We start from the raw sequence: 144,179 nt of genomic DNA, 5'->3' as shown, positions 1-144,179 counted from the left end.
CTTTAAAGAGCAAAAACTGAGGTTTCCATCAAGAAGAAATTCTGCCTCAAGACTGCAGCATCAATCCTGCCCAAGAGCTTCCAGCCTTGCCGGCCTGACCTACAGATTTCAGACTTGCCAGCCCCCGCAATCGCCTGAGCCCATTTCTTGAAATAAATCTCTTTCTGTCTCTCTCTCTCTGTGGGGAACTCTAAAATAATATGTTTTTAAAATAAGGTATTTTTTCTTCTAAAATATTCAAGACCATTTATTAAAACTAGAAGACCAAATCAATTCAAATCATAATGCATTAATATAAAAAATGCAAACTTGAAGTATTTTAATAAAATGGAAGTTTATTCAATTCGTTAACAGTTTAATTAGTTCTTATATGAAATAAGTTTGTAAAATAAAGCCATTCATAATCCCAGCGCACTCTGTCCACGTAGTTGCACTGTAAAGAATTGTCATTTTGCTTGCTTCCCCCATTCAGATTCACGGTGTTGATCTGGGCAGCTATGAAAACAGAAGCCACACTAGTTGTTTTCACAGCAAAAATTAAGGGATTGGTTGAACAGGTATCAGAGGACTAAAAAAATGAAAAGGTGACATGAAGGTACATGCACATAGTATCTGCAGAAGCCATCATCTGCAGAAAGAAGAAACTAGAAGCTCAGAGCCCTGCAGAACTGGGGCACAGGTTTTGAACAGGAGGCATTGCCTGGGTAGTGCTGATGTCTCCAAGGGGGTGTCATGAGGCTGGTTCTGGGACTGCGCAAAATAACTGGACACTGGACAAGCAGTGGCAGTTCCAGCCATGTTGAAGGGCTATTGTGGGGGTGTTGCCAACTGGAACATCCAGTAAACAGGGGGAGGAGCCAGCCCCTCCCTTCTCTGGCCTTGCAGTCTCCCTCTAGCATGCCCTATTGGCAGAAAGTAAAAACGTAGTTTGCAGAGCTTCAGTAATGCCTCACAAAAAAAATACAGGTGGATTCAGATCTGAGGGATAATACACATTTAAGAGTAAAACGATTTATTCAGTGTTACAAAATGTGCCTCTGCCACCATATGCTATTGTGAATACAGCATTAATTCATTAGTTACTCCAGAACCATTAATTGGAACACACCAAAAAAATAAGAATGCTTGGTGCTATTGGGACATGCTTCACTATGGAAAATTTGTTGCTTTCATGCTCTCTGAGAAGGATTTGACAAACTAACAAATCAGTCTTTTTTGTTACCTAAGCAGATCTGCTGCTCAAATCTGTCCTGAACTCCTAAAAGGTACTGGCCTCCAATGTCAGTGGTGGAACACCCTACAAATCTTCTTGGTATTTTGACACAGCTGCCTTTTGTTTGGAGGATGGAAGAGCCATGAGAAGATGTATTCCCCTGGGGCCAGAAGAGTGTTACTCATAGTAGCAGGTGTTTAGGGTTAGAGGTTGTGCCATGCCAGTGCTGATGGCAGGATTCCAAGTGAGACATGCTCTTTGATTTTTCTCTGTATGTATACTGATGAGAGGCAGGGTTTGTGATCTACAGCCTAAGCATGAAGCCTGGGCAGTGGTCCTTCTTGTCTGGATCTGAGAGTGATACTGCTCAAGTGTAACCTGGCAGTGTGGGGGAGTTGATGCTCCTGAGGGAGAAATTTTGACCAATGAAAGATGAGAGTCAATGGATAAATTCTTCCTTTGTTTCCTTTCCTCCCCCAAGATGATGCTGAGATGGTGTGTATGTGGTTTCGCAGGGGTACAATCTTATGGCTTGGGAAATCAGTTGTGTTTATTGGTGGTCAGCTTGATACATCATCTTGGTATTGGTCCCTTCTCCTTCTCTGCTTCTCTGCCCTGGAGCTTTACTCTTGCTCTTTGGGATTGCATTCCCTGGTAAGGCACCCACGCGTAAGGCCTCTGCTTCAGGCTCTTTTTTCGGGAGCCTCAGCTAAGACATTGTCAGTACCGTAGCATGAAAAACACAATTGGAGAGTACTTCTGTTCTGGTTAAGAAAGGTAAGACTAGCTCTCTAAGACATGATTGGGATCAGAGTGAGGAGAGAGAGATACCTAGGAAGCAAAATTGAAGGGAACATTCACTCCCAGGGTCATGCAAGTATAGAGTTGACCTTAAAAAGGAGTGCCTCCTTAAATTTTGTGCCCTAGATGTCTTTCTTGCCCTACCGTAGTCTGCCTTTCTCTGAGATCACTCTGTTAGAGGTTAATGGTGTCAATCAATCACTCCTGCGCCTGGAGTACCAATCAGTTGGAAACAGATATAATAAACCAATATAGCAGAAGCTATATTATTAACTGGGCAGTGCCAACAACTATAAAATAGCGAGTTTCTATTGTGTTGGAGAATGTGGATTTACACTGTAATTTTCTTCAAATCCACATTAGTGACATTTTCTGAATACTTCTGTATAAGTAGACAAACCAGCTCATCATTGTTTTTCAGCAAAAAATATCTTCCTATCATTAGGTTGTAAGTGCAGAGAAATGAGTTAATCATCCTCGGTGTGTGGCATATTATTTTTGTTTCCAGGATGTCTTCTGAACATTAATGCCCAGCCTTCTTTAAATGTCCCTTTTAAAAAACTTTATTTTTTGCTTTTATGCTTTTTTTTCTAATTATTAATTCCTTTTAATTGCAGAAAATTTAGAAAGTTTATTAAAATATAAAAATACTCATAGCCCTACATCCAAACAGTCCCATTGTTAACATTTTTATAATTCTTTAATATAAATATTCTATAATATAGACCTTTCTCTGTATACTTTAATGTTTTAGGATATATTGTGTATATACTTCATGATTTTTTTATCATGCTTTTGAACTTAAGAGTATATTGTGATCATTTTGCAATGCCATTAAAAACTCTTAGGCTGGGTGCAGTGGCTTATGCCTGTAATCCCAGCACTGTGGGAGGCAGAGGCAGGCAGACCACCTGAGGTAGGAGTGCAAGACCAGCCTGGCCAACATGGGGAAACCCCCGTCTCTACTAAAACTACAAAAATTAGCTGGGTGTGGTGGCATGCACCTGTAGTCCTGGCTACTCGGGAGACTGAGACAGGAGAATCACTTGAACTTGGGAGGTGAATGTTGCAGTGAGCTAAGATTGTGCCACTGTACTCCAGCCCGGGCAAAAGGGTGAGACTCTGGCTCAAACAAACAAACAAACAATCCTCACACCCCCCCCAAAAAAAAACCTCTTAGTAAAATTTTAAGATAGAAATAACTTGATTTTGGTAATAAAAGTAATACATGCTTATTATAAAAAATTTTGCTAGCACAGAAACATTTAAATAATAAAGTAAAAATCACCTGTAATTTCATATCTCAAATATGCACTGCTAACATTTTAGAATATAGTATCTTTGTGTCAGATTATATGCAAAAATGGCCACAATTATTTCCTCTCCTGAATTCACACCTCTTTGCAATGTGACCTGGCAGTTCCTTATATCAAGAGATACAAGATATGAAGAGTCTATTTGCTCTCACTTTGAATCTGAGCTAGCTTTGTGACTTACTTTGGCCAACAGAATGTGGCAGAAGTAGCACACCAGGTATCAGCTCAGAATTCACTCTTGCTCTCAGAACCTTGGGGGGCACTCTGTGAACAAAGCCAGCCTTGTTTTCTGGGGAATGAGTGGCCAGGTAGAGCAGAGACTGGTGGGACCAGTTTTCAGGCAACCGGCTGCAGGCCACAGATGCATGAATGAGCCTAAGACTAGAAGAACGGCCCAGCTGAACACAGCCCAAATTGCTGACCTGCAAAATGATGAATGAAAGAAATGGTTGTTATTTTTTAAGCCATTGAGTTTTAGGGTGGTTTGTTATGCAGCAAAAGTGAACAATGCAATCTTTCCAGACTTCCTTCTTTCTTCCTTCCTTCCTTTCTTTCTTTCTCCCTTCTTTCTTCCTTCCTTCTTTGCTTTCTTGCTTTGCTTTGCTTTGCTCTGTTTTCCTTCTTTTTCAGACAGGGTCTTGCTTTGTTGCCTAGGCTGGAGTGCAGTGTGCAATCATAGTTCACTGTACCCTCAACCTTCTGGGCTTAGGCAATTCTCCCACCTTAGCCTCCTGAGCAGCTAGGACTACAGTGCGTGCCACCACACCCAGCTAATTTTTTATTTTTCATAGAGACAAAGTCTTCTTATGTTGCCCAAACTGGTCTTGAGCTCCTGAGCTCAAGAGATCCTCCCACCTCAGCTTCTCAAAGTGCTGAGATTACAGGCATGAGCCACCACACCCAGCCTGGACTTCTTTTTCTATGCTTCATACACACATAGACTTTAAAAAAAAAAAGCACACTGTCTTACTCTATGTATTATTTTGTTTCCTGCATTATATCTCTTTAATAACATAGCATGTGCTAAATAAATATCTTTCTGTGTTAACTAGATTAGTTTAATAGTTGCTTCATATATTTTTCATATTAATATTATGATCTTTTAATACCCTAATTTATTTAACTACTTCTCTATTGGTGGACACTCAGGTTCTTTTCTGTTTGATTTTTCTACTGTAAAAGCCCTGATTAACATTCCATATATTATATCATTGCAAATTTGTACTGCTGTTTCCTCTCATTAAATTTTTAGAAATGGATTGGGTAAAAGGTCACATATGTATTTAAGGACAATAATACATGTTCTTTTTTGTTGCCCAGGCTGGTCTTGAACTTCTAGGCTCAAGCAATCCTCCCAACAATCCTCCCAGCAATCCTCCCAGCTGATTCTCCCAAGTATCTAGGACTACAAGCACGCATCACCATGCCCAGCAACATGTTCTAAACTGCCTTGAGAAAGGTGACACCACATTGCCAATTCTGTTCTTCATTATCTCCATTATGAATTTTAACTCTGCTATCCAAGTTCATCTCACTCATCTCCCTTTTCCTTTCATTCCATTGCCTTTCCACCTCAACTTGTTCTATGGTTTTCTGATTCTGCTTCAGAGAGGTGAGTTACTTTGCAGTCTTCTAAGGATGTAAAATTTTCTCAATTTTTCTTTTCTGTTTCCTGTAGGAATAAATAAAGCCCAGATATCTAATTTTCTTATTTGCTATTTATTCTTTCTCTGGAGAAGCCAGCTCTATCTAGGGACTTCACTTGGGTGTGCTTTTTGCCCACAGTGCTGCTCCCTGTTCACTTGGGCACAGGTCAGGTCCATGAGTCAGATCCATGGCAAATGGCCAGCAGGTGCACACCCCACTCTGGATCCAACTCAAGTATCAAGTAGATTGTCATCAGCTGTCCCTGTTGGAATGTGATGGGATCTTCTTTGCTCTTTTTTTTTTTTTTAAGATCTCGGCTCACTGCAACCTCTGCCTCCTGGGTTCAAGTGATTCTCCTGCCTCAGCCTCCTGAATAGCTGAGACTACAGGTGCACGCCACCACACCTGGCTAATTTTTGTATTTTTAGTAGAGACAGGTTTGGCCAGGCTGGTCTTGAACTCCGGACCTCAAATGACCCACCCACCTTGGCCTCCCAAAGTGCTGGGATTACAGGTGTGAGCCACCGCACCTGGTCTGGGATCTTCTTCCATACCCACTCTGAACAGATACCATTTATAAAAAATTACAGTGTCCAGCATGCACCTCTCAAGGACTCTTTCTTTCTCTGCCCCCATCTACAGGACTCTACTTGAGAAGCAGCCACATCACAATTTAGTTGAGTTTTTTGTATCTAACGGCTCTCTAATTACTAGTTAGGTTGTCACATAATGACATTGCATTAATTAAAGACTTAAACGGCACACCTCTATCTATTGGAGAGGCTGGGGTTCAAAATGTCCACTGTGATTTGACATTCCATTTGTATTTCTGCTCTAGCAATTTTCGGAGTTCTAAGCAGTTGGCCAACATTATCTCCAGTCTTCAAAACAACCTCAGAAGACAAATAGGAGGCTGGTATTCTTGTCCCTGAACTTCATGGGGAAGCAGAGGCACAGGGGGACAATGTGACTCATCTGCCCAGTCTGTGGACATTTGTCAGCTGCCTTGCTTCCCCTCCTTTGCTCCATGCTTCCTATCTTGTGGCACCATGCTGCCAGACTGCCCATCCCTGAGGTTGGTTGGGCTGCAGTAGAAGGTCAATTAGGATGAGTCATTCAAACATTTGAACTGCCTGGTTGCTGCTTAGAGAGTGCCCTTAACACAGGTTGCCCTGCTGAGCATTTGAGGTGTGGTGCTGAATAAAACTGCATGCCACTGATCTTGCCCTAAAAGCCCTGCGTCATGCGTTTACCACTCAGACTCCATAAGTCTTAATCCACTTCTTCCTCAATAACAGCTTAGTCAGTATGAAGTGACTCTAATAATAGCAGCAGTAGACTGAGCATACACAATGCCTGTCATCCCGAAGGTGTTTTAGGAAGCTCTGCTGAGGTGCTTCTCTGTCTGTCTGGTCATATCTTTAACCATGCATCTGAAACCAGATGCTCATGGTGAGGGAGATGAAAATATTTGGCAACTGGGAAGTCATGGGGCTGTACCTAAGGGGTTCAGAGAGACTATGACTAGGCCCAGCTGAGCACATTAGACTTGTCACTTGCCATGAATGTGCATCATTAGGAGAATGGAAACAGTATTTACTAAACATGTTTTAAGAGTCTTTCGGTTTCCAGGAAATGTAAAACTATGATGGAAACAGCAGGTGCAGAGGCAAGCCAACTGTGAAAAGGTTAATAGGTCAGCTAGCCTAATGGCTGATATTAGGAATCAGAAGGTAGATATCTGTTGGACTTACAGAAATGGAAGCTAGTAGAAAAGGAGAAAGAGAGAGAGTGAGAGAGAATGGAGATAATATCATTGCTCCTGTTTCAGAAGAGGAGGCATTTAATTTATTGATTAGAGAGATCCTGGGGCTGGTGTGTTCCCAGGAGGTCAGAAGAGTAAACAAGACAATTTGCTGGCGAATGAAAATGAGGGACTGGGTGCAGTGGCTCATGCCTGTAATCTCAGCACTTTGGGAGGCCAAGGCAGCAGATCACTTGAGGTCAGGAGTTCAAGACCAGCCTGGCCAACATGATGAAACCCCGTCTCTTCTAAAAATACAAAAAAAAAAAAAAAGCTAGGCATGGTGATGCACACATGTAATCCCATCTACTCAGGAGGCTGAGGCTTGAGAATCGCTTGAACCTGGGAGGCAGAGGTTGCAGTGAGCCAAGATCGTGCCACTGCATTCCACCCTTGGTGACAAGACAGAGACTGTCAAAAAAAAAAAAAAAAAAAAAAGAGAGAAGAGAAAGAAAGAAGAAAGAAAGAGAGAGAGAGAGAAAGATAGAAAGAAAGAGAGAGAGGGAGGGAGGGCGGGAGGGAAAGAAAGAAAGAGGAAAGGAAGGAAGAGAGAGAGAGAAAGAAAGAGAGAGAAAGAAGAAAGAAAGAAAGAAAAAGAAAGAAAGAAAGAAAAGAAACAGAAAGAGAGAAAGATGGAAAATTAGGCTGAGCAGATATCAGAACCAGGAGGGCTGTGAGATGCTTTAGCTCCTCTCATCACTCTGCAGACAAGATGTGGTCCTTTGCTCAGAGCCACACTTCAAGTGTGAGAGAATGAGATGGAAGTAATGGGCCCTGGAGAAGAAAGATGATGACAGGGAGAGACGAAAAGATCTGAGATGAATCTGTTGCTTCAAGTTCCTGAAACAGAAACATATATAAGTGGCAAATATAAACATGTATAACCCAGAAACACCTATGACTCTTCCAGGAGAAAATCCTGATTCTGTTGTTTCACTCCATGAATAAACCCACACTGTCTTTTATTTTGATAAATAAAATTTTACTTGTGGACTCAAGTCTATTTAGAAAACTTTTCCTGTTTCACAAATCTCATCAGTGTGAAGATTACGTGAAAATCATTCTCTGTGGAAGCTCCTCATTTTGATCTCCACACTATAGCAATTCAGTTTCTAGTCAACCATAGAAAGATAAATAATCTGAAGACAACAGTCCTAAAGGTAGAAAACTACTGTTAACGTTCAGTGTACAAGTCATACCTCTGGAGGGGAAAATACTCAGTATCAGAAGAATTACCGTGGGTAGGGCAGTTTCAAGTTTCACTTCCTTCTTCTTCAGCCATAATTTTAGAGGCGTGGCATCTGGAGCCATAAACCTAGAATTACATGCTAAATCATGCTCACAGGCTAGGATATGCTTTCAGGGGTTTCTGGAGTGAATGGAAATATTTTCATGGACCTTAAATGGCTACACTGTGCATTCCTTTCTCTCCAATTTTTATTATAAAAATTTCCAGACATTCGGAAAAGTTGAAAGAATAGTTCAATGAACATCCATATATCTCCTTCTTAGATTCAACAGTGGTTAATGTTTTACCATATTTGCTTTTTCTCTCTCTGAAGGTGATCTTATTTATTTATTCCCCTTCGGAAGTAAGTTATAAATACTATGACATTTTACCCCTAAATACTTCACCGGGTTTAACACTTTTCTTGCCATCAGAACGAGGGAATTTTTTTGTGTGTGTGTGATGGACTGTTGCTCTGTCACCCAGGCTGGAGTGCGGTGGCACGATCTCAGCTCACCGCTACCTCTGCCGCCAGAGTTCAAGCAATTCTCCTGCCTCAGCCTCCCAAGTAGCTAGGATTACAAGCGTGTCCCACCACCCCTGGCTAATTTGTGTATTTTTGGCAGAGACGAGGTTTCACCATGTTGGCCAGGCTGGTCTCAACTCCTGACCTCAAGTTATCTGCTCGCCTTGGCCCCCCGAAATGCTGAGCTTACAGATATGAGCCACCGTGCCAGCCAGACCAAGAGAATTCTTAAAGAAGAAAAGTGAAGCTTTGTTTAGAGGGAGGATGAGCAAGATGAATTGTCAGCATGACTCCTGGGAATGGTTTCCAGCACTTAGCTAATTCTCACATTGATTCTCTGATAAGTGGTGCTATTTTACAAAACATGGGTAATAAATTCTGTCTTGGTAGTTCTTGTTTCAATAATTTCTAAAGAGACAAAGCAAATCCATTTTAATTCTGCATGCTTTCATATCCATTTTCTTCATTGCTTATTTCAAAAATATATCTTTATTACAATGTCCTATTGTACATACTAGAAGTCAGAACTTGTTTTTTTCCTCCCAGCATACTAAGCACTAGAGTTATTTTATGATACATATTTGGAACTATTAAGAAGGGAGTTAAGATATTTGATTATTTTGCCTGTGACTTGAATGATAATAAAATACAGTACTCACTTTTCAAGGTAAAAGATGTAAAATATCACATTAACAGTTGCTGAGGATTACAAGGCATTACTGTATGGTACGTTATAATAATGGTTATCTTCTCCAGAAAAATAATTATATTATTTTAATGCACTCATAATATCACTGTAATTTTTAACTGCTGTTTTGTTCCCAAGCCATCTTGTACACAAATAAAGAACTTAGTGCCAGTTAATCAGGGCTAGATTATAGAAGGGAGAAATTATTCATTAGGAAACTACAGATGTCCTATCTTTGTTTCAGAATGCACAAGAGAATTTAATTCAAAGTTCTAAAAAAAATGTTGACAGACAGACGGGATATGAACCTAATGAACCAGCTATAGTACAACACTCTCTAATATGCCAGGCCCCTCTCTGGCACTTTCCTTTCTGTCAATCCCCAATTCCTCACAATAGGTCAACACATGGCACCATGACAAATACTCAACAATAATTGTCTAAAATTGGACAAAAGCCATTGTAATTGAACAATAATGATAAATAAAACAGAGTAAGAGCCAGCTGTTTTAGGTAAAAAGTAGTTCGGGGCTCAGGAATCTTTATTCTATTTGGTTCCCTAGGTTATTCTGATGCTGACCATGAAGAAACATATTTTGACCTACACTGTTTCCAGCACCTGACATGCTAAGAGGGTGGGTCATTGCTAAGCGCAATCCATCATGTGTGAACTGATTTAATGCTGTCTCCACTGGTTGACTAGTGCTAATGGTTTCTATTCTGTCCTACATCAGTCACTGGTCAGGAGGAGCCAGGGACCCATATCCTGCCACTAAGAATCATTGTGTTGGCTGACTCTGAAGAGGGTACTTACTTCTCATATCAGCCCTGAAGCAAGTCTATATGACAGGAAACCTGCCTAGTAGTAGTTAAACAAGGGGTGTGTGTGTGTGTGTGTGTGTGTGTGTGTGTACGCACATAGTACTGGACCCAAGATCAGTCTTTTAAGGATCTACTTCACACTCCCAATATACTTCTGCTATAATAAACATATGCCCTCAAAAAAGTCAGTATGCAATGCACAATAGGAAAAAAATGGGCTTAGAGTGACAACACTCAAAATTTTCTTCAGTGACAGATTTCTAAAAAGGCATTGGAGCCTAATAAAGATGGTAGAACAGTTTTACACAGTTAAATGGTTAAGAAATTCACAAAGTATACAACAAATAAGGCAGTTTGCTTTAAATAAGATCTGAAATTTGTGGAAGTGGGCATTGGAAAGGTTGCAGCTTGTGACTTGTTGGGGAGTGTGGGAAGGAATTTACCTGAATTCAGTTACCTGAACAATAAGAGATCACCACAAACCTATTAGGATGGCAAAAATTAGGATGGAAGTGTTGTAACACCATAAGTGGATGGGTGGGACTCATAACACACATAGTGAACTGAAGTAGCTAATAGATGTTTGAGGTGTGTGTTGTGTGTGCATTTTGCATATTATCAAGCAGCTCAGTTCAGCTGAGAGCAGTTTTCTGCTTTCACCTAGTGTTTCTCATTCATAAGATCTCACGTTGCCAAGCCAAATTTGCATTATGCTCATACTGTTTCCCAAGACAGATTGAGTATCCCTTATCTGAAATGCTTGGGACCAGACATATTTTTGATTTTGGATTTTTTTGGATTTTGTAATGTCTGCATATACATAATGAGCTATCTTGGGGGACAGGGCCCAAGTCTAAACACGAAGTTCATTTATGTTTCATATACACCTTATACACATACCCTAAAGGTAATTTTATTTTTCCCTTGGCAATGCTGAATAAACTGTATGTTGTGCACCTGCGTTTTGACTGTGATCCATCCCATGAGGTCAGATGTGAAACTTTCCTCTTGTGACATCATGTTGGCATTCAAAAACTTTCAGATTTTGGGGCATTTTGGATTTCAGATTTTTGGATGAGGGACGCTCAACCTGTATATCAATCATGTGTGCAATAACTTTGAGTTTTTAAGACCAGCATTACAGCAGAACTGGTCATGGCTGTAAGGAGTTCAAATCCTACGTGTTGGTTCCGGGTTGCCCAGACCCTGAGGGTGGCCAGGAAGACAGTGGTGCTATAGCACTGACAATGCTTCAAGGCCACCCACATAGCCATGAGGGAACTCAGCATCTGTTGGGTATCATTCTATATTTCCACAGACTAAGGTTTATTATAACTATTAGATACTGTATAGAAAGAAAACCAGCATTGGATTAAGCCTCAGAGAACCACATTTTATTTTTAGCTTTGTAAACTGTGTGACCTAAGGCAAGTCCATTTATCTCTACTGGATTCAGTTCCTGATCTGTAAAATAAACTGGACTTCATTTCATCTTGCTGAGATCCCTTCTAGCTCCAATATCTTGCGACTCTGAAGCCTTCCATGCTGATTAAATGCAGAGCAAACGAACCATTTTCAATCTCTTCAAAACTCTCCACGTTGCTCAGCAACATTTGTTCCATCCCAGGTTGTCTTCCTTGGTTGTTTCCCAAAGTAAAAATTCCAAATTGTTATGATTCTCAATCTCCACCAACAGATGGAATCCGCCAAGGCAGATCAAGTCTGAGTTCATAAGGCTGTCTTTACTGGAGTAAAATTGACATACAATAAGCTGCACATATTTAAAGTGTGTAATTCGATAAATTTGGACTTATGTATATATACCCATGAAACCATCACCGCAACCAAGGTAATGAAAACATCCCATTCCCCTAAAAGTTTCCTTGTGCTCCCTTGTAATCCCTCCTCCCCTTCTACTTCTTCCCCCATACGCAGGCAGTCACTGATCTGCTTTCTGTCAGTATAGACGGTTCACATTTTCTAGAATTTTATATAAATGGAATCATGTAGTATGTTCTATTGTTTTGTCTGGCTTCTTTAACTCAGCATAATTATTTTGAGATTCATTCATGTTCCTTTTTTTAATAAAAGAGTAGTAATAAAAATGAGCTGGGTAGTAGTCTACCATGTAGATATACCTCTATTTGTTTATCCAGTCACTTGTTGATGGACATTGGGCTATTTCTGGTTTTTTTTTTTTTTTTTTTTTTTTTTTTAATTTATGAAGTATTTATTGATCATTCTTGGGTGTTTCTGGGAGAGGGAGATATGGCAGGGTCATAGGATGATAGTGGAGAGAAGGTCAGGAGATAAACACATGAACAAAGGTCTCTGGTTTTCCCAGGCAGAGGTCCCTGCGGCCTTCTGCAGTGTTTGTGCCCCTGGGTACTTGAGATTAGGGAGTGGCGATGACTCTTAAAGAGCATGCTGCCTTCAAGCATCTGTTTAACAAAGCACATCTCGCACCGCCCTTAATCCATTTAACCCTGAGTTGACACAGCACATGTTTCAGAGAGCAGGGGGCTGGGGGAAAGGCCATAGATCAACAGCATCCCAAGGCAGAAGAATTTCTCCTAGTCAGAACAAAATGGAGTCTCCTATGCCCACCTCTTTCTACACAGACACAGCAACAATCTGATCTCTCCTTCCTTTCCCCACACTTCCCCCCCCTTCCTTTCAACAAAACCGCCATCGTCCTCATGGGCTCCCGATGGTCGCTGTCTCTTCGGAGCTGTTGGGTACACCTCCCAGACAGGGCAGCCGGGCAGAGGCGCTCCTCACCTCCCAGACAGGGCAGCCGGGCAGAGGCGCTCCTCACCTCCCAGACAGGGCGGCCGGGCAGAGGCGCTCCTCGCTTCCCAGACGGGGCCGCCCGGGCAGAGGCGCTCCTGGCTTCCCAGACGGGGCCGCCCGGGCAGAGGCGCTCCTCGCTTCCCAGACGGGACCGCCCGGGCAGAGGCGCTCCTCACTTCCTCCCAGACCGGGTGGCAGCCAGGCAGAGGCGCTCCTCACCTCCCAGACGGGCGGCGGGGCAGAGGCGCTCCTCACTTCCCAGAGGGGGCGGCCGGGCAGAGGCGCTCCTCACTTCCCAGACCGGGCGGCCGAGCAGAGGCGCTCCTCACTTCCCAGACGGGGCGGCCGGGCAGAGACGCTCCTCACTTCCTCCCAGACGGGGTGGCTGCCGGGCAGAGGCGCTCCTCACCTCCCAGACAGGGCGGCCGGGCAGAGGCGCTCCTCACCTCCCAGACAGGGCGGCCGGGCAGAGGCGCTCCTCACCTCCCAGACAGGGCGGCCGGGCAGAGGCGCTCCTCACCTCCCAGACAGGGCGGCCGGGCAGAGGCGCTCCTCACTTCCCAGACTGGGCGGCCGGGCAGAGGCGCTCCTCACCTCCTAGACAGGGTGGCCAGGCAGAGGCGCTCCTCACTTCCCAGACGGTGTGGCGGCTGGGCAGAGGCGCTCCTCCCTTCCCAGACGGGATGGCAGCCAGGCAGAGGCGCTCCTCACTTCCCAGAGGGGGCGGCCAGGCAGAGGTGCTCCTCACTTCCTCCCAGACGGGGTGGCGGCCAGGCAGAGGTGCTCCTCACCTCCCAGACGGGGCGGCCGGGCAGAGGCACTCCTCACCTCCCAGACGGGGCGGCTGGGCAGAGGTGCTCCTCACCTCCCAGAAGGGGCGGCTGGGCAGAGGCGCTCCTCACTTCCCATATGGGGTGGCAGCCGGGCAGAGGCGCTCCTCACTTCCTCCCAGACGGGGTGGCAGCCAGGCAGAGGCGCTCCTCACCTCCCAGACGGGGCGGCCGGGCAGAGGCACTCCTCACCTCCCAGACGGGGCGGCTGGGCAGAGGTGCTCCTCACCTCCCAGAAGGGGCGGCTGGGCAGAGGCGCTCCTCACTTCCCATATGGGGTGGCAGCCGGGCAGAGGCGCTCCTCACTTCCTCCCAGACGGGGTGGCGGCCAGGCAGAGGCGCTCCTCACCTCCCAGACGATGGGCGGCCCGGCAGAGGCGCTCCTCACTTCCCAGATAGGGCGGCCGGGCAGAGGGGCTCCTCACATCCCAGACGACGGGCGGCCAGGCAGAGATGCTCCTCACTTCCTAGACGGGGTGGCAGCGGGGCAGAGGCTGTAATCTTAGCACTTTAAGAGGCCAAGGCAGGAGGCTGGTAGGTGGAGGTTGCAGCGAGCCGAGATCACACCACTGCACTCCAGCCTGAGCACCATTGAGCATTGAGTTAGCGAGACTCCGTCTGCAATCCCAGCACCTCGGGAGGCCGAGGCAGGCAGATCACTCGAGGCCAGGAGCTGGAGACCAGCCCGGTCAACACGGCGAAACCCCGTCTCCACCAAAAATACAAAAACCATTCAGGCGTGGCGGCGCGCGCCTGCAATCCCAGGCACTCGGCAGGCCGAGGCAGGAGAGTCACAGGAGCCCGAGGCAGGGAGGTTGCAGCGAGCCGAGATCATGGCAGTACAGTCCAGCTTCGATAACTGCGGGAGACCGAAAAAAGAAGGAGAGGGAGACCGAAGAGAGGGAGACCGAAGAGAGGGAGAGGGAGAGGGAGAGGGAGAGGGAGAGGGAGAGGGAGAGGGAGAGGGAGAGGGAGAGGGAGAGGGAGAGGGAGAGTATTTCTGGTTTTGAGGCACTACAAAGGAAGTGACATTGTAGTGCCTCAAAATGTTGTAAACATTTTTGTACAAATTTCTGTATGAGTATATGCTTTCATTTTTCTTGGGAGAGAAAGAGATTAGCACCCCAATCCAAAAATCTGAAATCCAAATCCAGCCAGTGTGGAAGGTATAGATTATATGCAGTAAGTGTATATTTCACTTTTTTAGAAGCTGTCAAACTATTTTCTGAAGTGGCTGTACTATTTCGTATTCTCACCAGCACTGTATGAAAGTCCCAATTCTTCCATATCCTTACCAGAACTTAGTGTGGTCAGTCTTTTTAATTTTTGCCATCCTAATAGGTTTGTGGTGATCTCTTGTTGTTTTCACTTGTATTTCCCTAGTGACTAATAATTTTGAATATCTTTTTATATGCTTATTTTCCATCTGTATATTTTCTTTGGGGAAGTATCTATTCAAATGTTTTGCTCAATTTATAAAATTGGGTTGTTTTCTTATTATTGAGTTTTTTAAAATTGCAGTAAAATACACATAACTTAAAATTTACTGTCTAAATCATCTTTATACGTGCAGCTCTGTGGCATTAAGTACTTTCACACTGTGCTACTATCATCACCATTTCACACCATGCTACTGTCTCCAGAACCCCTCATTGTAAAACAGAAATTCTGTACCTATTATACAATAACTCTTCTTTCCTCTCTCCTTCCCTTCAGGCCTTGGCAGCCACTATTCAAATTTCTATCTCTATGAATTTGACTACTCCTAAGTATCTCATATAGCCAGGTGATATGGTTAGGCTTTGTGTCCCCACCCAAATCTCATCTTTAATTTTAAGCTCCAGGTATTTCAGGAGAGACTTTGTGGAAAGTGATTGGATCATGGGGGCAGTTTTCCCCGTGCTGTTCTCATGATAGTGAGTGAATTCTCATGAGATCTGATGGATTTATAAATGGTAGTTTTTCCTGCTCTCTCACACACTCTGTCTTGCCTGCCACTATGTAAGACGTGCCTGCTTCCCCTGCCATGATTGTAAGTTTCCTGAGGCTTTTCCAACCATGCAGAACTGTGAGTCAATTAAACCTCCTTTGTTTATAAATTACCCAGTCTCAAGTAGCATTTTTGTCGCAGTGTGAGAACAGACTAATACACTGGGCATGAAGGCTCATGCCTGTAATCCCAGCTACTCAGGAGGCTGAGGAGGGAGGATCCCTGGAGTCCAGGAGTTTGAGGCTGCAGTGAGCTGTGATGACACCACTGCACTCCAGCCTGGGTGACAGAGAGAGACTCCATCTGTCTGTTATTCTTAAAAATAATAATAATTTTTAAAAAACGTACTTCATATAAATGAAATCATACAGTATTTGTCTTCCTGTGACTGGATTATTTCACTTAGCATAATGTTCTCAGGGTTCCTTTACATTGTAGCATATTTCAGAATTTCCTTCCTTTTTAATGCTGGAATAATATTGCATAGCATGTTGTCCACACATTTATATACCACATTTTGTTTATCCATTCATCCATGGATGGGCACTTTCACCTCCTCCTTTTGGCTGTTGTGAATAATGCTGCCATGAACACGGGTGTGCAAATATCTCTTTCAGTCCCTGCTTTCAATTCTTATTATTGAATTTGAGTATTCTTTCTTTATTTTTTGAGTATTCTTTATAAATTCTGGATACAAAATTTTTATCAGGAATGTAAATCACAATTTTTTTCTCCTAGTCTGTGAATTTTCTTTTCATTTTTTATCAGTAGCTTTCAAAAAGCAGAAGTTTTAAATTTTGATTAAGTCAAATTTATAGATTTTTAATTTTGTTGGTTTTATATCTAAGATGTTTTTGCCTAACCTTAAATCATGATGATTTTTCTCCTGTTTTCTTATAGATAGTTTTTTGTTTTACAGTCAGGTCTGTAATCCATTTTGAGTTAATTTTTCATATAGTATAAAATACGAATCAAAATTCATTTTTGTATATATAAATATCTAATGCTCCAGCATCAATGTGGAAAAGGCTGTCTTTTCCCCCACTGTATTGTTTTTGCACCTTTGTCAAAGTCAGTTGTTCATGTATGTGTAGGTCTCTTTCTGGACTCTAGTCTGTTTCATTGATCTGTCTGTCATTATAATATGCTGTCTTGATTACTGCAGCTTTATAAGAAGTCTTGAGATGAGGTAGTATTAGTTCTCCAATTTTATTTTTCTTTTTCAAAGACATTTTGGCTGTTCTAGGTCCTTAGCATTGCCATATGGATTTTAGAATCAGTTTGTCAATTTCTACCAAAAAAAAAAAAAAAAGCATGCTGGACTTTTGATTGGGATTGTGCTGAAACTATAGATCATTTAGGAAAGAACTGATATCTTAACAATACTGAGTCTTTCATGAACACCTTACCTCTTCCGTTTATTAAAGTCTTCCTTAATTTCTCATAGCAACATTTTGCAGTTTTCAGTGTATATGGACAACTTTTGTTAGATTTATCTTTAAGTATTTCATATTTTTCTGCTATTTTAAGTGCTATTTTTATTTCAATTTCCAAGTGTTTATTGCTAGTATATAGAAACAGTAGATTTTTAAATATCTTGACCTTGAGTTCTGTAATATTGCTAAATTCATTTATTAGTTCTAGTAGCTTTTTAATATATTCTATCAAATTTTCTATTAATATTATATATAAATAATGGTACCTTCTGTAAATACAGTTATATTTCTTTTTTTCTAATTTGGATGCCGTTATTTATTTATTTACTTATTTATTTATTTACTTATTTATTTATAGCTTCATTGCACTGGTGCATATACCAGACCTTCTGGTATAATGTTGAATAGAAGTGGCAAAGAAACACAGCCTTGTCTTATTCCTGAACTTATAGGGGTGAACATTTAGTATTTCACCACTCAACACAATGTTAGCCATAGGTTTTTTTTTTTTTTTAGATGTACATTATCAGATGGAGGAAGTTCCCTGTTATTCCCAGTTTGCTGAGAATTCTTCTCTTTTTTTAAATCAAGAATTGATCATAGATTTTGCCAAATGCTTTTTTTTATCTATTGAAATGATCATATGAGATATTGTTTTATTTTTTAAGTAAAAGCAAACAATTTGTATGCTAAATTATGTTGATTGCTATTTAAATGTTGATCTAATCTTGCATTCTTTGTTATTTTTTTGAGATGTCAAATGCTTTTTTTCATCCATTGAAATGATCATATAGGGTATTGTTTTATTTTTTAACTAAAACAATTTGTATGTTAAATTATGTTGATTGATATTTAAACGTTAATCTAATCTTGCTTTTTTTTTTGAGGCAAAGAAGTCTCTCTCTGTTGCCCAGGCTGGAGTTCAGTGGCATGATAGCTCACTGCAACCTCCACCTCCCAGATTCAAGCAATTCTCCTGCCTCAGCCTCCCTAGTACCTGAGACTACAGGTGCCCACCACCACACATAACTAATTTTTGTATTTTTAGTAGAGATGAGGTTTCATCATGTTGGCCAGGCTGGTCTCAAACTCCTGACCTCAAATGATCTGCCCGCCTCAGCCTTCCAAAGTTCTGAGATTACAGGTGTGAGCCACTGCACTGACCTAATCTTGCACTGTTTGCATAAACCCCATGAAATCATACGGTAGTATTATTTTTATATATTGGTGGGTACAATTTACTTAAAATTTTTTTTGAATTTTTGTATTCATGTTCATGACAGATATTGGTCTGTAGTTTTTGTCAGGCCTCTGAGCCCAAGCTAAGCCATCACATCTCCTGTGACCTGCACATATACATCCAGATGTCCTGAAGCAACTGAAGATCCACAAAAGAAGTGAAAATAGCCTTAACTGATGACATTCCACCATTGTGATTTGTTCCTGCCCCACTCTAACTGATACGTACGATATATTCTCCCCTGCCCTTAAGAAGGTACTTTGTAATATTCTCCCCCACCCTCGAGAATGTGCTTCGTATGCCTATCCCAAACCTATAAGAACTAATGATAATCCCACCATCCTTTGCTGACTCCTTTTTCGGACTCAGCCCACCTGCACCCAGGTGAAATAAACAGCCTTGTTGCTCACACAAAGCCCGTTGGTGGTCTCTTCACATGGATGTGAGAGACATTTGGTGCCAAAGACCTTGGACGGGAGGACTCCTTCTGGAGACTGGTCCCCTGTCCTCACCCTCACTCCATGAGGAGACCCACCTACAACCTCGGGTCCTCAGACCAACCAGCCCAAGGAACATCTCACCAATTTCAAATCGGGTAAGTGGTCTTTTCACTCTTCTCCAGCCTTTCTTGCTACCCTTCAATCTTCCTCTCTCGCTACCCTTCAATCTTCCTCTCTTGCTACCCTTCAATCTCCCTGTCCTTCCGATTCCAGTTCTTTTTCCTCTCTAGTAGAGACAAGGAGACACATTGTCTCTGGCCCAAAACTCCGGCACCAGTCACAGACTCAGGAAGACAGTCTTCCCTTGGTGTTTAATCACTGCAGGAATGCCTGCCTGATTATTCACCCACACCCCATTGGTGTCTGATCACCGGGGGGACGCATGCCTTGGTCATTCACCCACATTCCCTTGGTGGCAAGTCAATTGCGGGGATGCCTTCTTTGGCTGCTCACCCACATTGCAGCCCAGGGCTGCTCCCCACCCTTCCCTCCGTGTCTCTACCCTCTCTTTTCTCTGGGCTTGCCTCCTTCACTATGGGCAACCTTCCACCCTCCATTCCTTCTTCTTCTCCCTTAGCCTGTGTTCTCAAAAACTTAAAACCTCTTCAACTCACACCTGACCTAAAACCTAAGCATCTTATTTTCTTCTGCAATACTGCTTGGCCCCAGTACAAACTCAAGAGTAGTTCGAAGTAACCAGAGAATGGCACTTTTGATTTGTCTATCCTACAAGATCTAGATAATTCTTGCTGAAAAATGGGCAAATGGTCTGAGATGCCTGACGTCCAGGCATTCTTTTACACATTGGTCCCTCCCTAGTCTCTGCTCCCAATGAGACTCATCCCAAATCTTTTTCTCCTGTCTATTCCTTCAGTCTCCACCCCAAGCTCTGAGTCCTTTGAATCCTCGTTTTCTACAAATCCATCTGACCCTTCTCCTCCTCCCCAGTGTGCTCCTCGCTAGGCTGAGCCAGGTCCCAACTCTTCTTCAGCCTCTGTTCCCCAACCCTATAACCCTTCTATTATCTCCCCTCCTCACACTCGGCCTGGCTTACAGTTTTGTTCGTGACTAGCCCTCCTCCACCTGCCCAACAATTTCCTCTTAGAGAGGTGGCTGGAGCTGAAGGCATAGTCAAGGTTAATGTTCCTTTTTCTTTATCTGACCTCTCCCAAATCAGTTAGCATTTAGGCTCTTTTTCAGCAAATATGAAAACTCAACCCAGTTCATGGCCCATTTGGCAACAACCCTTAGATGCCTTACTGCCCTAGACCCAGAAAGGCCAGAAGGCTGTCTTATTCTCAATATACATTTTATTACCCAATCCACTCTAGACATTAAAAAAACTCCAAAAATTAGATTCTGGCCCTCAAACCCCACAACAGAACTTAATTAACCTCACCTTCAAGGTGTACAATAATAGAGTAGAGGCAGCCAAGTAGTTACGTATTTCTGAGTTGCAATTCCTTGCTTCCACTGTGAGAGAAATCTCAGCCACATCTCCAGCACACAAGAACTTCAAAACGCCTAAGCTTTAGCAGTCAGGCATTCCTACAGGACCTCCTCCTGCAGGATTTTGCTTCAAGTGCTGGAAATCTGGCCACTGGACCAAGGAATGACCACAGCCTGGGATTCCTCCTAAGCCATGTCCCATCTCTGCAGGACCCCACTGGAAATCAGACTGTCCAACTCACCCGGCAGCCACTCCCAGAGTCCCTGGAACTCTGGCCCAAGGCTTTCTGACTGACTCCTTCCCAGGTCTTCTCAGCTTAGCGGCTGAAAACTGATGCTGCCCGATCACCTCGGAAGCCTCCTGGACCATAACAGATGCTTTGGGTAACTCTTACAGTGGAGAGTACGTTTGTCCCATTTTAAATCAATACAGAGGATACCCACTCCACATTACCTTCTTTTCAAGGGCCTATTTCCCTTGCCTCCATAACTGTTGTGGGTATTGACGGCCAGGCTTCTAGACCCCTTAAAATTCCCCAACTCTGGTGCCAACTTGGACAACATTCTTTTATGCACTCCTTTTTAGTTATCCCCACCTGCCCAGCTCCCTTACTAGATCGAGACATTTTAACTTAATTATCTGCTTCCCTGACTATTCCTGGGCTACAGCCACACCTCATTGCTGCCCTTTTCCCCAGTTCAAAGCCTCCTTTGAATCATCCTCTTGTATCTCCCTACCTTAATCCACAAGTATGGGATACCTCTACTCCTTCCTTGGCGACTGATCATGCACCCCTTATCATCCTATTGAAACCTAATCACCCTTACCCCGCTCAACACCAGTATCCCATCCCACAACAGGCTTTAAGAGGATTAAAGCCTGTTATCACTCACCTGTTACAGCATGGGCTTCTAAAGCCTACAAGCTCCCTTATCTTACCTGTCCAAAAACTGGAGAAGTCTTACAGGTTAGTTCAGGATCTGTGCCTTATCAACCAAATTGTCTTGCCTATCCACCCCGTGGTGCCAAACCCATATACTCTCCTATCCTCAATACCTCCCTCCACAACCCATTATTCTGCTCTAGATAAACCTAGCTGACCCTGTAAATCCTAAATCCTTTTCCCCCTCCCCTTTCCATTCCTTAATAAACAGCCCTAAAAGCTGCTCCCACAGTAGCTCTCCCTAACTCATCCCAACCTTTTTCATTACACACAGCTGAAGTGCAGGGCTGTGTGGTCGGAATTCTTACACAACAGCCAGCACCACGCCCTATAGCCTTTCTGTCCAAACAACTTGACCTTACTCTTTTAGCTTAGCCCTCATGTCTATGTGTGGCAGCTGCCACTGCTTTAATAATTTTAGAGGCCCTCAAAATCACAAACTATGCTCAACTCACTCTCTACAGTTCTCATAACTTCAAAAATCTATTTTCTTCTTCACACCTGACACATATACTTTCTGCTCCCTGGCTCCTTCAGCTATACTCACTCTTTGTTGAGTCTCCCACAGTTACCGTTGTTCCTGGCCCGGACTTCAGTCTGGCCTCCTACATTATTCCGGATACCACACCTGACCCCCATGACTGTATCTCTCTGATCCACCTGGCATTCACTCCATTTCCCCATATTCCCTTCTTTGCTATTCCCCACCCTGATCACACTTGGTTTATTGATGGCAGTTCCACCAAGCCTAATTGCCACTCACCAGCAAAAGCAGGCTATGCTATAGTATCTTCCACATCTATCATTGAGGCTACTGCTCTGCCTCCCTCCACTACCTCTCAGCAAGCCAAACTCATTGACTTAACTTGGGCCGTCACTCTTGCAAAGGGACTATGCATCAATATTTATACTGACTCTAAATATGCCTTCCAAAATCTGCACCACCATGCTGTTATATGGACTGAAAGAAATTTCCTCACTACACAAGACTCCTCCATCATTAATGCCTCCTTAATAAAAACTCTTCTCAAGGCCACTTTACTTCCAAGGGAAGCTGGAGTCATTCACTGCAAGGACCATCAAAAGGCATCAGATCCCATTGCTCAGGGCCATGCTTATGCTGATAAGGTAGCTAAAGAAGCAGCTGGCGTTCCAACTTCTATTCCTCACGGCCAGGACTGGACAGTACTTTTACCTCTTGCCCTTCTCAGAATTAGAGCCTGTCCTTGAGATGCTACAGGGTACAGTCCATTTGAACTTTTATATGGACACAGTTTCTTGCTCGGCCCCAACCACGTCCCAGACTCCAGCCCTCTAAGAGACTATCTTCAAGTCCTCCAGCAGGCTAGACAGGAAATTCGCCAGGCTGCTAATCTTCTCTTGCCTACTACAGATTCCCAGCCATATGAAGACACCCTAGCTGGACGATCAGTTCTTATTAAGAATCTGACCTCTCAAACTCTGCAACCTCAGTGGACCGGACCCCACTTAGTCATCTATAGTACCCCAGTGGCTGTTTGTCTGCAGGAACCCCCCCACCATTAGGTTCATCACTCCAGAATAAAGCTGTGTCTGTCTAACAGCCAGCCTGATCTCTCCTCTTCCTCCTGGAAGTCGCAAGTACTCACCCTTACTTTCCTTAAACTCACCCGCATTCCTAAAGGATAATAGTAACCATTATAAGCCTAATACATCCTTTCATTTTTATTAAGTCTCGTCTTCCTTATCCTACTCTTTACAACAGGGCTTTACACAGTCACCCCCGCTACTTGGACTTTACCCCAAAAACTTGTCATCCCTACTATCTTCTCTCTAGTCATACTCCTATTCACCATTCTCAACTACTCATAAATGCCCTGCCCTTGTTTACACTGCCAGTTTACACTTTTCCTCCAAACCATCATAGCAGATATCTCCTGGTACTCTCCCCCATCCACCACTCTTGACTCCCTCTTGGAGTGGACAAGTGGAAGGATGATCTTTGCTGACAGGGCACGCTCCAATACTTCCACCCTGATGGAGTCCTATTCTTTACTTTTATACTCACTCTTCTTCTCATTCCTGTTCTTATGCCACCCTCTACCTCTCCCCAGCTATCTCCACCACACTATCAATCTCACTCACTCTCTCTTAGCCATTTCTAATCCTTCTTTAACAAACAATTGCTGGCTTTGCATTTCTCTTTCCTCCAAAATTGCTGAGGCCTCGATTTACTCACTGCTGAAAAAGGAGGACTCTATATTTTTAAATGAAGGGTGTTTTTTTTTTTTTTTTTTTTTTTTACCTAAATCAATCTGGCCTGGTATATGACAACATAAAAAAACTCGAGGATAGAGCCCAAAAACTCGCCAACCAAGCAAATAATTATGCTGAACCCCCTTGGGCACTCTCTAATTGGATGTCCTGGGTCCTCCCAATTCTTAGTCCTTTAATACCTGTTTTTCTCCTTCTCTTATTCAGAACTTGCATCTTCCATTTAGTTTCTATATGACAAATGCTCCTTCTAACAACCCCACAATATCACCCCTTACCCCAAAATCTTTCTTCAGTTTAATCTCTCCCACTCTAGGTTCCCATGCTGCCCCTAATCCCGCTCAAAGCAGCCCTGAGAAACATTGCCCATTATCTCTCCATACCACCCCCCAAAATTTTTGCTGCCCCAACACTTCACCACTATTTTGTTTTGTTTTTCTTATTAATATAAGAAGACAGGAATGTCAGGCCTCTGAGCGCAAGCTAAGCCATCATATCCCCCGTGACCTGCACGTATACATCCAGATGGCCTGAAGCAACTGAAGATCCAAAAAAGAAGTGAAAATAGCCTTAACTGATGATATTCCACCATTGTGATTTGTTCCTGCCCCACCCTAACTGATAGGATATAGTCTCTCCTGCCCTTAAGAAGGTACTTTGTAATATTCTCCCCCACCCTTAAGAAGTTACTTTGTAATATTCTCCCTGCCCTTGAGAATGTACTTTGTATGCCAATTCCAAACCTATAAGAACTAATGATAATCCCACCACCCTTTGCTGACTCGTTTTTCAGACTCAGCCCACCTGCACCCAGGTGAAATAAACAGCCTTGTTGCTCACACAAAGCCTGTTGGTGGACTCTCTTCACACGGACACGTGTGACAGTTTTCTTATATTAACTGCCTGTTTTTGGTATCAAGGTCATGCTAGTCTAATAGAATGGGCAAGAGAGTATTCCATTCTCTTCCATTTTCTAGCAGAGTTTGTATAGAATTGGTATTATTTCTTCCTTAAATGTTTGATAGAATTTTGTAAAGACATATGGCCCTGGAGGTTTCTTGGGGGAGGGTATTTCACTACAAATTTAATTTTTTTAATAGATACAGGGCTATGTAAATTATCTATTTCTTCCTGAGTAAGCATTGGTAGTTTTGGGGTTTTGTTCATTTTATCAACTAAGTTGTTCAACTTATTGGCACAAAGTTGTTTGTAATATTTCCTTATTGTTCTTTTAGTATCTGTAGAATCTGCAGTGATGTCATTTCTCTCATTCCTGATATTGGTCATTTGTTACTTATTTTTTCTCCTAATCAATTTGGTTTATCAATTTTATGGATCTTCTCAGAGAACCAATTTTTAATTTCATTGATTTTTCTCTATTGTTTTCTGTTTTCTACTTCATTGATTTCTGCTCTGACCTTTACTATTTCCTTTTTTCTGCTTACTTTGGATTTACTTTGAGTATTTTTGCTTCCTAGTTTCATAGGCTAAAGCTGAGGCATTTAGTGTCATAAATTTCCTCCTACGTACACTTTTAAGGGCTGTACTAGTTTCTTATTTTCTCTGTAACAAATTACCACAAATTTAATGGCTTAAAACAACACAACTGTTAGTTTCAGAAGCTAGTAGTCCAAAATCAGATTTGCTGGGCTAAAGCATAGGTGTTGCAAAGTGCATCACTCCAATCTGTGCTTCTGTCATGATGAGAGACAGGACTAGTTGGATTTCCTAAGCCAACTAAGAATTCCTAAGCCTAGCTGGGGAAGGTGAATACACCCACCTTTAAACACGGGGCCTATAACTCACCTCACACCCGACAAATCAGGTAGTAAAGAGAGCTCACTAACATACTAATTAGGCTAAAAACATGAGGTAAAGAAATAATCAAATCATCTATTGCCTGCGAGCACAGGGGGAGGAACAATGATTGGGATATAAACCCCAGGCATTTGAGCTGGGAGTGGCAACCCCCTTTGGATCTCCTCCCATTGTATGGAAGCTCTGTTTTCACTCTATTAAATCTTGCAACTGCACACTCTTCTGGTCCGTGTTTGTTACGGCTTGAGCTGAGCTTTCGCTCACCGTCCACCACTGCTGTTTGCCGCCGTCGCAGACCCACTGCTGACATCAACCCCTCCGGAGCCGGCAGGGTGTCCGCTGTGCTTCTGATCCAGCGAGGCGCCCGTTGCCACTCTCGATTGGGCTAGAGGCTCACCATTGTTCCTGCATGGCTAAGGGCCCAGGGTTCATCCTAATTGAGCTGAACACTAGTTGCTGGGTTCCACAGTTCTCTTCCGTGACCCACGACTTCTGATAGAGCTATAACACTCACTGCATGGCGCAAGGTTCTCTTCCTTGGAATCTGTGAGGCCAAGAACCCCAGGTCAGAGAACAAAACGCTTGCTGCCATCTTGGGAGTAGCCCGCCACCATCTTGGGAGCTCTAAGAACAAAGTCCCACCCATAACAATGACATTGCCCTCTTCTCTAACTCTGACTTCTCCTGGGTTCCTCCTATAAGGACTATTGGCCCACCCCAATAATTCAGGATACTCTCCCCACCTCATGATTCGTAACTTAATCACATCCGTAAAATCCCTTCTGCCATGTAGAGCAACATTCACAGATTCTGGGGATTAGAATGTGGACATATCTAGGGGCTCCTTTTCAGCCTACCACAAAGGCATCCCATACAATTTGATATGTTATGTTTTCATTTGTACTAAGTTGAAAATACTTTCTAATTTCCATTTTGACTTTTTTTGCCCCACTAGTTGTTTATGTGTATTATTTAGTTTCCAATCATATGCCAGTTCCCCAAAGATCTTTCAGTTACTGATTTTTAATTTAATTCCACTGTAATCAGAGAATATACATTTTATGACATGAATCCTTTAAAATTTACCAAGACTTGTTTTATGGCCCAGAAGCCCAGAACATGCTGTATATTGGTAAATATCTCATTTACATTTGAAAAAATTTTGTGTTCTACTGTTTTTGGGTGGTGTGTTCTATAAAAATAAATTAGATCATGTTGGCTGATAGCATTGTTCAAATCTTCTATATTCTTATTGACTTTCTCTTTACTTGCTGTATGAATTATTGAGACAGGGTATTTGAAATCTCTGACTGTAATTGCTAATTTATCTGCTGTTTCTTGCAGTTCTGTCAGTTTTTGCTTCATATTTATTTGAAGTTCTGTTATTAAGTGCATAAACATTTAAGATTGTTATATCTTCCTGATAGATTAACCCTTTATCATGATGAATTTATTTTCTTTATCCCTGGTGGTATTCTTTGCTCCGAAATCCTTTTTGTCTGCTATTAATGTAGCCTCTCCAGCTTTGTTTTATTTAGTGTTTGCTTGGTATATCTTTTTTTTATCCTTTTACTTTTAACCTTTTTGTGTCTTTGTATTCAACATGTGTTTCTTGTAGGCACCTCTACAGTGAATCTTGCTTTTATAACCAGTTGGACAATTTCTGCCTTAAAAATTAATAGACTTTTTTTTTTGAGCAGTTTTAAGTTTACAGAAAAAGTAAGTGGAAAGTACAAAGGATTCTCCCTCACTACCCCCACCCTAGTTTTCCCTCTCATTAACATCTTGCATTAGCATTAGTGTAGTCTATTCGTTACATTTTGTCTTAGTTTCCTTGGGCTGCCATAAAAAATACCAGAGACTGGGTGGCTTAAACAACAAAAATTTATTTCTCATAATTCTTTCTGGATTATTTACTTTTTGATGAGGGCTCTTTTCCTGGTTTGCAGGTGGCTGGCCACCTTTTTCACTGTGTCCTCATGTCACCTTTCCTGTGTGTGTGTGTGTGTGCACATGTGTGTGTGTAGAGAGAGAGAGAGGTTTTTCTTTCTCTTCTTATAAGGCCACAGTTTTAACAGATGAGAAACCACCCTATGACTTTATTTAACCTTAAGACCCTACCTTAACCTAAAAACCTTATCTCCAGATACAGTCACACTGAGTGTTAGGGCTTCAACATGTGATTTTGAGGGGGACATAATTCAGGACATAGCACAATTAATGAGCCAATATTGATATTTTACCATCTCTGTCTTTTAATTAGGATATATAAACACTTATAGGTGTGATCATGGATATATTTAGATTTAAATTGATCATCTTGATATTTGTTTTCTGTTTTTCCCATATGTTTTTGTTTCGTCTTTTTTTTCTTTGTCTGAATAAAGCATCTTTAAACCTAGAAGAATTTACTACTTTTGTCCTGTTTTCAATGACTAGCTGTACGTCTGGATTATTGCTCTCTAGCCCCAATCCATTTCTTATCCCAATGACCTCCTCTTCTCCCATCAGCTCGTGCAGCTGAAGTTCCAGTATGGCTTATCCCTACTCTGATGAATTTCAAGCAAGAGTAATTTTCAAAACCTTTGGAATGTGAACTTAAGGTTTTGTAGAACTTAGTTCCACCTACTTATCCAGCTTCATTTCCCAAATCCTTCCTCAGACAGTCTCCATATTTTCTCTGTAACTTTGTATCTAATTGTGCTCACACCCTAAATTACTTTATCCTCAGCCCCAGCTCCCTCCTAGCATACATTTGTTTATGCTTTTCCCTTTCCTCATCTCTTTGTCTAATGACATTTTATGGCCTTTTAAGGACTCAGTTCATGTTACTTCCTTGTGAAGTCTGTCCTGACTGCCCATGCTCACTCTGAGAGGGAAAAGTCTCCCTCCATAGGGTTCCCAAGAGTCTTTCGTAGGTGCATCTATTATAGCACTTTTCATAGGATGCACAGTGAGATCCCTATGTGTCTATTTCCCCCATCAAGTGCTAAAATCTTGAGGTTACAGAGGCCATGTATTATTTCAAAGTCTCTTTCAGACTGTTCTTATATAGGCCAAGAATCTTGGTTGTAAGCAACAGAAATCAATTTTGGATAACTTAAGCAGGAAGGAATTTGCTAGAAAGATGAATATACCTAGTAGAATTGGTGGAAAGGGTGTATAACTAGAGAAGAAATGTCCAGGACCCAAGAGACTAGGTGACATGGAGATGTGCAGCTGGGACCACCTCACTGGGCATTTGTCACCTCTGTTGCCACTGCCAGACTGTCCTCCCTGCTTCTATGACTTTCTTCTGAACTGTCTCTGCTTCTTTGTGTCACTAACTTGAGACCCAGAAATGCTGGGTAGTGGCATCTGATTGATTAAGCTGACAGCATCTATCCACATCCAAAGTTTCAAGGGATAGAAGGAGAAAACATACGCCTGTGGATGACTTTGAAAATAATGGAAAACCTAATTCAAAAGAAAACCCCTCCCTGTGGGGCAGAGTTCAGCTGAAAATACCATCAGGGCTTCGGTTCCATTTTTCTGAGGTCCTTTTGATCCTACCTTCACTTTTTAAATGTCAACTTTATTCTTAGGATGGATACCCTTATGGTTGCAAGATGGCTGCTAACCAGGAGTATGAGTCCTTCTCTCCACTCCAATGGTGCGCATTTTTGGTTAAGTACCTACCCCTCAACATTCACTTGGGGGCTGCCATGGGCTGATTGATATGAATCTGGAACATGGGTTCCTGAACCAGTCACTGGCAAGAATCAGCAAGACAGAGGGGAAGAGTGGATGTTTGTAACACACTGCCCAGAGGTGCCCAGTGGCTCCCATTGAAGCCTTTGGGCTACAAGGAGGTACCTGCACACAGCAGGCAGCCTGGCTCTCCCACGTATGGCAAGAAGAGAAGATAGCTCCTCCTTGTCTCCTCTGGGGATCGTCTAATGTCCATGGCCTCCAGCATATCAGTGATCAATATCTACCACAGAATCAGTGATTCTTCCAAAACAGGAGGCTGTTGAAATGCCACAAACTGATAGTAGCCAGAAAGAGAAAAGGAGAAAAACATTCACTCTAATTGTATTATCACTAGTTCTTCAGGATATTAAAAAACTCACATTTGTTTAAACTACTGATCCTACTTCATGGAGGCCCATTTCCTCATGAGATTTGTAATATAATACAAAAGTATTACAAATATTTATAATTTAATATAAAATATTATAATATAAAAGTATAATATAATATAAATATAATAAGCTTTATTTTTTGAAAAAGTTTAGATTTACAGAAAAATTACAGAGATAGCACAGAATTCCCCTGTACTTCACACTCGGTTTCCCTGATTATGAACCTCTTCCATTAGGATGGTACATTTGTCACAATTGAGGAGCCAATATTGATCCATTATAATTAACTAAAGTCCATAACTTATTCAGATTTTCTTAGTTTTTACCTAATTTCCTTTTTCTGCTCCGGGGTCCCATCCAGGATCCCGTATCACATTTAGTTGTCATGTCTCCTTAGGCTCCTTTTGGCTGTTACAGTTTCTCAAACCTTCCTTATTTTTAATTTATTTTTTTTGTAGAGATGGGGTCTCACTATGTTGCCCAGTCTCATCTCAAACTCCTGACCTCCAAGTGATCCTCCCACCTTGGCCTCCTAAAATGCTGGGCTTATAGGTGTAAGCCACTACAACTGGCCTCCTTCCTCATTTCTGATGTTCTTGGCAGTTTTGAGGATGACTGATCAGTAGTTTCATAGACTGTCCCTCCACTGGCATTTATCTGATATTTTTCTTATGAATAGACTGGAGTTATGTGTTTTGGGCGGAAGACCACAGAGGTAAAGCGCCGTTCTCATCACATTCTGTCAAGGGTACATGCTATCGACATGACTTATCACTGACATCCTCAGTATTTGTGATGGCCTGGCTGAGACAGTGTTTGTGAGGATTCTTCACTGTAAAGTTCCTCTCTTAGCAAGAGGGACTGTATCACTATACACAACCCACATTTAAGGAGTGAGGAGTTGTGCTCTACCTCCTTAAAGATGAGATTTGTCAGTTTGTGACTCTCACATGACCGTCACTGAGCTGTGCTCCCTGGCAATCTCTCACGCCCTTGTTGTGGAAATGTGCAGAAGAGAGTTAACACAGCAGGCCTGAGACTGCTGTCCTTAGAAATGTCTGCTTGCAAGGTAGGGCCCTTGGCTGGAGTTTGGGAACTTAGATTTCAGGAGGGCTCCCACTATTCTCAGAACTGATAAGAATGATGTTTAAATTGTTTCTAAAAACAATGTGGATTTTTTTTCTTCCTTATTATTATTATTTTTTTTTTAAGAGATGGGGCCTGGGTCTGGTTTGTCACCCAGGCTAGAGTGCAATGTCATGATCATATTTCAGTGTAACCTTGAACTCCTGGGCTCAAGTGATCTTCCCATGTCAGCCTCCCAAGTAGCTAGGACCAGAGGGGCATGGAACCATGCCCACCTAATTTTTTTTTTTTTTTTTTTGAGACAAAGTTTCACTCTGTCCAGCTCAGACTGGAGTGCAGTGGCACAATCTCAGCTTACTGCAACCTCCGCCCCCCAGGATCAACTGATCCTCCCACTTCAGCCTCCTGAGTAGCTGGGACTACAGACACATGATACCATGCCCTACTGATTTTTATATTTTTAGTACAGACGGGGTTTCGCCATGTCGCCCAGTCTGGTCTCCAACTCCTGACCTCAAGTGATCCGCCCGCCTCAGCCTCCCAAAGTATTAGGATTACAGGTGTGAGCCACTGCACCTGGACTACTTTTTAAATTTTTTGTAGAGACAGGGTCTCACTATGTTGGCTAGGCTTTTCTTTAGTTATTTTTATTTTGGAGGTCACATATCATATGATTCCATTTGTGTGAAATGAACAGAATGGGCAAATCCACAGAGTCAGAAAGGAGAGTAGTGATTTCTGGAGGTTGAGGGAAGGGAAATAGGATTGACTCTGATGGGCAGAGGGTTTCTTTCTGGAGTGATGGAAATGTTCATTGATTGTGATTATTGGAAAACACTGTGAATATACTAAAAACCATTGAATTGTACAATTTAAATGGGTGAGTTGTATGGTATATGAATCATATCTCAATAAAGCTGTTACCAAAAAAAATAAATAAATAAAGCAAAAAACAATGTAGTTTATGCTGAACACATTCTTTCCTTCTGGGATTCTTGGATTTTGTTATGAGTTAGGCAGAGGATACCCACGTACCTTCATGATCAAGCCCCAGTTAAAAACCCTAGGCACAGAGTCCCTAACAATCTTCACAACTAGACAACATTTCACACGTATTGTCATGGACTCTTGCTGGGAGAATTAAGTGTGTCTTGTGTGACTCCATTGGCAGGGTACTCTTGGAAACTTGTATCTGGTACCTCTGGAACTTCACCCATGCATCTTTCCTTGTGTTTTGTGTCCTTTCCCTGTAATAAGTCATATCTGGGAGAACTATTTCCCAGTCTTGTGAGTCCTCCTGTTAATCGTTGAACCTGGGCATGGCCTAGGGGACCCTCCACATGGGAGACATGTCTACAAGATAGTTTTGTGATGCTTTTTCTGGAGCCCTAAGAGTCACTGCTTCTGGGAGAGTTTCTAGGTTAATCTTTTAGCATTTCTTCTTCCATAGGGAAGCATAAATTTGTAGCCCCAAAATCTTTTTTTTTTTTTTTTTTTTTAAAACAGTTTCTCACACTGAGGTTCAGGCTGGAGTGCAGTGGCACAATCACAGCTCACTGCGGCCTTGACTTCCCGGGCTCAGGTGATCCTCCCACCTCAGCTTCCCAAGTAGCTGGGACTACAGGCATGTGCCACCATTCCCAGCTGACTTCCCTATTTTTTGTACAGAGGGGGTTTCACCATGTTGACCAGGCTGCTCTCAAACTCCTGGGCTCAAGCAATTCACCCACCTCAGCCTTCCAAAGTGCTGGGATTACAGGCATGAGCCGCTGTGCCCGATCCCAAAATCTCATGTCACAGATTTGGGGTTCTGATTTCTGATGGATGCCATTTTCCCCTGATAGATAAGTAGCTTCGCTGACACTTCTCTAGACAGTGGTCGGTGTTGTTCCATTTCATTATTGTGGGTGGAGCAGCCCTGCGAATCCTGGCTTTTTTTATTATTTATTTATTTATTTTATTTATTTATTTTTTTTGAGACAGAGTCTCACTCTGTCACCAGGCTGGAGTGCAATGGCACAATCTCTGCTCACTGCAAGCTCTGCCTCCTGGGTTCAAGCAATTCCCCTGCCTCAGCCTCCCAAGTAGCTGGGACTACAGGCGCACTCCACCACACCTGGCTAATTTTTGTATTTTTAATAGAGACGGAATTTCAACATGTTGATCATGATGGTCTCCATCTCCTGACCTCGTGATCTGCCCGCCTTGGCCTCCCAAAGTGCTGGGATGACAGGCGTGAGCCATGGTGCCCGGCCGCCCTGGCTTTTTTTGGAAGCCCAAGCCTCACCTCCCATCCATATGAGAAAACTAATACTCCGGTCTTCAGCCTCTGGGGCCTATATTGATATTGTTTTGAGACATTTGGCTTCAACTCCTGTTTTGTGCCTCTGGCATCTGGAGATTTCTCTTGTTTGCTTTCAAGCCTGGCCATGTATTAAAATTATTTTGTTTTCCCCAGCAATATTATTGTTTGAAGGTGATCCTTTAATATCAGCTCAATTCAACCTATTGCCTGTATCACTCTCCTCTTGAGTCGTCGTTAGCATGGAACCCAGACAAGGTACCTAGAAATGGTGAGCAAACGTTGAAATGTTATGAATGAATAGATACAGCACAACTCTGTTGACTCCCTCGCTCCCAGTTCTGCCTCTCCACCAATTGATGTCCACAATCCTAAAGCCCATGTTCACAGCAGGTCTCCCCATTCATGACCTAAAATAAAATTGTTAAAAAAAAAAAAAAGATGTACAAATCAAGACCTTTCTCAGTTTGTGAGCATTGTATTACCTCATCAAGATAGTAGATACTGACCTGTCATATATGTCTGCGCAGTGATAATGCTCCCCACCCCTGAGGGTGCAGCAGAATGCAAATATGACTACTAGGGTTTCACTTGAGATACCATCTCAGCGGTGGCACTTCCAGTGCCACTGAAAAGAACAGAAAGGGCTGTTGGAGGAAATGGGCCATGGATGACTGTCACTTAATGGAGGTTTCCCATACTACATTGTGTGGATAATGCAGAGTCACTTTTGGAATGATAGGAATCAATAGAATCTTCTCTGAGATTATCCATGACTATGATTCTTCTAATGAGCTATGTCCAGGATAAGATGCTATACAGAAAAGGACTATAGATTTTTCCAAATTCTGGATGCATGAAAGTGACCCACAGCTCTAATCATTTGCCAGAGCTCTAGAGAAGAGGATGGGCTGGAACAGACAAGGCTGACATGATGAGTAAAGGGCAGAGCTACACAAATTGACAACTAACAGTAGCAGTAAATACTAAAGGTCTGGAGGCCAAGAAATGAGTTGGGGTGGGGACCTCTGTTACACAATTTCAGATCACACTGTATACATTGACTTCATAGCAATTATTGTCACCACAGCAAACAATCAGTGGCACAATCATTTGTTAACTGTCCATCTCCTTCATTAACAATAAATTTCATGAGGAAATAAACCATGTCTGTCTTACTCATCCCAAGGCCTGCAGTAGCAGGCACACAGTAAATATTTGTTGAATAAATTAAGAGTCACGAACCAATCCTACACCGAACCTTCTTACACAATCTGTTCCTGCATCTGGATTAAATTCTGTACAGACCCTCCAAACTCACTGACAGCCCCACAGTTTCACAAAGAAAGCCCCACCACACAGTTATTTAACCTCTTCATTCGTGCAGCTCTGACCAGAGTGTCACGGCTGCCATGAGAAAGCAAAGAATAACTTTCTTGGCTTTTTGTTTTGTTTTCTTTTTCTCTTTTCATTTTGGTTTGGCTAGGTTTTATAACTTCTTTTTTAATTATTTATTTATTTTCATTTTGAGATGGAGTCTCACTGTGTCGCCCAGGCTGGGGTGCAGTGATGGGATCTCGGCTCACTGTGACCCCCACCTCCCAGGTTCAAGTGATCCTCCCACCTCAGCCTCCCAAATAGTTGGGATTACAAGAGTGAGCCACCATGCCCAGCTAATTTTTGTATTTTCAGTAGAGACATGGTTTTACCATGTTGGCCAGGCTCATCTCAAACTCCTGACCTCAGGTAATCTGCCCACTTCGGACTCCCAAAGTGGGAGGCTCACAGGCATGAGCCACCACGCCTGGCCTGGTTTTGTAACTTTCATACAAAAGTAGAGGAAGCATCCAAGTGACAGAGGGAAATGAAAACAAACACCACTGTAATTTTACAGTAGTAACTCTCTGATACAAGGTGACCACAGAAAAGAAATTCAAAATTTATGGCCGGGAGTGGTGGGTCACACCTGTAATCCCAGCACTTTGGGAGGCCAAGGCGGGTGGATCACCTGAGATCAGGAGTTTGAGACCAGCCTGACCAACATGGTGAAACCCTGTTTCTACTAAATACAAAAAATTAGCCAGGTGTGGTGGCGCATGCCTGTAATCCCAGCTACTTGAGAGGCTGAGGCAGGAGAATCCCTTGAACCCAGGAGGTGGAGGTTGCAGTGAGCCAAGATTGTGCCATTGCACTCTAGCCTGGGCAACAAGAGCAAAACTCCATCTCAAAAAAAAAAAAAAAAATTAAAAATTTAGTCCTCCTTTCTTCTAACCACACACCGCTGTGTCAACATGTCACTTTTGACCTTCAAGCTTTTACCTGTGGAGTGGTAAAAAGATAACCTTTTCTCTGTAGTTAGTCTCTTAAAAATGGGTACCAGGCCAGGCGCGGTGGCTCACACATTTAATTCCAACACTTTGGGAGTCCTAGGCGGGTGGATCACCTGAGCTCGGGAGTTCGAGACCAGCCTGACCAACTTGGAGAAATCCTGCCCCTACTAAAAACACAAAAATTAGCTGGGCGTGGTGGTGCATGCCTGTAATCCCAGCTACTAGCGAGGCTGAGGCAGGAGCATCACTTGAACCTGGGAGGTGGAGGTTGTGGTGAGCTGAGGTCATGTCATTGCACTCCAGCCTGGGCAACAAGAGTGAAAATCTGTCTCAAAAAAAAATAGTATTTGCTTTAAGTTAATAGATACTATTAAATTTAACTTTTGAAGGCAAGGGTGTGAGCTGACTCTGGAAGCCATAGTTTTATTGGTACTTAATACAGTGATAGGATAGGTAACATTTGTAATTGAGGGGAGTTAGTGTAATCATCCATTCCTTTTAAAGAATCATGGTCTATAATTTTGAAAAGCACACTACTGTTCAAGGACACCCATATAAAACCTATGGTAACAGCAAGTCTCCTTGTTCATGACTTAAAATGAAATAAGAAAAGCTGCTGTAAAAATTAAGCTGCTCCCAATGGGAACATTCAAGAAGACTAACGTACTTTACAAATCTGACTGTGAAATTTCCCAAGATGGCATTTGTTTATACATCTAATGGAATATCAACTATGAGTTAGGTGCTATTCTATATACCCTAGGGGTGCAAAGGTTCTTATCACCTATTACTGTAAATAACATATATGCAAGAAGCGTGTGTCATGAGTCACAATCTGACATTCCAAGAGAGATGAAGTGTTACAGAGAGTTCAGAGAAAGCTGAGAGGTAGTTAAGGAACGCTGTTGGTGGGGGTGGCCTGAAAATAAAGAGTCCGCCAGCAGGTAAAGATGGGAGTGTGAATGAGGAACACTGCCCCAGAAAGACCAGGGCTGTTCAGTGCAACTGGGGCATTGGGTACACAGAGGAGAAAGGAGGACACACGCCTGGAAACATGGGCTAGAGCCAGGGCCTGGAGGGCATTGAATGCCAATCTAAGAAACCTGAACTTAGTTTCCCATAAGTAATTATATGCCATCAAATAATTTTGAACAAGAAACCAACAGGAAGCCTTTGAGCAGCACAATCACAAGATGAATACTCTGCATTTAAGTCATTGTTTCCCAAATCAGGGGGATCTTTAAAATCATCTTAGGGAATTTATTTTAAAATACAAATGTATAGGCTATACTCCTGGAAGTTCTTATTCATTATTCAATCTCCCGGGGATCCTGATTCTTCATCCTGATTCACCCTGTTCCTAGAGGAGGCAGCTCCCCTAGTGATGGTGACAGCAGTGGTACCCACCAGGGCCCAGGACCAGCAGAGGCCTTGGCAATGTTCTGTTCACAGCTATGGTGGCGGTGGCAGCAGCAATGGCCGCCTGTCAGGCCAGCATGACCTTGGCAGTCGGCTCAGCTGCTCAACCTCCCTTGCTTCACATTCCCTATCTGAGCTAGATCTTCAGCTTTCCTGATGATAAATTCCTTTACAAAATGTTTTTTAAAAAATTTTTATTTCTATAGGTTTTGGGGGAACAGGTGGTGTTTGGTTACATGAATACATTCTTTTTTTTTTTTTGAGATGGAGTCTCGGTCTGTTGCCCAGGCTGGAGTGCAGTGGCATGATCTCAGCTCACTGCAACCTCGCCTCCCAGGTTCAAGCAATTCTCCTGCCTCAACCTCTCAAGTAGCTGGAATCACAGACATGTGCCACCACACCCAGCTAATTTTTGTATTTTTAGTAGAGATGGGGTTTCACCATGTTGGCCAGGCTGGTCTCGAACTCCTGACCTCAAGTGATCCACCAGCCTCAGCCTCCCAAAGTTCTGGGATTACAGGTTTGAGCCACTGTGCCCAGCCATGAATAAGTTCTTTAGTGGTGACTTCCGAGATTTTGGTGCACCCACTGCCTGAGCAGTGTACACTGTACCCAATGTGTAGTCTTTTATCCCTTGCCACTCCCCACCCTTTCCCCTAGTCCACAAAGTTCACTGTATCATTCTTATACCTTTGCGTCCTCATAGCTTAGCTCCCACATATGAGTGAGAACATACGATGTTTGGTTTTCCATTCCTGAGTTACTTCACTTAGAACAATAGTCTCCAGTTCCACCTGATGACAAATTCTTATTCTGCGTTATTACTCTAATTCTTTTTCTGTTGTTTGTAGCCAAGTCCTCTAGCCAGTACAAAAACCAAATGGAATTTTCAGTAATGTTCAGTGCCTGCTTATTCTCCTCTACTTGCCTCCAACAGACAGAAGAAAACTTACAGATTATCCCTTTGTCTTCTGGGAGAAAACCTAATTGGTTGACAGCGAATCTTCCCCTGGCTGTGAAATACGCTGGAAAGGTCTTCAAGTCTCAGGAGGTAAACATGAGATTAGTCTTAGTCACTCAACGTTCCTCCCTCATTGCATTGTTTCCCTCCTGGTTTTCTCTCTCTCTCTGTCTGTTTTTTGTGGGGTTTTTTTGTTTTTTTTTTTTTGAGACAGGATCTGTCTCTGTCACCCAGGCTGGGGTGCAGTGGTGTGATCAATCATGACTCATTGCAGCCTTGACCTCCTGGGCCTCCTATCTTAGCCTCCCGAGTAGCTGGGACTACAGGCATACCACCACTCCCAGCTAATTTTTATTTGTTTGTTTGTTTGTAGAAACAGAGTCTCACTCTATTGCCCAGGCTGATCTCAAACTCCTGGGCTCAAGTGATCTTCCTGCCTCAGCCTCCAAAGTGTTGAGATAGATTACAGGCATGAGCCACCACGGCTGGTCTTTTTTCCCTCCTTTGACATAGATTTATTTGGTGTAGAATATTTGCTTAGTCAGTCAAAATTCCTCTTTCCTTGGAATGCTTTGGTTTTCTAAATTCCTGATTCTTATAGCCCCCATCTTTCTCTCTTGAATTCACTTCCTCAGATTTCAGCAAAGCTGGCACTATGAGCCTGCTAAGACATTTTGGGAAGCCAGCAGCTGTCCACTAAAGGTTTTCATTCTTCCTGTTTGGTATCAGAGGTAACTTGTGTGTCTTTTAAAAATCCCCGTTTGGCTTAAATAGATATTCGAAGAAAGTGGTAACTCTTAGCCTGGCTGTAAACCTTCACCCCAAGACAGGAATGTGTGAGTACATGGGGTCCAAAGACTTTGTTTTGATTGTTTTCACCGGGGTTTTCTTCTAATTCTCTTTTTTTAAAAAAAGTAATTATAGAGACAAGGGTCTCACTATGTTACCCCAGGCTGGTCTTGAACTTCTGGGCTCAAGCGATCCTCGATCCTTGGCCTCTCAAAGTTAGGATTAGGGCATGCTAGGATTACAGGCGTGAGACACAGCACGCAGCCTCTTCTCATTCTTTCACATTTGCAGGATCAGGAAATGTAGAGGTATGAGTTTTAGTTTAAAGTTAACTCATTTGCCCTTTTCAAAAAGTCCTCATTTTGACCCAAAGACTGAATGTCATGTTTTTTTCCTCCACATGAACTAAAGGAGTCACCTGCCATAGCCCAGAGAGGTGAAGAAAGCTGAAGGTGTTTGACACACAGGGAGTAGGAGGCTGTGCTCTGCTCCAAAAGGAAGCACGTCCTATGAAACAGGAGGAGCCAGACTTCCTTGGAAGATGCTTCAATAGCAAAGTTCAAGGGCTGCTGCTCCAACCTGCCATGGACACCACACGGTCACTTACAGATAGCGTTGGCATGTTAATTTAGAATGATGGGGAAAGATGCCAAATTTCACCTAAAGAAGTGTTTAATGTGCTTCAGAACTATCTGGGATGATTGCTAGAAATATAGATTTCCAGATACATACCAGACCTGCAGACTAGGATTATCTAAAACCTAAGTCTGTGTGTACATGTGTGTGTTGAGTATGTTGGAGGCAGGGAGCTTGGTCATTTTTTAAAATTAGCAAAGTGAGCTTAATAGGGACATAGCAAGTATTAGGTTGGTGAAAAGTAGTTGCGGTTTTTGCCATTCCAGCAAACGCTAAATTTTTGCACCGACCTAATAAATCCAAACTAACTTATGTTCAATATTGGTAAATGATGACACTATTGAACAATTGTTGAATACTAATTAACATTTTCATTTTTCACCGAACTAATAAATCCAAACTAACTGACGTTCAATATTGGTATACTGACAATATTGAACAATTGTTGAATACTAATTAACATTTTCATTTTTCATTATGTATTCAAACTTTTTATTTAGAAATAATTATAGATTTACATGCAGCTTTAAGGAGCAATGCAAAGAGATCTCATATTCCTTTTACTTATTTCCCCTTAATGGTAACATCTTGCAAAACTATAGTACAATATCACAGCCAGGATATCGACATTGGCACAATCAAGGTACAGAACAGAACATTTCCATCACCACAAGGATCTCTCATGTAGTCTTTTGTAGTGTTGGGGCTCAGAAACTGATACCCCAACATATGATGCTTTGACATGGTGCAGTGAAGAAGCCTCAAGATCTCACTGGCCTTCCCCTCATCCCCCAACTTTCCCTCCCAATGCACAGGACAAAGTTCCTTTATCTGCCTAAGATCTAGATCCACCAAATGGAACAATTGTTTTTTCTTTCCCTCTCTGTAAGACCAAAAATGTAATCACACCTGAACCGACCCTTTCACAGGATAATGTACAAGTTGATCTGTATTCCCTGATCCATTCATTCTCTCTAGTAATTCCCTCAACATAATTCTTCTTCTCCCCATTCCCATAACCTGTTTCGCCAGGGTGGATATAAACTTCTGAACCTCATTGATGGGGGTGGATAATCACTCTGTGGTTCTTTCTGTTTATATACATTAATAATATTTGTATGCCTTTTCTCCCATTAATCTGCCTTTTGTGAGTTGAATTTTCAGTGAAACTTCAGAGGGTGAAGGGGAAGTTTCCCTTGGCCCCTACAGTAGCCATACTTACTTCCCTAACCCCATACCCCAGTCCTTAGCTCCTGGCTATGGCAGTTTTGTATCTCTAATTTGTCATTTCAAACATGTTGTATAAATGGTTACATTCTGTAATCATTTTAGATTTTTTTTTCACCCAACATAATTCTCTGGAGATTCATTCAAGTTATGCATATCAGCAGTTTGTCCCATTTTGTTGCCTGGTTGTGTCTGTCATATGGTCTGAATGTACCATAGTTTGTTTAACCATTCACCCTTTGAAGGACATCTGGGTTGTTTTTAGTTTGGAACTATTATGAATAAAGCTACTACAAACATTTGTGTACAGGTTTTCAGTGAACATAATTTGTCATTTCTCCAAGATAAAAACCTAGGAGTGAAATTGCTAGGTAGTATAGTAGGTGCACGTTTAGTTTTGAAAGAAACTTCCAAACTACTTTCCAGAGTGGTTGTACCAGTTTACTTTCCTATCGGTAATGTAGAAGCCATTGGGTTTCTCCATGTCTTTGACAGCATTTGGTATTGTCAGTCTTTTGAATTTTAGTCATACTGATATTATGTGGTGATATCTTACGGTTTTAATTTGAACTTTACTAATTGTTGAACATCTTTTCATGTGCTCATTTGCCATCTGTGTATCTTCCTCAGTAAAATGTCTCTATATGTCTTTTGCTAATTTTCTAATTGTATTGTTAATTTTTTACTGTTAAATTTTTAATGTTCTTTATATATTCTAAATACTAGTTGTTAGGTTAGCAAATCTTCTTTCCTAGTCTGTAGTTTATCTTTTTATCCTCTTAACTAAATCTTTCCCAGAGCAAAAATTTTAAATTTCAATAAGGTTCAATTTACACCCTTTTTTTTTTTAATGGGTTATGCTTTTGGTTGGCAAGCCTAAGAACTCTTTACCTAGCCTTAGATCCTGCAGATTTTCTCCTTAAAAAAAAAAAAAAAGTTTTATAATTCTGGCCAGGTGCAGTGGCTCACACCTGTAACCCCAGCACTTTGGGAGGCCAAGGTGGCTGAATCACCTGAGGTCAGCAGTTCAAGACCAGCCTGGCCACATGGCAAAACTCCGTTTCTGCTAAAAATAGAAAAAATTAACCTGGAGTGGTGGTGGGTGCCCAGCTGCTTAGGAGGCTGAGGCACAAGAATCTCTTGAACCCGGGAGGTAGAAGCTGCAGTGGCCAAGATTGTGTCATTGCACTCCAGCCTGGGCAACAGAGCGAGACTCTGTCTCAAAAAAAAAAAAGTTTTATAATTCTATATATATTTTATGTATAAGTCTATGATGCACCTTGAGTTAATTTTTACATAAGGTGTGAAATTTGAGGTTAATTTTTTTTTTTTTTTGGTCTATGGATGTCAATTGCTCCAGCACCATTTGTTGAACGACTATCTTTCCTCCATTGAATTGCTCTTGCACCTTTGTCAAAATTGGTTGGACATACTTGTGTGGGTCTGTTTCTGAGTTCTCTATTCTGTTCCATTGATTGATATGTCTATTCTTTCACAGATACAACACAGTCTTGATTACTATTGCTGTATAATAAGCCTTGAAATTGAGTAGACTGATTTCTCTCACATACTCTTCTTTTTAAAGAAAACTTTTCACTGTTCTAGTTTGCTTTGCTTCTTTATATACATTTTAGAATAATCTATATTTACAAAAATCTTGCTGAGATGTTGAATAGAATTGCATTAAACTTGTACATCAATTTCAGCAGAACTGACATATTTATTATGTTGAGTTTTTCAATTCATGAACATGGGTATACCTCTCCATTTATCTAAATCTTCTTTAAATTCTTCCATCTGCACTTCATAGTTTTCAGCATACAAACCCTGTACATGTTTTGTTAGATTTATACCTAAGGATGTCATGGGTTTTTGAATAATTCTAAATGATATTGTATTTTTTTCTTTCAGTGTCCATGTGGGGTTTTTTTGTTTTGTTTTATTTTGTTTTGTTTTTGCTGGTATTAATGTATGTATGTTTTTCTTGTAGCCTGAGACTTTGATAAATTCACTTGTCAGTTCTAAGAAGTCTTAAAAAATTTTTTTTGTATTTTCTATGTAGATAATCATGCAAATAGAAACAGTTTTATTTCTTTATAATATGGTTACCTTTTATTTCCTTTTCTGGCCTTACCACACTGACTGGAACTTCCAGTACTACATTGAATGAGAGGGATGAGAGCAGACATCTTTGCCTTGTTCCCTGTCGTAGGGGGAAAGCACTCAGTCTTTCATCACTTAGTGTAATGTTAGTTGTAGGTTTTTTGTAGGAGCTCTTTGTGAAGTTGAAGTTCCTCTCTGTTCCTAGTACATTGAGAGTTTTTATCAATGGATAAAAGAGAGTTTTTATGAATGGATGTTGAATTTTATCAATTTTTTTTACTTGGCTGGGTGCAGTGGCTCACGCCTATAATCTCAACATTTTAGGTGGCTGAGGTAGAAGAACTGCTTGAGGCCAGAAATTCAAGACCAGCCTGGGCAACATAGCAAGACCCCATCTCTTAAAAAACTTTTATTCTTTATCAATGATATAATCATATACTTTTTATTTTTTAGCATGTTGATATGATGGATTACATGGTTTGATTTTCAAATTTTGAACCTACCTTGCATACCTGGAATAACTCCCATTTGGTCTTGATGTACTATTCTTTCAATATGTTGTTGAATTTGATTTGCTAAAAATTTGTATCTAACATCTAGGTGAGTGTGTGTGTGTGTGTGTGTGTGTGTGTGCGTGCATGTGTGTGTGTTGGGGTGAGGGACATGGTTGTTTTTAATAAATATCCCAAGTGGTTCTAATGTCTTTGGTCCCCAGACAATACTTTGAAAGATGCTGGCCGGGCATGGTGGTTCATGCCTGTAATCCCAGCACTTTGGGAGGCTAAGGTGGGCAGATCACTTGAGGTCAGGAGTTCGAGACCAGCCTGGCCTACATGGTGAAACCCCGTCTCCACTAAAAATACAAAAATTAGCTGGGCGTGGTGGTGCACGCCTGTAATTCCAGCTACTCAGGAGGTTGAGGTGGGAGAATCGCTTGAACCTGGGAGGCGGAGGTTGCAGTGAGCCAATTATCGTGCCACTGCCCTCCAGGCTCGGTGACAGAGCAAGACTCCATCTCAAGAGAAGAAAGATGCTGAGTTGAATTAGAACTAGAACCAGCTCTAACAATCAACTAATGATTCAGGTCAGGTAAAAATAACAGAATTAAAATAACTAGCTCACGAACTAAGGCAGGATTTCCAGTGTCTAGAAGGCCTCATTCTGTACAGGAGATGAAAGTGAAAAGTCTCAAGACCAGCTAGAATACACTCCTGCTCCAGAAAGAGACCAGGGCTGCCATACAGTAGGTGTATGGTGCTTCTCAGTGCCAGACAGGATGGGCTGGGAGCCTATAGAGAGAAAGGATTATAGGATTCTGGAAAAGATTTAGAAAACCACCCTGTCTTACATAGTGCCACCCCCAAACTGTCCTAAGCTCAGAGTTCATGTACTTTGGTCTACCATCCAGTGAAACAGCATTGAAGAGAAGGACATGGTTCCTATGAACCCTGTAAGTTGTACAAACAAACCAGTCTGGAGGTCTTCTAGTTACACCAGGATCAATAACTTCTATGTGTAAAAGAGCCTTTTTTTTTTTTTTGAGACAGAGTCTTGCTCTGTCGCCCAGGCTGGAGTGCAGTGGCATGATCTCGGCTCACTGCAGCCTCTGCCTCCCGGGTTCCAGCGATTCTCCTGCCTCAGCCTCCTGGGTAGCTGGGATTACAGGTGCATGCCACCATACCCGGCTAATTTTTGTATTTTTAGTAGAGACGGGGTTTCACCATGTTGGCCAGGCTGGTCTCGAACTCCTGACCTCAGGTGATCCACCTGCCTCGGCCTCCCAAACTTCTGGGTTTACAAGTGTGAGCCCCGGCACCGGGCCAAAAGAGAGCCCTTTTTTTTTTTTTTTTTTTTGAGACAGAGTCTCACTCTGTCACCCAGGCTGGAGTGCAATGGCATGATCTTGGCTCCCTGAAACCTCTGCCTCCAAGGTTCAAGTGTTCTCCTGCCTCAACCGCCTGAGTAGCTGGGATTACAGGCATGCGCCACCACGCCCAGCTAATTTTATATTTTTATTTGTACTTTTAGTAGAGACAGGGTTTCACCATATTGGTCAGACTGGTCTCGAACTCCTGACCTCGTGATCCACTTGCCTCGGCCTCCCAAAGTGCTGGGATTACAGGCGTGCACCACCGCACCCGGCCAAGACGCCATTTTTTATAATCTCTACCAGACCACTTCAGCTCTGGTGAGACTAGAGAGATCAGAGTGCTCCTAGAGGCTAAACTTGGTATTGTCGGTAGCCCTCATATCCGGCAATTTTTATTTTGCTAGTGGTCCTGCGGAAGTTACACAGGTGAGAACTTCGCTGGAGCTGGAATCAGGGACAGCTATAGTGGCTGACTCATTTCTTCTCAGAGAGACGTACTTCCCAAGGGCAGAGTGGTGGAGTGCTGGGAACCAGAACAACTGACAGATTAACCTGGCAGGTGATAACAGAGACAACTTTTTCTATTACACTGCAGCTCAACACAGAAGAATCCCAGCTGCAGGGTTAAAAACCATAAAATGCAAACATGAAATAAGAAAGGCTCTGCAAGTAGGCTCTGCAGTGTGGGGGCAGTAGAGAGAGCCCTTCACAATCATTGCCTAAGAAGGAATAATATTCACATCACTGCACCATCTCTGGTTTATAAAATAATAACAGGTACCGTATGGTAACTGCTTACTACATGCCAGGAGTAAACACTATATACATTGGGTAGTACACACTACATACATTATTGCTAGTCTTCACATCACAGGTAAAATAGCATGAGCATGTTAAACCAAAGTATTTGTGCTAAGTAATCCCTGGGGTGAAGTCATCCCATGGATACCATTGCCAGGCCACTCATGAGGCATTCAGAACATAGAGGTTTACGTCATAGTGCAGAGTGGACGACACTCCCATCACATGGTTAGGCCATAAAGCCATCTGCTCTAGCAAACCATCAACAAGGAGCACATAACTGAGAAAGTGAAAAGTTGAACTTCATACTTTTTGGTCTTAGCGGATTTTAAGGGGAAAAGGGGTCTACGAAAAGAAAAATAGAGACCTTTCTCCTCTTTATTCCTCAGGGCTGACACTTGGGATAAGGATTGAAACATCCAGTGGGTGGTAGAAAGATCCAGAGATCCAAAGAATGTCAGGGCCCGTCCTTCCCCAGGAATTTCCTGGGCTGGGATGCTTTCGTCACCATGCCTGGGGAAGACTGTTGGGTGAGGAGGGCTACTACCCTGCAGGAAGGGAACTAGGGGAGTCGTATCGCACTCTCACTCCCCTCTTTCCCTCTCATGGCCTTTCAGGCCTTCTCACTGGCCGAATGCAACTAGAAGCCAGTAGACAAAGGAACCTCTGAAGTAGTGCATTCAAGCCAGCTTAGGCTTGCAAAGAGCATGGTGGATGACAGTATAACTACAGGGGCAAATGGAGACACTTTTCATCTCTCTGCAGCCCTCCTACTTCCAACACACAGAGACACACATACACACACTCATTTACTCACACACACACACACACACACACATGCAGTAACTCAGTCACTCTCAACCTAACAGTTTTTCACCTTGGATCATAGTCACTGTACTGTGGGGTTTGTACATGTGCTTCCTTCTATCTAGAACACTCTTTCTTTCACCTATATTCATCTTTTCAGTCTCAATGTTGACATTGTTTCCTCCAGGGAGCCCTTCTTGGTTCCCAAACCTGGGCTGCATGCCCTGACTCTGTGTCTCGCAATAGTAGTACTTAACATTTTTAAGTGTATACAGTGGCAGACGCTGTTCTCAGTAACATCTAATGTGTGTTAATTCACTTATTCCTTACAACTTTTTCAGAAAGGTACTATTGTTGTTTCCAATTTACAGACAAGAAAAATGAAGTACTGAACAGTTAATGATCAAGGTCACCCAAGTAATTAATGATGCGGTCTAGATTTGGGTTTGGACAGACAGAATCTAGAGCCCATGCTATTAGTTACTGTGTTAAATCGCTTTCTGTTCCAAACTGTACTTATCCATAGACCATTCAGAGTGTCTGGTACATAGAAGGCACTCAGCAAATACTAGATTTAAATAGTTGGTTAATTAATCTATGTAGGACTGGGGTCCTAAGTCAGTTTCTTAAGAACATTTGTGTGAGAAGGATTTGTTATCTAGCTTTTGCTTTGTTCTCATCAAATACTTACATGAGATTATGTTTTAATGCAGAAGATCTGTCTAAGAACTTCTGGTACACCAGAATTTATTATCCTGGTTGCTATTGGGAGTTGAAGTATCCATGTGATTAAGGATTTGACAGCACAATTTCTGCAAAAACCATTAACGGTATCCACTTCAGCAATTATATTTATCATTTCCCACCTGGGAATTCAAGCACTATCCTTTGCTCACATGGATGTGCAGTAACTTATGCATCTGATGCAGTGTCTGACGCCACAGTTTCTGCAAAAACCATTAGTGGTGTCTGCTTCAGCAGTGAGGTACAGGAATCGGTCTTGGAAGACATCAAAGAAAAGAAGAGGGTGGCTATGTAGATGAGTTGTGGGAAGACGGTGTAATGTACAGGAAGGAAACGGCTCTAAGGGGGAAAGAATGAAGAAGGCTTATTGGATTCGATTAGATGAAGAGTTAAACTGAGATAATGCCAAAGTGAAGAGAGTCAAGAAACTAAAATTTTAGAGTGTACCTTTCATACGACAGGCACCATGCTTTAAATAATGATTCCTTTAATCATTACAACAACCCAGAAGGATATTTTTCAGTTTACAGATGAAAAAACTGAAGGCCAAAGAGGTTAAGTACTTGCCCAACATTATCCGGAAAGTGGCCATGCAGGGATTCAAAGCCTGTGTTCGTTCTGCAGCACATAGCCCTCCTGGTACACAGCTTAGAGCTCCAATGCCTTGTACAGAGGCCAAAACATCACTCACTCACTCACTTATTGGTTCATTCGTTTATATACAAGTATTTACACAAGTGCCTACATTGCGCTAGGCACTGCACTAAGTGCTGGGGATATTACAGTGAAGAAGGCACATCCATGGCTTCAAGGATCACATTAATCATTGTGAAACCTGCAATGATAGGACGCTATGGTAGTGCCAGAGCATGTAACCCAGTCTTGGTGGAGGTGAAAAGAGACACTGACTTTAAGAAAGGCTTGCAAAGGAAACTCACTCAGTTGGATCCTTGAGAGACTGGGAATTAGCAAGGAAAGGAAGTGGAACAATATATTCCAGAGAGAGGACACAGCTGGTGCAAAGGCCTGGAGATCTTCCAAAATTGCCAGTAGCTCCGCAGGAGGTAGGATGATGGCAAGAGATGAGACAGGGCAGATAAACAGGGTTCCAAATGTGTAAAGCCTTGTGTAATATATAAAGAATTTTGGACTTTTATCTTGAGAACCATGAGGAACTAATGTAGGGATATTATTGGACTTGTGGTTTGGAAGTCTGGCTATAGTGTGAAGAACGAACTAAAGGAGAAAAAATGGAGGCAAGAATAACTTGAACTAACATAGTGGCACTGGGTTAAGGGGAGAGATTCAGAAAATATCAAGAAGGCAGAATCAACCAACAGGACTTGGTGATGAACTGGCCATGAGGAACAAGGGGGGAAAAAGAGTCAGTTACAACACCGTGGTTTTGGGCTTCTACATGGAAAGGTGAAATTGACGTTCACTGAAACAGAGAGTGCAGGAGGAGACACAAGCTTGGAACAGACTTCATTGACTTTAATTCTGGGACATTCAAATGGAAATGCCAGTGGGCAGTTGGTTATATGGGTCTGGACCTCAGGATGGAGACCTAGACTGAATAGAACAATTTCAGTTATCAGCATGAAGATCATTGTTACCACACTTGGTCAGGAATCAGAATTGCCTCTGGGGCTTTTTTTTCCTTTTGCAAATGAAGAGGTCTGATTTCATCCCAAACCAACTGAATCTCAAAGTTTTCAGGGGGCAGGATCTAGAAACGTAGGTTTTTAAAGAGCTCTATTGGGATTCTGTTGCCCTGTCAAGGTTAAAATTTTTTGATATGTGTGGTAGCCATGAAAGTGTACTGCTCACACCTCCTTCAAGAGAACCTGCCTTGAGAAACACAGCCAGTCTCCCTGTGGATCCAGCACCACGTTAACACCAAGACAACACTTCCTGGCTGGCACAGGACGACTTAACAGGCAACTTGGGCTCCAGGATTCCAGATGGGCCTGACTGGAACTTTCTTAGAACTACCTGGAAATCTGAGACGCTTCTTACCCAGACCTCCTTTGTTCCCCCTCTTCTTTCACCTGTGTCAGAATAACATCATGATCTGAATGTTTTCCCAACCTACTCCTGCTCCCTCACCTTTATCCTTCGTGGGTGCTTTCCCCAATAAATCTCTTGTGCGTCTTGATGGATGCTTCTTGGGAAGCCAGAACTGACACAATGTGGCTGATAATTGAAGGCATAGACATGGTAGAGATCATTCAATAGAGAAGAGAAGAAGGCCACACAGAACCCTGAGGATCACCTATGTTCCCAAGATAGGCAGCAGAAGAGGTTCCTAGAAAAAGATGGAGATGAAGCGGCCAAAGAAGTAGGATGGAACGCGAAAGAACATGACCTCACAGAAGTCCTGGAAAGGGAGCTTCAGGCTGGGCGTGGTGGCTCATGCCTGTAATCCTAGCACTTTGGGAGGCCGAGGCGGGCGGATCACCCGAGGTCAGGAGTTCGAGACCAGCCAGGTCAACATGATGAAACCCTGTCTCTACTAAAAATACCAAAAAAAAAAAAAAATTAGCCGGGAGTGGTGGTGTGTGCCTATAGTCCCAGCTACTCAGGAGGCTGAGGCAGGAGAATCACTTGAACCCAGGAGGCAGAGGCTGCAGTGAGCCAAGATTGGCCCCCTGCACTCCAGCCTGGGTGACAGAGTGAGACTCCATCTCAAAAAAAAAAAAAAAAAAAGAACTTCAAAGAGGCTGATGTGGTTCATATAGTCACAGTGGTCAAATAAGGACTCAAAAGATTTAACAGTATGGGCTGGAGGTCTCAGTGACAGTGTCTTCAGTGGAGTTAGAAACACAGATTGAAGTAGGCAAGGAATACAGTGTAGATGAGGAAGTGGAGATACTGAGGGCGGACATGCCTTTGCAGGGTCTTGTCTAAGAAAGGGAGAAAATAAGATAGGGTGGATTTGGATTTGAGAGTTTTTCTTTAATGAATTCTATGCATTTCTTTTTATAAGATGGGAGATCCTAGGGCCTTTTTAAATGTTTCCAGGAAGGAGGTAGTGTAAGGGCAAGAGTGAAGAGCAATGTTGAGAGATGGTGGAACCAGATGAGATCACTATGTGATAGAAAGAATAGACTAAGAGGCATGACTCCTTTCTCATCTTGGCAATGTGGAAAAGAAGGAAGAAGAGCTACAGACACAAGTAAACTTGTGCATTGGGTACCAGAAAGTTGAGGGAGTTTCCATATGATGGCTTCTATTTTCCTTCAGGTTAAGTCTCAAGTGAGAAGACAGTGAGCAGTGGTGGGATATAGGTAAAAAAAAAGGAGACAGAAGCTTAAAATAATTTCTGTAGAGAGTGAGAAGTGAGCTACCCAGATAACAAAAGGATTGTCAGGCAGCCACCGAGGACTTGGTTGGAGTCCATGAGTTCAGAGTGGCCTGACTATATGTGTTTGCATAGTTTTTTTTTTTTTCTTCCCATTAGACTATGTATGGGGCACAGAAGGCAGGTGGATTGGTTCTCCAAGCCTGGAGTGTTGCTGGGCAGGTGTGATGCAAGGACCATGGGGAAGGCAGTGATGGAAACTGGAGAGGAGGTGGTAGAAGTAATGGGCTATGAGGTCTAGATTCGATAGAAAAGGAAACAGAGAGGATGAAGAAAAAAGAAAGTCAAGAACAGATAATGGAAATTTTAGAGTAAGGGAAATATAAGGATAGGAGATTTTGATCGTTAGTGCAATGTTTGAAGATTTTAGAGGTGGAATCATTTCAGGTGGCGGTGAGGTCTCGGGTATGGCAACTGGAGTAGGTGAATGTGATGGCATTTGGAGTTGAATAGGTAAAGAAATAAGGTGCAGAAGTGCTGGATGGGTCTTTCATACGGACACCGAAGAAACTATTAATGATAATAGATCTGGGGAAAGATGGAGATGGTGGACAAGGAGCCAGGGTTTACGGGGAATGATGAGCCGTAATGAGGAGGTCCACAAGTGAGAGGAAGGAGGAAAGAAGGGCAGCAAAGCCAGATTATGGTATGGGTCTTAAAGGAAAAAAAGGATGTACTCAAGGGGGGAAGAATTGTTGAGGGAAGATGCTGTTAAGCTAATCTCTTACCTGAGAAGGACACATGGAGTATGGGAGAGCAAGAACCAAGTGGTCAGAGGATTGCAGGACAAGCAATTTCCTTCAGAATGTCCGGGTTTCTCTTTAGGTGAGGAGATGCAGGAAATGTTTTGTGATGTTGAAAATTCGGCAGAGTTTGTATCTGGGAAACAAGGTTTCCCGGGAGCACCATGGGCAGATTTGGGAGAAAAAGGAAAGGCAGTGGGTTGAGGCAGGAGAAAGGAAGGACAACATAGTAGAGAAGAGAGTCTGGGAGAGAAGAGATGGCAAAGCAGTTTCATCTTGACTGGTGTTCAATGTTGACAGGAAGTAAACCAGGATGCACTCATAGCAGGGTTTCTGGAAGAAGTATCCCCACAATGGCTTCATGAGTAGGAGGGCCTTGGGTTTCTGTAAGAAGTCCAAGCTCAGGTAGATTATATGTCTAAAAGAATTCTAGTGTAACGAGCCATTGAGCAATGACAGTATCATAGTTTCACCATTCTAAGATGATGTGAATTGTGAGGTCACCCAACTCAGAACAACTTTCAGGGGGTGAGAAGGGAAACAGTATGTTTATCATGCATCATGATTTCAGAAACGTTACCACATGAAACATTTATGACTTAGTCAAGAAAATACAAAAGCTGCTTCTGTATAACTTCATCATGTCCCTGGTTAATGGAGTGGAATGTACACTCTATTTCTTAAATGAATAAAGGAGAAAGGTGTTGAGAGATGGCCATTCAGAGAGAATAAGAGGAAATGAGATGAAAGAGCTGCCTGGGTGATGTTAGTGAGGATTTCCTAACAGTGATCATTCTAGTTTGGTCTAATCTTTGTTTATCACAAAACTGGGTTTACAGAAAAAACAAGATTGTCTCCTCCTGAGGAACTTTAAATGTGGTAGATTTCTCATTCCTTGGAAACGGGTTTCCTGGCTGTAAGCCAAAATCTAGATAATCTCTCAAATTATTTACCAAAGTGACTCTTCTGCCTCCTTCACCCCCATAATTCCCATTTGTGTCTTTACCCAGCCAGTTTAGACCCTTGCTTATGTGTAGGGCAAAGTTCCATGTAAATAGGCTTTATTTAGTCTTTCTCTGAGACTTATTTCTTTAAATCCTAAAATAGAAAGTTAACAGAAGAATTTCCTAAGTTTTTCTCCACTCTATTTACATTTCAAAATGAGCATAATGCTGGAGTTTTTTGTATGCTCCAAGAGGCAAAACCAAACCCCTGGTTGGTGTAATTTACTTAAATACCAGATTCTCCTGGGGAAACTGGGCTGTCTTTATAGGCCTTGATTCAAATAACTACTCTGATTCTCAATAGCTTTTTATGAAATTACCATGCAGAGCCTAAATTGGTGCAGCTGAATTAAATAAATATCGGAGTTTAACATTCTTAATCGCAAACCCTCAATTTAACCAACCATTTATTATAATCAAAAAGCAATCAATATGTTGATTGTGGCGACATGCAAAATGGAGGTAGAATTATTAGTAATTACCATATATTTGTGGTTCAATGTGCTGGTGAAATAACTGGGAAAAAAATTTTAAAGCACACTACAGTTAAAGGACTGGTTGCTATGTTTTGGAGCAGCATGCTATATTGATTGTAGTCTTTAAATAAATTGAATAACATAGTTGCTGTCAAACATATGAATTATTCATGAAGCACAGTTTGAGAACACTAAAGCAGCCCCTGTTTATGAATATTCAGACGTGTTAATATATAAACGACTGACCCAACACTAACCAATTCTTGCATGAAGAAAAGGTCTCAGAAACAAAATGGAAATCTATTAGGCAAACTCACTTGAGTCACTCGCTTGAAATGTAATCAGTCTGAGAGATGGGGAATAAAGACTGAGCTGCAAGTCAGGGAGGTATCAGGCCAAAGAGGGAGGCATGGGGACCTTCTTTGACTGGGATTGCTTGGTGATGCCAGTCTTTTTTGCAGGCTCCAGGGACCCTGGAATTTCTATGATCACATTTCCAAAGGTGTGGCCTTTGGATCCCTTCCTATCAATATTCAGAACTACATAGTAACACAGCTCTGGTTTACTTTTTCAGCCCTATTTAGGGAAGGATGAAAGGAAATTTCAGAGCATTCCTTATTTGAGAAAATAATCCTCACATTTTCTTTTCTCTAAATAAATTTCCACAGTGGCCTGTAAGTTGTATGTTTTTATATTTAGAAACACAATTCTTACTTCCCAAAAACTCTGGATATCACTGAGACTTGGGACAATATATTTTAGTAAAAGATAAAATAGAGAATTTTTCTGAGGCCAGCAGATTACATAGATAAGAGTCTCATAGGGAGGCAGTGACTGGTGACCAATTAGGGTGATGAACTGACCCAGTTTGCCTGGGTCTCAGAGGATTGCCAGGATACGGGAACTTCAGTTTTAAAACATAGAACAGTTTCAGACAAGCTGGGATGAGTTGATAACCCTACCAACCATCTCAGTATGATCAGAGGAATCTCTTAGAATGTGGAACTTCTAGTGGAAAAACTAGGAAAACCCTGGGCAAACAAGGAGGGTTGGTCACCCTACCCAAACCACAAAATGAGAGGAACACATTTGGGAGGATCTACTTTTGCTGATCAAGTTTCCAAAAGACTACTATACAAAACTAAAAGCTAATCTATTCATTCACAAAAGAGCACACGTTTTCCTCTGAGTGGAATTTTATGTACATCATCTAGGGGACCACATTCCATTGTCAACACGACTAAATTTTTTGAGTAGAATCTTCCAAGTGTGTGTGTTACCAGAGCTAATGGAAGAAATGTCTGGAATATTAATTCCCAAACATCACTGCAGATCAATACCACCACAGGGGCTTGTTAAGAAGAGGGACCCTTGGGCCTCCCTCAGAGATTTTCATTTACTAGGGCCTGGGATGAAGCTTGGGAACTGTATTTTTTATAAGCTCCCCCAGAGGATACCAGTCAAGTTTAGGATAGGGAAAATATTTTACCCAGGCTGGGGTAGAACATGATAAATCACTCTACCCAGCCACTTCTCGGGTGACCACAATTTTCATGTTGCACATGTTGCAATGAGTCCACCTACTCTTAGGTTCTGGTATCCGACACTGTCCGTTCTCTTCTGACTCTGCCACTTACAAACTAAAACTTAAGCAGTTCAGTTACACTCCCTGACCATCCGTTTCCTCATCTGTCGAGATGAACCTCATCTATTTGCATACAACCTATTTCATTAAGTTGTTAGGAAATTAAGTGATACAATGCATGTGACATGTTTAGAAGCCTGAGAGCCATGAAGTTCAATGAATATTAGCTAAAATTATCATTTAATGTCTCTCCCTGACTGGTGATGAATAGACTGATACATTCTTACTCTTCGCTTTTTTTTTTTTTTTTTTTTTTTTTTTACTAAACTCTCTGAAGACCATCTGTTTCTATTAATGCACTCTTTCTTCAGTCAGGGTGCCTCACACTATTAGATTTCAGGTTAATATATTTGACTACATGAATGTTTGATTGTCCCACAGCTTTGATCTGTTGGTATAATCATGTTTCTGAAGATGAGATCTGAGTCACCCCAGTTCAGCCTGGGTGCCGTCAGCCATGTGCATTCAGTCAGTCTATTGGGGGCAGTCATGGATAGCATGAAGCCATTCCATTCTGGCAAGGTCATCATGAGTCGATGGTTGAGAAAAGTGAGTCCTGCAATATAGGGCATGGTTAAGAATGCCTTCTTTTGCAATGTCCATTTAATTCTCTCCTGTTCACTGTTCCAATAGGTGGGGATTAGATAAATTCCATATATTTGCATTGGTTTCAGCTAGATTAAGTTTCATTTCCTCATTTTCTCGATCTCAGAAGGATGCTTACCCCTACTCTCCTGAACTAAGTAGAGTCGCCATGTGGAAGTGTGGTTACACTAGTATGGCTACAATTGGCTAGTTGTTTACCACGTTATTTCCTTTTTCCTTGTAGACACATAACTAAATATTTATCAGTCTTCCTGTCAGTTAGATATGGTCATAGGACTGAGTTTCAGCCAATGGAATCAGGCAGAAGTATTGTGAGTTATTTCCAGGCTTGTCTGAGGAAACCTCCAGTGCAATCCTCTAAATCCTCTTCCCTCACCTGCTGACCTAATGCACTAGATTCAGCGAAGCCACTAGATTGTAAGAGGCTTGGATCCTGGGTCACTGCTCAGAGAAGAGCTGCCCAAGAGAATGCCTGACTAGGAACAGCTATAATAGACCCTTGCATTTGCGAAAACCAGCCTCTAATTGGGATTAGTCACTGAGATGTAGGGTTTTTCTATTTCATCAGTTAGCTTGTCCTGACTTTTCAAGTAAGAAGGAGGAACTACCAGTATCCACTGCAAACATTGGGCAAGTAGTATTTTTGGTCTCTGACATTTTAATTTTAAAAAAATAAAATATACTTTTAAAAATAAAGTTATCCAAGTAAGTCTTTATGTATTTATTCTAGAAAAATTAAAAACAAGGAAAAAAATTAAAGTAAGCCATAATTATATGATATATTCTTTTGGGCTATGTATATCTAGATACATTTTCCCCATTGAAATGAGCTCATCTGCTTTTGCTATTTTATAACTTTTTCCATTACTTAACATGTATTTATTTATTTATTTTTAGATAGGGTCTCCCTCTGTTGCCCGGGCTGGAGTGCAGTGGAGTCATCATAGCTCACTGTATCCTTGAACTCCTGGACTCAAGTGATCCTCCTGCCTCAGCCTTCTGAGTAGCTAGGACTACAGTTACATGCCATCATGCCTGACTAATTTTTTTGTTTTTATTTTTTGTAGAGATGTGGTTTTGCTGTTTTACCCAGGCTAATCTCAAACTCCTGGCTTCAAGTGATCCTCCCACCTCAGCCTTCCAAAGTGCTGGGATTGCAAACATGAGCCACTGTGCCTGGCCCTTATTTAACTTTCAATGTAAACATTTTTTTTTCACCTGTATTATCATTTAAAAGGAATGTACCACCATCTGTCTAATGCACTGTTATTGAATATTAACATTTTTCTCAATTTTTTTCCCACAAAATAAATACTTCTGAGAATTTCTCTGTATATTAATCTTTGCTCCCATCTTTATTCTCTTAAGATAAATTTATTGAAGTGGAATTGCTAATTTGACATTTTATTCTTTTCTTTCTTTTTTTTTTTTTTTGAGGTGGACTCTCAGTCTGTTGCCAGGCTGGAGCGCAATGGTGTGATCTCGGCTCATTGCAACCTCCACCTCCTGGGTTCAAGCGATTCTCCTGACTCAGCCTGCCAAGTAGCTGGTACTACAGGCACACGCCACCACGTCCAGCTAATTTTTGTTTTTTTAGCAGAGACAGGGTTTCACCATGTTGGCCAGGATGGTCTCAGTCTCTTGACCTTGTGATCCTCCTGCCTTGGCCTCCCAAAGTGCTGGGATTACAGGCGTGAGCCACCACGCCCAGCCTGACATTTTATTCTTATAACTAGTGCAGGGTTGCCTGGTTCCATTGGCCTTGACCAAAACCACAGCCATCTTTCAATTTCATAGATTGTAAGTGAGCCTAAGGAAGGATTTGCTAACATTTGTCATTATATGACAGGCAATTGAGGAAGAAAATGTCAGGCCTCATAACTTGAATCACAGTCTCTTGAAATAAAAGTTTCTTCCAAAGTTTGTTACAACTGAAATTCCTTAGAGAGTGAGATAGATGTAAGCCCATCCTGGGGCAGACAGGCCCATTGCTGTTTTTCCACACTTTTCCATGTCTGAGGTCTGCAGGGCAGGATGTGGTTTCACACTGAGATACAGATTAACCTAAGAGTTGCATTTAACATTCTGTAGAAACCACTCTGGTAAAGAGGCCTTTTATTTTCAGGTTTGCGTGAGTAATTATTTGGTTAAAAAAAAAAAACCTCCTAAAAATTTGATTATTTCAACTAACACCAGAGTTAGATAAGAATGTGAAGGATCAGGTATGATTTTATTTATTTATGATAAACTCATAGAATGTATACTGCAAGTTTTGCTATTTGAAGGTTTTAAAATCTTAGCAGACTGGTAGATTTCATATATCAGCTATCTTAGGGCAAACAAGGCAGTAGTTTACATTTTTTCATTTTGAAAACAACTCTCTACTCTCGTGGTAGCACCTTTTGGCCTCACTGACATTGTGCAACTGTGCAGGCCACACACAGTTGCAAAGACTCTTACCTTCTATCAGCAATGTGTGTTGTATTGAGTGTGATTAGACCAGCCCAACTCATGGATGACTGTGTATGCCATTGTCAAACAATCCTCTTTGGATGGGGCATAACCTTGTGATTAATGCCTATCAACAGCTGGCTTCAAAGATGAAGAACAGTGCAGATGGTTGAAGGCACAGATAATACAGGTTATGCACTGATTTATTGGCATCTGCAAGAGATATTTTTGGAAATACTGTGGCTAAGAACATGCTGCTCTAAACACTTTTTATCAGGATTACACATAAATATTTTCAAAATAGTCTATATGGTAATGATTTTAGTTAAAGCCATTTGGATGGAGGGATAGAGTCTGAAGACAGATCATTTAAGTAATTCATGAGGCCCAGTTTCATAAAGGGCTTTTACTATCAAAAGGGTAACAAAATGACTGGGTCATTTGTTTGATAAATTTGCACTCCCTCCACATCAGATTTCCCTTCCAGTTGTGCAACTACCAAAGCACGGTGTGAGAAGATGATTATGCCTCATCAGTATCTTCTCTAGGAGGTCTCTTTGTGGCCACATAGAAAGTATTACTCTTGGTAGGAAAGGTATATAATTTGTTTGTTCATTTAAAACAGCAATCTACTTTCTAACAGCTGAAAGCCAAATCGATTTATTTATATATCTTCAGAGTGTGATGTATTATAAAGAACTTACCTGCAAGGTTTTTATTTTGGACTTTGCCCAATGAAAATGATGTCACTGCTTCCATGATGAATTATTTATTGGATCTTGACAATAGTAACAGGCAGCTTTTCCCCTAAAATTGGTAGCCGCGTTCATGACACTTTGCTGTTACTGCGTGAAAAGATGTTATAATAGTCCTGAGAGTCTTCATCATTGGGATTGTATGTTTCAAAACAGAATCTCATCTCAATCCTTCCTGATCAATGAACATCTTTCCCAGAATCTTTGAAGCACCTGGCACTGAGCTGGCACTCAATGTTGGTTCCTTTTCTCCTACTAAGGAGATGATACCTCTATGATAAACCATGCACATCTAGTACACTTTGTAAGCTTAAGGTTGTGAGACAAGGCTTAGTAGGCTGTAGGGCTTTTCAGAATGGGGATGGCAGAAACCCAATGGGACAGATTCATGGCCCATACCCCCTAACAGTGTGATTTTAGCATGTTTTTTCTTTTCCTTTCAATCAGATTGTGTGACGAATTTCCTAAAATTGCTGTTTTGCCCTTTGTAGAAAACAATTATTTTTACTGATTAATTTATAATTTTATGCCAACCACTCTAGCACTGGAATGCCTGGATCATGTGAGATTCTACAAATCTCCCTATGTGATCCTGGTACTTGCTTCCCTCCATCACTTGAGAACTTGATATTCACTCAGAAGAGGTCAGTCACAACAGGCCATTGGGAAACATTTTCCTCCCATAGATTGGTGCATTAGTCCCTTCTCATGCTGCTATGAAGAACTACCCAAGACTAGGTAATTTATAAAGAAAAGAGGTTTAATTAACACCCAGTTCTACATGGCTGGGGAGCCCTCAGGAAACTTACAATCATGGTGGAAGGCATCTCTTCACAGGGCGAGAGGAGAGAGAATGAGTGCAAGCAGGGGAAATGCCAGATGCTTATAAAACCATCAAATCTTGTAAGAGTCACTCATTATCACAAGAACAGCATGGGGGAAACCACCCCCATGATCCAATTACCTCCACCTGGTCCCACCCTTGACACGTGGGTATTATTACAATTCAAGGTGAGATCTGGGTGGAGACACAGAGCCAAACCATATCAATTGGCTAGATGAAATCAAGCGGAGGTCACCCAATTCTGTATAGCCACAGTTTTGCAACTCCACCGTACAGTGCATATAAAGTATTATTTTAGCCAATTCTGGGTCCCTAGTCTTTCAGAGGCACAGGATTTCATCTGCATTAATGCATTAGTTATATACTCTGTGAGTGACTCTTTCGTAGTGTCAGAGAGTAAACATTGAGACTTCTCAGAGAAAGGGCTGGTTGAGTGAAACATCCTTTGACTTGGGACCTTCTTACTCCATACCCTGTGGTTGGAGGGGGGAAGGGGAGGGTTAAACATGACAGCTGTCAGCTGTGAGGGTGCAGCTGCTACACAAGTCTGTTGCCATTCTAGGGATGAGGGCTTCTGAGGCACTTTGGGGATTGTGACTCCTCCTTAGTTTGTCACCAATTCCTCTGTAAGAGCCAGGAGTAACACTCTGTATACCTATTACACCCATCAATCCTTTGGCTCTTCCTCTTTCATACACACACAGGCACACACTCATTATACCTGTGAACTGATGATGGTACATTGTCATTTTACTATCCTCATTGTTGATTCATCTTTCAGTCCATTGATTCTTTGATCATTCACTGATTTGTTCATTCAGCCATTCATTTACTTATTCATTCCTTTGTAGACTGGTGCTGAAAAGATTTATACACAACAGTGACTCAATCCTAACATAAAATGCCTTGGACAGTCTCCTGTATTTTCTCTCTATGCCACTTCATTTTCAGTGTCTGTGTTATGCCATTCTTGCATTACTATAAAGAAATATCTGAGACTGGATGATTTATAAGAAAAGAGGTTTAATTGGCTCATGGTTCTGAAGGCTGTACAGAAAGCATAACAGCATCTGCTTCTGGGGAGGCCTCAGGGAACTTTTATTCATGGCAAAAGGTGAAGCAGGAGCAGGCACTTGGCATGGCACAAGCAGGAGCAAGAAAGAGAGAGTGTGTTGCGGGGGAAGTTCCACACACTTTTAAATGACTGTATCTCCCAAGAACTCACTATTGTGAAGACAGCACCAAGCCATGGGGGATCCACCTCCATGATGCAAACACCTTTCACCAGGCCGGACTTCCAGCATTGGGGATTACAACTCAACATGAGATTTGGATGGGGACAAATATCTAAACTACATCTGTGTCCTTCCAATTGAGACCTCTATTAGAGCCGATTCTTTCCCTCCCATATTCTTTTCCTCCCGTCCTCCCTCCCACTTTGATGTCCCTGATGGGCTGTGTTCAAGGAGACTTCACCAGCATAGGAGGTCAGGGCTGGCTGCCTAGAAAGACCTTTGTGGGTGGGTGACAGGTGCCAAGTGGTACCAGGGAGCAAAAGAAGTTGACTAAAGATCAGTTGCTGAGAATACTATAAATATTTAGAATCTCAACCCAGAGAGTTTTCCAAATTTTCCTTTACCTCTCTAATAGTAGCTCTCTGATACCACCTATGAGGTTACTCCAGGAGCAGCACACAGGAAGAGAATGTTCCAGAGCCCAAGGATTACAGCATGCCTGGTACTGTGATCATTCTGGGGCCACAGAAACAATCAAGGATCCCACAGTCCACTGACCAGCACACTGACCATTGTTAGTCCACTGCCTTTTTTGTCCTGTCTGGAACATGGTTCTTTATTTTCCTTTTCCCACAGAAAAGTCTTTCGGTTCCAGCTCAGCTACAGCCGACTCTCATAGAGATCCTTAAGCAAAGCCTACTTTGTTTTTGAAGTCTCAGTCTTCTTTCCCATGTCCCATTTCTTGCATCTGGGCTTCGGTCTTTGAGCCTATCCCCATTATTAACCTGGAAGGTGTCCCCATATCCTCTTCGAACAGGAGCCTGCCTTTGTCTTGCCAGTCTCGCTCCCAGGGACCAGACCCACAACTATTGATACGGGAGTGCTGGGAAGGGAAGAGCATGGTCCCTTTAAATGATACAGAACCAAGGAAGGGAAGTGCTGGGTAGAGGACTGCATGGTCCCTGGTTAGGGCTCTACCCCCATGGACATAGATGAGGTCAGGCACTTCTGCCTTTGGGCCCAAAGGTTGCATTTTCCAAGACCGCCCTGGCTCACCGCACCCCCACCCTGGGCTAATAAAAACCCGAGACCCTAGCAAGGCAGAGACAGAAGCTGCTGGACGGCAAGAGGAACACATCAGCCGGAAGAAAACACAAAAGGCTGGATGGCAAGAGGACGTCGGGACATCAAAGGGAGCACGCTAGCGGAAGAGCACACCGACAGAGGCCTGCAGGCCATCAACCGGCAGAACGACACGGAGTTTGGCAGGGACAGTAAGAGGAGAGCCCGGGCTGCTGAGCAGCTGGATTCCAGGGGAAAACCACCTCCCTTCTGGCTCCCCCATCTGCTGAGAGCTACTTCCACTCAACAAAACCTTGCACTCATTCTCCAAGCCCAGGTGTGATCTGATTCTTCGGTACACCAAGGCAAGAACCCGGGATACAGAAAGCCCTCTGTCCTTGTGACAAGATGGAGGGTCTAACTGAGCGGGTTAATACAAGCCACCTGTAGACAGCAGAATTAAAGAGCAAAACTAAAAGTGCACCCTGTAACACATGCCCACTGGGGCTTCAGAAGCAGTAAACATACCCCCTAGACACTGCCGTGGGGTCGGAGCCCCACAGGCGCCCTGTCTGTATGCTCCCCTAGAGGTTTGAGCAGTGGGGCCCTGAAGAAGTGAGCCACACCCCCATCACACGCCCTGCGAGGGAGACAAGGGAACTTTTCTGGTTCCACTATCTCCACTCCTTTTTTTTTTTTTTTTTTTTTTTTTTTTGAGACGGAGTCTTGCTCTGTCGCTCAGGCTGGAGTGCAGTGGTGTGATCTCAGCTCACTGCAACCTCCACCTCCTGGGCTCAAGCAATTCTCCTGACTCAGCCTCCCAAGTAACTGGGATTACAGGTGCACACCACCAAACCCGGCTAATTTTTGTATTTCTAGTAGAGACAGCGTTTCACCATATTGGCCAGGCTGGTCTTGAACTCCTGACCTCAAGTGATTCTCCCACCTCGGCCTCCCAATGTGCTAGGATTACAGGCGTGAGCCACCATGCCAGGCCACTATCTCTACTCTTAACAGACTTCTGGCTTGGCAACCTGGACTCTTAAGGGTGATCCACCTCGAATGCCCCATTCCTGTGCTACATATACTTCCTGGAACTCTTTTTCTCCCTCAACTGCTTACTCAAACCTTCTGCAATTGCACTTGCCCTGTACCATGCACCAAACCAGAATTAACTGTAGCTGCAGCTGCGTGGTTCCTTCTCTCTCCCTTGAGTTTTACCTCTGGGGACAGAGACACTTCCAAGTCTTGGTGTCTCCTCCCCTTCTGTATCTCTAAGCCTGGCTGAATCCCAGAGTGGCACAGGCAACAGTCATGTGTGAATCGGAAGTTATGGCATTTGCTGTTCTGTAGATTCACGCCACAGAAGGAAGAGACAAAACTTGAATGAGCAGAGAAATTTCAGGGCCACATGCAAATTCTCTCCAAGTGAAATGTTTTAAAAAGGAAAAGACAAAATATTGTCTAGTTTTACTATTTCCCAATTTTACCTTCTGGAACGTGACTATTAAAATATCCTTAAGGCATATGCTCTGCAGCTCCCCTTTATGCCAAACTTCCTTATAATGTGATTATTCCGTGTTATTATTATTTAAATCATTTTTATGTGTCTTCAAAGGACCCACTTAGTAGCAGGAGATCATAGTGAAAAGAGCACAGGGTTGGGTCGTGGTCCTTGTCTCTCTAAAATGTACTAGCTATTTAAGCCATGCAAAATACTAACCTTTGTGGGTTGCAGTTTTCCCATCTGGGACGTAGGAGTAGCATTTCTCTACCTGTCTTGTAAGGTGGTGAAGATCAAAAGATAAAGCCTTTTATGAACTTTAAGCATTACACAAATGTCAGATATGGCTGTTAGAGTACAATAGTGTTAAAGATATATAAAGTTGTTTTCTTCAACATTTTTCTTCATCACCAAAGATATTTGTTTATTTGTAAACCTTCCTGAAAATCACCCTTATATTATCATTTTATTACAAACCAGTTTGTGGAATAGGTTGAAAAGCATTATTGTTTTCATTCTATGGATGAGAAAACAGAGGTTAAGAAAAGGCAAATATGGGATTTTACCTAAGATACTGCTGATAAACAGTAGAACAAGGATGAGAAGCCAGTTCTGCTTCTTCTGCTTCCCTGGGCTAGGCTTCTTTTGTCCTCTTCACTTGGAGTCTCTCTCTAACCAGCTCTAACCCCCATTTAGAGATGTCTAATCACCTCTATGCCAGGGGTGAAGCTGAAGCAAGCACTTGGGTGCCAGGCAGGAGAGTGAGGAGCTGAACACTAGTGGATGGGTGGAGGGCCAGGCTGCACAGAGCAGTGGGCCCAGGGGAATTGCAGGGTGGGAGCAAAGTTCAGGGACAAAGCCAGAGATCAGTTATTAAAAGAATTAAAAAATTTTGAGTGGGTAAATACGACAGGCAACAACAGTATAAACAGATCAGGATCCAGCCAATTGCAGTTGACCAGCTGTAACACATGGGAGACAGGCTCAGGCACAGAGTGGTCTGGATCAATTTTCTGTGAAGGGTTCATTTGAACCCCTTTGAAGTTCCGGGCCTCACTCTGCAGATGTGCCACTCTTGTCTCAGAGGCCTTCCACTCATTTAGTCAGTGTGCATGCATGCATCAACACAGACTTATTGAGGTTTTATTATGAACCATGAGATGCATTAGGTGCGAGAGGTGCAGTTATGAATAGGCACGAATAAGGTTCATGTTCAGAAGCACTTAGACTAGTGCAGGGTTTTCCACCTGGGCACTAGTGACATTCTGATGAGGGGACTGTCCTGAGTACTGGCGGATGTTTAGGATAGGCCTCTTCCCACTAGATACTACTTCCACCTCTCCAGTTGTGACAACCAAAAATGTCTCCAGGCATTGCCAAATGTCCCCAAGGTGTGGGGGCACAGGAAAGGACAGATGACATCAATGTTAGGAATCACTGGTCTAGTGTTAATAATGATTAACAATTACTAAGCATTTACTAAGTGCCAGGCACAGAGTTTGACACAACCAGCCAAAATGTTGATAATGGAAACTCTCAGCAGGCCCTACTTAAACATTTCACCAGATTCTCCAAGGCTCTCCATTTCCTCCACAACCATAGCGACCAGCTCCAAGGGCGTGTGGACCATTTGCAGCCAAGTGCTCTGGTTTGCCTGGGTGCTTCTGTTCAACATAACACATGTTGAGTATGTTGAGTCATATGCTTATGAGAAAAAATTGTGTTTGTTACCAAACGCTTTGAGCCTATTGTACTTGTTATAGTTGTACAATTTAATTAAAGAGTACATAAACTGATTAAACATAAGTGTAAATAGTTGTTCCTAAGAAAATTAAGTGCAATGCTTTGGAAAGATATAATCAAAAAAACTTTATGTTCAATTAAATCTGAATAAGAACAACTGTAAAAAGGCAGAAAAAATTATAAAAATCTAGAAGATGTAAGGTCTTGCTACATTTTATCATTATTTGTAGAGATGGGGTCTCACTCTGTCACCCAGGCTGGAGTGCAGTGACATGATCACAGCTTACTGCAGCCTCAACCTCCTGGGCTCAAGCAGTCCTCCCACCTCAGCCTCCTGAGTAACTGGAACTACAGGCATGCACCATCCTGCGCAGCTTTGTTACACTTTAATGAATACCAAACAGGACAGGCATGGTGGGGCATGCCTATTGTAGTAGTCCCAGCTACTCAGGAGGCAGAAGCAGGAGGATCGCTTGAGCCTGGGAGTTTAAAACCAGCCTGAGCAACTTCATCTCTAAAAAAATAGAAAATTAAAAAATAAAGAATCCCAAACTGAAAATTGTCACCAATGTACTATTAATCTAAATTAAGTAAGAGACAAAGTGTGAAGTACAGTAAGCGGACCATTCTCAAAAAAAAAGACCTATGCCCTACATAACGATGTATAAATAAGTGAATATTTTTGTATGTTTTAAGTTGAAAGAAAATGTTTAACATATGTATGGTATTTAATGATTATTTTTATCAGTCAACTACCTGTCTTCCCAGTTGCTTTAGATGAGTAGGATTCTCTCATATTGTCCTTGTTTTTGAGATGAAAAGTTGAAAGAGAGGGAACTTACTGAGCACTTACTGGAGATGGTGCAGGCCTCAGGCTATTTGAACAATTGAATCCAAAACATGGATATCAGACCAAATCACTTAATTTATATCAACAATATGAATGACAAAATTAAAGAAGAAGGATTGAAGAGATTCCCACATGCCCTGTTTTCTCAGTTTGGCCATGTGGTAAGTATTGTGCCTCTAAAGACCACGAAGATGGGTGTGGGACACTGGGCTCATCCACAAATGCCTTGAGACAGTTACAACGATTTCCATTGTATGATAAACCAATTCAAATCCAGTATGCAAAAACAGATTCTGATATAATTTCTAAGATGTGTGACACTTTTGCTGACAAAAGAAAAGAAAAAAGCCCAAACTGTGGAACAGGTAGCAACAACCGCCTGGTCAGGAAACACTGAATTCAGCTGATACTCAAATCCTCAGGTTCTTACTACCCTCTGAATTCTGTTTTATTTTTAAGTTAATTTACCAGCAGAGACTCATGAGATGATGTTATCTGTGCTATTTAATCCACTCCCTGGTTTCAAGAAAGTACGTTTTGTACCTGGGAAGCATGGTATTGCTCTGGTTGAATTTGAAAACGGTAAGTAGGCTGGAGCTGTCAGGGCAGCTTTACAAGGATTTAAGGTCACTTTGTCCCATACCATGAAAATCACCTGTGTCAAGAAGTAATACTGGGGATAGTCATCATTAAAGGACTCAATATTATTTATGGTGTTTGTTTTAGTAACATTTGGTCAGGTCATTCTAATAGTTAGGGATGGGGAAAGTCAAAGTGAACAAAAATAGAGAAGTGACTGAACTAGGTAACATCTAGGACACGGTGAGCCAGGAGTGAAGTCTGGGTGTGCCTGGCCATGGTTCAAGCTCTGGACCACAATGTGATGCACAAACAACCCACTCCTCCAGCGCAATGATGCTGTCAATTACGCTAAAACTAAGAATTTCTGTTCAAAGCCATCCTGAACAAAGTTGTTAGATGGCAAATTGGGAGATGCCTGCAACATCTAAAAACAACAAGGGATCATACAAAATTGAAAAAGAAGAATTGAAGAGATTCCCCCACACCCTGTTTTCTCAGTTTGGCCATGTGGTAGATACTGTGGCTCTTGTATGTAGAATATACAAAAAATTCCTAAAACTGAAAAGTAAAAGAAAGGAATGCAAACATAAAAATGACTAAAGTGCATAGTAGGCAATTCCTTTTGACAGAAAAGGAATCCCTAAAGACTAATATGTATAAGAAGTGATCAATAATTTTAGTAATCAAAGAAAAGGAATTTGAAACAACTAAGAGGCACTCTATGCCTCTTAGGCAGGCATAAATTAGCAGCATAATGCCATGAATAGGCACAGATGCAAATATGTAGGAACCCCATGCACTGCTGGTGAGAATCCAGGTGGGAGCAGCCACTCCAGGGGCAACCTGGCCCCACCCTATGACCCAGCAATTTCCCTCCTAGGTGTACATCCCCAAGAAACCTTTATACATCCTCCTCAGGGGATATGTACAAAGATGTTTGGTATAGCATTAGGGTTAGCATGGGTCGTCTAAGAAACAGATGCCAAGATGCAGATTAAACCAATTAAACGTACAAAGATTTTCTTAGAGGGAATACCTGTGAGAGAAAATAGGGATGGATGGGAGAACTCATACCACAATGAAGTCTGACCCCAAGTGAAGGAGAGGGAAGGAAGGTTGGTGGAAGCATTCTAAGAACCTGGTGGAAGGTTCTCCAAATCCATCAGGAAGTCCTCAAGCCCTAATCAGCCATGGGAGGAGTCCCCTGTCTCCCAAGAATGAGCCTGTCTTAGTCGCCCGGCTGTGCTCAGTCACTGGCTAGGAGCAGCCCACAGGAAGCAAGGCCTCAGGTGAAACCCAGAGATAGATTTCAGAGCTCAGAGCTAAGCCTTAGGTCAATTACATTCCTGCAATTGGAGGTCTATGAGGCATAGTCTCATGGGTTCCACATGTTATTTGGAGTACAGGGACAGGAAGGCAACGTGTATGCCAATCACAGGGATTGTGGATAGGTAATGTGCAGTAGACACCACCAGTGAGCAGTCAGAAGCAAAGAAGCAGATGTATACCTAACAGCACAGATGGGTCTTTAAAACAAAGTATAGAGTGAAAAAGGAAGAAACAGAATGGGATATCCAATATAATAATATTTCCTAAATGTGAGATACATATACATGCATACAAAATGGTAACACTCAATATTCAAGCCTACACATATAAATCAAAAGACTACCACTGTGCCCATTAGAATGGTTGCTAAGGTGGAATATGGAGGTAAAAAGGACTAAATAAAGGAATATACAAAAAAAGGACTTGAACTGAGCCTGAGTAACTCAATCTCTTGACTCTGAGGGTCTAAATAAACAAATCAACATAGTGCTCACCTCATGCTTCCCCCATAGTCATGACGCAGGAGCAGCCTCTCTGGAATTCTTTAATAGCAGCAACTATAAAAGCAGCCTTCTGTTGTAAAAACAGCAGCTCTTTGCATAGTAGATGTCTACGCTATCCCTGCCCCTTTAAATTCAGCTGGCCCTATCAGTGCCTCACTTTGCACAGCGCAGACCCAGCACAGCAGCAGCACAAAACAGCTAGCCTAGGAACCGCCTCAAGCTGCCTGCCTGCCTGCTCTCTCTCTCAACTTCCGCCTTCCAGCTAACATCTGGGTTCTCCATTCCTGCCTTGGTCCCCTAGTTCTATTGTTTGTTTTCGTAATGGCTTTATTGAAATATAATTCTCATGCCATACAATTCACACATTTAAAGTGTGCAATTCAATAGCTTTTCCTATAATTGCATAGCCACCATTTCAGAATATTTTCATCACCCTCAAAAGAAACATTGTACTCCTTATCCATCAACCCCTAGTCCCTCCATGCCTCCCCCACCCCCCAGTTCCAGGCAATCACTAATCTACTTTTTGTCTCTATAGATTTGCCTATTCTGGACATTTCATAGAAATGGAATCATACAATAAGTGGTTCTTTGTGACAGGCTTCTTTCATGTAGCCTAATGTTTTTGAGATTTATCTATCTTGTAATATGTATCCTTTTTAGGGTTGAATATTCCATTGTAGCGATGTATCTTTTTCTCTTTTTTAAAGAAAAGGTCTCACTGTTACCCAGGCTGGAGTGTAGTGATGTAACCATGGCTCACTGTAGCCTCAACCTCTCAACCTCCCAGGCCTAAGCAATCTTCCCACCTCAGCCTCTTTAGTAGCTGGGACTACAGGTGTGTGCCACCACACTTAGCTAATTTTTAAATTTTTTTTGAAGAAACGGGGTCTCACTATATTGCCAAGGCTGGTCACAAACTCCTGGATTCAAGCAATCCTCCTTCCCAAAGTGTTGGGATTACAGGTGTGAGCTACGAGGTCCATACTTTCTTCATCCATTCTTTAGTTGATGGACATTTGGGTTGTTACCACTTTTTGGTGACTATGAATAATGCTGCTACGAAATTTGTGTATATGTTTTTGTGTAGACATATGTTTTCATTTATCTTGGGTGTATAATAAGGAGTGGAATATTCGGGTTGTATACTAACTCTACTTTTAACCTTTTGAGAAACTATCAGACTGTTTTCCAAAGCAGCTGGATCATTTTGCGTTCCCACCAGCAGTGCATGAGGGTTCCAATTATTCCATATCTTCACCTACTCTTGTTATCATCTGTCCTTTTGATTAGGATCCTTTGGTTTTTGCCATTGGCTCCCAGCTCCTCCTGAACTCGCTGACCTTAGCCGACCTGAACGCACTTGGCATCTTCCTTGGCTTCAGTGCTCTTCAGGATTCCCTGTGAAAGTCATCTTTCACTACACTGGCAGAATTAGCCCTTGGGTTCCTCCACTAGAAAATAGGGGTTGCAGATAATGGGGTTCTCAGATTCTACCCCCAAAATAAAAGAATAGAGAACGGGGAAAGCTTAATGTAGCTGACAGCTACCTTAGCCCTTGTGGTAGTTAGTTTTATATATCAACTTGACAGAAGGGGTGCCCAGTTAGGACGTAAAACATTATTTTTGGGTGTGTCTATAAGGAGTTTCCAGAAGAGATTGGCATTTGAGTCTGTAGACTGAGTAAATGTTCACCCTTTCCAACGTGGGCAGCCATCATCCAATCCACTGAGGGCCAAATAAAACAAAAAGGCAGAGAAAGGGTGAATTATCTCTCTCTTCTGCAGCTGGAACATCTATCTTCTACTGCCTGCAAACATTGTAGCTCCTGGTTCTCAGGTCTTTGTACTTGGACTGAGTTGCATCACTGGCTTTTCGGTATCTCCAGCTCCCAGACAGCAGATCATGGGACTTTTTGACCTCCATAATTGCATAAGCCAATTCCCATAATAAATCTCATCTTTATCTCTATTATCTATCTATCTATCTATCTATCTATCTATCTATCTATCTATCTGTCTATCTCCTCTTGGTTCTATTTTTATGGAGAACTCTGATTAATAGAGCCCTTTTCTTTTTCTTCAGCTCTAGTTGCTAGAATGACAAGCTGAGGAATCCAGGAGGGTCTGACCTAGGGACAGCAGCAATTCTGGAATTCCAACCTGAAAGTGACAAGAATGACAGCACAACCACAGCAATTACTAATTTAGAGGTAGACTCTCATTTCCTTAAATCTTTTCATTTTCTGCAAATGCAAAAATAAGAGAAAGAAGGGTCAGCATTGGGCATGGTAATAATGAATAAATCTCTGTTTTTACTGACAGTAATTTACAGTTGATAATGTTAATTGCTTCTGTTATCAACGACATCATTTTTATGGCTGTTTATTTAGTAACAACTCTTGGCAGTTGTACCATTTCTATGTGTTTCAGGCTGAAGGGTCCTAGTTCAGGGTGAGACAGATTTGAAGATTACCATGGCTAAAGGAGAAATGCTGTCATCGCTGAGGAAAAAAAATCAGAAAAGTTATGGATTGTGTTTCTTTTTAACCCTCCATTTTGAGGCTGGGAGGCTGGGATCATTTAAGTAGAGGTTTATTCCTTTGGACAGTTGACTTGAGTTTGGATTTCTCAAGTGTATTTGAATTTCACCCCAGGAAAGCAGGCTCAGTGATGATGTTTTCCTAACTAATGATTCTATGCATGGCAGAGCCTTTACTTAACAATCATTTAAACTTGGGAATAGATTAAACCCATTAACTAGGCCAGTGTCTTCCCCCTTACTGTGGTCATTAACCAAATTGCTAGCTTTAGTTGGAACTCAGATAACTATTTAAAGATACCCTAGACCTATTGTTTTAGCATTTTTATTTCAACAGACATTACTAGAAGACTAATTTTCAATATTTAGTTTTACAGAGTTTAAGTATAAACTTTCAAAGCATAAATTCTTTTTATTTTTTTTTTTACTTTTAGACAGGGTCTCACTCTGTTGCCCAGGCTGGAGTGCAGTGGCATGATCGCAGTTCACTGCAACCTCTGCCTCCTGGGTTCAAGTAATTCTCCTGCCTCAGCCTCCTGAGTAGTTGGGATTACAGGTGTGTGCCACCATGCCCGGTTTTTTTTTGGATTTTTAGTAGAAATAGGGTTTCGCTATGTTGACCATGCTGGTCTCAAATGCCTAACCTCAAGTGATCCACCCGCCTTGGCCTCCCAAAGTGCTGGGATTAAAGGCATGAGCTACCGCATCTGGCCTCAAAACATAAATTCTCTTTTTTTTTTTTTTTGAGATGGAGTCTTTTTCTGTCGCCCAGGCTGGAGTGCAGTGGCACGATCTTGGCTTACTGCAACCTCCACTTCCCGGGCCCAAGTGATTCTCCAGCCTCAGCCTCCCAAGTAGCTGGGATTACAGGTACCCACTACTACGCCTGGCTAATTTTTGTATTTTTAATAGAGATGGGGTTTCACTTTGTTGGCCAGGCTGGTCTCAAACTCCTAACCTCAAGTGATCCACCCAACTTGGCCTCTCAAAGTGTTGGAATTACAGGCATGAGCCATCACGCCTGGCCTCAAAACATGAATTCTCTTGTTAATTGTAATTCATATACATTTAAGTGCCCCTGTTTTAAGGGTACTGATTAATGAGCTATGCATTTGTGTAACTACTATCATAATCAAGATATAAAACATATCTATCACCCTTTTCTTCTACCTTTTGCTGTCAATCCCTACCTATTTTCTGGCCCCAGGCAGCCACTAATATACTTTTGTTACTAGATTAGTTTTGTCATTTAAAGAATTTAATATAAATGGAACCAGATTGTTTTTGAAATTCATCCATGTTGTTGCATGTATCAGTTTTTTTTTTCCTTTTTATTACTCAGTATTATCTCATTGCATGGATATACCACAAGGATAAAGTTTACCCCAGGAATGAAAGCTTGGTTTAACGTTGAAAATCAATAATTATAATTCACTATATGACCAGAATACAGGTGAAAAAGCATATAATCACCGCAATGTATTTAGAAGAGTTACTTGACAAAATTTAGCACCCATTAATGATGAATACTCTCAGCAAACTAGTAATAGAAGGGAGTGTTCTCAATATGACAAGGGCTTCTACAGGAGATATGATACTTAATAGTTGCATTGGTTATCAATTGCTATGCAACAAATTACCCCAAAATTTAGCAGCTTAAACAAGAAGCACTCATCATCTTACAATTTCTGGGGATTAGGAATTTGAGAGCCACTTAACTGGGTGAGTCTGACTGAAGTTATCTCATGAGGTTGCAATCAAAATGTCAGCTAGGGCCACAGTCATCTGAAGGCATGAGTGGGGCTGGAAGATTTACTTCCGAGATTGCTCATTCACATAGCTGTTGGAGGAAGGCCTCAGTTCCTTAATTGTTATTTGTAGGAAGCCTCTTGTCCTTACCATATAGATCTTTTCATAAGGTTTCTCGCATGTCCTCATGGCTTGGCACATGGCTTCCCCCAGAATAAGTGATCCAAAAGAAAGAAAAAGCAAGGAGGAAGCCACAGTGCCTTTTATCATCTAGTCTTTGGAGATCATATACCATCATTTCCACTAGAGTATATTCGTTAGAAGCAAGTTGCTAACTACAGCCCGCATTCAAGAAGAGGGGAATTAGGCTCCACTTTTTGAGGGAGGAATATTAGATAAATTATGCATGTATTTCGAAACTACCACAATGTGAAAGATGGAATGTGTTTCCCCAGGAAGATCAGAACAAAGAAGGATCTATAGATTCAGCAGTCTGAATCAAAATACCCACAAGCATTTTATAGAACTGATGAGCTGATTCACCTAAAATTCATATGGAAATAATGAAGATGTTAAAAAGCCAAAATAATTTTGAAAAAGAACAAAGTTGAAGGGTTTTTGCCACTTGATCTCAAGGTTTATTATAAATCTACAGTCATCAAGACAGTGTGGAATTGTTTTATGGACAGACATATAGAGTCATAAAACAAAATAAGGATTCCCCAAATATATGTATATAATATAAAATTTAAAATATGATAATAAAATTTATATATTATTTTTGACAAAGGCATCGAGTTTTCTTAATGGAGAAAGTTTTTCAACAAATGGTGCTGGAACGACTGTATGTCTATATGGAAAAAATGAAGCTTGACTCTTAACTAATACTATATATAAAAATTATTAATAATTCAAAATAGATCATAGACCTAAATGGTAAAGTTAAAACTGTAACATATCTTTTTAAATTTAACTTTATTTATTTATGTATTGTAGAGATGGGACTCTCACTATGTTACCAAGGCTGATCTCAAATTCCTGGGCTCAAGCAATCCTCCTGCCTCGGCCTCTCAGTGCGCTAGGACTACAGGTGTGAGCCACCATCCCCTGCCAAAACTATAGCATATCTTAAAAAAGATTGTATTAGTCAGGGTTCTTCAGAGAAACAGAACCAATAGGAGAGATATAGATACAGATATAAGAAGCAATTTATTATGAGGATGGGCTCACATGATTACGGAGGCTGAGAAGTCCCATGATAGACCATCTGAAAGCTGGAGAACTAGGGGAGCAGGTGGCTTAGTCCCTGTCTAAAGGCTTAAGAACCTGGGGAACCAATGGTGTAACTCTTGGTTTCAGGCCAAAGGCCTGAGAACCTGGGGGCTGCTTGATACAAGTCACTAAGTCCAAAGGCCAGAGAATCTGGAGTTCTGATGTCCAAGAGCAGAAGCAGATGGATATCTTAGCTTCAGAAGAGACAGTGAATTCATTTTTTCTTCTGCCTTTTTATTCTATATTTGCCCTCAACCAATTGAATAATGCCTGCCCATCCTCAGATTGGGTGAGGGTGATCTTCCTTGTTCAGTCCACTGATTCATATGATAATCTCTTCCAGAAACACCCTCACAGATGCACCCAGAAATAATGCCTTACTAGCTATCTGGGCATCCCTTAATCCAGTCAACTTGACACCTAAAATTAACCATCACAAAGATGTAGGATAAAAATCTTTGAAAAATTGGATTAAGAAAAAATTATTATACATAGGCTACAAAAAGAAACCTTAAAAGAAAAAACACTGATACATTGAACTTCATGAAAATTAAAATCTTTTTTTCTTTAAGTATTACTTTAACTGAATAACAGAGCTTAGAGTAGAGAAGGCTGTGTGTAATCCAGGTATTAAGTTTCTGATTGATGAAGGGCACAGGCCAGGCAGTCATTAAGTGATAGTGATCAGGAGTCGAGGTAGGATGAGAGAATGCTAGGATTCTTAGCAGATGAAGCATCCTGACTTAGTATCAAAGGAGCAAGACACAGACCCTTCCTCCTGAGCCTGAGGCTTGTGCAGTCTGAAAGGATGGTGTCCTAGGGCATCAAGGAGAAGAGGCAGATTTCAATTAAGGCAGGTGGTGGAGGAAAATGCCCAGGGAAGAGGTCCAAGATGTAAGGGGCATACTGATCACAGAGTGTCCTTGTTTGGGTGACTATAACAGAAAGACCATGGATTGGGTAGCTTTAAAAATAAACATTTATTTCTTACAGTTCTAGAGTCTAGGAAGTCCAAGATCAAGCCGCTGGTAGATCCAGTGTTTGGTGAGGGCCCTTTTCCTGGTTCACAGATGGCCACCTTCTCCCTGTGTCCTCACATGGTAGAAGGGACAAGGGAGTTCTCTCCAGTCTCTTTTCTTTTCTTTATAATAGAGATGGGCTCTTGCTGTGTTGACCAGGCTGGTCTCGAACTCCTGGCCTCAAGGAATCCTCCTACCTTGGCCTCCCAAATTGCTGAGATTTCAGTCATGAGCCACCATGCCCGGCCAGGGGTCTCTTTTCTAAGGGCACAAATCCCATTCATGAGGGATCTATCCTTAGGATCCAGTCATCTCCCAACAACTTTGCCTCCTAATGCTATCTATCACCTAGAGGATTAAGTTTCCAAATACAACTTTTGGGGGAATACAAACATTCAATCTCCAGCACAGAGTCTGACTTCTGAGGCTTTGGTGGCATGACTGGGAGGAAAGTGAGCCATCCTAGGAAGAGGAAGCCCTGAAGATAGAGGACTGGAGAGACAAGTTTTAAACCACGGCTGCCGGAAAGCAAGGACATAAGGCTAGGAAGACTTAGTCCTCTCAGTCTCCTAGAACAGTGGTCTTCAAATATTTTTGCTTGATTATTATCCCAAAATAATTTTGAAAAACCCTCTCACTTTTAAAAAATTGAAATATAACTTATGTAAAGTACACAAATCTTCAGTGTAAGGCTTAGTGAACTTTCATATATTTATACATGCATGTTACCACCACCAAGATTAAGGTATAGAACACTTCCAGCCGCTTGAGAGGTTCCTTCATGCTCCCTTCTTGTTGATACCTGCTCTCTCCTTCCCACAGGTAACCACTATTCTGACATGTATTTCCATCTCTTACATTTTTATGTTAACATGTAGGGCTGAGTGCAGTGGTTCACGCCTGTAATCCCAACAGTTTGGGAGGCCGAGGTGGGCAGATCACTTTAGGTCAGGAGTTTGAAGCCAGCCTGGCCAACATGGCAAAACCCTATCTCTACTAAAAATACAAAAATTAGCTGGGCACAGTGGCAGGCGCCTGTAATCCCAGCTACTTGAGAGGCTAAGGCATGAGAATTGCTTAAACCCAGGAGGCAGAGTTGCAATGAGCCGAGACTGTGCCACTGCACTACAGCATGGGCAACAGAGCCAGACTCTGTCTCAAAAAAAAAAGTTAACATGTAAAGATTTCTATTATAAATGTAAACAGTTGCAAAGGATGTACTCCCTGTCATATTTTATATATTATACCTTGCCCTGAAGATTTATCCAATTTAGTTTATAGAAATGTCTGGCATAAATCTTTTTTTTTTCCCCTAAGAGGCAAGATTCCATTCTGTCACCCAGGCTAGAATACAATGGCACAATCAGAGCTCATGGTAATCTAGAACCTCTAGGCTCAAAATTATCCTCCTACCTCAGCCTCCTGAGTAGCAGGGACTACAGGCATGCACCACCACACCTGGCTTGCCCTACAAGATTTTTTTTTTTTTTTTGAGATGGAGTCTTGCTCTGTTGCCAGTCTGCAGTGCAGCAGTGGTGCGATCTCAGCTCACTGCAACCACCGCCTCCCAGGTTCAAGTGATTCCCATGCCTCAGCCTCCCAGGTAGCTGGGGTTACAGGCACACACCACCACGCCTGGCTAATTTTTTCTATTTTAGTAGAGACGGAGTTTCACCATGTTAACAGGCCAAGATGGTCTCGATCTCCTGATTTCGTAATCTGCCTGCCTTGGCCTCCCAAAGTGCTGGGATTATAGGCATGAGCCACCACGACCGGCTGCCCTGCAAGATTTTTATACCCAGATAGTATATTTGGGGTTTGGAGGAGAGGTCACTGTGAAAAGGAGGTGGGAAAGTAGAACTTGCAGAGTGTGGTAAACCAAATTTAGGAGATGGTGCAAATGGAAATGGAAGATAGGTTAACCAATCAGCTTAAAGTGACCAGTGCCCACTTGTCCCTGGGAAGCCTACGTGTACCCTTAGTGCAGGTTTTCTCAACCTTGGCACTATTGACCTTTGGGTCAAATATTTCTTTGTTGTGAGGGCTGGTCTGTGCATTGTAGGATATTTAGCAACATCTCTGACCTCTATTTACCAGAAGTCAGTAGCATTCCTCCACTCAAGTTGTGACAACAAAAATGTCTTCAGACATTGCCAATGTCACCTGGAGGAGCAAAACTGCCCTGGGTTGAGCATCCTAGGGTACTCCAGTTTGAGGACTGTTGCCCTAGAAGATAGCAGCATCACAGAGCTCCTCTGTGACCTGGGACGGGGGCCCACAATTGCAGTGTAGGACCCAGTTTCCCTTCTTTTGTTAGTCCACAGAAGTGGCACCTGAACCTTATTTCCCAGTATGCTGGCAGCAGCAGGAGTGGAAAGGCAGGAAGCACAGGAGTAAGGGCTGAGTGGTCCTCCTTGCAGGGGTGAGCAGAGTGGGGGCAGTGGTCTTCATCTTTCATTCTAGCCTTTGAAGCTAAGGAGAAGGTAGGAACCTTCTGTAAATATGGTTTGGCAACTTCATCAGAGATAACCCTATGAGACCCCAAGAAATACTAAATAAGACTGTGGAAGGCTAGGGATCTTTTAACAACAGAGAAGGGCAAGCATTAGAAAAATCCATTTTTAGTCTTAAGCCCATTTTTAAAACCCCATTCAAGTACGGTCTAGGGCAGTGCTACTCAAAGTGTGTGTTTGTTAACTGTTTCCCGTCTCTGACTAAAGACCTAGTGCTAAAATACCAATCAACATACTGCTTCCTTCATTGAGAATGTCTTGCTATAAAAAAAAAAGTCAGCTGAAATTAGTTTAGTACTTAATGACTTTAGGGCATAGTGACATCATTTATTTACAGTCTTGCTCAAGCTCCTTATCACTGCAGCAGTACACACTTGCAGTAGCTAGGACAATAAACTGAGGGTTTTTAGAGGGTCTTGAAATCAGTTTTGGAAATTTCAATCTTTGTTTTAAAAAACCTAGTGACATAGAAAGATATTAGGGTGCATGCTATTTCAAAAGAATATTATTTTAGAAAACTTTTGGTATAAATGTGCACTATATAAACATTCATGTGTACTGTGTCACAATGTAAAAATATATTTCTAACTGTGGATATTGGTCAGAAAAGTTTGAAAAGTATTGGTCTAGGAAAACACGGAAGTACAACTGTACTGATTTTAGGTGGGATCATAGCCCACTATGATCCCACATCTTTTTCAGCTATACAGCAGCAGTAGCAACTAGCAATAATTAATCTATATTCCTCAGTTTGCCCAGGTACCCTGTGGGTGGCACCTGTACACACCTGGTTCTTGCATCTTATTACCTAAGGGTGTGCTCTGGCTGAGACAGTAGGCTTAGCCCTCATGAAGGGCAGGCCGAAAGTGCCCAGGAGTTAATGCCAGGAGCAGCTTTTACTGTGAATGGGAATTAGTAGCTAAAATTCCAGCTACCTCACCCCTTTTAAAAACTTTACAATTCAAAGGCGTTACACACCATTCCCTAAGATGGTCCTCTGTGGGACTGAACCCTTGTTGCCCACAGTGGTACTCTCTTATTAATACACCATTTGTTGGCTTTCTTCCTTCTCTGTTTCAGTTTCCTACTCCCTTGCAATGGGATCATCTTCCAAATAAACTACTTCATCCAAATCTTTGCTTTTTGAAGAACCAGACTGTATTAGTCAATTTTCACACTACTATAAAGAAATACACGAGACTGGCTTATTTATAAAGAAAAGAGGTTTAATTGACTCACAGGTCCACATGGCCAATAAGGCCTCAGGAAACCGACAATCATCGTGGAAGGGGAAGCAAGGAACTTCTTCACATGGCGGCAGGAGAGAGAGAAGTGCAAGCAGGGGAAATGCCAGATGCTTATAAAACCATCAGATCTTGTGAGAACTCACTATCACAAGAACAGCATGGGGGAAATTATCTTGTGATCCAATCACCTCCCTCCCTCTCTCGATACATGGGGATTATAATTCGAGATGAGATTTGGGTGGGGACACAGAGTCAAACCATATCACAGACTAAGCCAACTAGATATTGGTCTCTTGTTATTATGAGTTGTCTTTCATTGATTACTTATTAGATACCAGCTAATATGCTAAGCACTTTACATAAGTAATCTCATATAATCTTTACAACACAGATTGAGGAAAGGAAACTGAGGTTCAGATAAATTAAATGACTTATCTAAGGTCACATGGCCAATAAATAGGGAAATCTTCCATTTCAACTCAGGTCTGTTTTATCCTGATGCCTGCTGTGCTGTAACTGTGCTATTTTTTCTCCCACTGTACATTTCTTTGACTATCTGTTATTGACTATCTGTTATTGACTATCTAACAGTTTCTCCAAGTTAGCCTATCTTGTTTTTTGGACCAATCTTCAGTCTGTGCTATTCCTTTCAATATCCTTCCCCTGAAGTGCTCTGAGTGACAGAGGTGCCAACTCCTGTAGGCTGCATTTCCCAGGCTCCTAGATCAACCAGCTTCTTTCTGTGTTCAGGCAATGGGAGATGCTGGCAAGAAACTGGAGGGAAGAAGAGAGAAGTCAGAATATTTCTCCCTCTCTCTGTGTCTCCAGTTGCATCTCTAGCATAGCTATAGCTTCAGGTCTACCTAGTCAGGCATTTGATGGTTTGTTGCAACTTCCCCCAGTGGCTCCGGCCGCTGGTAACACTGATTCCTCCTGTTATCTCTCCAGCTTAGGGGTGGTAGCAACTTTCTGCTTTTACAAATCTCTGGATTGCTTCACAGTCCTCTGTTTGGCATCTCAGCTCTTTCATGACCTGTGTAGGCAATTCATGGATTAATTTCCTTTGTTTTAAATTCTTAGGATGGTTTTGGTTTTTCTAGTTGGAACTGACTGATACATTGTCTAGTGCTGTATTTCACAGAGTGATGATGATTCCTCTGATCTGATTATACATAATGCAGGAGTATGTCATTGATGAAGTGATAGCTCAGAATCAGCCCCAAAATTGCTTGCCAGTGTTTGTCTGTAATGAATAAGGTGTTTCCATTTTTAAAAAATTTTATTTTCCAGCTAGCAGTTATGCCAATGTTCTAGCCTGGGTTCCCTAGAAAGTAGAGCGTGAAGCAAGGACTGAGTGATGATGTTGTATCTGGGAGTATTTGGGAGGTACAAAGTCAGGGCAGCAAGCACAAGGGAAAAGGGAAGTTAAACAGGGGAAGATGGGAAACCATGCAAGGTGATGCTTACCCACACCGATCATTGCTTCACCACAAAGCCACAGGTGACAGCTGGTCTCTCAGCAGGTACATCTGCTCCCCTACACTATCTCAGGACAGGCTGTGTGGAGACACAGTGCCTCAGAGTCATCGATCCAAGGAATTTAACCACCTGCACCCCTCGGTCTCCATTTCCCTCATCATCAAAGTTTGCCTCGGAGAGTGTTAATGTCTTCACATTTCTCTTATAGCATCCAACCCTTTCAGACAGTCACTCAGGAAGCCTGGTACTATGCTTGGCAGGCTGGCATACTGTGTGAGTACAGAAGAGGCAGGAGAAGCCAGACTCTAGGACACAGCTGCCTGGACAGAGCTGTCATCCATGGTGGAGGCTGCAAGTCTGGGAGGCAGTTTGGATGGAAGGAATCTGAGGGGGCACATGTTATGGCTGGAATTCTGTCCCCCCAAATTCATATGTTGAAGTCCAAACCCCTGGTACCTCAGAATGTCACTTTATTTGGAGGAAGGTGTTTAAAAACGTGATTAAGTTAAAATGAGGTTAAAATTAAGATGGGTCCTAATCCAATCTGACTGATGTCCTATCAGAAGAGGAAATTCAGGCACGCAAAGAGACACAAAAGATGCAGACACAGAGGAAAAGACCATGTGAAGACGCAGTAAGAGGGCAGCCGCCTGCAAGCCAAGGAGAGAGGCCTCAGAGGAATCCAGACCTGCTGACACCTTCATCTTGGACTTCTACTCTCCAAAGCTGTCAGAAAATGAATTTTTGCTGTTCATGACACCCAGCGTGGTATTTTGTTATGGTAGTCCAAGAAAACTAGTACAGCACAAAGGTTGTTTCTGAGATAAACAGTTCCTGAAATTCCTTCTTTCTATGTACAGAGGTTCTTCCAAAGGATTGGCCTGTTCTTATACAACTTTGACATCATAATTTTGGAGAGAAATCCACCCGGTGGTGGGGTGGGTTTATTTGTATGAACATATAAATGTTGGGGTTTCGTTATTTCAAAAGCTGTCACAGAAGTTGGTGAGTGAGGAGAGCTGCCTTGCAGCATAGCTGCATGATATATTCCCGTACAGATCCCAGCATAGTGAGCACAATATGTCCCTTTCTATCCCAGATGGAAAGGCCAGGTAGAGCTGAGGTGGCCAACATGGATCTTGTGTGGACCAAGCAAAACCTGCAGCTGGGGGTGAGTGGAGATGTTAGAAGTGACCCAAGCATTTCCCAGAGAAAATGCTGAGAGTGAAAGCCTAAGAAGTGTGTCCTAGTGAGTCAGACAAGTAAGGGGGCACCAAGGGGCACTGCTCTGTGAAGCAACATCAAGCAGAGTTAGGCATCGGAGGTGGAGGGAGAAGGGGATGAGAGCAAGTCAGAAGAGGTGAGCAGCAGGGCTGACTGCCCACTGAAGCCAGAGGACTAGTATCCATGGCTAGGCTTCCTGGTACGTGTATCACATGGGCAGACCTAACCGAACAAAAGGCCAAGGAGAGGAATTATTTCTAAATGGATTAATAAGTGGATGACTGCTCCTGTATAACACTCTCCCTAAGGATGCATTAGGAAGCACTGCCTGTCCTCATCATCCATACCTTGGGTTATTTCTCTCCAAGGAAGTGACCGCTGTTGAACTAGAGCCTGATGCATTCATTCAACAAACATTTGCCAAGCACTGTGCTGGGTCAAGTGTATGCAAGGAGGGACTGAGATAGCTCCCTCTGCTTACCATCTTTCAAGTACTGTATAACTCCGATTATTTTTCCTAAATGTATTGTTGTTACAATAAAGTTTATCTGATACATATTTTTTAAAATCCAGTTTCACAGTTTATTCCAAAAGTTAGGATCTTTAGTTTAGCACATTTTTCCTCCAAATGAGATTGCTTTTTCTCATTCATAATCAAGATTTCACTTAAATGTTATCTTTTTGTTTTATAATGATTCCTGTTTTACTCATTAGCATCTTGATATTAAGAGAAGAGTCCAGGTTTTAAATTTAAGCAGACTTGGGTCCAAATTCAGCTTCATCATTTTTAAACTGGGTAAATTTTAAATTTTAAATTTTACTTTTGAGGCTTAGTTTCCTTATCTGTAAAATGGAGAGAATAACATTCACCTTGCAAGCTAGCTGGGAGATAGGAAATAATATGCATTTAATAGGTACTCAATAAATACTTATAACATGGAATTATATTGTATTTATGTTTAGTTTGTGCAAATTAAATGAAAAACAAAGAAAAATGGCATACTTTTTGCTATTCCTGAAATATTTCATAATAATAATTTTTTAAAAAAATGAAACTTTAAAAAATGCCTTAGGAAAGTGCCACATTGAAAGTGAATATACAGCCTCCCAAAAAGTCTGATGCAGCCAATTTTCCTTCAGTATTGGGTGTTTCTTTAGTTGAACACCAGATGATGAAGTTGGCTTGTATTTACAGACCATGCTGTACCAAAAAAAAAAAAAATGTGTATCTTTAAACACCAGAGTTACACTCAACGCAGCAAGATGTTCACACTAGGAGAAGCCAAACAAGAGTACAGAAGATTGAAGTCTCCCATCTCAAGCTAAACCTGGAGCATATTCTTTGAATGGAATGGAGAACAGAGGCACTGGCATCCCGTAAGTTGTGCATTCTTTCTTCCAGATAATTTAAACAGCCATAAAATAAGTCTAGTTCTGCTAATAGTTGCCTTGGAGGTACTAATAATCTTTCATTGAGAGAACTCCCTGTTTATCCTTGCCCTTTATACCCCAACTCAAACCCAGTAACCTGTGTTTGTTGCCCCCAGTTTCTTTGTGCTAAATTCTTAAATTGTCAAGTGAAGCTTTTCCCAAATTCTCTCTAGCTTCCATTCCAATACAGTACAACACAGAACTATGAAGTAATTGTCAGTTTTTACAGTTGTTTGGCTCAAGCTTTTTGGTCAATCTTAGAGAAGTAAATCTTTTTTTACCATTAGAGTTAATGAGATATAAGAAGAAATCCTTAGAGAAGCTGTTTGCAAATACACTTTGAAATCAAGGAAATATAGTAAGGTTTTAGGCCATATTTAATACATGTTAAATCTTTCTGTCTTACATATATTTTAGTCAAAGGTTAAGCATGGTGTGAGGAATGGGGTATTTTAGTTCTTGTTGAGATTTTCCAATATCAGATATATTATATTGAGTCATAAAGGTAGTAAAGAGGATAGCACTTTTCATTTAATGACTTCTTCTTAGCCTTTGTCAAATAATACATTGCTCTTGAAGAAGGGTTTGGAAAGAACAAAGTGAAGAACCCAGCATTGGTAAGAAATACTAATCACTATTGAAATCTAAGCAAGTATTTTCAACTAGTCTTCACACTCATCCATAGGCCATAGTTTTGAAATGTTTTCAGACTTTCACATTTCCATGAACACTGGATAGAAGCCACAAATAAATATCCTTACATGATTTCTCTTGTAATATTAATATTTTTCCACTTCTTATAAAAATAAAATGATAGGCCAACTCCTGGACTGATTATCTTTAGCAGCAGCATATTCATTTTACTATCATCCGATACGTGTATATAAGAAAAGTTTGAACATAAATACAATTAATGAAGTATTTCTGAATTTTTACTCATAATTCTTTTTATTCCAAAGCAAATATCAGATGTTCAGCAATACCAGATTCAAAAGCAAATACTGCACACGTTGTCTTAGTCTGCGTGGGCTTCCATAAAAAAAAATCACAAACTGAGTGACTTAAACAACAGACGTTTATTTTCTCATAGTTCTGGAGGCGAGAAGTCCATGATCAAGGTCCGGCAGAGTCAGTTTCTGGTGAGGGTTCTTTTCCTGGCTTGCAGACAGTTGTCTTCTCACTGTGTCCTCACACAGGTTTTCCTTGATGCATGTACGCAGAGAAAGAGAGAGAGGGACAATGTGCACTTATGAGAGAGCAAGCTTTCTAGTGTCCCTTCTTATAAGAACACTAATCCTAGTGGACCAAGGTCACCCTTTTCCTGCTCTGCTCTGGCCCCTGGCATCCTGGAAAGCCTGTCCAAACTTCAGAGTTAATGGCAGGTGTTGTTTGCAGTACTCAAAAAGCAGTGGGCAAGATGTCTGGGAAAGGCAAGTTCAAGGTGCTGAACGTTTGCACAGTTAAGCCCACAAAGCACCAGCTACCACTTAGGAGGGAGCTGAGAGCCAGAAAACAAAGACAACCCAGGAAGCAGGGGCCAAGAAAGTGGCCAAAGTTTGAATATAATGGGAGCAGCAAAGTCCAAGAAGGTAGCATGGAGATCTTAATTACTTCCTTAGAGGCCCCATCTCCAAATATAGCCACACTGGGGGTTAGGGCTTCTACATATGAATTTGGGGAGAACATAAATATTCAGTCTGTAACACTTGTTTACCAAAGAAATACCATGCCTTTTATCATATTCTTTGCAATATACATAACATTACTTGTAGCCACATGCTACATTGTATTATAACAAGCTAAGTGATGAACTGCGTATTGATTACTCTTTTTATAACTTGTAAAATGAAAAAATTAATTCGGTTAGATCTGACATCATTTTAATCTTGAATTGCATGCTTTTAGTAATCTATCTTATAATACATGTTTTGTAATTTATTTCTCAGTGGTTTCAAATATGTCTCAAAATAAGAATTAATATGCTTCTTAGAACTGAAAAATGAAATCAGACTTTTCAAGTCAGACTTGGCAGTTTGGTTTGACAAAGGGGACAGGGTTTGCTTGTTAGGTTATGTGGCAGACATCTTCCACAAGTGAAAGATTTAGGGCTCCAGTCCAAGGTTTTGACAAAAATGTATTTAAAACGTGTGATAAGATATAAACATTTTATTTAACAAAACTGTATTTGTAAGAGAGTCTTAAAATTAACACTGCTCCCATTTTCCTTCCCTTTTCTGAGCCTGTTGAGTTAAATAATTGCCTCTACGTGAAACAGTACAATTAACAGTCATTTGATAAGTCTTGGCAAAGGCTTTTTTGGTAATCTTCATCAAAATTGAAGTGAATTATAGGGATGAGCTATAATAGCTTTGTAAAAAATCCTTTTTCAAGTCAGGTAGCTTTTAACTCTTAGCTTTCAACAAAGTTGAAGGAACACATTTAAAACATCAGTGTATAGATTATTAAAAATAATGTTTGATAGAAGATCATAACATGATGTATTACTAAGGAGATCAACAAATTGAGTGATGGTTTAGTAACAAAACCCTTCCATTTCTATCTACTTGTGTATGAATATGGTTTCTCAAACCTTACTTCCATACAAATAAAGACTAAGAATAAAATTGATGTTAAACTCCCATTCTAGCATTAAGTAATATTCATCCATGGGTACATGAATTAATTTTTACAGATCGTATTCATCTTATCAATAGATTGATTTCCAATGCAATTTTTGTTCAAAAAGCTTTACTCAAAACTTCTAATACATGTATATTGTTTAGATCAAATGTAAATTAGTAGTAATTGTACTGATAATTCAATGTGGAGGAAAATTATTTCTCTTTACTATCAATTTACAAGGATATTTTTGTTGCAGATAAAGATTGTAGGGTATCAACAAAAGACTTCTAAGCATAAAGCATATTACACTTCTTTGGAGAAAGTAGAATGGGAATATGAGTTCAAGGAGAAAAATGAATCACGTAAAATTTCATACCATTAAAGAAACATGTTTATGTCTTTTTAAAAGAATAATGAAATATCAAATTGTTATAGTATTTAGATTCCATTGCATACATTTTAAGTGTTATATAATGGTTTTATTTTTAAATGACCATCATTACGAAAGGTTAGTATATCCTTTGCAGCTATTTAAATTTATAATGACAAAATTAGAAGTCAATTAGAATACATAAGAAGGGATACAGTTATTACAAATTCTTTTGAGGATGTTCCTGCAATTTAAAGCCATTGAACTGGAAGTTCCAATTGGGTATGCTTGCACAGCTATGTCAGCCTGATGCATCCATCTCATTTTAAGAATGGCCCTGACTCACGGGCTGGATATATGTTCACGTATATGGACCAAGTTCCCTTCTTAGAAACTAACTGAAACCTTTTTTGAACTGTGAGAACTCTCTCTTTTTTAAAGTTACCATGCAGATCATCTTTCTTTTGTTAACAATCTTTGTTTAGGCAAAACTTACTATGTATGACCAGTTAGCTTTCTCAGAGAGTGGCCATTCATTCCAACAAAAAATATTTAATTGAATATCACACAGGAGAAGTGGATAAATTTAGAAAAATGCAAGTAGTTTGGCCTGATGCTAGGTCTAACTGTTGGCATTACAGTCTTATAAGCTATGCTGAGAAGTAATGCTAAGATGATGTTCTAGATCAGAGTTCGCAAACTGGAAGCTCCCAGGTTAAACATGATTTACTTAACATGATTTATTTGATCTACACTGTGTTTAAATTTTTAAAAAACTAGTTGACAAAATTTTACAACCAGGAGGTTTCACATAAAAATTCAGTTTGCCAGCTGTTCTTGGAAAATTGAAACTGGAAACATTGGGCCAGTAAGCTGAAACTGACCCAAGTAGTGTGTAGTGGCTTCCCTGTTTAAGTAGGACACATGTCTCCAAATTTGCTATTACTCCTGCGTTTGTCTACACTAGCCTGCTTCACTCATTCATTATGCCTGCTTGACTACTATGGGCATTTGAGATTGAGACATTAACTTTGGTTAGTTTATTATTTTCCCATGGGTTAGATGGAATCTGCAGAAGCCTAAATATCTATGTTGCATTACTGTGGCCCCATTAACTGCTTTCAGTAGGTCATTCATATTGTGCTCTCAACTTTCATAGACAGTTACCAAAAGAATTTGTATATTTCTCCTACATTTGTATGCTTCTCCAATGAGAAGCAAGCAACTGATTACATTCACCTTTTTTGCTTTGGCTGCCAGAAAGCTCTACATTTATGGCTTAACTATTGTATTGTGTTAATACCTCATAACCTGCATATCCTTGTCCTTACTTTTTCTTTGGTGTTAACCTCCTAGTCTAGTTAGTTTCGTTGGTCCTCATTTTTTTATATTTATACTTTTTTATTTTATTGTATTATTTTACTGGAAGCCTCTAAAATTACATGTTTATAAATAAACCTCTCTTGATTTATTTCCTTTTTAAAGATGGCTGGAGGATCTATGACATTTTGGTTCTCCTTAGGAGGTTACTATGGTTTTTAGTTTTCCTTGCTCACCTATCCATTTACCGCCTACGGAAATTACTTAGATTGTAAGCTTTTGGGGGACAAGGACATTTTTATGGTGGTCCCACAGTGCCTAGCATCTAGCACTTTCTATATAATGCCCTCTATTGCATAGTTACAGGATAATAAAAGTAAAAAGTAATAGTATTTTAATTTAAACTCCTTGGGTCAAAAGGATTTTTAATCTGTACTGACTCATGAAAGTCTCGTCAATCAGAAAGAATGAGAGCTCCATCTACATAAAGTAGACTTTACACACTTTATCATAAAAGAATGTGTTATGTAAGACTGAGTGGTAAACTTTCTTTAGTGATCAGGTGGGGGAAAGTAGCTCTGCTTCCTTTAACTGCTAATAAATTTAGCTTCATTTATCTTTGTCTGAATCCTTATTTAACACCATGGACTCAGACTCCCTACACGATGTACTATAATAGGGAGCATACAAGCATCAAAATTACAAATGCCTATACAAAATCTTTACAACTGAATATAAAGAAAGTCTACAGAAACATTACTAGATTAATGCAAGTGAATAAATCTGTGTATATTTCAGTCATGGCAAAACATATAATCTAAGACTACATTTATAGTTTGGATTAGCCAAGTTTGCTGGGAAGAAAATGTTTTTCCCAGTGTAATGTATGAGGCAGGTTGTTGGAGACACTTTCTTCACGTGGCTCAGACTGTGGTCCAGCTGCTCAGGGCACTGTTTCATGGCTCTGTCCACAGCGCGTGCTCACCGCCTCATTTCTAAAGTTATTCACTTGTACTTAATTTCAAGCCATTTTTTTTACTTTCAAAACTCTGAACGCCTCATTGAGGACAGTACATACAATGTGTGCCAAGGTCTGGTTTCAAAGTTTAGCTGTTTTTGAGTTATCTGACTGGATAAAACGTCGAAAGATATCTTTCACAGCAGGGAAAGTGTAATTTTCCATGTCTTTATGATGTTTAGAAATAGTTGGAGTGATTTTTCCCTAAAATTTCCATACATAAATAACTTTTACCAGTAGTATAAGCTTGATTTTGAGATGCCTTGGCAAAAAATTTGAAAATAACCCTCTCCCTACCTCCAGTCTCCAGCCTCAAACTCAGTATGCACTCCAGCAATAAGGAATTGGAGGGACCCCAGGTTAAAATCAAGATCTTTCATGTTTGGATTAAAAGTATGAAGTATGGAAAGTTTTAGCTTCTAAAAACTTGTCTTTATCATTTAATATTACGTATGTTTTAGAAAAAAGCTGAGAGAAGAGCTCTGTGTCTGAAATCACTCTCTCCAAATTCCTGTGGGGTCCTGCTATAATTCCTGATTGTATTTGCATCTCACTTATCCATGTATCTTACAGCCGACTTTCTTTTCCACAGATAGAACTGGCCTCCCACTTTAGGACAATGTGTCCTCCAAATTTGCCAGGGCAACTCCATACCTTACTTTAACTTCTTGCAGGACATAACTCTCCAATCAGTCGTTAGTGTATATTTTTGTGTACTTGGCTCAAGGTCTTTCAGTGCGGATGTGGACCTTCCGGAGAGTAATCTCCCTCAATGAAGAGCAAATGGTCATAAGGAACATGTAGGAGCAGGTATTCCTGTTAAGCCTTATGCTCCGTCTTTCACCCATCCTCTTGCACAGCGGACTAGGTTCCTTTTATGATCCTACCCAAATGTTTGGCCTTTTTGGAGAAGTGAGGGGTAGAATTTTTGAGACTCAGTTCAGGGTCTTTGATATGCTGTTCCTGTCCTTCAACAGATGTATCAAGTACCTCTGGGTCATCCCCTAAGACACATTGGTGATGAACAATTCCTAGAACTGGTCTAATTTTTTTTTTGATAACAGCACAGTTTATATTTTTTGGGCATCTTCTTGAACTGTACAAGTATATTCAACATCATTTCTCTGCCCTGTCGATCTTTTGTCTTTTCTTCTGTGCTGTCAATAACCTGTTTGGCAAATGTCTACTTCTATTGTCCACTCCGTGAGCCAGTGTACACCGGTCTCCATCTCCCATTCCTGCAGGTCTCTTCGTGGAAACGGCAAAGTGCCTGACTGTAGACCTCTCATTCTGGACTGACTGCCATCCACCAGCCTCTTCTCCCATTTCCCAGGGCTTCCTCCCACATCTGTCTGTTTCATCGATCGCCTCCTCCTCTTAGGGAAGTTGAGTCTGTCGAGTTCCCCTGCACATCGCCTGCCAGTCCAAGTCTCCTGCCCGCCTCCCGCACGCCCTCCCGCGCCGCGGTGTCTGTGGGTCGGTCCCCAGACGCGCCCGCCGGCTCTTGGGCCTCCACTGGCTGGACGTGGGTCTGTCCCGCGCCCGCGCGTCCGTCCGTCCCCCACTTGCCTCCAATTCGGCAGTAACTTTACACCAGCCAGGAGGAGAAGGACGGTGCGCGCGTGTGCGGGTCTGGTCGGCTGTGGCCGGCGCGGGGGTGGCGAGGGGCACCGGGCGGCGTCGGCGTGCGAACGGGCCGGGGGCGTCGCGGGCCGCCCTGCCCTATAAGGGGCCGTGCCGCCTCCGCCGCCGGGCGGGTGCCGGGCGGACCGCGGCGGTGGCGGCGGCGGCTGCGATTGGCTCAGGCGCCCCATCCGGGGACTGGGCTCGGCGCTGCTCGTTCGCCCTAAAGGTACCAATATGGCGGAGGTGAGCAGGGAAACCGGGCAGGAGCAGCCGGGCTGGAGCGGGCGCCCAGCGGCTCCCCGCGACCCCCGAGCCAGCCTGGGGGATCCGGGGCTCTTTCCGCGGCCCCATGATGGGCGGCGTGGCGACGCGGGGGTCGCGGGGCGGGGACTGGCCGTGGTGGGGCTGGCCGGGGGGCGGGAGCGGGCGCGGGAGCGGTCTCCCTCCGGGACTAGGCCGCGGCGGCTCCGGCCCCGGTCGGGCCGGGCGACCGAGCTGGACGGAGGTGGCGGCCGGCTGCAGTGAGCCCTGCCCCAGGGACGGGACAGTGCCGTGTCCCCGGTCGCTGACGCGGGCCGCCGGCGCCTCCGCGCCTCTTCCCGGGGCCCGGGTGGGTGGAAACCGGCCGAGCCCCCCCTCCGCGGCCGGATCGCAAAGAGGGGAGCGGGCTGCGCCACTGCCCTGCGGGAGTCGTGCGCTGTGCCCCCGGCCCACCGGGCCCGGGCTGCGGCGCGAAGGAGCCGCACGCTTCACTTTGCTGGGGGCGCGGAGAAGAGCGGGATGCGGGGCCACCGGGCTTCGCAGAAGAGCGGGACTCCCCACCCCGCAGCCCGGGAGGTGTTGGAGCCCCTGGGGTTAAAGGGCAGACCGAGACCCTCGACGCCCTCTCCAGGAGAGCGGCTTGATAGCTCCAGTTTTCTCTGGGCTGGAGGAAGGAAGGCTGGGCGAGCGAAGCTGCCCCGGCCATGTCCCCCGGGACTGGTGAGCTGGGGGGAGGGGGCAGTGTGGCAGGAGCCCCTGGGCTGGAGCTCGCTGGGGCGGGGGGCGCGCTGACGGTCCAGGGAGGGACTGAACACTCTGGAAGGAGCCAGCATCCCTGGAACTGAGAGGAGCTGCATCTCTGGACTCGAGAGAGAGGATGGGGGGGCTCGCGCTTTGGTTTGGGGGCGAGTGTCCAATTCGAGCTGGCCTACGCTCCAGGGGAAGAGGTCGGCTTCGGAGTTGGGGCTCCCGGTCCCCAGGGGCGAACTAGGTGCTCAGAACGCGAGTTCGTTCCAGAAAAGGGTGTTACGTTTCGAGTTGTTTGGGGCTTCGGAGAGCCGGGTGGGATTTGGAGGACTCCGGAGATGCCAGGGATGGGGGACTGATGGTGCGAGCCGACTGCTCTGGGTTTTGCTTCTCCGGTTTGTAACTTGCTGAGCTCCAAGAAGCGACTTGGAGTTGCCTCTCAGACTCCGGGCTTCGTCCCGGGTCTGTGAGTTTGTACACTTGGGACTCGGGGAGGAAGGCGAGGCAGCCAAGAGGGGGCCCGAAAGGGGCCAGGAGCGATTTCGAGCGAAGCTACGTCTTGCACTTTTGGCAGCTGCGGAGGAGCGCTCGACTCCGCCTCCTCTGCGCCCTGTTGCCGGCGCTGCCTCTTTCCCCGGCTGTGCGATCTAACTTCACGTTTTCTTCTCTCTCTCCTAGGCTTCTTTTGGAAGTTCGAGCCCAGGTTTGTCCTATTTTCTTAGGTCTTCGGTGGTTCCCAGTGGGTAATGTGGGCTCAAAGGTCTGTTGCTAAAGGATTCCCCATAGAAATGTATACTGCAGGTTTTTCTTCATTGGTTTTTAAGTTTCAGTGTGCATTTAGTAAAGTTTGGGGAAGGAAGAGTTATACTGTTCTTTGTTTTCTCTTGGCATGTTGAAAAAGTAACTGTTACAAAGTTGCTAAGACAAGCGTTCTTTTAAGTAATATGGCTTTAATTATTGCATATCTTATTTTTCCTCCGAGCCTGAAACAGTTAATCCCAAATTAACTTGACACCAACTTTAGCAATTTAGATTTTAACTTCGGTTTCTTCTAGAGATTGAGTAATTTGTAAGAACTCTGGGACTACTTTACTAACTGTAACCCCTCATCTCCTCTTACGTTGTTTCTTTTTCATAATTAAATGTCTGTGAATTGTGTTAAAATTGGAAGTTGAGAGGTAAAGCTACCTTAATAAAAAAGACAGAACTTCCAAGTTTGGCACAGAAAAAGGGTGATTTCGACTTCTGAGCTGAGATGATCTTAGGTCATCTAGTACAGTGTTTCTTAACTTTCCTGAGGTCAGAAACCCCTGTCAGGATCTAATGAAAGCAAGGAATGTGTCCCAGAACTCTGCACATGTACATAATTACACACAATCTGGGGTCTGTAGAATCCCTGTAGCAGGTCCATGATAAGGACCTTTCCTCATGTGCTAATCATGTAAGGTATCTTTGTTTCAGTTTCTCATCTCCTTTCTAGCTTACCTCTTTGCTCTCTTCCCTCTCATAGTCTACAGGAAAGGCACCTCTGGACTAGTCCAACTCCATTATTTTACAGTTGAGGAGACTTTTAAATAACTTTCGTTAGTGATGGAGCACAGATGAGCTCCTAAATCTTCCATTACAACTTGTTTCCGTAGGGTGAATAGTCAGTTTCCTTACACTATTACTTTTTCTATCTGCTCCACCTTCAGAGCCTCACTTGACTGTCATTTAAGGTATTATAACACCAAGTAGAAGAAATTTGCAGCTATTTTAAAAATAGCTGTCTGTATCTTTAAAATTCTAAAAATTTTTGTTAATTTTGAGATGAACTTTTTTGTTATAACTGATTTTAGGAAAATATATACATGATGTCAAACAGCTGGATTAATGGAATTTTTCCATTTGGTATCACTGACTTCTTTTAAGAAGTTGCGCTCTAAATAAGCCAAAAGACAGTGTAACCTGTTTTTAATCAGCTAGCCTGCTTTTGTTTTTTGTTTGTTTGTTTGAGACGTTACGCAGGCTGGAGTGCAATGGCGCAATCTCACTGTAACCTCCGCCTTCGAGGTTCAAGCCGTTCTCCTGCCTCAGCCTCCCAGGTAGCTGGTAGGTACTACAGGGATGTGCCACCACACCCGGCTAATTTTTTTGTATTTTTAGTAGAGATGGGGTTTCACCGTGCTGGCTAGGCTGATCTTGAACTCCTGACCTCAAGTGATCTGCCCACTTCGGCCTCCCAAAGTGCTGGGATTAATTAGCCAGTTTTTTAAAAAGAGAATTTTAGAGCTGGAAGGGACTTTTGAGGTCCTTTCAGTCATCCCCATGTATTTTGCAAATGGAAGACAGGAGCTAGACCTAGAAAGTTTAAATGACTTCCTTTAGGTCCCAAAAAGCCAAGGACAAAGCTGGGAGTAGACCCTCAGCTCCTTCGATTTTTGACCCTTATTGAATACCTTCCATGTTAAAGGGGAGGCCTGTTGTGCCAAGTGATAGAGGAGTAACAGAAGAGCCCAGAGGAGCTCTGCTACCAAAGAGGTGGAAAAGTCAGCATCTATTTCATTTCTGCCTCTTTGGCGTGCCATGGAACTTGCCAAGAATTCCTCAAAAAAAGAAAATTTGTAATGGTGGATGTGAGCTAATTAATAAATATTCATATTTCTTTTTTGTTGTTTTTTGTTTTTTGAGATGGAGTCTTTTTCCATTGCTCAGGCTGGAGTGCAGTGGTGTGATCTTGGCTCTCACTACAGCCTCGACCTCCCAGCTTCAAGCGATTCTCCTGCCTCAGCCTCCCACGTAGCTGGTATTACAGGTGCCCACCACCATGCCTGGCTAATTTTTTTGTATTGTTAGTAGAAACAGGGTTTCACTATGTTGACCAGGCTGGTCTGGAACTCCTGACCTCAGATGATCCCCCCACTTCGGCCTCCCAAAATGCTGGGATTACAGGCATGAGCCACCACCCCTGGCCCGTATTTCTTTTTAAATTAAACCACATGTAAATCAACAGGTTTTTAAATGAGCAGATATTTTTCAACATTAAGGAAGATAACATAATGTAAACCTGCCAAGAAATTAAGTCCTGTAGAAATTGTATTTTTAGAACTAATTAGATAAGAGTTCTCTGAACCCAGAATCAAAAATAATGAATTATGTGTGTGGTTTTTCCATAGTGAAAAATTTTTGGCCTAGTTCAGTGTTTTGGTAATGATCTCACGCTGTCCTGAAATGTTTGAAATTTTAAAATATTCAGTAGCTTGAGTAAGAACAGATTAAACTTTTTATGCTGAGTATGCTTCCATCCACTTCTTCCTTCCTCCAACCTCGGTTTCTGATACTTTCCTTCCTTGCTCTGAGGGTTACTGGTCTAATTGAATTGGATACTAGAGTAAAACAAGTGGACAAAATCCTGTTTTTTTAATAAATTGGATTTCATTTCTTTGGGATTATGGATTTTAGTCATTTCTTCTCTTGGTTTTTGGAGTTTCCTATTGACTTCATATTTGCTATTAAAAGATATTATAGTTTTATAAACAAGTATGAATTATCCAAAACAACTTGCAATGGATATATCTTCCAAAACCTTCAGATGTGATTTTCTGTATTCCCTACACATAATCCTAAGAACTTTGTTAGTAATCCAAAGTAAAGTCTTACAGTTTAATGCTTGTCTGATTAATGCTAGGGAATTTGAAGTACTGTTAGAGACATGTAAAGTGATACAATGCTTTTAAAAGCTGAATGGCTGTATAGCTGCTTCACAGAAACTTGTGTTTGTTTTATAAAACAGATTTTTGTTGTGTTTTCTGTCTTTATTGGAGGGTTAGAATTTGAGTAAAATTTATATTATCCTGAAGTGTGCGTCTTAGTGTATAGTAGATTCTTGTGAAATCTTCCATTCATGGAAATTTAATCCTTCTGATATTTTGCTATTGTTTTTAGACAGATGTATTAGATGAAATGATAAGCAAGTTTGACTCCTTTTTCTATTAGAATGTTTCTTTAAAACCATGCTGCTTAAATCACTTTGTTGTTATCATAAGATGTTTTCTTGTGGACTAGACCCCTTATAAAAGTGTTTGTGAATAACTTTGCCTTGTTATTTTGCTGATTTAGACATATTTTCAGAATCATAGGGTCTTAATTTATAACCTATAAAGTATATAGTAAATTCATTTAGTAAAACCCTCATATAAACATGAAAAGGGACTGGCAGAAGAACACAAATTTTTATTTTCTTTTGTTAATAGCCTTGTAAATGTATAAAGTGATTCAGTTTGTTTTATTCCAGTTGGGTCTTTGTCTTCTGAGGATCATGATTTTGACCCCACTGCTGAGATGTTGGTCCATGACTATGATGATGAAAGAACTCTTGAAGAAGAGGAAATGATGGATGAGGGTAAAAACTTCAGTTCGGAAATTGAAGACTTAGAAAAGGTATAAGATTTACTTTAATATACAAACTTACAAAGATTTTGAAATTCTGTTGTAATTTTAAAAATAATCTACCTGAAATAAAAATAGGATCATAATCCTTTTTTTTTTCACTCTTATTTTGGGGGATAGCCTAATAAGTATGTTTTCATTTAATTTTTCAAAATTATTTTGTATCTCTTAACTTAATTTTTAAGCTTATATCAGCACAGTGAAGTAGGTACACGTAGGCATTTTACAGACGAGAAAATTGAGATACGGAAAACTATAGGCCCTAAGATTATTTCTGAATCCTAGTCTAGCCCTCTTTCCATTGTAACATACTATTCTGCTGAGGGTCAAACTTGAATTTGGCTAAGTACTGTAGTAGATACAGAGAGAAGCCTTTTCCTTCAAATAACTCATGATCTAGTGGAATATTTTAAGAAAATTGAAAAAAATTTACTGTATTTTCAAATATAAATTGGTAGTATCCCATCCCCTGCTCCTTTAAAAGTCATCTTTGAAAAGGTTGGCAAGAGTGAGTGTAGTTTGTAATTTTTTAAGCCCCAAGTCAATATAAATTCAAACGAACTGTATTTTCATGCATTTATACCAGGACTGTATATAGAGAGGTCCCTATAGGGGTTACCTTGAAAACGTGTAGGATTTATGCTTACTTAACCATATTTGAACGTTTCTTACCAGCCAGGATAACAAAAGCTTCCAGAAATGATACTTATCCCCTGAGTTTCTTATACCTCTTTTTCTTGAAAAGGGCAAGCACATTCTTATGTATATCATCTTCTCTGCTTAGTAGCTTTGTGAGGCAGGAGTGGAGTGTTATTTTATTTCCTTCTTCATGTTAATACACAGGGAAACAGAAGAGTGACTTAACTGCCCACTTGCTCTGATCTGTTGTTCTTATCTGTAGTAAAGTACAACTGTATACATGTGGTCTCTATTCTTTTTATTGATGTTTAATGAAACATGAAAATGAATAAAAGAAACAGTAGAGACACAAATATAAAGAGTAAGGATCAAGCTTTTAGAAGGAATTTTAAATTATGTTTTGATTATTTCTGTATCACTTGAAATAGTGTATTTTCTTAATCTTTTATTAGTGGAATAGTGATTTGGGTATTGGTGCACGTTAACAGTCTTAGGGGATTGATGTTAATGTTCATTTTCAAGAATTATAAGTTTTTATGTTCATAGTAAATAAACTCAGTTGTGTGTTGACTGTAATGTGGCCCATATTTTGGTGTTTACAAATTTTTAGTACGTCATGTGTTATGGAAAATAAGGTAAGTACTAAAGCAATTTTCTTATAGTAGCTCTTTGAGTATAGAATATGTGGCTAGATTTTAGTTACTAAACATACTAAAATAGGGTTTATGTAATATCTTTATATATTTTAATGTATGCATATTACTGCCATCTGAGAGCTTTTAATAGACCTAGATTTATAGGTAGAACTTTTTTTTTTTTTTTTTTGAGACGAAGACTTGCTCCATCCCGCAGGCTGGAGTGCAGTGGCACAATCTCGGCTCACTGCAGCCTCTGCCTCCTGGGTTCAAGTGATTCTCCTGCCTCAGCCTCCCGAGTAGTTGGGATTACAGGCATCCACCACCACACCTAGCTACTTTTTGTATTTTTGGTAGAGACGGGGTTTTGCCATGTTGGCCAGGCTGATCTTGAGTTCCTGACCTCAGGCAGTCCACCTGCCTCGGCCTTCCAAAGTGCTGGGATTATAGCATGAGCCACCACACCTGGCTGGTAGAACTTTTTAAAGAGTTCTTATTTCTACTTTCATTAATATATAATTACCCCCTTGATGTTCACTGTGAGAAAAATTCAAAAATTCAGAAAAGCACTAATGAGAAAGTAAAATATCACTTTTTCTACCATTTAGACTTTAGTATAGGTTTTTCCTTTTTTGTTAAAAGAAAAAAAGGCATTTAGGCTGGGGGCAGTGGCTCACACATGTAATCTGAACACTTTGGGAGGCTGAAGTGGGACGATCGCTTGAGCCCAGGAGTCTGAGACCAGCCTGGGCCACATAGTGAGACCCCGTTTCTACCAAAAAAATTTAAAAATTAGCTGGGTGTGGTGGTGCATGCTAGTAGCCCCAGCTATTTGGGAGGCTGAGGTGGGAGGATCACTTGATCATCCCAGGAGTTCCAAGGTTGCAGTGAGCTATGATTGTGCCACTGTATTCCAGACTATGTGACAGCCTGAGACCCTGTCTGGGAAAAAAAAAGATCACCAGACATTTAAACAAATTATATGTATATAGTTTCGCAGCCTGTGCCTTAAGGTATCAGACAGGCGTTAGTTACTAACATTGACATGCATCTCAGACAGTCTCATTTGGTCCATCCAGCAATGCCATTAGTTGTGTCAGATGAATACTGGCATTATTTTTCTAGGCTCAGAGGCCTTGTTGATTGTAGGATGTACCGTTGATTTCTTTTTTTTTTTTGAGACAGTCTTGCTCTGTCGCCCAGGCTGGAGTGCAGTGGCGCAATCTTGGCTCACTGCAGGCTCTGCCTCCTGGATTCACGCCATTCTCCTGCCTCAGCTTCCTGAGTAGCTGGGACTATAGGTGCCCGCCACCACACCCGGCTAATTATTTTTGTATTTTTTTTTTTTTAGTAGAGACGGGGTTTCACCGTGTTGGCCAGGATGGTCTCGATCTCCTGACCTCGTGATCTGCCCGCCTCGGCCTCCCGAAGTGTTGGGATTACAGGCGTGAGCCACCGCGCCCAGCCTACTGTTGATTTCCAAACAGTGTAGGTGGTGGAGGAACACTTGTATATGAAGTTTGCACTTTAGTATCAGGCTACATCCTGATTCTGATATGTGAGGGAGTGCATCGTAGGATCAAGGAAATGATGGTATGTGAGGAAATGGAGGTGAGAGGGATTAGGTGATTTGTCCAAGATATTGGTTAGCAATTAGTGGATCTTTTGCCTTAAATCTGGTTCTCTTCCTGATATAAATCCTTTGACTTACAGAACAGTTCATTTATAAGTGTGACTAGACTGCTGTGTCCCTTAAAATGTAAATAGGCTCAACAAAATACCCAAAAAAAGGAAGAGAAAAATCGTTATACCTGGGATAAGGTGATGGGTCACACTTCTAAGCTGATTTAGCTACCACAGATCCTTACAGACTTTGAGACTTACTAATTCAATTTTGAAAAAATTGTTTTTATGTTTTAAAGGACTTAAGTGCTTTATTAATAGGCTCTCAAAGAGAGTTCGTTTGTGAAGTGCCTCAGAGACTAGATTCACCTTTTCCAGTTTTGCTTTAAAAGTTTTGGTACAAATGATTTGTGTTTTAGCATCAGCCCTCTGGCCACCAGTGTCATCCCTTGAACTTATTAATGAGGTTTCTACAAAGATGGTCATCTTCTCCCTCAACAGATGGTCATTCCTGTGTCTTTATAGAAAAGTGGGGGTTTTCTTGAGTGAATGCTGGGAACCTCCTGTCTCCCTCACAAGTACAAACTTTTATATTATTCTTTCCCTCCTGTCCTGCAAAGTATCTGCGATATCCCAGGCTAACCTCTAGATTCTATCCCTCCTGCCCTCAATTTATTCTTCTACCTTTTTTTTTTTTTATAAATTTCCACATAAGAATCCTACTTGTGCACATCCCACATTTGGAAGAAATTCTCTTTTGATCTTGTGTTGCCCTCAGTCGCTCTCCTTTTGTAGCCAAGTTTCAAGTCATGTATGTACTTTCTTCCCTCGCATTCAGTTCTTAGCTTGGCTTCTTCCACCATGCTATAAGGCCACCAATAATTACTTTTTTAGAGATGGTCTCACTCTGTCACCCAGGCTAGAGTGCAGCGGTATCATCATAGCCAACTGCAGCCTTGACCTCCTGGGCTTAAGCAATTTCCCCCCCATCAGCCTCCCAAAGCCCAGGGATTACTGGTGTACCCCACCACCCTGGCTAATTTAAAAAAACATTTTTTTTATAGAGAAGGGGTCTTGCAATGCCCAGGCTGGTCTCCAACTCCTGGGCTCAAGCGATCCTACCTTGGCGTCCCAAAGTGCTGGGATTACAGGCAGCAGCTACCGCGCCTGGCCCAGGTCACCAATAATTCCTGATTGCCAGATACTAAGATTTATTGTCTTTCTCTTGCTTAGTTTCTTTTTGGAATTTGACCCAAGTGACCATTCCTGATTATCCATACTTGTTTCTGCCTTAATTTGTGTAATCCTACTTTTTCCTGGTTCTATTTGTCTGGCTTCTCCCTCTTTCTTATTTTATGATCTTTTCTTTCTTTGCCCGCATTTTAATTAACATTCTCCAGGGTTTTGGCTATTATCTTCTCACTCTGTGTGCCTTTTCTGGGTGTTCTCACTCAAACCCACTGCTTTAACTTTCACCTTAAACTCATCGTTACCATCCTGTCCTTAAGTTTATCTTGTGCTTCTGTCTCATAGTGGTGCTGTAGTTACCTAACTTCTCAGGCCAGAAATCTGGCAATCCATTTAGACTCCTATGTTGCTTTCATTCCTTCTATCAAGTAACCTAAGAAAGGGATCTTTCCCTAAATTTCACTCAAATAATCCCCCTCCTTAGTTCAGGCTCTCATTCTACTTCCCTTAGAACATTATTTCCAAAATACAAATCATGTTTAAGAATTTTCAGACATACCCATTGCCCATAGTGTAATACATCTGAAAGTTCTTCTGATAAGCATAAATCCCCTCCTCTTTTCTCTCTACCCTCTCCGTGGGTGAGCTCATCAACTTCTGTGGCTTTAAATATCTTCTAGATGCTAATGAATGCCAGATTTATATCTTTAGCCCAGCCTGGTTCTCTGAGCTCCAGGCTCCTGGCCAACCTGACTTTTCTAGTTGGATGTTTCATAGCCTCTTAAACTTAACTGTGTCCTTTGCAGAACTCTTGTGATTTTTTTTTTTTCTTCAAAAACGTTTTAGTCCTTTAGTATTCTCTATCTTGGCAGAAGTTACCACCATCTAGGCAATTGCTCAAATAGAAAAGTGGGGAGTCCTCCTTCCCTTTCCCTCCCACGTCCAGTGACCCATTTGGTTCCACCTCAGAATATGTCTCTTCACTTCTCTCCTCTTGTGTATCAGTACCCTCACCTAGCATGAGGCTTTTTAAGTGGTTTCCCTGCTTCTCTTGTATCTCTCCACCCTTCTTAACTTTTCTTCATGCAGGTGTTCAGTATTTTAAGAAGAAATAACGCCATGGTACTCCCTTTTTATGAGTCTCCGATGGCTCCTTATTGCCCTGGGAATGAAGTCCAAGTTCCTTTCCCTGGCCCGGAGGCCCTTTGTGATCTGTCCCTGCCTCTCTTTCCATTCTCTTGAGCCATTCTTCATTCTCCTCACCAAACTTTGGCCACTTGGCTTAGCAGGGAACCACCTTCAGGCCTCACATGTGTCTTTTTTTTTTTTTTTTTTTTTGCCTGGAATACTCTTCATGGGACTGGCCTTCTCAGACTTCAGGCCTCCGCTGAAGATTGCTGACTGTCTTTCCCTGCTACCCTCTGAAAGTGGGCCCCGAGTGTTACTCTGTATCTCAGGGCTCTATTTGTTTGTTACACTCATCAAACTTGACAGCCCTATATTTGTGTATTGTCAAAAGCCTTGTCATCTTTCAAGACTTAGCTCAGTCTTCACCCTCTGTGCATACCTCCATACTCTATACCAGTATTCTTAGGGTGTAGGTCTGCCCTTCTCTATACTCACAATTGAATATTGAAGCCATCACATTGTATCATAATGGCTAACTCATCAGTTTCTCCCACTGAGACTGAATTCCTTGTGAGCACGGATTCTTCAGTAAATTTCATTTGTATGTCCAGTAGCCAGTAGCTAGTAGCCTTCAGCCAAGTACTTAGAACTGAGTAAATGATGGGAAGGTGGACCATCAGTGCATAAAAGGTGAAAATTGCCACTCCCCATTTCAGGGAGAGAGTCTGAAACTGTGAGGTTCTGAAGAAATACTACTGACAGGTGCTTGGCAAAGGCTGCAACCCAGGCACCTCTTATATTAGAACCAATGTGAGCCAAAGGGAATGGGCTGCATGGACTCCGCAAGGAGCAAGATAGGACTGTAGAGAGACTGTAAATCCAAGTCTTGTTACCTTCAATGGATTCTTTGGTTTGGAAGAAAAATAATTCATTGAAGTTTCCCCATGGTGTAGGTGAACTTCACCCTGTTCTGACCATCCAACTCAATTTATGCTGATTCCATGCTCCCAAAGGAGTTTTGGTTGATTTAAATCCCAAGCTAAAAAAGATTTTCATGATCATTTATGGTCATTAGAAAGGCGTATGTCTACTACTGCAAATTTATAAGTTAGTGTTCTATCATATACCTGATTGTAAGTTCATTTAGCATAAATCTGTTTTAGTTAGGCACAATAAATTACGTAAGTTCCATACCTGCAAAGGTGAAGGCCAAACTTTTGCATCCCCTGTGGGCAGCCAGCTGGCCCTCTAAGGAATCATCACTGGCTCTTCTCTGGTCACTTTGTGATCAACTGTGGGCATGTTTTGTGTGTCACTGAACGAGGGAATACATTCTGAGAAAGGCGTCATTAGGCAGTTTCATTGCTGTGTGAACATCATAGAGTATGCTTAGACAAAAGCAGTTAATGTAGCCTACTACACACCTAGGCTATATGGTGTAGCATATTATTCCTACCACAGTTGTATATGCAGCCTGGCTGTATATGCAGTCTGCATGCACTGAATGTTATGTAGTGCATGGTAACACTTATTTTCACATGGATTCCTGAGAGGGAAACAGTGACTTGGTGTCACTATGAGACATGGCATAGGTATTCATAACATAGGCAGCACTGTAGCCAGGGTATGTAATTTTATTAAAGCAGTGCAGCCAGTGAGATAACTTGGGGAACTGGGATTCAAACCCAGAATTAAGCCTCAGTTTTCTCACCTGTGAAATGGTGATAACAGTATAATCTTCCTCAGACAGTTGTTTTAAAAAAACTGGTATAAAAATATGAGATGTAGTAAGAATATAAAAGGATAATTGTGCTTTGAACATAAATATTGCTGATGTTAGTAAACATTCAGCAAAGGTTTTCTACTGGGTGTCTTCTAATTAACATGAAGAATAAAGCAAGTGGTCAGCTGTTAAATGCAAGGAAAGAAGCTGTGAATTACAAGTTATTGATTGATCAATTGGAAATGTTTTCAGGGCAAATCTTTATGTTAACTTGAAAGCAAAAAAAAAAGGCACTAAAGCAAATATTTGAGGAATTTTTAAAATAGTAAAATGCTTCTGGAAAATAAAAACTAAGGTGTTAATTGTTAGGCTATTGTTTATGCATTAATTATAGCTCTAGGTGTTTGGTCCTGTTTTCTGACAACAGCACAAAAAGAAACACTGAAACTTGCCTTTGATTTGTTCTGCTGTTTTGATAATGTGCTTTCTGAACCTAAGGACAGTACAGTTTACCTGCAGTTCAGTATTGTGACATCTGCTGAGTCCGTGTTTATGCCCTGGCTTGAACAGGAAGGAACCATGCCTCTAGAAGATTTACTGGCATTCTATGGCTATGAACCTACAATTCCAGCAGTTGCAAATTCCAGTGCAAATAGTTCCCCGAGTGAACTGGCAGATGAACTACCAGACATGACACTAGACAAAGTAAGTGTGAGCATTTGAAAGGAAAATTCAGGGTCTGTTACCATTGACTGCTTTTACTTCCATTTAAAGTATTATTTAATAGTTCTTAAATGTAAACTTCTTGTTGACCCATTGTGCTTATTTCGGTGGCTGATTTAAACTTTGTTTGGCTTTGATCACACTATGTTAAGAGTAGTATTAATAGCAGCTTCATGGTACTTTGCATGCCTGAATATTCTCCCGTAATGTTTTCATCTTTCCTGTGTAGACACATTGTATCTAAACTTAGATTTTGTCTTAACTTCTTTTGATCCTATAAACACATAAAAGCCTTGATTAATAAATCCCCCAGAAGCCTTCAAACCAAGCTGGCTTAGGCGTGGAGTGGTTGGAGAGAAGTTCTGTTTTCTTGGCTCTGGGAGTGACAGCGGCTGCAGCAGCCAAGACCGCGGTGATCCATCTCTAACATAGGCTGGTTGTGGGGAGGCCTAGTCCCTGCTGAGGAAAATTGACACAGCCATGGCCTCTGCTAACAGATCCCTGGGAACCTTTCCTTGCCTTTCAGATCTCAGGCAGGGAGAGGAATCCACATCTTGGAACCTCTTCCTGTGAGTTATATTGTTCCCACTTTTAAGTCAATGTGATATTAATGTACCACAGACCTTAATGACCATAGTCATTTAACAAGTATTTATTGAGTGGCTACTTTGTGCTAGGCACAAGGATGACTGTATACTTACGTAAAAATTAATTCAAACTTGTTTCTTTTAAAATTATGTCAGTAGTCAGCTGTTCATTAGTCGGACTTTTAAATTATTGGAAGAGTGGAGGTTGGAGGCATTTTTTCAGTTTTATTATTGACAGAAAATGAATATAATTGTTAACCACTTAAAAGTCAGACTGTTTTTGTTGTAAATTCACTAAAAATTAGCCTACAGCTTTAGATAAGCTCTCTGCATACCCACAAATTAGGCAATTGTTTAAGTATATAGTTGCACTGATTATCATTTAATAGTATATTATTGAATATTATATAACATCTAATATTAAATATTTATGTATATGAAGTAAATCATAGGAGAATTTCATATTTCTCTCATAAGGTTCCAACTGCTTCTTAATTATATGTTATAAAAAGATAGTTTTCTTAATTAATGTGATGTAATCATTTCTAACTCTAGCACTGCCTTCTTATTCTTCCAGGAGGAAATAGCAAAAGACCTATTGTCAGGTGATGACGAGGAAACTCAGTCTTCTGCGGACGATCTGACGCCATCTGTGACTTCCCATGAAACTTCTGATTTCTTCCCTAGGCCTTTACGATGTAAGAAACCCAGTGGATTACTGATAAATAGTAACATTGATACTGTAGCTTTAGTACATTTTATTGTGTTCAGTAATTTGTGTCAGAATATTCTAAATATTTTACGTGGTTGAGATAAAATACTTCTATAATTTAAACAAGATTATAACCTTTCTTTTGGGGTATAGGTGAACTAATATGCCATTTAAAAATTGAAATATTTGGCCAGGTGCAGTGGCTCACACCTGTAATCCCAGCACTTTGGGAGGCCGAGGCAGGCGGATCTCTTGAGGCCAGGAGTTTGAGACCAGCCTAGCCAACGTGGTGAAACCTGTTCTTTACTAGAAATACAAAAAATTAGCCAGGTGTGGTGGCACGCACTTGTAATCCCAGCTACTTGGGAGGCTGAAGCACGAGAATCACTTGAACCTTGGGGGTGAAGGTTACAGCCAGCTGGAGATCATGCTACTGCACTCCAGCCTGGGTGACAGAGAGAGATTCTGTCTCGATAATAATAATAATAATAATAATATAAAATAAAAATGGAAATATTGACTTTATTTTTACAAGGCCATTTTCCTTCTCAAGACTCATCTGTTGCTATGATAACCAATCTTAGTTTGACCACAAAATTTTATAGACCTTTTTTGAATTTCTATTAAAAGGCTCCTGCTCTCCTAGTTTTGAAAACTTATCAGTGCTCAAAAGATATTTTTACTTTTAATGATTCATCTTTTTCCTATTAGTTCTTGGTGTTACCTCTTAATGTTTATCAGTAATATTTAAAAGGTTTTGGGGTTGGGCGTGTGATCCCAACACTTTGGGAGGCTGAGGTAAGAGGATCACTTTAGGCCAGGAGTTCTAGACCACCCTGGGTAACATAGCAAGACCCTGTCTCTACAAAAAAATTTTCAAATAAAAAACTTAGCTGGGTATAGTGGCATGCACATGTAGTCTCAGCTATTTGGGAGGCTGAGGTAGGAGGATCACTCAAGCTCAGGACTTTGAGGTCACAGGGAGCCATGATCAGGCTACTGCTCTCCAGCCTGGGTGACAGAGTGAGACCCTGTTTCTAAAAATAAATAAATAAAATGTTTTGGACTAAAATAATTTCTTAGATGCAATCTCACTTTTTTTTTTAGGTATTTTTATGATAGAAGAACTGTTTGGTCAATAAGTTCAAATATCCATGCATTCGTGTGTGTACAAAAACAGTTTTGATGGACCTAGTATGCAACTCTGTGTGTGTATCTCCTGGATTAGTATAATCAGAACTCCAGTGTTTTACTTTCTTTTTAAGGTGACCACAGTGGTTTCCTTTTACCTCCCAAACTATTTAATAGTATACCATAATAATTATCAGGATACTATACACTTTTTTTTTTGAGATGGAGTCTCACTCTGTTGCCCAGGCTGGAGTGCAATGGCATGATCTTGGCTCACTGCCACCTTTGCCTCCCAGGTTCAGGCGATTCTCCTGCCTCAGCCTCCCGAGTAGCTGTGATGACAGGCACCCTCCACCATGCCCAGCTAATTTTTTTGTATTTTTAGTAGAGCCTGTTGGCCAGGCTGGTCTTAAACTCCTGACCTCAAGCAATCCACCCACCTCGGCCTCCCAAAGTGCTAGGATTACAGCCGTGAGAGCCACTGCACCGGCCAGGATACTATATACTTTATTAGGATTTTCAGTGTCTCATTTTGACCAATGTTGATTGTGAGAAACATGCAGGTGGTTTAGTATACTTATGCTGATCTCACATATTTAACAACATTTTGTAAAATACAACAGGCATTCTTCCAGGTTCTGCAAAAATAGGCAGTAAAAACCTTTTTAATTTTTGTCTTTTAAGCAAATACTGCATGTGATGGTGATAAGGAATCAGAGGTTGAAGATGTTGAAACAGACAGTGGTAATTCACCTGAAGATTTGAGGAAGGTAAGCTGAGTTAATATAGTGGACTAAATTGGCTTTTAAAAATATTTCTGAAATGATTTATGATAATTTTGTTGTTCTGACCTGTAGAAACTGATTAATGAGTTGGGGCTTTTTTTCAGTATTTTTTTTTTAATAAGTTATTTTTACCTCTCAATTTTCCTGTAGGAAATAATGATTGGTTTACAATATCAGGCAGAGATTCCCCCTTATCTTGGAGAGTACGATGGTAATGAGAAAGGTAAGGAAAGCTTTTGATTTTGATAATGTTTGGTAGATAAGGTTACCACTTGATACATTTATTTAAATATCTGGCTTTATACCAGCCTTGGCAATATATAGATAGATTTGGGAAACATGCGGAGTTAGGATTTTTAGGCCTGACTTAGGAAAAATGTATCAAAGTTAATCACTAGACTCAGAGTTTCCCCTCACCCCCCACCCCGCCCAAGGCACATGCTGAGCCAGTGTGCTCAGTGCCTGTTCGAATAGTGAAGAGCCTCCCGCACTGCTGTGCCTTGGCCTTCATCCTGCTTCAGTAGAAGTGGGTAGGATCTCATCACCTGAGATAATGAGAATGTTAAGATACAGTCTTCTGGAAAGAAAACTCTTGAGGGAAAAAGAGACTGGAAGAAGTTCTCCTTCCCCAGCCCCAAAAGAGCAGGAAGTGAAATGTAAGGATCTGCTTTCGCTTGTATACTCCTAATTATGTGTAATCAGTTTTTCCTCATGTTTTTGGTGCATTCCAACTGTAGTTGGTTTTCAAAATATGGAGGGGATAAGGTGGTAGGATATAAAAATATAGGTACACCTTCTTAGTTGAACTCGGGAATATTTCCATGGGTGTTTGGCCTTTTCCCTAAGTTGATTTATCCCTGTGAAGTCACAAGGGCAAAAGCAGCACCCAACACAATACTTCCTGAGTCCTTCTTTTTCCTTTCCTCCATACCAGGTCATCCTCCATTTAAAGGAGGGGAGGAGTGGTTACCCTGGGGTTGTTAGCCATGGCAGCCACTAGGAACACCGTTTTCCTAAACTGCTTTCAAAGTGTTAAAAGACAGTTGTCCCAGGGGAAGCAAAACATAGCTGATGATGTTCAGATGTGCCAGCCTTCTCACCTCACCACCCAAATGCAACACTTGGCCTTTGAGCCAAGTACATGCTCAGCAACTGTAGGTCTTTAGGTCACACATAGTAGAGGTGATATTCTGTCAGTGCTGCAGATTGGAGGGAAGGTGTACTTTCTCTATCTTTTGAGGGAATAAACCCAAATAGTTTTACCTATTTCACTTGTGACCAAAGAGTAAAGAAAGTTCTAGGAACTTCTCTCAAAAGTCAAGTCTTACTGCTTCACAGGCACACTTTATTTTTAACTTTCCTGCTAACTGGGAATGACAATGCCTGCCTCCTACAGTTGGGATGATAATGCCCTTATCATGGTCCCTGGTACCTGGTAGTGTGTTCTCAGTAAATTATTTTTATTAGCTATAGTCAGTATTATGCACTTGAAGAACGGATTGCACTTGAAGCACTGGACTAAATACTTGGGCCATTCATATTACTTTATAGTGTAAAGTAGAAGCTTTGAGTAAAGTGGCAGAGTGCATTAATAAAACATAAACTTGTTTTAATGACATTTTGTTCATTAATATATCAGTCTCTTTAAGAGATTGTGGAAAGTTTACTTTTCTTACTGTTTCTCCCTCTTCCCAAAAACCTCCCTAGGGAGGTTTGGTTAATCTACTTTCTCCTTGAAATAAAAGTTATCTTGTTGGGAGAAAAAGTATATCTTTCTTAGCTATTTCCTTATTACCAGATATTTTGGGTTTTATTTATTTGCAATTTTGAACCTCTAGAGATTTAATAGAGCAATTTAGGGATTTCAAGAGAAAATTCCAATGAGGTTATTAGAGAATTTACACAGGTTATTTTTGCCCCTTCATTAGAAGAGTATAAGATAACCACTATGGGGTTTTATATTAGACTTTACTAGGCATGGAGAGCCTTCAGATTGGTCAGTATATCCAACCACCAAAAAAGCTACTTGCTTTGGCCCCTGGAATCCTGGGCCTATAATAAAGTTAAATTTTCGCTTGTGTGTGAAAGGCCCTACTTAATGGCTAATCAGATTACTGGTGTCTTCAAAGTTATTTACTTGTCCCACTGGATAGCCTATCGAGGAAGACAAAGAATTGTTTGTGTACGTCTTTGAGTGCATTCGTGATTTTTAATATGTTAATGGGATTTTCTTTATCAGTATATGAAAACGAAGACCAGTTACTTTGGTGTCCTGATGTGGTTTTGGAGAGCAAAGTTAAGGAATACCTTGTTGAGACTTCATTAAGGACTGGCAATGAAAAAATAATGGATAGGATTTCTGCAGGAACACACACAAGGGACAATGAACAGGTATACTTCAACTTCTGTTGAAACAGCAGCCAGTTTACAGTATCTTCTTGATTTCTTATATTTGATACAGATATTTTTAACATGTGAAGTAGATATCTTTTCTGATAGAGTTTTAAAATGTGCAAAATACTGGTTTAAAAAACCATAACCTTGAGTTCTAGAGATAACTTCACTGTAGTTTTGTATCTTTTCTTCTGGTCTTTTAAAAAATACTTTTACATATGTCTTACTTGAGATGCCATTTTATATCCTTTTAATTAATTAATCTTATTCTCCTTTGCCATTGAGAATTATTTAATACCTCATTCTTGATGTCTGTATAGTCTGTCCTATACTTTTTTTAAAAAAAATTTTCCCTAAATTTCAACATACTGTGTACTTATCCTATACTTGTAATTCATTTATTTAAACATTCTCTGTGGTTGGACTTTTAGATTTTATAAGTGTATTCTTTGAATTATTCTCAACTTTATTTAGGAAGTGATTAAAAAGTAATGTCTATTAAGACTGTATAAATTTGACTTAGGAGCGTTTGTTAAGCGCTTGTGTACCTGTAGATTCAGAATACTCTCCTCATCACATGTGGGATGGGGGATGGGAACGTTGCCTATTAAGCTTTTCGAATACCCCTAAGTTTTGCCCCTCTGACATCATTCTGCTTCTTTCATATGCCTTTATCACTGAGAATCCCCAACCCTGACTAATAAGTATTCAGAGGTAGGCAGACACAAGCTTGAATTCTGAAGTAACATAGGGAAGTTATACTAGCTGTCAAAAAGAAATTCCGTTGGGTTTTTGTATTGATATTTCAAGTCTATATTAATTTTAGAAGAATTAAAACCTTTATAACATTAGAAACTCAAATGTTTTTGCTTTTTTGAATATCACATGCATCTCACTAATTCCTCAATATCTTTTATATGTGTGTGTATTCAATGCTATTGGAAAGGGGAGCTCTATTTTATTTATTTATTTATTTATTTATTTATTTATTTATTTATTTATGTAATTTTCTGAGATGGAGTCTTGCTCTGTCACCCAGGCTGGAGTGCAGTGGCGCGATGTCAGCTCACTGCAACCTCCACCTCCTGGGTTCAAGCAGTTCTTCTGCCTCAGCCTCCCGAGTAACTGGGATTACAGGCACGCACCACCGTGCCTGGCTAATTTTTGAAGCCAGGCTGGTCTCAAACTCTTGACCTTGTGATCTGCCTGCCTCAGCCTCCCAAATGTTGGGATTACAGGCGTGAGCCACCGTGCCCGGCCCTCTATTATATTTATAATTGTATATTGTTGATGTTGAGAAATACCAATTTTTAAAAAAATGTATCTTAAACTGTTGAAACTACTTGACTCAGGTGTTTCTCAGGTTTTCTAGTTTGCTTTTTAAAAAATTTATGGTAATATCATTTTTGTTTGACACATCATAATTGCATACATTTATGGAGTGGTTTTCTGGCTTTTGGGTCATTATTAAATTACACTTTTGTTCCTTAACATTATTAGTCCTGCTTTATGTCTTAATGCATTAGCTGTAACTCTGAGATATTTGGTAATAACAGTGATTTGGTGCCTGCTTTTGGTGGAAGTAATACATCTAAGGTTTTTACATTAAGAATAATACTGATCCTTGGTTCTACTGTCTTTATTATAGCAAGATAATATCCATCTATTTATAACTATTATAGTTTTTGTCTTTTTAAAATTAGAAATGAATATCAGATACTTTTTAAGCAGCTGTTGATTTGATTTTTTTAAATTAAAATTTAATTATACATATTTAGGTACACAGTGATGTCTTGATACACATAATGTATAGTGATCAGATCAGGGTAATTAGCTTAGAGATGATTTTTTAAAATGTAGGCTATTGATATATTATATTAAAAGTTTTCCTAATATTGAACCATCTTCACTTCCTTAAAATTTACTTGGGAAGGTAGATAGATTATTTAACTTTCAATTGAATTCTGTTATTCCTGTTTATTATCTTCATAATTCCAAGCAGATTTAATAGGAATATATTCTAATTTTAAAAAGTGGCACCTTTCATAGTAGATGGAAATAACTGAGACTGTTATATCCTAGTCTGAAGTGCCATGCCTATTATTCCAGGCCTGCTGCTGTTCCCTTATATTAAAACTAAAAGAGACAGGGAGGAAATGACATCAAGGGACAGACTGTAACTAATTTTTCCAAACTAGAAAAAGAAACATCTAAAATAGGGGAAACTCTAATCTTAGACCTAGTGTTTTTGTTTGTTTGTTTTTAAAAAAAGTCAAGAATGATACAGGCAGGTGACTTCTGAGAGGTAGCGCGAGGATGAACAAACTCACATGGTACCAGAGTCAATCTGCACGATAGTTATATAGACTAAATGCTTGGGCAAATATACCTTCAAATGCCCTGAAATTAAAGAGGATTTCAGTGTTTATCAAGACTCCAATATTTATCAAAACTCTTATACCTGTTTTTTAAAATGCTGTTAGGTATGAACTTCTAATACTTTTTATTGAATATCCATCCCAGGCATTATATGAACTTCTCAAGTGTAACCACAATATAAAGGAAGCAATTGAAAGATACTGCTGCAATGGAAAGGCCTCTCAAGGTAAGAAACACTTGGGTTTAAGAGAGGGACATGACAGGGATGGTCATTTGGGGATCAGAATAAGCAAAGTATCCTAAGGGACAGAGCAATCCTGTAACACTTTTGTAAGATCTGGTTCAGCTCCATAGCAAATAATTTTTCCTTTTCTTGCACTCTATTTTTAGATGTATCAGAGATTGTTCAAATACAAATTAGTCACCCCCCTGCCACCTCTACTTTCTGGAAGAAATAGTTACAGAACAAAGCAGACCCCAGAGATGACAATATGTCCAAAGTAATTAAAAAGAATGGTTTTATGATTTCATTGAAAAAAAGTTTTTTTTCCTTTTTTTTTTTTTTTTTAGCCAGACAGGAAATGAAAAGGAGATTAAAGATTAAAAAAGAAACATGTATAATATATTCCGCTGAATTTATTTCAAGAATTGTATTTTTAGTAATCATGTAATAACATTTTATAGTTCTTATGTTTTGTGTGTGTCAAGGAAAATGGTTAGCTTCTATTTCAGTATTTTTTCTCATTATATAAATGGATTGCATGCACCATAGCTTTCATTAAATATGTGTGGAATGAAAATAATACTTAGTAATATTACTAGATGACTTGGAAAGGTATTAAAACTAAAAATAATACATTTAAACTTATGAATTGAGATAGTCTATTAAAATGTCTCCCTTAGAAAAGCTGCTTCTTTGAAAAAAAATTATTTTAGGCTCTCAAAACTCAAAATACTGGTTTCTTCTTTAGTTCAAACTATTTTTCACCTTTATTACGGACTGCTATTAATGGCTTTGGGGACCTGGTCTCCCATGTCAAATGAGACACTTCAGAGATACAGATGAGTAATAACTAATCTTAAGTCTAGGCTATGACTCTTTGAAGACCTTCCAGGTCTCTGCCCCAAGTAGATATGGAATTCACCAACATTAACATCCGCTGGAAAATTGAATGGGATTTATTATTTTGAGAGCATGGACTGTTTCTTATTTCCTTTATATTTCCAGAGTATAGCACTCCACACACCAATTTCAAATAAATATGTGTTGATTATACTTTACTTATGGTCGCTAATTAAAGAATTTGTGGTTTTGTTTTTTGTCTTTTTTGAGACAGGGTCTCACTCTGTCTCCCAGGCTGGAGGGAAGTGGCATGGTCACAGCTTAGTATAGCCTTGATCTCTTGAGCTCAGGTGATCCTCCCACCTCAGCTTCCCAAGTAGCGGGAACTATAGGTGCCTGCCACCACGCCTGGCTAGTTTGTTTTTTTGTAGAGACAGGGTCTTTTCATGTTGCCCATGCTGATTTCAAACTCCTGGGCTCAAGTGATCCTCCTGCGTTGGCTTCCCACAGAGTGCTGGGATTACAGGCATGAGCCACCACATCTGGCTAGAACTTGTGGTTTTGAGGTAAGACCAAAACAGCTTCTTTCCCCCAATAAAGGAGGTAGAGTTTTTTTTTCTAATTGAAAAATACGCTCATTGTTTAAAAAAATTTTTTTTTAATCAGAAAAACAGGCATGTTTTAGAAAAATGTTAAATTCTCATCTCATAATGTAGTGGAGAAAAAGCAGTGTTTGTATTTTTGTATTCTAGACTTGAACTGTAGTATGCATGCTTTTGGTAATTCTAACTGAAATCTCCTGCATACAGAGAGAGAGAGAGAGAAAGAGAGAGAGTGTGTGTGTGTGTGTGTGTGAGAGAGAGAGAGAGAGAGAGTTTATGACCTTTTATAGGGAAAACATACTGAAAATCAGTGATTCACATAAGAGAATTTGGGGGCCCACGAATTTTATTTTAAATTTTTTTTTAGAGGGAATGACTGCATGGACGGAAGAAGAATGCCGAAGCTTTGAACATGCACTCATGCTTTTTGGAAAAGATTTTCATCTTATACAGAAGAATAAGGTAAATTAGGCAGATTAGTACAGATAAATTACTAGTTACAGTGAATGTAAGCAACTAATTTATAAGTCACTTAAGTAGGAAAAAAGAACAACTTATTAATGTTCCCTTGCCATTAGCATTTCAGATATCATTCTAACATGACTAATTTGCTCAGAGATGCCACAGCCTGCTTATGGAATGGCTGATAGTATATTCACATATCTTTTCACATAAACAGTTAACACAGAAAGTGGACTCACTGTATTTTTTAGGAAGTCTCACTCTCATTTCTCCTTGACTTTCCTTTCTTATCAAGCCATTCAGAGGTTTGTGGCCTCAAAATAATTTGTCTTCAGCAGTGAGAGTAGCTGTTGCTGAAGGAAGAAACATTGTTACTAAAACAACTAGAAACATATTCTAACACCACCAGATGCTGGTAAGGATGGGAAGCAACAGGAACTCTTACTCATTGCCTGTAGGAATGCAAAGTGGTACAGCCACGTTGGAAGATAGCTTGGAAGTTTCTTATAATACCAACCATAGTCTTACCGTATAATTAAGTAATCCTGTTCCTTGGCATTTACCCAAATGCGTTGAAAACTTATGTCCACACAAAAGTGTTTATAGCAGCTTTCATCATAATTGCTAAAACTTGGAAGGAACCTGTATGTCCTTTGAGGTGAAAGGATAAACAAACTGTGGCACCTGCAAAACTGTACTATTATTCAGCACTAAAAAAATTGAGCTAACAAGCCACAAGGAGACATGTGAAATCCTAAATGCATATTATTAAGTGAAGGAAGCCAATCTGAAAAGACTCCATACTGTAGCTTTCCAAATATATGATATTCTGAAAAAAGCAAAACTATGGAAACAATAAAAAGATCACTGGTGCCAGGGCCGAGGCAGGAGGGAGAGGTGAATAGGCAGAGCACAGACCATTTTCAGGGCAATGAAACTATCCTGTATGATGATACTGTAATGATAGAGACATGTAATTACACATTTGTCAAAACCCATGGAATGTACATCATCAAGAGTAAACCCTAATGTAAACCATGGTCTTTGGGTGTTGATGTGTCAGTGTAGGTACATTGATTTTTTTAACAGATATACTATTCCAATGTCGGATGTTGAAAGTAGAACATCAGGATATATAGGAACTCTCTACTTTCTGTTCAGTTCTGCTGTGAACCTCAAACTACTCTTAAAAACTAAAGTGTATTCAAAATACATAGGTATGTTCATTAGAATAGTTTGGAATAATTCTCATTAAAATATGCTCTGTTTATTTCCTCTTTTCATCCTAAAGGAAGGCAGGGTTCTGAAGCATTTGGGTGGGTAGCTCAGTATTTTATGCTTTTATAAAAACTAATGGACTTTAGTTTTTAGAGCAGTTTTAGGTTTACAGCAAAGTTAACCAGAAAGTATTGAGTTCCCATATGTCCCTTCCACTCCTATAGTTATTATTATATCTTTTATTATTAATAGTGTGGCACATTTGTTAAAATTAATGAGCCAATATTGATACATTATTATTATTAAAAGTCCATAGTTTACATTAAGGTTCGCTCTTCATGTTGTACAGTCCATTGATTTTGGCAAATATATAATGATATATATCCACCAGTATAGTATCATACAGAGTAGTTTCACTGACCTAAAAATCTCATGTTTTATTCTTCCCTCTGTCCCTTCCCCCTCCTCCCTAACAACTTCTAGCAGCCATTGATCTTTTTATTGTCTGTACTGCTGCCATTTCAGAATGTCATATAGTTGGAATTATACAGTATGCAGCCTTTTCAGATTGGCTTCTTTGACTTAGCAATATGCATTTAAGTTTTCACCATGGGGTTTTTTGTTGGTTTGTTTGTGTTTGTTTTGAGGCTTGATAGCTCATTCTTTTTTTTATCACTGAATAGTATTCCATTATATGGATGTACTAGTGTATTTATTCACTTACCTATTAGAGGATACCTTGGTTGCTTCCAAGTTTTGGCAATTATCATTAAAGCTATAAATATTCATGTGCAGGTTTTTATGTGGATGTAGGTTTTCAATTCATTTGTCTAAATACGAAGGAGTAAGGATTACAGGATAGAATGGTAAAAATGTGTTTATTTTGCATGAAACTGCCAAACTATCTTCCAAGCAGTAATGAATGAGTTCTGTTGCTCTACATCTTCAGCAGCATTTGGTGGTGTCAGTGTTTTGGATTTCACCACTGTAATAGTTTTTAATGCCATCTCTTTATTGTTTTAATTTGTAATTCCCTCATGAGGATGATGTTGACCATCTTTTCTTATGCTTATTTGCCATTTGTGTGTTTTTTTTCAGGTGTTCATTCAGATTTTTTGCCCAGATTTTAATTGGGTAGTTTGTATTCTTATTGAGTTTAGGGAGTTATTTGTATATTTTGGATTCTAGTCCTTTATCAGCTATATGTTTTGCAAATATTTTCTTCCATTTTGAGGCTTGTGTTTTTATTCCCTTGCCAGTGTGTTTGCAGAGTAAAAGTTTTTAATTTTAATGATGTCCAACTTAGAATTTCATCTGATTGTTCACGCTTTTAGCATTTTATTTAAAAAAATCATTGCCAAACCTAAGGTCACCTAGATTTTCTACTGTTGTCTTCTAAGAGCTTTATAGTTTTGCATTTACATTCAGGTCTGTAATCCATTTTGAGTTAATTTTTGAAAGGAGTAAGGTCTATGTCTAGATTCATTTCTCTTTTTTTTTATGTGGATGTCCAGTTGTACTAGCATCATTTGTGGAAAAGACATTCTTCCTCCATGGAATTGCCTTTGTTCTTTGGTTAAAGATCAGTTGACTGTACCCGTGGGGTGTATTTCTGGGCTCTCTCTTCTGTTCCTTTAATCTATTTGTCTTCCCCTCCCCCCGCCCCGATACCATACTGTCTTGATTACTATAGCTTTATAGTAAATCTTGAAGTTGGGGACTGTCAGTACTTTGATTTTATCTTTTCGTAATACTATGTTGGCTATTCTGGGTATTTTGCCTTTCCATATAAAATTAGTTTGTTGATACCCACAAAATCACTTGCTGGGATTTTGATTGGGTTTGCGCTAAATCGGTAGGTCAAGCTAGGAAGAACTGACGTCTTAACAATGAAGTGTCTTCCTATCCATGAACGTAGAATATTTCTTCGTTAAGTTCTTCTTTGATTTCTTTAATCAGAGTTTGGTAGTTTTTCTCATACAGATTTTGCATATATTTTGTTATATTTATACCCAAGTATTTTAATTTTGGGGTGCTAATGTAAATGGTCTTGTGTTTTAAATTTCAAATTTCAATTGTCATTGCTGTTATATAGGAAAGCAGTTCCCTGACCCCTGACCCCCGAGCAGCCTAACTGGGAGGCACCCCCCAGCAGGGGCAGACTGACCCCTCACACAGCCGGCCAGGTACTCCAACAGACCTGCAGCTGAGGGTTCTGTCTGTTAGAAGGAAAACTAACAGAAAGGACATCCACACCAAAAACCCATCTGTACATCACCATCATCAAAGACCAAAAGTAGATAAAACCACAAAGATGGGGAAAAAACAGAGCAGAAAAACTGGAAACTCTAAAAACCAGAGTACCTCTCCTCCTCCAAAGGAACGCAGTTCCTCACCAGTAACGGAACAAAGCTGGACGGAGAATGACTTTGACGAGCTGAGAGAAGAAGGCTTCAGACAATCAAATTACTCCGAGCTACGGGAGGATATTCAAACCAAAGGCAAAGAAGTTGAAAACTTTGAAAAAAATTTAGAAGAATGTATAACTAGAATAACCAATACAGAGAAGTGCTTAAAGGAGCTGATGGAGCTGAAAACCAAGGCTCGAGAACTACGTGAAGAATGCAGAAGCCTCAGGAGCTGATGCGATCAAATGGAAGAAAGGGTATCAGCCCTGGAAGATGAAATGAATGAAATGAAGCGAGAAGGGAAGTTTAGAGAAAAAAGAATAAAAAGAAACGAGCAAAGCCTCCAAGAAATGTGGGACTATGTGAAAAGACCAAATCTACGTCTGATTGGTGTACCTGAAAGTGACGGGGAGAATGGAAACAAGTTGGAAAACACTCTGCAGGATATTATCCAGGAGAACTTCCCCAATCTAGCAAGGCAGGCCAACATTCAGATTCAGGAAATACAGAGAACGCCACAAAGATACTCCTCGAGAAGAGCAACTCCAAGACACATAATTGTCAGATTCACCAAAGTTGAAATGAAGGAAAAAACGTTAAGGGCAGCCAGAGAGAAAGGTCGGGTTACCATCAAAGGGAAGCCCATCAGACTAACAGCGGATCTCTCGGCAGAAACCCTACAAGCCAGAAGAGAGTGGGGGCCAATATTCAACATTCTTAAAGAAAAGAATTTTCAACCCAGAATTTCATATCCAGCCAAACTAAGCTTCATAAGTGAAGGAGAAATAAAATACTTTACAGACAAGCAAATGCTGAGAGATTTTGTCACCACCAGGCCTGCCCTAAAAGAGCTCCTGAAGGAAGCGCTAAACATGGAAAGGCACAACCGGTACCAGCCACTGCAAAATCATACCGAAATGTAAAGACCATTGAGACTAGGAAGAGACTGCATCAACTAACGAGCAAAATATCCAGCTAACATCATAATGACAGGATCAAATTCACACATAACAATATTAACTTTAAATGTAAATGGACTAAATGCTCCAATTAAAAGACACAGACTGGCAAATTGGATAAAGACTCAAGACCCATCAGTGTGCTGTATTCAGGAAACCCATCTCACGTGCAGAGACACACATAGGCTCAAAATAAAAGGATGGAGGAAGATCTACCAAGCAAATGGAAAACAAAAAAAGGCAGGGGTTGCAATCCTAGTCTCTGATAAAACAGACTTTAAACCAACAAAGATCAAAAGAGACAAAGAAGGCCATTACATAATGGTAAAGGGATTAATTCAACAAGAAGAGCTAACTATCCTAAATATATATGCACCCAATACAGGAGCACCCAGATTCATAAAGCAAGTCCTGAGTGACCTACAAAGAGACTTAGACTCCCACACATGAATAATGGGAGACTTTAACACCCCACTATCAACATTAGACAGATCAACGAGACAGAAAGTCAACAAGGATACCCAGGAATTGAACTCAGCTCTGCACGAAGCAGACCTAATAGACATCTACAGAACTCTCCACCCCAAATCAACAGAATATACATTTTTTTCAGCACCACACCACACCTATTCCAAAATTGACCATATACTTGGAAGTAAAGCTCTCCTCAATAAATGTAAAAGAACAGAAATTATAACAAACTGTCTCTCAGATCACAGTGCAATCAAGCTAGAACTCAGGATTAAGAATCTCACTCAAAACCGCTCAACTACGTGGAAACTGAACAACCTGCTCCTGAATGACTACTGGGTACATAACGAAATGAAGGCAGAAATAAAGATGTTCTTTGAAACCAACGAGAACCAAGACACAACATACCAGAATCTCTGGGATGCATTCAAAGCAGTGTGTAGAGGGAAATTTATAGCACTAAATGCCCACAAGAGAAAGCAGGAAAGATCCAAAATTGACACCCTAACATCACAATTAAAAGAACTAGAAAAGCAAGAGCAAACACATTCAAAAGCTAGCAGAAGGCAAGAAATAACTAAAATCAGAGCAGAACTGAAGGAAATAGAGACACAAAAAACCCTTCAAAAAATAAATGAATCCAGGAGCTGGTTTTTTGAAAGGATCAACAAAATTGATAGACCGCTAGCAAGATTAATAAAGAAAAAAAGAGAGAAGAATCAAATAGATGCAATAAAAAATGATAAAGGGGATATCACCACCGATCCCACAGAAATACAAACTACCATCAGAGAATATTACAAACACCTCTATGCAAATAAACTAGAAAATCTAGAAGAAATGGATAAATTCCTCAACACATACACCCTCCCAAGACTAAACCAGGAAGAAGTTGAATCTCTGAATAGACCAATAGCAGGAGCTGAAATTGTGGCAATAATCAATAGCTTACCAACCAAAAAAAGTGCAGGACCAGATGGATTCACAGCCGAATTCTACCAGAGGAACAAGGAGGAGCTGGTACCATTCCTTCTGAAACTATTCCAATCAATAGAAAAAGAGGGAATCCTCCCTAACTCATTTTATGAGGCCAGCATCATCCTGATACCAAAGCCTGGCAGAGACACAACAAAAAAAGAGAATTTTAGACCAATATCCTTGATGAACATTGATGCAAAAATCCTCAATAAAATACTGGCAAACAGAATCCAGCAGCACATCAAAAAGCTTATCCACCATGATCAAGTGGGCTTCATCCCTGGGATGCAAGGCTGGTTCAATATACACAAATCAATAAATGTAATCCAGCATATAAACAGAACGAAAGACAAAAACCACATGATTATCTCAATAGATGCAGAAAAGGCCTTTGACAAAATTCAACAACCCTTCATGCTAAAAACTCTCAATAAATTAGGAATTGATGGGACGTATCTCAAAATAATAAGAGCTATTTATGACAAACCCACAGCCAATATCATACTGAATGGGCAAAAACTGGAAGCATTCCCTTTGAAAACTGGCACAAGACAGGGATGCCCTCTCTCACCACTTCTATTCAACATAGTGTTGGAAGTTCTGGCCAGGGCAATTAGGCAGGAGAAGGAAATCAAGGATATTCAATTAGGAAAAGAGGAAGTCAAATTGTCCCTGTTTGCAGATGACATGATAGTATATCTAGAAAACCCCATTGTCTCAGCCCAAAATCTCCTTAAGCTGATAAGCAACTTCAGCAAAGTCTCAGGATACAAAATCAATGTGCAAAAATCACAAGCATTCTTATACATCAATAACAGACAAACAGAGAGCCAAATCATGAGTGAACTCCCATTCACAATTACTTCAAAGAGAATAAAATACCTAGGAATCCAACTTACAAGGGATGGGAAGGACCTCTTCAAGGAGAACTACAAACCACTGCTCAAGGAAATAAAAGAGGATACAAACAAATGGAAGAACATTCCATGCTCATGGGTAGGAAGAATCAATATCATGAAAATGGCCATCCTTCCCAAGGTAATTTACAGATTCAATGCCATCCCCATCAAGCTACCAATGACTTTCTTCACAGAATTGGAAAAAACTACTTTAAAGTTCATATGGAACCAAAAAAGAGCCCGCATCGCCAAGTCAATCCTAAGCCAAAAGAACAAAGCTGGAGGCATCACACTACCTGACTTCAAACTATACTACAAGGCTACAGTAACCAAAACAGCATGGTACTGGTACCAAAACAGAGATATAGATCAATGGAACAGAACAGAGCCATCAGAAATAATGCCACATATCTACAAGTATCTGATCTTTGACAAACCTGACAAAAACAAGAAATGGGGAAAGGATTCCCTATTTAATAAATGGTGCTGGGAAAACTGGCTAGCCATATGTAGAAAGCTGAAACTGGATCCCTTCCTTACACCTTATACAAAAATCAATTCAAGATGGATTAAAGACTTAAATGTTAGACCTAAAACCATAAAAACCCTAGAAGAAAACCTAGGCATTACCATTCAGGACATAGGCATGGGCAAGGACTTCATGTCTAAAACACCAAAAGCAATGGCAACAAAAGCCAAAATTGACAAATGGGATCTAATTAAACTCAAGAGCTTCTGCACAGCAAAAGAAACTACCATCAGAGTGAACAGGCAACCTACAAAATGGGAGAAAATTTTCGCAACCTACTCATCTGACAAAGGGCTAATATCCAGAATCTACAATGAACTCCAACAAATTTACAAGAAAAAAACAAACAACCCCATCAAAAAGTGGGCGAAGGACATGAACAGACACTTCTCAAAAGAAGACATTTATGCAGCCAAAAAGCACATGAAAAAATGCTCACCATCACTGGCCATCAGAGAAATGCAAATCAAAACCACAATGAGATACCATCTCACACCAGTTAGAATGGCAATCATTAAAAAGTCAGGAAACAACAGGTGCTGGAGAGGATGTGGAGAAATAGGAACACTTTTACACTGTTGGTGGGACTGTAAACTAGTTCAACCCTTGTGGAAGTCAGTGTGGCGATTCCTCAGGGATCTAGAACTAGAAATTCCATTCGACCCAGCCATCCCATTACTGGGTATATACCCAAAGGACTATAAATCATGCTGCTATAAAGACACATGCACACGTATGTTTATTGCCGCATTATTCACAATAGCAAAGACTTGGAACCAACCCAAATGTCCAACAATGATAGACTGGATTAAGAAAATGTGGCACATATACACCATGGAATACTATGCAGCCATAAAAAATGATGAGTTCACGTCCTTTGTAGGAACATGGATGAAATTGGAAATCATCATTCTCAGTAAACTATCGCAAGAACAAAAAACCAAACACCGCATATTCTCACTCATAGGTGGGAATTGAACAATGAGAACACATGGACACAGGAAGGGGAACGTCACACTCTGGGGACTGTTGTGGGGTGGGGGGAGTGGGGAGGGATAGCGTTGGGAGATATACCTAATGCTGGATGACGAGTTGGTGGGTGCAGCGCACCAGCATGGCACATGTATACATATGTAACTTACCTGCACATTGCGCACATGTACCATAAAACCTAAAGTATAATAATAATAATAATAATAATAAAAGAAAAAAAAAAAAAAGGAAAGCAGTTGACTTTTGTATATTAACCTTGTCTCCTGAAACTTTGCTATAAGTGCTTATTAGTTACAGGAGATTTTTTGTTGATTCTTTGGAGTTTTCTACGTAGACAGTCATGTCACCTGTAAACAGAGACAGTTTTATTTCTTCCTTCCCAATCTGTATACTTTTTATTTCTTTTTCTTGTCTTACTGCATTAGCTAGACCTTCCAGTATTGATGTTGAAAATTTCACACTTTCTGTATGTTTGAAAATCTAATGTTTCTCAAAGATGAGATAAAGCGTATAATTTAAGACATTTTTAAAGAAGTCTGGATTGTCCTTTTAAGTAAAAAAAAACCATCAGTTTTGTAATGACTTATGAAATTTACTCTATCCATTCATTCCGTAAACAGTTATGTCCTTCCACTTCACTTACCAGACATTGTTTTAGGCACTAGAGATACAACAGTGAATAAGACAGAAAAGGTCTGTGGCCCCACGAAGCCTGCATTCTCTGCGAAGACTTATAGTTAATGATGTTTATTGAAAGGTATACTGTATTTCTTGGTTTAAAAAGCTTATTCCCGTATTAGTAATCTTATATCACAACTTACTCAGGAGTCAGGTTAAAGATACTGAAACTTCTTTATCGGGTACTGATTAAGCAAGGGAGAAAGCGTTTATTGGATAAGGATGAAGAATTTTGTTCATACATCTGAATTCATATTTGTGGCTGTATGTGGTTAGAGGAACCCTGGTTTGGGTGTGGAGCCAAGTTGGTGAGGCTCAAATTTTATTCTTGTTGTTTCCAAAATCTGTTGGATCTAAAAACCAAACATACTGGAGGGAGAAAGCCCTGCCTTTAGCTAGCAAGTCATCTTAAATTCCAGATGCTGTAGACCGTTGATCCATTTGCCAAGGGTTCTTAATCTCTTTTGGAAAGTGGAACTCAATCTGATGAGGCTGCATTCCTTCTCCCCAGAAAAGTATACCTAAATATAATTTTGTGAATTAATAGATCTCAATGAAATCTATTTATGGACCCCTCAGGGGTTAGTTAATCCAAAGTTAAGAACCCTCACTGTAGTCAAAATCACAGAGCTCAGTGAAGAAAAGTAAAGAATGCTAGTGTTTAAGATTTTCAGTAAAGGTGTAAGATAATTTCTGGATACACACTTGTTTTATAAACTAATACATTCTGATTTAAAAAAAAAAAATCTTGGGCTTTTGAAAATGGCCTCATTATTAAATGTAAAGGCATTCCACTAATCAAAGTGTTCAGAACTTTATAATTTATTAAAAGTGTTCAGGTATTTTTGGTGGAGACGGGGTTTCGCCGTGTTGACCGGGCTGGTCTCCAGCTCCTGGCCTCGAGTGATCTGCCTGCCTCGGCCTCCCGAGGTGCTGGGATTGCAGACGGAGTCTCGCTAACTCAATGCTCAATGGTGCTCAGGCTGGAGTGCAGTGGTGTGATCTCGGCTCTCTGCAACCTCCACCTACCAGCCTCCTGCCTTGGCCTCTTAAAGTGCTAAGATTACAGCCTCTGCCCCACCGCCACCCCGTCTAGGAAGTGAGGAGCGTCTCTGCCTGGCCGCCCATCGTCTGGGATGTGAGGAGCCCCTCTGCCCGGCCGCCCTATCTGGGAGGTGAGGAGCGCCTCTGCCCGGCTGCCACCCCGTCTGGGAGGAAGTGAGGAGCGCCTCTGCCCGGCTGCCCCGTCTGGGAGATGAGGAGCACCTCTGCCCGGCCGCCCCGTCTGGGAGGAAGTGAGGAGCGCCTCTGCCCTGTTGCCCTATCTGGGAAGTGAGGAGCGCCTCTGCCTGGCCGCCACCCCGTCTGGGAAGTGAGGAGCGCCTCTGCCCGGCTGCCACCCCATATGGGAAGTGAGGAGCGCCTCTGCCCAGCCGCCCCTTCTGGGAGGTGAGGAGCGCCTCTGCCCAGCCGCCCCGTCTGGGAGGTGAGGAGTGCCTCTGCCCGGCCGCCCCGTCTGGGAGGTGAGGAGCGCCTCTGCCTGGCCGCCACCCCGTCTGGGAGGAAGTGAGGAGCACCTCTGCCCAGCTGCCCCATCTGGGAAGTGAGGAGCGCCTCTGCCCGGCTGCCACCCCCTATGGGAAGTGAGGAGCGCCTCTGCCCGGCCGCCCACTCTGGGAAGTGAGGAGCGCCTCTGCCCAGCCGCCCACTCTGGGAAGTGAGGAGCGCCTCTGCCCGGCCGCCCACTCTGGGAGGTGAGGAGTGCCTCTGCCCGGCCGCCCCGTCTGGGAGGTGAGGAGCGCCTCTGCCTGGCCGCCACCCCCTCTGGGAGGAAGTGAGGAGCGCCTCTGCCTGGCCGCCACCCCGTCTGGGAGGAAGTGAGGAGCACCTCTGCCCAGCTGCCCCATCTGGGAAGTGAGGAGCGCCTCTGCCCGGCTGCCACCCCCTATGGGAAGTGAGGAGCGCCTCTGCCCGGCCGCCCACTCTGGGAAGTGAGGAGCGCCTCTGCCCGGCCGCCCACTCTGGGAAGTGAGGAGCGCCTCTGCCCGGCCGCCCACTCTGGGAGGTGAGGAGTGCCTCTGCCCGGCCGCCCCGTCTGGGAGGTGAGGAGCGCCTCTGCCTGGCCGCCACCCCGTCTGGGAGGAAGTGAGGAGCGCCTCTGCCTGGCCGCCACCCCGTCTGGGAGGAAGTGAGGAGCACCTCTGCCCAGCTGCCCCATCTGGGAAGTGAGGAGCGCCTCTGCCCGGCTGCCACCCCCTATGGGAAGTGAGGAGCGCCTCTGCCCGGCCGCCCACTCTGGGAAGTGAGGAGCGCCTCTGCCCGGCCGCCCACTCTGGGAAGTGAGGAGCGCCTCTGCCCGGCCGCCCACTCTGGGAGGTGAGGAGTGCCTCTGCCCGGCCGCCCCGTCTGGGAGGTGAGGAGCGCCTCTGCCTGGCCACTCCGTCTGGGAAGGGAGGAGCGCCTCTGCCCGGCCACCCCGTCTGGGAGGTGAGGAGCGCCTCTGCCCGGCTGCCACCCCGTCTGGGAGGAAGTGAGGAGCACCTCTGCCCGGCTGCCCCATCTGGGAAGTGAGGAGCGCCTCTGCCCGGCCGCCACCCCATATGGGAAGTGAGGAGCGCCTCTGCCTGACCACTCCGTCTGGGAGGTGAGGAGCGCCTCTGCCCGGCCGCCCCGTCTGGGAGGTGAGGAGTGCCTCTGCCCGGCCGTCACCCCGTCTGGGAGGAAGTGAGGAGCACCTCTGCCCGGCTGCCCCGTCTGGGAGATGAGGAGCACCTCTGCCCGGCCGCCCCGTCTGGGAGATGAGGAGCACCTCTGCCCGGCCGCCCCGTCTGGGAGGTGAGGAGTGCCTCTGCCTGGCTGCCACCCCGTCTGGGAGGAAGTGAGGAGCACCTCTGCCCGGCCGCCCCCTCTGGGAAGTGAGGAGCGCCTCTGCCTGGCCGCCACCCCGTCTGGGAGGAAGTGAGGAGCGCCTCTGCCTGGCTGCCCCATCTGGGAAGGGAGGAGCACCTCTGCCCGGCCGCCACACCGTCTGGGAAGTGAGGAGCGCCTCTGCCTGGCTGCCCCATCTGGGAAGGGAGGAGCACCTCTGCCCGGCCGCCACACCGTCTGGGAAGTGAGGAGCGCCTCTGCCTGGCTGCCCCATCTGGGAAGGGAGGAGCACCTCTGCCCGGCCGCCACACCGTCTGGGAAGTGAGGAGCGCCTCTGCCTGGTCGCCCCGTCTAGGAGGTGAGGAGCGCCTCTGCCCGGCCGCCCTGTCTGGGAGGTGAGGAGCGCCTCTGCCTGGCCGCCACCCCATCTGGGAGGAAGTGAGGAGCGTCTCTGCCCGGCCGCCCCGTCTGGGAAGTGAGGAGCGCCTCTGCCCGGCCGCCCCCTCTGGGAAGTGAGGAGCGCCTCTGCTCGGCCGCCCCCTCTGGGAAGTGAGGAGCGCCTCTGCTTGGCCGCCCCGTCGGGGAAGGGAGGAGCGCCTCTGCCCGGCCGCCCCGTCTGGGAGGTGAGGAGCGCCTCTGCCCGGCTGCCACCCAGTCTGGGAGGAACTGAGGAGCGCCTCTGCCCGGGCGGCCCCGTCTGGGAAGCGAGGAGCGCCTCTGCCCGGGCGGCCCCGTCGGGGAAGTGAGGAGCGCCTCTGCCCGGCCGCCCCGTCTGGGAGGAGAGGAGCGCCTCTGCCCGGGCGGCCCCGTCTGGGAAGCGAGGGGCGCCTCTGCCCAGCCGCCCTGTCTGGGAGGTGAGGAGCGCCTCTGCCCGGCTGCCCTGTCTGGGAGGTGTACCCAACAGCTCCGAAGAGACAGCGACCATCGGGAGCCGGCCATGAGGACGATGGCGGTTTTGTTGAAGAGAAGGGGAGGAAGTGTGGGGAAAGGAAGGAGAGATCAGATTGTTGCTGTGTCTGTGTAGAAAGGGGTGGGCATAGGAGACTCCATTTTGTTCTGACTAGGAGAAATTCTTCTGCCTTGGGATGCAGTTGATCTATGTATGGCCTTTCCCCCAGCCCCCTGCTCTCTGAAACATGTGCTGTGTCAACTCAGGGTTAAATGGATTAAGGGTGGTGCAAGATGTGCTTTGTTAAACAGATGCTTGAAGGCAGCATGCTCTTTAAGAGTCATCACCACTCCCTAATCTCAAGTACTCAGGGGCACAAACACTGCAGAAGGCCGCAGGGTCCTCTGCCTAGGAAAACCAGAGACCTTTGTTCATGTGTTTATCTCCTGACCTTCTCTCCACTATTATCCTATGACCCTGCCATATCCCCCTCTCCGAGAAACACCCAAGAATGATCAATAAATACTTCAGAAATTAAAAAAATAAAATAAAATAAAATAAATAAATAAATAAATAAAATTGTTAAAAAAAAAAAAAAAAAAAAGTGTTCAGAACTATATAATGGGAAAATAAGACCCATGGATTGAAGTTGTAGTGTTGTGGAAAAGAAAAGTTGCTTAAAAAAATGGTTGAGTTTGTTGGTTTTTAAAAAATTCAACTTTTTCATTAGGTGAGAACTAGGACAGTTGCTGAGTGTGTAGCATTCTACTATATGTGGAAGAAATCTGAACGTTATGATTACTTTGCTCAACAGACAAGATTTGGGAAAAAACGATATAACCATCACCCTGGAGTTACGTAAGTACTGTGGCCTTGACTTCAAAGACTTACTTTTAACTGTGATATACAGTCATAAAATTACTGGAGTGTGTTTTTCAGGGACTATATGGATCGTTTAGTAGATGAAACAGAAGCTTTGGGTGGGACGGTAAATGCTTCAGCCTTAACTTCTAACCGGCCTGAGCCTATTCCTGATCAACAGCTAAACATTCTCAACTCCTTCACTGCCAGTGACTTGACAGGTAAAATGAAGACCTTTCTGTGTTTAGTACAGTTTGTTGCAAAATTGTGTCCTGTGTTTCATGTCATAGGACCACTTACTTAAACAATTTTCCATTCCTTTTTAGCTTTGACCAACAGTGTAGCAACCGTCTGCGACCCCACAGATGTGAATTGTTTGGATGATAGCTTTCCTCCACTGGGCAACACACCCCGTGGACAAGTTAATCATGTGCCTGTTGTAACAGAAGAGTTACTCACCCTGCCCAGCAATGGGGAAAGTGATTGTTTTAATTTATTTGAGACTGGATTTTATCACTCGGAGCTAAACCCTATGAACATGTGCAGTGAAGAGTCAGAGAGACCAGCAAAAAGATTGAAAATGGGCATTGCCGTCCCTGAATCCTTTATGAATGAAGTTTCTGTAAATAACCTGGGTGTGGACTTTGAAAATCACACACATCACATCACCAGTGCCAAAATGGCTGTTTCTGTGGCTGACTTTGGCAGTCTCTCTGCCAACGAGACCAATGGTTTCATCAGTGCCCATGCTCTGCATCAGCACGCGGCCCTACACTCTGAGTGACCTGAGTGAGGAGCCCGGAACTGCGTGTGCAGCACCAGTAAACTTGAGGGGAGCTATCAGGTTTGCATAGTCTTTCACTGGAAGTTTGAACCTTTCTCACTATGACATCAGTGATGTCAGTATGTATAGAACTATATCTTGATTTATCAAGAGTATTTTCATTTTTCAATCCATAAATGTGGAAATGAACTATGATCAGCAGAGTTGGGAACTAAGATTGAACTCTGTGGTGCAGCTTTAAGCTCTGCTTCTCTCTTCCTCATCTCCCAATACCTCTTCCCCACTCCCTTCTTTTTCTATTCTTTTCTGTTCCCCACTGCCCTCACTCCCAGTTTTAAAACCTGTAGACAGAGGCCACCAGCTCAAAACCAGCACAGATGTTCTGAACTGAATGGTGTGGCCTCTTTTTGTGTAAATTCCTTTTGCCGTAATGGATGCAGTGGAATAACAATGTTTACAGGTACCGATCCCGATCCCTGCTCAATGTAGCATTTTTTTGGTTTTATTTTCTTAATAAAAGCAGGGGTAGGTTTCTTTAAACTGCACAAACATGCAAGGATTTTTTAAAAATGGAAACTTCTCTCATGTTATTCAACTAGAGCACTTCAGTTTACAAAACAGCAAGTCCATCTTTATGGAAGCCAGCACGAGGAACTGTGTGCAAATAATGAAGACGCTTGCTTGGATCCTGTTTCAAAATTCTAGACCAGGGCTACCTTACACAGAATTGGTCATGTTACTGCCAGGAGATTTCTGTGTAACTTCATTTATTGGCTACAAATTTGGCATTTGAAGATGTGGTACTCAGATGGGGTTTTGTCCACCATTGTCAAGATTGTAATCTTAAAAATTATACCAGTCATTGATAATTTAGTTTATCCTGAGGCAGTTGACTTGCAGAGGCACAGTCTACAAAGCCTAGGATATTGCCACTCAATGGTTTACATTTTGGGACATCTTTTAAGTTGTTTGTAGCACTGCAGTTCAAAGTGTTAATATTTAGAGGGACTTCTAGATTTTATACCTAATGCAGTAGAACCTTGAAGTATATTTAAGCTTTTTTGTTAAGCTTGAACAGTTGGCAAGAATAATGTGAGTTCCTATCTGAAATAGAATGGTACATTACCACTTTAAGTTTTAAAAATTGATAGATGTTCAGATGTATCTCAAACTCAGTTTTATTTTTATTCCAAATATTGTGAATGAGAAGCCATTGTCCTAAACTTTGGCCATTTTTGTGCTATAAACATGCATTTTTAAGTTATAAGGTGAATCAAACAATATGTAATACAGTATTAGGATGTAATCTTTGCTTTTGTAGTACTGTTAAAATAGAGAATTACCTTTTTTGCACCGTCTTAATTAAAATTTTTGATTTTTACTAGTTGCTTTGCAAAAAACATGTTTGGCTGCATTGCTAATATTTGTAAGTATAAGTTGCTTCAAGGTTGTGCTGATGAGTAGATAGGATGTAGTGATCTTAACTAGTGATTGAAAGGGAGGGTATTTATTATACAAACTGTGAACTGCAATGACATCCTTAGTTTTGGATGATGTGTATTCTTGTTTTTCTTTGCAGCATTTTAATGAAGATTGCTTTGAAGTGTTTACGCAGTAGCATATTAGTATAAAATTTAGTTTAGCACAGTGGACAAAAAGTAGTTAAAGTAATAACTTAAAATCAGTCTCTAATTTATGCATCTGAAGTATAGCATTCCTGTATGCACACAGTAAATAATGGGTAGCCTGGGCTCTGTGTTACTTTCTTATATTTTTATCCAAGTTGTCAGCTTCTTATTGCTGTGTTGTTGTGCTAAACTTTGAACTTTATTTCTTTTATTAAAAATCAGTACACTTTCTATAATTTAGTAAGATACTGGCCATAATCTTCCATTGTTATAACCTTAATTTTCACTCTGGGTTTACAGTGGCTGGTCTGTATAAATAATTTACACAAAGATGACTGAATGCTAATACCAGTTGCACTTAAATGAACATGCCCATTCTCAGTAGCTGATGCAGTAATATATTCAGTTTATCTATGCATTGCTGGGGTCTTGATATAAGATGGAAACAGTGTTTCTTATCTAAAGTTTTGATTATCAGCAAGTTGAATGGACACTTTAGTTATTTAAATAAAGATTTTTGACCAAAATCCAGAAAATGGTATGAGAGAAAAATAAATTCCAGCTAGTTTAATAGATTTTTAAATGTCAATCTGATTTTAGCCTCTTAGAGAGTGCTAACTAGCTGGTAATGTTTACTTTTAATTCCTTGTTAAAATGAGGCAATAATTTGCAAGATTTTTGTATATAAGTGTAAATTCTTCATATCTTTTTAGATCTAATTCAATATTTTCTGACTACTTCTGCCATGTATAATACCATTTTTGTGCATGCTTGATGTGACATTCATAAATTGTACCACTATGACTTTATCCATGTAAAATAGCTATTTATTGAATTTTCTTTTAAAAGCTGGATTTACTGGTTTTTTTTCTCAGTTTAAACATCTTAACAGAGAATTTGTTACTGTTTATTAAAAGAATTGCATTTGGAAGCAAGAAAACAACCTGATTTGCAATCATATGAAGCAACAATAATGCCTTTATTATCAAGTGTTAAGCACAATTCTTATAACAAACTGTGATAAATTCTTTTTGTTTTTTTTTCCTTTGCCACATTATTTTCTTATGAACAAACCAAAAATTCATGGTGAGCAGTTGCAGTGTTGGCTGATATATCTTTTATGTACAGGGAATTTGAAAAGGACAGTGGATTCATTTAGAAGTGTAACTGGTGCTGTGATTATAGCAATACATTTGTTAGTTGTACTTCATCTTTTTCATGCTAGCTTTTTAAATGTTTAGTTTTCCTCTTGTCATGGTCAGCTGCTGAATTTACTTGAAGGATGTAGAATACTGTTTAAAAAATACTAAAATTTGTACAATTAGGTCAAAGAATTGTGCAATCATTTCCTTTTTAATTTTTAAAATGTTGAGGGTCATAAATATTTGAGAACATCAGATCTAATAGAGCATAGTGATACTATTTAATTTAACCAAAGTCTCTAGTGAATATTTCAACTTTGAATGTAAACTAACGAATAAACCTGACCACCAAGGAGATTGTTTGCCCAGAGTTTCAAAGCACATTGTCTACAAATGGAAATTGAAATAATTTATAAAATATTGACATTACTATGTTTTTTAAAAAGTTCCTAATTTTTTCACTAAATGGAGGAAACTATTAGTTTTATTGTTAAATATGGTAGATATTAATATTCCTCTTAGACGACCAGTGATTCCAGTTGTCCCAGTTTGAAATAAGTACCCTGTGAGTATGAGATAAATTAGTGACAATCAGAACAAGTTTCAGTATCAGATGTTCAAGAGGAAGTTGCTATTGCATTGATTTTAATATTTGTACATAAACGCTGATTTTTTTGAGCATTATTTTGTATTTGTTGTACTTTAATACCTGGTGTACAGTTCCAGAAATAAAAATCTGGGAATCTTTTTTTCTTGGCTTGTGTGAATATTTGCCAAAAATAGATATTTTATTTAATGACTCTTAAGCTACAGCAAATAGGTAGATATTATACCACTGTTACCAATTGGTTTTAGATGCAGTAAATAAGATATATGATAGATAGTGAAGTTGGTAGATTAAATATTTTCCTTAAATCCTCTATAATTTCCATCTATAATAAAAGTCCCCCTGTAATCCCAGCACTGTGGGAGGCAGAGGCGGGCAGATCATGAGGTCAGGAGTTCAAGACTAGCCTGACCAACATAGTGAAACCCCGTCTCTACTAAAAATACAAAAATTAGCTGAGCGAGGTGGCGCATGCCTGTAACCCCAGCTACTCAGGAGGCTGAGGCAGGAGAATTGCATGAACCCTGGGGGTGGTGGTTGCAGTGAGCTGAGATCCCGCCATTGCACTCCAGCCTGGACAACAAACTTGAGAATCCATCTCAAAAAAAAAAAAAAAGTCCCAAAGTAAGGATTATACTTTTAGTTTAATTCAGGAAACATTTATTATGTTTCAAACGCTGTTCTAGGTAACTGTCTGTCTTTAGGAAGACAGATCTGAAATTTGGTCAAATATTACTTGACAGACTACATTTATGGTCAACTAGTCTTCCTTATCCATACGATTCATAGTTTGATTGACCCTAGTCATATCTTTGCTAAACATCTTTTTAAGCTAAAGCTCCTATCTTGGCCTTATTTCACAAGTTTGTCCCCATATTTCATTTTCTCTGACCAGAGCTTTATGTAGTTCCATTTTTAAGATGCAGTGATCAGATTGCCCATAATATCCAAAGTTTGTACAAGGCCAAGAAGGGGATAAAAGGAAAGCAAAAACCTTGACTCCTCTGCTTTGGTTACTTGACTAAAACCACATCCCTTCCTTCTCAGCCACGAAAGGACCTTAGCACATAGGGCTCTGTGGTGGACACATGCACAGAAGTGCCTTCAGAGCAGGGACAAGCACACATATTCTGAATACAGCAAGAATGCAACAATGCACCATGTGAGAGCTCAGAGTATTTTCAGGCTTTAGGAGACGGAAAAGCCTGTGGAAGCAGGATAATCTCTAGTACATCTGTGTTACTAGAAGTCATTTTGGCCATAATTTCCATCTATGGTATGCTTTTTGAGCTTGCTGGTGGTAAGTGCTAAAGAGAAAGAGGAATATGTCAGGGGTGGGAGCAGTGAGGGATTGTAAATTTCAATGGGGTGATGAGGCAACGCTCCTCAGTGAGGTGACAGGAAGGGAGAGAACAAGCTGTGTGGCTGTCTGGGGGAAGATGTTTACAGGCAGAGAGAACCTAAGTGCAAAAGTCCTTGGGTGGGAATGTGCCTGGCAGGTTTGGGGAGTGGCCAGGAGGCAGGTGTGAGTTGGGGTGGAGTGAGCAAGGGGAGAAAGGAGAGGAGCTCTTGAGGTCATGAGCAGATTATGCATGTGAAGGACTTCAGCATTTACTCCATGATAGGGAGAGGGTTTTGAGCAGAGGTATTTCAATACCTGACTTTCATTTAAAAGAATCACACTTGGTGATATGTTCTGTAAGGGGGACAGGAGTGGAAACAAGGAAGGCAATTGAGAGGCTACTGAAATTGCAATAAACTAGGTGAGTAAAGCTGGTGGTAAGGAAGTGAAGGTGATCAGAATCTGGTCATATAGGTTCCATGAATTTTTTAGGGGTCCAGTAAAGAACACCCTCCTTCCTATCCAAGTTTGGAACTGAGAGAGCTGGAGTCAGGTCGATGGAGGTCAAAGTAACTATTGCTAATAAAACTGGGGAAGGTAGCTTCAGGACTGCAGCCAGGTTGGCCTGCCAATATATTACACCTCTGGACTCACTCTGTCACTGGCTGGGCTGGCTACAGGCTATTCTCTGCACAAGGCAGAGAACTGCCAGGACACATTCTTTCTATTGGCAGCCAGAGTCCACAGGGAAGGAACTAGAAGGGTATATAGGACATGGGTGCCTAGTTATTCTCCAAACATAATCAGGGAGTCACTCTCCCTCCAGTGGGTGGAGGGAGAGACTAGGAACATTACCAGTGGAAGCCCTCCACATGAAGACATGAGACACGGGGAATAAGTGTTCCTCCCACTAACACTATCTTGCACTTTTTTTCCACCTTTTCTTTGGTGTGAAAATGTTCAAAGAGTAAAGAAAATAGTAATAATGACCTCACATTTTCCCCTTACCCAGCTAGAGCAATCTTTACATTATACATAGACACACCAATTTACTCATGGCAACACAATAGATATTTTTTACTCAATTCTGTAAAAATAAAGTTTTTACAGAAGTTTGTACACATCAGCAGTACTACAAGAACTGCTGATGCCTGGCTACAATTTTATAAACCACCACAAAGCTTACAAAATAAACAAAAGAAAAATTGAAATTATAAGTTCAAAGAGTAGGTTTTAATTTAATAAGCTATTGTGTATTTAGGTGAAAACCAATTAAAATTGGAATTGCATTACAAATTTGAAATTGTAATGAAGCAAGTAGCTTTTATCATGAAATTGGAACATAAATATAATATCAACAAAAACATAAGAAATTCCTATTCCAATTAAGTCTCAAAATATTTGTTTTACAGGTATAACTCAGAGAAGTGATTAACAAAAAACACTTAGAATTAATAGCTGAGTAGAAAACCTAATAATTTCTGATTCACAGTTAGCTGACAATTGTGTAGTAGTTTGAAAAAAGCTCTTCTCCTTGATTGATGTCCCTAAGTGCGACAAGAACAACACATCGAAGTGGGCTGAAAAGAGAAAGATATACAAAAGGTAGAGCATTAACAAATATAAGCTGATATTTTTAATATACCCAACATGGCTTTTATAGAGGTAACTTTACTCAGGTTCCTTCCATTTTAGTTTATGCATTTGATTTCCATGAGGAAATAGTTCTTATCCCTGATGAGGGTATTCTAAAGAGTATATCATTTAAAAAATCACAAATCAATGTTTATACAACTGACTACTTCTTCTGAAAACACTGTTTCTAAGTTTAGGCCCCCAAAACTAGTATCACAAAAAGGATTTTAAAATGACATTATAGTTTTTCTTGTATTCATTTGTATCTTACATTCTGAAAAATGAAAACATTACTTAAAATTAGTTGGAGTTTAAAAAAAAATGCTTTTTTCTGGACATCATAAGATATTGTTTTTTTTGAGATGGAGTCTCACTCTGTCACCCAGGCTGGAGTGCAGTGGCGTGATCTTGGCTCACTGCAACCTCTGCCTCCCGGGTTCAAGCGATTCTCCTGCCTCAGCCTCCTGAGTAGCTGGGATTACAGGTGTGCGCCACCACGCCTGACTAATTTTTGTATTTTTAGTAGAGATGAGGTTTCACCATGTTGGCCAGGCTGGTCTCAAACTCCTGACCTTGTGATCCACCCGCCTCGGCCTCCCAAAGTGCTGGGATTACAGGCATGAGCCACCACACCCAGCCTAGATATTGTTATATATACACATTCAAAGTTCTAATAACATCATGCCCCGGAGTATATGGCTAAGAAAAGCTAAGTGTTAAACACACAAACATACACATGCAGAGAAGCAAAAGTTATCAAGTTTTTGGTTTTTGTTTTTTTCTTGTTTTGGGACAGGATCTGGCTCTGTCACCCAGGCTGCAGTGCAGTGGTGCCATCTCAGCTCAATGCAACCTACACCTCCCAAGGTCAAGGATCCTCCCACCTCAGCTTCCCAAGTAGCTGGGACTACAGGTGCACACCACCACACCCAGCTAATTTTTGTATTTTTTGTAGAGAAGGGGTTTTGTCATGTTGTCTGGGCTGGTTTCCAATTCCTGTGCTCAAGCAATCCACCCACCTTGGCCTCCCAAAGTGCTGAGATTACAGGCTTGAGTTACCATGTCTGGCCTCAAGTTTTAAGTATAAAGAATAGTTCATGTTTTAAATGTCATTCATCTTAGAAGGACAATTTAATAGGTCCTATATAAAATAAAGTTTGCTAGCAACTCAACAAAATAATACAAAGATTGTATCTTCCTACAGCACTGTTAGGAAAGAACTCTTAGCTCTCCAGAATTACCTATATTTTAAAATTGTTATTTGAATATTCTCAGTAGACTTTCCACTGAATGAACAGAAAATAAATGCTACGTTAAAATATGTGTCTTCTGAATACACTCCTTTTTTATTTAGGTTCGTTATTAAGAACCTAATAGTGAAATTGGCAAAGGAATCACAGTGTAATTTGGCCTCTTTCTTCAATTGGATGCTTTCTTATAAGGTAGAGAACATGATATTATAAATGATTAAAGTAAAGATATATTTGAAGATTTTGTAGGTAGGAAAAACAACAGAATCATTTGAAAAAACTTTAAGGTGGATACTTATGAAGTATTGCCATAGAATAAAAATGGGTAAAAATAAACAGAATGAGCTAGGTTAAAGGAAAATTTTAAATTTCAAATAAGCCTACATTAACACGTTATGGTGTGAACATAAAAATCTGAGTTATAATTTTTCACTAAAAAAAAAAAATTTTACCCCTAATTCTATATAGCTTTTTCTTCTATATTTTTTAAGTACAGCATAAGCAGAAGATATGAAATGCTCTTTTAGCAAACGAACCTATGTTTGTCATAGCTGTAGGCAATGTTTGGAAGGTACTGCTTCAGTTCTATAGGGAAAACTGCAGGCACATCAAATTCCTGATAACAGACGTTAGCTGCTCTGTCTAGGAACAAGTACATCATTTTTAGAAAAAGCCATTATACAAGGTCATGGAAAACAGAATTGAATTATGACACTTAATGTCTGTTTTTCTAAATTATCAAAACATGCTCAAAATAATTACTACTATGTTCCAGGCACTGTTAGAGTTTATTTACTTATATATATTTGCAGATATATATGGTAAATCATAAATATATAAAATAAAATATTCAAAAAGTAAGATATATATATAAAACATGTTTATTTACTTTTTGCATAAGCAACATATATAATAACATATATGTTTAGATAATATATACCAACATACATAATAAACATATATGTATGTTTTATTGTTTACTTTTTATATATCAGGAAATAGAGGCTCAGAAATGTTAAAGGTTAAATATTAATAAAAGAGTCAGGCTTGGACTTCGTTTCTCACTAACGCCAAAGCCCATGTTAAATGTAGTCAAACAATCAAACTTTTACCTATGGGAAAGTCAACTCCTAAAGAAGATATAGGTAGGGACTCACAGACTTAGCAACAGAAAGCAGATACTAGTCTAGCCATTAATCTATAAGGCTATATTGAAGCACTGACATAATAATTTCTATTTTTAAAATGCTAAAATAATAATGATCAAAGGGCAGTTATCAATTGCCTGTATTCACTGCAAAATCAGAAGAAAAATAGTAAATTAAACAATTCTAAATAATGTATATCATGATTTCCCCTAATTCTCTCTGATATCATCCCCCAAAAGTGAGAGTTGCTTAAGGACTTGACTAGCTTATTATATGTCATACTCAGCTGCCCTTGGCACTCAGTCATATGACAAAGGAGTAGAATTAGCCATTGCTGTATCTCATCTCACAGCCCCATGATGCCTTCTTACCATTGGAACAATTGTTGACATACTGTCCCACAGCCAGAGGGTTATGAATTTCTGATGTTAGCCATGTACTATCACTCATTTTTAAAGGGCCGAGTCGATCCCTCCCGTTGCAAGATCTGAAACAGGTGAAAGCATTAGCTAATGGATCTGTATCTTAAAATAGAATTCTAAAATACAAAATTAACCCTAGAATTACACAAGTGCATTTCTTCTTAAAAAAAAAAAGACTTTTGTATAATCAGTAGGGCAATTGAGTTGTCACACAGCAGCTATCTAAACAGAATTTTATTCAAAGTATAAATGCTGGCCAGGCGCAGTGGCTCACGCCTGTAATCCCAACACTTTGGGAGGCTGAGGCAGGCAGATCACTTGAGGTCTGGAGTTCGAGACCAGCTTGGCCAACATGGTGAAACCCCATCTCTACTAAAAATACAAAAATTATCTGGGCCTGGTGGCGCACGCCTGTAATCCCAGCTACTTGGGAGGCTGAGGCAGGAAAATCACTTGAACCCGGGAGGCAGAGGTTGCAGTGAGCAGAGATCGCACTGATGCACTCCAGCCTGGGCAACAGAGCGAGACTCTGTCTCAAAAAAACAAAAAAAAGTAAAAAAAATAATAAAATGAAGCATAAATGCTGAGCTGGGTGTGGTGGCTCAAGCCTGTAATCCCAGCACTTTGGAAGGCCGAGATGGGAGGGTTGCTTGAGGCCAGGAGTTCAAAACCAGCCTGGACAACATAGCAAGACCCCATCTCTTTATATAAAAAATAAAGTACAAATGCTATTAGTCATAATCATTGTGGTAAGTGCGGTTCTGTCTCCTATAATTAAATTTGAACATGGGCATCACTTACCTGTACACAACTTTTGATATCCCTTTGTCATTCCCATCAATGAGTACCCCATCCAGGCATCTAAAAATAAATGGATTTCCAATGGACTGGAAAAAGATCGGCTCATACTTCTGATATACTGTACCTATTACACAACAAGACAAAGAAATATTATAACAACATGAAAAATCATAAACACTGCGATAAGAACCCTTCTTTGGAATATAATCACATTCTCTTTAGTTACTTCCCCCTTTTAAAGAGTGAACGCCCAATAGCAGATGGAGCACAGAACCAATTCATCCACACAGCAAAACAGAATATGACTATCTTGGTTAATGATAATATGAACATCACATTTTAGGCTCAGTTTTACAAAGTCATATATATATATATTTATATGTATATGTGTATATATATATATACACATTTATATGTATATGTGTATATATATATACACATTTATATGTATATGTGTATATATATATACACACACATATATATTTAAGTAGAATGTGATTTAACATCTAAAGAGTTTGAAGAAATTTATTTTGCTAATAATTAAATAATATAGACACATATGGGAATAGATGAGTCTGACATTAAGGCTGTTTCTCCTTTCACTGGCAAAAGAGGAAATGAGAAAATATTTACCGGGTGCTTCCTATGTTCCAGGCATGTTAATCTATTTATTAAACTTCTTTTAGTATTAATTTATTTATTCTATTTAGTCTTTACAAAATTAGGGTACTTGTACAGCAGGAAACTGAAACTCCCTTGCTTGGGGATGTAAAATTAGAAAACAGGAGAATGAATTTTTAAAAACCTGGGTCTATCTGACTCAAATATTCACACACACACTTTCCACCATACCAAATAATATAATGTTAGTTTAACACATAACGTAGTCTATTTAGCATTCTAGTCAATGATCTTGTGCCAAGAAATTGCCTTACTTTCCAAGTGTAGAAAGGGCAGGAAGGTCTTTATTCGGTGACTTATGGGTTTAAATGCTATCTTTTATGTTTTGATCTGTACCCTTTTTTTTTTTTTTTTTTTTTTTTTTGAGATGGAGCCTAGCACTGTCGCCCGGGCTGGAGTGCAATGGCACAATCTCGGCTCACTGCAACCTCTGCCTCCCGGGTTCACGCCATTCTCCTGCCTCAGCCTCCTGAATAGCTGGGATTACAGGTGCACACCACCACACCTGGCTAATTTCTTGTATTTTCAGTAGAGACAGGGTTTCACTATGTTGGCCAGACTGGTCTCGAACCCCTTGCGATCTGCCCGCCTCGGCCTCCCAAAGTGCTGGGATTACAGGCGTGAGCCTATCCATACCATTTTTATCTTTAGCTATCAATTAAACCAAACTGACATGTTTCTCTAGTGCTTTTTAAGTAATTTGTCAAAGTGGGTCATACTATGTTCTAAATTTAAACATTGACAGGAAAGCTTTCCTTGAAACAAAAAGTGCATTTATCCCAACAAATACTCCAGGATACTTTCTAACACAAAACAATTTACAAACAGTTAATTTCCAAATTAGAATTGCAAAAATCTATGGAAACTCGAGTTTCCAATTTAATCCCTTACTCTAAGGATTGCAAGGCTGGGTATTTTACTGAACTTATGTTTATCAATACGTAAGAAGCTTGGCAAAGTATAATATTAATCGTGCTGTTACCAGGATACATAGATACGACTGCGCCTTTTGGTACCAGTCCTTTAGTAACGAAGACCCCTTTTCCAGCAGAAATCAATGAGCTAGTTGCTTGGGCAACACTGAAACCCAAAGTCTTGTAAAGAATTTCTTCTGGTTTAAAGGTACTTTGCTGTTGATGTCTGTTTTCAAGCAGTTTCACCCCTTGATGTTCAACTGCCAGTAGGTCTTGATATTTTGATTTAACAGATTCTGGAAGCATAGTCAAGATTTCTGATTGTTTATTGAAATCATTTAAGAATAGAGCCTGGAAAACTTTCAGTAATGTTCCTAGGACATCTTCATCTGAGGTAACTTTGTCTTTGGATTCCTCTGGAACATATCGGAGGGTCCTGAAAATGGGAAAAGTTTCTATTCACTACCCTTCAACTGATAAAAGCCAAACTTACCTGCACACCTTCTGGGTTCCTGGCCTTAAGGAACTATAAGCTTGTGTGTGGAGGGCTGGACACTAAGTTTAGAAAAGAATTGTTTGAGGGAGTTCTAGTTAGCTAACTCCCAACACTTCCCACCCAAGTAGTCAGTACTTATGAAAGGCCCATTCTATACCGCATGCTGTGGGGTCCTTACATTATTCCATTTTTACAGACAAGGAAAGCAAAGTTGTTAGGTAACTTGCTCAAGGTCCCAAAGCCAATAAGTGGGAGAGCCAGAGGCAGAAACGAAGTTCAGCTCTTTCCGGTACTACACCCAACAGCCAAGCTGAATGTCATCACAATGAGAATGAATGACCTCACATTCAATGGCTTTTTAAAAATGGCCTTGTAGTTTCAAAGACAAATTCAACATCATATACTTTGTGACACTCTCTCCAGGACTACTAACGTCTTCAATGACTGCATCTCTTATTTCCATAATCATTATCTTTTTGTACTAACTGCTTATTTTTACTTCAACAAAAAGGTTGTAATTCCCGCCTCACGGTTCCGTAGTCATGATACAACTGATCTCCTGTTTCCCTAGCATGCAACCTTCGGGAAAGCGCTTTGTTTCCCTATTTTTCGGACACTGACTTCAGGGAGGCCCGGTTGGCCTCTTTGGTGAGCACGGTGTTGAGCTGATCACTGGTGCGCCCTTAATAACGCCGGCGGGACTCACCCCAATCCGAAACCCACCATCCCGACGTGCTTTTGAGTGGCGTTCTGCCCGTTCTTAACGCGCAAGCTACTCCACGCTATTCTCACAGCCGGGATGGGCTTCTTTAACCACGTGAAGTACTTGTATGAACTCTGAAAATAAACCCTGGCTTGGCTTTTCTGAGGAACTTCAAGCACCTAATTAAGCCCTGGTGGAGAAAAAGTCACTCACTCTCACGCGGTAAGAGCAGTCTTTTTAAAAAGTTTCCATTTTTTGCCCAGATACAAACTCCCCAGTCAGTGCCGAACGCAACAGGGAAGAACAGGTGACACCTCCGACTGGCGAGCTCGGCCTCGCGGGCCGGGCAGCGCAGCGAACACTGGGAAAGAGGCCATAGGCCCCGCCCACCTGAAGCCACCGCCCACTTCAGGCTTCCAGCTGGCCTCGGACTCCACCAACCTCCGACCCGCCCGCCTCTGGCCCGCGTTCCTTAAACCCCTCCGCGGCCTCAGTCCCCGCCCACCCGGCCCGCCCACCTCAGTCCCTGCCCACCCGGGCCAGCCCATCTCAGGCCGGCAGTCCGCCTCAGGCTCTCCGCTTCAGGCTCTCCGCCTCGCGTCCCGCCGCCGTGGTGGCGTCTGGGAACTGAAGGCCGGCGCTCTTCGTTCTGCCGTCCCGCCCTCTCACCTCGGGTTGTGGCTTAGGTTCAGTGCGATCCAGGGAACGAAGCGGTACTTGTAACGGCGCCATCGCTGCCACAGGCCCCGCAGCAGACGGCCAGGCATGGCTGCCCCGCGGGGCCGTGACCAAGACCGCGCGGGGAAGGCGGATCCAGGCCTCGGGCCCGCCCCGGCCCGGGAGGAGAGGGGGCCGCGCTCGGCCGCCTTCCCCTGGCTCCGCCCTCAGTGTTCCTGGCACCGCCTGACTTCTGTTGCTCTGGGGCTTCGTCCTTCCCGTTTCCTGACCTCACCTCTCTGAATGAGAGGCGCGTAGAGCTGGAAGGAGGCCCCCTTGACCCCTTTTTCTTTCTCCAGTCGGTCGGGTGCTTCCGTGGGCGCACACACGCGCTAGCCCTGGTTGCGGGCGAAGGGTCACCGGGCCTCAGAGGCGAACCCGCCCCCGAGACCGCGTCCCAGGAGCGGACCGCCTGGTTTCTCTGTCACGGCGGTCTGGCCTGCCCCTTTGTCCCGGCCGCGCTCTGTGTTCCATCGTCTGTCCACTTGAGCTCTGCCTCTTCCTCGACGTTCTCTCCCCCTCTCTCCGTGGCCCCAGAGCAGCCCGACTTCGGGAACCCGAGTTTCAGTCCTCCCCAGACAGCAGCCCTTCTGCGTGAACCCGTGTTCCCAAAGTTACCAGTTTGGGCGTTTTGCGAATATTTACACGTAAAAAAACAAAATGTCATGATTCCCTGTTTTCACTCGTTTTTCTCTTCATTGACCCAACCATTCAAAGGCAAAACTACATGGACAAATGTTTCTGAAAAACAGCTTTGTTGAGGAATGGTTGGGATACAATAAACTGCACATATTTAAAGTGAACAATTTGATAGGTTTTCGACACCACAACCAAGATAGGGATCCAGCCCCTCCCCCAGTCCCCAAGCAACCACTGAGATGCTTTTGTCCTTTTAATATGTTCTTGGATTCAATTTGGAAAAGTTTTGTCTAGAAGTTCTGCATCTGTGTTCGTGAGAGATATTGTTCTGTAGTTTTCTTGTAGTGTCTTAATCTGGCTTTGGTATTTAGGCTAATGTTGACTTCATAGGATGAGGTGGGAAGTAGTCCCCCTATAGGTGAAATTTAAAAGGACCTTTACGACTGCTCCTCCCAAACACCCAGATGCATGCACACGCACACACATATTTAGAACAGGTTTGGACAAAGTTCAGTTTTAAGGGGGGCAAACTACAGGAATCCCTTAACCGTATTCAAATCACCAAGTGTTTATTGACAGATAAATACGTTGGTATCATTTCTTCTATTCTTTGCCTGAGAGTGAGGTTGGATCCTAAACTGTTGAAATTGAACGGCTCAGATCTAATAAAAACTCAGCCAAGGCCGGGCGCAGTGGCTCACGCCTGTAATTCCAACACTTTGGGAGGCCGAGGCGGGTGGATCACCTGAGGTCAGGAGTTCGGGACCAATCTGGCCAACATGGCGAAACCCGGTCTCTACTAAAAAAAAAAAAATACAAAAATTAGCCGGGCGTTGGTGGCACGTACCTGTAGTCCCAGCTACTCAGGAAGCTGAGGCAGAAGAATCGCTTGAACCCGGGAGACGGAGGTTGCAGTGAGCCGAGATCCGCCACTGCACTCCAGCCTGGGTGACAGAGTGAGATTCCGTCTCAAAAAAAAAAGAAAAAAAAAATCAGCCAATCGCCAGTAGCTGCAGGACTAATTTGTTCTATTCTGAAAGAAAGAAAGACAGAGTATCTACCAATATCTCTATTTCATTCATATCATATAGAATGTTAGCAAACTCTGGAGGCTTTTCTCTCAGACTCTGTGTTTGTTTGATAATTTGGCATAATCTAGATTTACCTGACTTGCTAAATGGAGTCAATTCAGTTCCAGGATGTATTAATAAGTGGCATAGAAGAAAGTTTCGTTATAGTCTCCAAACTTAACAAAGAACCCAAAAGAACTAGTTTAATCTTTACCTATGGTAATGTACTTGTCTAAAAAAAGGAAAAAAAATCAGTTTTTGTATATTTTTACAGGGTTTTTTATATTTATGGTATTAAAATTAAATTTTGGTTAGCTAAGTAATTCATGAAAACCTTCTTTTTCTAGTTTCTTAAAGTAGGTTATTAGGTCACTAATTTTAATCTTTTCTTCTTTTCTAATGGAAGCATCTAAAGTTATACAAATAGAAACATGGTAGCTAAAGCTCAAGTCACCCTTAACCAAACACTGTACCTTGTACTTCCACCAATCCTGGTCCTTGGTGCTTCTCAGAAGTTATCAGATGGGTGTGTTTTCTGCCAGTTTTATTTTTATGTATTTACATATCTGCGTATGTTTTTATAGAAAATACATAGTATTTTGTGTGAGTATTGTTAAAATACTATAAGGATCCACAACTTTGATTTCCTCAAAAATGCATCTTGAAGATCTACCCATATTGGTTTGTGTAAGTCTACTGCATTCTTCTATTTTTGAGGTTTTGCCTTCAAGTTTAATATGTACTGTAATTTTCTAGTAGGTATACTTTATGAAGTTTTTTAAAGTTCTATTTTTGACTTTCCAAAAATTTTTGTTTTAAATTTTAAATGAATGATAAATATCAAATGCTTTTCTCTATTTATTGAGATGACCATATATTTTCTATTCATTTATTCATGTAGTGAATGATGACACATTGTCAAATGTTGACCCGTCGTTGGATTTCTGACATAACTACTCAGTTATGAGTACCTCTTTGGTCAGATCCTGTAGGTTTTAATATATGCTATTGTCATCCCACATTTATTTTGAGGTATGTTCTAAAATGTTTTAGATAGAATTTGCCTGTGAAAACATCTGGGCTTGTAATTTTCTTTGATAATAAGTTCAACTTATTTTAAAGATATAGGGCTATTCATAATGTCTGTTTCATCTTGTGTTGTTTGGTAAGTTATATTTTTATGGAATTTGTTCATTTTGTCTAAGTTGTCAAATATCTTGATATAAAGTTGTTTATAAATACTGTCTTACTAGCCTTTTAATGTCTGTATGATCTGTTGTAATAGCCCATTTTTGTTCCTGATTTTGGTGATTTGTGTTCTCTTCTTCGTCATTGTAATTGAGGGTTTGTCAATCTTTTCAAAGAAACAGCTTTTGGCTTTATTACTTTTCTCTGCTTATTTTTTATTTTGTTGACCTCTGTTCTTATCTTTTTTCTCTCTTTTTTTATTTTTAGTGATGGGGTCTCACTATGTTGCCTGAACTGGTCCCCAAGTGACCCAACTGCCTATGCCTCCCAAATCATTGGAATTACAGGCATAAGTCACCCTGACCAGTCATATTTTTATCTTTATTATTTTATGTTTTCTACTTACAGTGGGTTTATTTTTCTCTTCTTTTTCTGGTTTCTTAGAATAGAATATTAGGTCACTGATTTTGGTCTTTCCTTCATTTCTATAGAAGCATCTAAAGTTATAACTATCCTTCCAAACATTACTATAGCCAAATCTCAGGAATTTTGATATGTTGTGTTTTCATTATCATTCAATACAAAATATTTTTTAAATTTCTTTGTGATTTATGTTTTTAATCCATGAAATATTTAGAAATGTGTTTTTAATTTCCAAATATTTTGGATTTCTAGATATCTTATTGTAACTGGTGTTTAGTTTAATTCTGTTGTGTCAGAAAACATGAATGATTTCAATTCTTTTAAATTTATTGACTTGTTTTATGTCCCAGCATGCACTCTATCTTGGTGAATATACCATGTTCAGTTGAAAGGAATGTGTATTCTGTAGTTGTTGGGTTTAGTGTTCTATAAATATTAAGTAGGTCATTGGTTCATAGTGTCTTTTAAATCATCTGTCTTTATTGATTTACATAACATTTTAAATACAGATGAATGAAGAATGACAATTTGACAGACAGTTTTATAATATATCATAGATAGCAAGCAAAAGATTGGCCATGATGGGCACGGAGATATGCTGCTATCCAAAATTACCCTCTTCTTCTGACTCTTTTTCCCACTTCCTGTTGTTTCCAGTTTCCCCAAATACTCTACCCAATTGAATATAAGAATGTATGTGCTGTGTTTTCCATTTAAAACCCATTTATGCTATAAATCACAAAACTACTGTGTAGGAAAAATGTTCTTTTTTGAGACAGGGTATAGCTCACTGCAGCCTCCAAACTCTTGGGTTCAAGCAATCCTCCCTCCTTATCCTCCCCAAGTAGCCAGGATTACAGGCATGCACCACCATGCCTGGCTAATTTTTTAATTTTTAATTTTGTAGAGATGGGGTCTCACTATGTTGCCCAGGCTTGTCTTGAACTCCTGAGCTCAATCAGTCCTCCTGTGTTGGCCTCCCAAAGTGCTGAGATTACAGACGT

General features: G+C 41.3%; 2 protein-coding genes and 1 pseudogene across 11 annotated transcripts; 2 read left to right on the top strand and 1 right to left on the bottom strand.

Moving 5' to 3' along the window:
* The first annotated feature begins 64,829 nt into the window (after positions 1-64,829).
* Positions 64,830-65,450, top strand: LOC129036933 (U2 small nuclear ribonucleoprotein B''-like; annotated as a pseudogene).
* Positions 65,451-88,765: 23,315 nt separating this feature from the next.
* MIER3 (MIER family member 3) lies at positions 88,766-129,887 on the top strand. 4 transcript variants are annotated; one of them, XM_054487740.2, is made up of 13 exons: positions 88,766-88,867; positions 90,311-90,335; positions 93,906-94,051; positions 101,567-101,701; positions 102,884-103,004; positions 104,834-104,919; positions 105,085-105,157; positions 107,174-107,325; positions 109,852-109,933; positions 111,740-111,834; positions 125,455-125,582; positions 125,664-125,806; positions 125,912-129,887. In XM_054487740.2, the coding sequence occupies exons 1-13, from the start codon at positions 88,859-88,861 to the stop codon at positions 126,367-126,369; spliced, it is 1,653 nt and encodes a 550-aa protein (XP_054343715.1). In that variant the 5' UTR covers positions 88,766-88,858; the 3' UTR covers positions 126,370-129,887. The 4 variants fall into 4 exon arrangements, with proteins under 4 accessions (XP_054343715.1, XP_063520900.1, XP_063520901.1 ...); XM_063664831.1 differs by lacking the exon at positions 88,766-88,867 and adding an exon at positions 89,153-89,605; XM_063664830.1 differs by lacking the exons at positions 88,766-88,867; positions 90,311-90,335 and adding an exon at positions 88,898-89,238 and having other exon boundaries at positions 93,891-94,051.
* SETD9 (SET domain containing 9) lies at positions 128,367-140,390 on the bottom strand. 7 transcript variants are annotated; one of them, XM_054487748.2, is made up of 6 exons: positions 140,091-140,262; positions 138,008-138,375; positions 136,345-136,468; positions 135,493-135,608; positions 134,510-134,615; positions 128,367-132,668 (listed from the first exon to the last, which is right to left on the bottom strand). In XM_054487748.2, exons 2-6 carry the CDS (start codon positions 138,243-138,245, stop codon positions 132,581-132,583), a joined length of 672 nt encoding a protein of 223 aa, XP_054343723.1. In that variant the 5' UTR covers positions 138,246-138,375; positions 140,091-140,262; the 3' UTR covers positions 128,367-132,580. The 7 variants fall into 7 exon arrangements, with proteins under 7 accessions (XP_054343723.1, XP_054343721.1, XP_054343722.1 ...); XM_054487746.2 differs by lacking the exon at positions 140,091-140,262 and adding an exon at positions 139,657-139,732; XM_054487747.2 differs by lacking the exon at positions 140,091-140,262 and adding an exon at positions 139,352-139,480.
* Between the last annotated feature and the right edge of the window lie 3,789 nt (positions 140,391-144,179).

The sequence above is a fragment of the Pongo pygmaeus genome, chromosome 4, assembly GCF_028885625.2.
Source record: "Pongo pygmaeus isolate AG05252 chromosome 4, NHGRI_mPonPyg2-v2.0_pri, whole genome shotgun sequence".
Classification (NCBI taxonomy): Eukaryota; Metazoa; Chordata; class Mammalia; order Primates; family Hominidae; genus Pongo; species Pongo pygmaeus.
Note: the sequence above shows the minus strand (reverse complement) of the source record. Positions and strands in the feature narration are given on the sequence as shown.

Excerpts from the sequence above, each read along its gene's own strand:
- MIER3 (XM_063664830.1), top strand. The coding sequence starts at position 88,974 with ATGATGGGCGGCGTGGCGACGCGGGGGTCGCGGGGCGGGGACTGGCCG. Across the intron at positions 103,005-104,833 it reads CTTCCCTAGGCCTTTACGAT|CAAATACTGCATGTGATGGT; the intron begins GTAAGAAACCCA and ends TTGTCTTTTAAG. Across the intron at positions 105,158-107,173 it reads GTACGATGGTAATGAGAAAG|TATATGAAAACGAAGACCAG; the intron begins GTAAGGAAAGCT and ends TTTCTTTATCAG.
- SETD9 (XM_054487741.2), bottom strand. The coding sequence starts at position 139,905 with ATGCCTGGCCGTCTGCTGCGGGGCCTGTGGCAGCGATGGCGCCGTTAC. Across the intron at positions 136,469-138,007 it reads AGTCGTATCTATGTATCCTG|GTACAGTATATCAGAAGTAT; the intron begins GTAACAGCACGA and ends GTTGTGTAATAG. Across the intron at positions 135,609-136,344 it reads ATATCAAAAGTTGTGTACAG|ATCTTGCAACGGGAGGGATC; the intron begins GTAAGTGATGCC and ends CACCTGTTTCAG.